Source organism: Phaeoacremonium minimum, assembly GCF_000392275.1.
Source record: "Phaeoacremonium minimum UCRPA7 unplaced genomic scaffold PA7_03_scaffold_541, whole genome shotgun sequence".
NCBI lineage: Eukaryota > Fungi > Ascomycota > Sordariomycetes > Togniniales > Togniniaceae > Phaeoacremonium > Phaeoacremonium minimum.
In genome coordinates this window covers 40,771-179,509 of record NW_006921443.1, presented here as the reverse complement: position 1 = coordinate 179,509, position 138,739 = coordinate 40,771, and the positions used below count along the sequence as shown (strand labels likewise).

Sequence of the window (138,739 nt, the reverse complement as noted above, 5' to 3'; positions counted from 1 at the left end):
AGACTATCCATTGCCCGAGCATTGATCCGCAACCCACAGATTCTCCTCCTGGACGAGGCAACGAGCAGTCTCGACTCGGAGTCGGAGAAGGCAATTTCCGCAGCGATTCAGAAGGTGGCCGTTGGCCGCACCACTGTCGCTGTGGCACACAGGCTCTCTACAATCCAGAACGCAGATATCATATATGTCCTGGGCGAGGGCCACGTCCTTGAGCAAGGGAATCATGCCGAATTGTTGAAGAAGAGGGGTGTCTACTGGAATATGGTGAGCAAAGTCCTTACGCTTCTCCTTAACATGTTTACTAACGGCCGAATAGTGCCACAGCCAAGCTCTCGATAGGTGATGTACCTGTGGCGATCGCTTGATCATTGTGTATCAGTATTGAGGATTTAGACAATGCCCAGACTATCTGCCTGATGATATCGTTTCCAAGGATATTTAGTGGTTCTCATAAAAAAGCGTGTTTGGAGAAATGGCGTAGCGACATGGCGTCTGTAACAATACCCAACCCATCTTTGGCAATATTGTATTTGTAATCGTAACTCCTTTCTGAGTTCCCGACAATAGACAGCTCTTCTACCCGATGAACATTCATCTCACGGCATATGATAACCTCGATGTAAAATCTTGGTGGATCTTAAATTAATCGAAGACCATAAGCAGGATAGACGGTTTTAACCAATCTGTCTCCTTGTCAAATAGCGAAAATTGTTCGCGGTCGATATCCATTTTTTAATGTCATCGCCAATTCATATTAGGGGTATTGATCTAAGGGGGAGGAGGTTAAGGTCCTTTATATCATCTTAGGTCCAACTTTGATAAGAGTGCCAGCGCGGCACCTGCCGCTCAACGGCTATTCGCCGTTGTTGCTAGCTGCTCCACGCAAGCAGCCAGCAAAGTCCCCTGTCCCACCACTAAACGACAGGGATCCTCCTCATGCAGCCTGCGGGCACGCCTTTTACTGCGTACTGTAGCATCCGTGCGCCGCAGAGCCCATCCCCAGATTGGCGAGAACCTCCATCCCCTAATCCGGCAGTTTGTGCTGTAGAAATTTCCTCCACCAAGAGACAGTCGCGTCGCCGTGTGAGAATATGATCACTTTATGACCCGTGTTACGACTTATCTGCCACCAAATACTCGTCCTCGCTTTTGCATCTCACTCGTTAGACAACTATCCACGACAATCTCCTCTCGAGTTCTCGAAACCGACGCTCGGAGCGAGTAGATCCTGCGATGGATCAAGCAGATATCCCGGCGCTGCTGACGCGCCTCGCCAGCGATGAGGATGCAGCGCGGAAGATGGCCGTCTTCAAGCTCCAATCGTCCATCAACGATCCTGCCTTCGCCGACGTCTTCATATCCTCCGGCGGCCTTGTCATTCTCCGGCGATTGATCATGAGTACCGGCGGCAACACTCTTGCCTACTCGCTACAGTCTCTCAGCCGTCTACTGGAGGTTGACATGGGATGGGATATATTTGAGGGGCACACAGCTAGCGACCTAGTGGAGCGGGTGGTCGAGCTGATTGTCACAAACCCTCTGGTGAACATCCTCCGAGGCGCCATGTCCATTCTGGTGGCGTTGGTGTCGCACTCGCAGTCTGCCACTCGCGGATCGGTGCGCACGCCGGGCACGTTTGGCTTCCGCGCTCTGAAGCCTGCCGTTGCGGTCTACCCACAGTTCTTCGAATTGGTTATCGCCCAACTGCAGTCTGCCGACCACGCCCTATGCGCCAACGCGCTCATGCTGATCAATGCTTTGGTCCGTGACGCTGTGTCGAGCGATTCCGCCTCGAGCGGAACAGCTACAAGAGGCGCAAGCTCTGGAGAGGAGTGGTCGAAATTTATCAAGCGGCTGCAAGATCTAGGGCTCATCAAAGCCGTATACAACCTCATGCAAAGCTCGGCGATACAGGATCTTGCGCAGCCCCTGTTTGAGTTCCAGTCCTTGACAAAGGTGCTTTTGAGGAAATGGAAGGAAGTTCGTGTAGATCTCGAGCGGCCGGAACACCGACGAGCTCTTAAGGGGCTGCATCTCGCAAGTGCTCCGGACAGGCATCACGCAAATGGCATCAACAGAATAGAGGACGAAAGTGGAAAGAAGGGTAGCAGGAGGCACAACCCGGAGAAGTGGCGAAGATTGGGCTTCGAGACGGAGAGTCCGGCTACGGAGTTTGACACTGCTGGCTTCCTAGGCATGATGGACTTGACAGACTATGTGCGCAAAAACGAGGACGGCTTCCAGAAGCTACTACTTGAGCAGTCTACAAAGCCTCTTGCCGAACGATGCCCTGTCGCGAGAGCCAGTCTTGCGGTCACCATGATTCTTTATGAGCACTTCGAGGTCGATAAGGCTGACTTGGAGGATACAAAAGGATACCAGCTGCTAGATGGCGTGAAGGCCAACGACAAGCTCTTCCGGCCTCTACTATTACAATGGTCACGGCTTCATACTGCTGGTTTGCAAGCATTCTTTCGGATGTGGAAATCGACAGGTGCCGAGCGAGAGGACTTTGATAAGGTGGCGGAGCTCGTCCGTATACTCGTAGAACAGGTCGTGGGACAAGCCAGCAGAACGAAGGATGTGTTGGAGGTGGAAGATGATTTGCAGGAATATGACTGTGGGCGGTTGCGAGAACTTCAAATGGAGCTTCTCGAGCTTTCCTTTGAGGATCAGTGGGGCCAGCATCTCTACCAGGTTCGAGAAGAGCTGAAGCACGAGGCCTTGCAGTTCGTCAAGGAACAACGTATTCGATGCTTGTTGCAAGGATCTTGGTTCTCGCGACCCATCCCCAGGAGAGATCAACACCAACGAGAGGATAGCTACCAGAAGCGCCGCTTGTACCAACCGAAGGCATGGCGTTTTGCCAAGCTCTCGCACAACAGGCGATACCTCCATTACGCCGATTTTCCCGCTCAGACACAGCCAGATCCGGGTCTTGATGTTCTGACCGAGAAAATTGACTTGAGCACAATTAGCTCGGTCGTTTCAAATGTTTCGGCACCAAGTGAAGATACTCAGAGTATATCTAGCGAGTCGACCCTGAAAAATCAGCTAAACGGCCCGCCGAAATCAACGACCAAAATCACCATCTACAGCTACCTCAATGCGGAGGAGGCGCAAAAGGGAGGCGAGGCTAAGGAGACTGCGATCTTGACACTATACCCCCTTAATCACTCACTCGCTTCAGAATGGTTGGATGGGCTACTCATGTTGCTGAGCCAAGCACCAATTACAGCCGAGACCAATAAGCTGGTGACGCTGGTGAGCGAGTATGGGTTGAAGATTCGTCTACTCAACGTGAGACTGGAATCGGTGTACTCGGGCCCTCCGCCGGGAGCGGGAGCTGTGCCTAGTCGAGACGGGCTGGATGACGATTATTATTACGAGATTTGATGGAATTCGCAAACGATGGCTTTTCATGATTAGTTTACATTTACCATATACCCCTTTCCCTGGATTGAGCGCTCAGGACGTTGGAAGATGGGCTTTTATGCATAGGGTAGCCGCCTCCGGCATGTCCGAGTGTGTCGTTGTATCTGTATCCACTAGTACTTACTCACTTGTCATTTTATTGTGTCGAAAAAGAATATAAGCATGCCATGAGGCAACAAAACCACAGTATGGGTATTCCGTGTGGCCATGAAAAGGGGTCTAGGCTGTCTGCTCTGAGCCTCCTTCTCGGCTAGGTGCCGCTTGCGTTTGAGGTGGCTGGTCAGCGGGTGGTTGGTGGGGCAGTTGCATGCCGTCATTCAACCAGGCAGCCCAGCACTGTCGAACAAACAAAGCACTGCATGGCAGCCAAACACCGGGAATGGTCGAGAAGCATTCAAGGACTTGAGAAATACCTACATTCTGCTCTTGCGAGCGCTTGCTCGTAAGGCCGAGAGCTATACAATCCTGTCATCATGTATACCACACCACGCCGACCCCGCGCATCGCGAGCCTCGCGGGGACGTGGAACACCCTCCACACCAGCCCGGGAGCCTGGACGGTTCGTGGAAGGTCAGTGGCTATGTAAGTTGCCCAAGATCGCAAGAACTCAGTTGTTGTATTCCTTCCTGTCTGACCTACGGCAACTAACCCGCACCCTCAGGTGACTGTAACCCGCGGCTCCCGGCTCTCTATCTTCAGGTCAAGAAAGAGTCGGCCAATAAGGGCAAGTGGTTTTACACCTGCCAGGGCCGCAAATGTAAATTCTTCTTGTGGGCGGATGAGGCCAAGGCCCGGGAGAGGGGTGCGGTGCTGAACAACTCCCGCTCCGAGTCCTCGCAGTCCAATATCACGACGCATATCCGCTCGCGGGACGAGGGTGCACCGCCGGAGCCCCCGAGCAGCCCTACCCCCCAGCGCCGGCCGAGCATCTTCCAGGGCCTGCCGAGGAATGATGCTGATCTGTTCGATCTGAGTGATACCGACGAGGAGATGGAGCTCGCCAGTCTCGCGGACAAGACTCCCGAGCAGCTCCAGGTCCGGGCGGCGGGCACGCCGTTCTCGCAGTCGCAGCAGGCCTCTGGCGCCTCGAGCCACACCATCGGGCGCTCTCAGCAGGCCAGCATGACTGCACCAGCCACGCCGACGCCGAAGCGCAAGCGGGGCCTGTTCGTCGACAGCGACGAGGAGGATGAGTTCGGCGAGGCGTTCGACTCGGACACGGAGCGCCAGCTCGCCCAGCTCACGGACGAGAGCGCCCGCAAGTCGGCGGCAGAGCGTGCGTCGTCGGCCCAGAAGAGCGCACACCTGACGACTCCGTCAGCGGGCCGCGCCGTCGATGTCTATGCAGCCGGCGGGCTGCCCACGCCGGTCAGTCGGCATACTGGGCCGCCGGGCAGGAACAGCTTGCTCATTGCGCAGGAGGAGCGGGACCGCGACGCGAAGCGGCACAAGAAGGTCGAGTTTGCGCCCACGCCGGAGAACCTGCGGTCGCCAGAGTCGTCGCCGGCAGCGGCGGACTCAGCTTTGCCTGTCCGTAGCCCCACGAATGCACAAATAGAGCTGGAGAAACCAGCAGGGTCAGCCGCAGAATACGATATCACCGAGCCGGTCATGGCACTGCTTAAGGACCAGCCCATTAACCAGGCCACGCGGCGCGGTGTTAAGGAAGCCTTGGAGAAGAACGCCCTAAAGATACGTGGACTCATTAAGGGGCGGGATGTCGCTCGCTCAGCATTAGAAAGCCGGGACACTAGAATTGCCGAGCTGTCAGCCCGGGTGGCCGCGCTCGAGAACGGACGAAGACTGGACAGGGAGCGGCTGAAAGAGTTGACTAGAGGACTTACGCAATTGTCTCAGGAGGATGATTGATTAGAGTTCTGCGATAATAAGGTATTAGGCGGCTACCATGCTTGAGTTGGATTTGTGAGTCTGGTTATACTTTGTGCTGGATTTTGTCAGGATTAGATACCCCGTTTGTACATTACACCTGGATTGAGGCGAGATGCATTCACAGGAGATTACCACATCAAGTCATTACGGCGATGACCTAAGAGGATTGCCATATGTAATGGTATATGAACATTTTTATACCAACAACGCCTCCATGCCATGGAAATCTATGTACCCTTTGCTGTGACAATACATATATATCCTCGCTTCTCCAAAGTGGCTCAGAACACATTTCTGCCAAATCACACACCGCAATGGGTATCTCAATGTAGAAATGCAGGAGCCACGGCCGCCCAATGCCAAAAGTTACGTTGTAAAGATGCCAGTCATCATCATCATTCACGGATGGAACCCCACTTAGATAGTCTCGAGCCCTTCATTGGAGCTGGTAGACAAGCGGCGAGTTGGTCTCGATCTGAGTAAAGGTCAGCTTTGTCATTGTCAGGTGATTGAGTCAAGGGACCTACCCGCTTCCTTTTCGAACAAGATCGATATGTCATCATGTTCACCAGGTAGATCTGGCAGGTCTAGACATACAAAGGCCCCCTCATCACCTGGGCTGCCGCTCTCCGCAACTTTTGGTAGCGGCCATTTCGCATCATCAAACTTGATGCCTGCCTTTCCACTTCGACTAAATGCCTCATAAACATCAGTGCCTTTCAGAGCAAAGCTCATACTCTGGCCGTGGTGGAAGTCTTCGAAGAAAACAAGGAGCTGCACTACTTTCTCTCTCTGGACAACTTGGATCCTCGTCGCGCCAGCTTCCCACTTCTTGTGGATCGGCACTACCATACGTCGACGAGCAATATGGACTGCAGCAGCGACTCCATCGAAGAGGACTGTAAATCCTGTCAAGGCTGCTTGAAAATCATGGAGGTCACGAAGGCTGGTAAAACTGTATGTTCGAACAGTAGGTGCTGAGCGGATGAGTTGTAGAGAGCCGGCGAGTTCTTCCACCAGCTCTGGTGGCACTTGTGCTTCTGACACTGCCGTGGTCATGTCTCGCTGTGGCTGGCGCAGAACAGCGATGCTCTGTGTTGCCTTCACTGCTAACCGCACTTTGAACTCTCCAGGTTCCACATTGATTCGATCTGTTACATTGCCGTGCTTGCATTCTACCACCACTCTGAGCTTGTCCGCAAGTACAGTCGGCGGTGGCTCATCTCCGCGGTCCTCGTTGATGACTCTTGCTCGCGTCCAAGGAAGTCTGTTCAGACACTGTATAGCTGTAGAGCTAGAGAGACTCTCGGATACCGTAAAAGCGGTTAGAGGCACTTCCGAAATAATGCGCTCATCATTATGAAGCGCGGTGCCGAGAAGTAAGCTGTTGAACTGAAAACGTTCATTATCGTCATTAAATGATAAGACCATCCTGCCCGCTGATCGGCCATCGTTGAATTTTAGGAGTAGAGCCGGGTTGTCCTGCTCACCACGTAGAAATCCAAATTGAATAGGCATGGATGGGGCATATGCCTGGTTGATCGCACTCAGAATTTTCGTCTTCGGTCCAGTGACGACTGCTATCCGATAGCCGCGATGAAAGCTGCGGCGACCAGTAGCAGCACTCTCCTTGACAATTCTCTCGAAAAGGCCAATTTCGCAGTGACGAACGGGCTCCTGAGGAAACTGCATCGACTGGGGATCAGCATCGAAGAACTGAAAAGTACGGAGTGTTGATCTGAAAAGGGGTTGTTCATCCTTTCTTGGATATAGAGTGCTCATTGCTTTGGCGCTGAAGTCTTGAATGCTCCAGAGGTATTTGTAATCATTAGGAGCCAGCTGAATTGCTAGTATGAACCCTCTGGGTAGCCTGAGCTCAAGAGATGAATTATCCGTACGCCAGTTTACATCATCCCACGTCGGGCCTGCGTTCTTATTGCCTTGGATTCGCAGTTGTACAGCGCTATTTTGACTAGCGATGTAGAATTCGAGATTTGGATGCTTTGGGGACCTGACTATAGACAGAAAGCTGGGGAAATAGTACTGTTGAGACTCGATGCCCTGCTCCATAAGGAAGACATCGACTGAGTACCGACCGAAACAGAAGCTGTCGGCAGTATCACCTAATGGTAGAGCTTCTAACAGAGACATTGAGGTTACTGATGTCTGCGATGCAGAGAGTGCGGAAGCCCATGAGCCATGGAGTAACGCGATGATATCTTGACTGAGGGATGGGTAATGGAGCCAGATCGCTTTATCAATTGTTTGTGGTAGGAAAGCCTCTTCTGGTGGAAGAAACCCGTTTCTTTTCATGGATACTGCCAGCTTGCGTAAGTTGGACATCAATGATTGTCTAGCCTCTTGAACATCGGTATCAATGGGACTCGACTTGGCTGCCATTACCTCAGGAATCGCCTCCTCAGACAGCCATAGACCTTTAGCCAGGTCTGCATATGCTTGCTGACGGGTCATGTCGTTTTGTTGTTGGCCTTGCTCATCCACAGGTTGCTCTCGAACAGAAGACTCGAGGCTAAGTCTTCCCTTCAAGAACCACCATAGAGCAGCCATCGCTAGGTCATGTGGCAGGCAGGTTGACAAAGGCCTGAATGTTTCAGCGTGTAATCGAAACAGTTCAAACAGATGACGGGTTCGACGAGTAAAATCTTCCAAAGCGTCATCCCCAGCGGCAACCACCGCATCATGAAGGTTCAGGGCGTTTTTCTGAGGCGAAGAAGGGGATGCGGTTTCTTTGTCGGAGAGTTTGCTGTTCTGTCTCGCAGCTGCCCAGCGCTGTGCATAGCCCGACGCTGCAGAGTAAGTCGATGACGGACTTTGCTCCACATTGGGTTTCTTGGTCCGTTCAGGAGATTCAGGGGCGCTGTGTTGCGGAGCCGAGACGGGCGACTCAGTAATAGGTATAGCAGGTGGTGGTTTGGCTTCCTCCCAATCTTGCTCCGGTTGTTCGGGGCCAGCACTTGCTGAGCGAACAGCTTTGGCAAAAGCCATACCCTCTGCCTCCCGCATCTCAGCCTGATGTAATTCAATGAATGATTTCCTCTTTTCGTCTGTTGATATTATCGGGCTATCAAGGTACTTGGAAGAAGTAGCATTGCCTGCAGGAACAGCTGGCACCTCGTCCAAGGAGGGACGAGCTGCGGGCTCAGCGATGGAGGAGTAACCGGTCTGGGTTCGTTTGATAGGTGTTGGAACGAATTCTCGCCTGAATGCGTCTGGATGTGCACTAGCTGGTACTTCGAGATCGACCGGTCGCTGAGCTGGTGGTTGCGGCTGCGGAGGAGCCTTGCGTATTTGCTGCCTTCGCTTTCCGATTTCAAAGGTTGGTATCTCGCACTCATCCCCACCATCTCCTATGATTTCGGGAAATGTGTCGACGAACCGCACCACCAAGCCTTTCCTCCGTGGCATGCGCGGGCTGCGGGCCGATTGCCTCAGAGTGAGGCTCTGCTGTGACCGGTTGTTGATATCGAGAGCATTGGGGTAGCGGGTGATATTCGTCGTGTCGAGCTTTGCGAGCATGGGCGGTGCGGCGTGAGCTACTTGGAGCTTATCGGAGGAGCCGTGGAAGAAGTCGTTCAAATCGCCGCCGCTTGGAGGTGCTTGCTCATTCGAGACCTTCCTATCTCGACCGAACAGCTTGCCCATGAGGCGACCTCTTCTCGATGCACGGCCATCCTCGGTCGGGAGATCATTGTCCATGCTTTCAATCGGCAGGTGTTGGTGGCGGTGATGAAGAGGGCGGGGCCAGCATGAGGTCCCTGAGAGGCAGCACGAGACCTCAAGTCTTAGACTGGAAAGAGGCTCTCAATGGAAAGATGGAAGAAGCAGGCCGCCTTACCAGCCTCAAAGGAATGATATACAGGTGCTCCCGCGCTCAGAGTCTAAGGGGGAGGGTCGCCCAGGCCAGAGCGCATGGGAGGATGGACTGTCTCAGTGCCGTGAGATGTCGATGTCCTACAAATAGATCGAGCGAGCAGGTACTGTAGGTAGGTAGGTAGGTAGGGAGGAGGGTCCAAACTGCAAGGTGGGAGGTGAGACAATGAGACGAGCGGCCCAATAGATTGGAAGGATTGCCTGGATTGGGGGCGGATAGGCAACCTAAGCTAGCCTAGCGACTGGCTGATGGAGGGGGAGCAGTTGGGCGTTATCTTGTGTACAAGATGAGGTTCCAAGGAAAGAGAGCCAGAGGGACAGAGAGACGGACACAGAGGTTGGCTTTGCTTGTTGCTTGTGAAGGCGGTGCACGCAGCAGCTGGCTTGAGGCGTCGTCAGTGCCTTTAACACACGTCTACGTAGGAATGTCTGATGGGCGAGTCAGGCCGCCCAGCGCAGCCCACCTTTACGGTACCTCAGGGAGGTTGATGCGTTGCAGAGAGCCAAACGCCCGTCGTGAGCGTTTCAGGGTCGAAAGAGACCCCCTTCCCCACCAAGACATGCTCCAACCCAGAACCCAGAACCCAGAACCCAGAACCCGCTAAGACACAGCCAAGTGGGACATTGGGCAGCCCTACCATTACCCGTGGACGGGCGGGTTACCTAAGCCCTCTCTACACTAGAAAGGCACATGCATGTGAGGGAGACCTGTGCAAGGCGAAGGAACGGTGCGAGACGTCAACTGTCAACCCGTATTGGCCTGTGCCGCTACAGGCTGGGCCATCTACTGCGTAAGCATGCTGTCTACCTGAAGTAGACACTGCCTAGTATGCCTAGTAGCTACCTAGGTATCTAGGTTTGGCACGCCCGCATCGTATCCCGCCGGCGGTGCTGCTCAATTCTCTAAAACCTTCTTCAGCTGTGTCTTTGCCGAGGGTTCGTGCACAGAGCTACTGCGGTATGTTGAAGAAAGGCGGAGATGCTGTCTCTATATTTAGGGCTCAATTTCTTCCAGCTACCGGTACTGCATGGTAGTAGTACACCTGGGCATCTCCACGCCGAGGGCGCAATTACAGGTCGGCTAATGAATACGAAGGAGGCTCTTCAGAATCAACAACCAGGCTGTCAGTGGCTTTTGCGTGAGAGAGAATTACCTAGGCAGTTGCCTACCTAGGTATCCAGGTTCATCAGTCGTGGTATGAGACGTCTGCCGATACGGCAATGTTCGAGAATGAAAAGACCCTTCATGGTACTATAAGTCCCGATCTTAAGGGACGGGATGATCTCGGGTGCACGTCCCTTGAGCTAGGTGACGTCTACAATGTTTCAATCTTCCACGGGAAGCTTCTTTCCCCTTAGCTTGACCTCGTGCTCTACCCGCGGCGGCTGTCTGGAAGACGAAACCCGGCTGTATCGAACAGGCCAAACAATCAAGACAACACTAGAAGCAAGCATCTCAAGGGTCAACTGAGGGTGCGCTTGAAAATTGGTTGGCTCCTCTGAAGAGCCGCTCATCGCGTCATGGCTATTCATCATCGCCGCTTGCAGATGTGAAGCTAAACTTCCTGCACGTTCAGAAGTCCGAGAATTGGATCTACTCATCTGGCAGGGTAATAACTTTCATTCGCTAAAGGTATCATGATCGACCTTCTCAACACAGGGGAGTTGCTTATTTGTTAAGATCATAATAATAAATAGCACCTGCGAGGCCTCAAGTCAGATTCAACTCACCCTAGAGCAAGTAGGTGTATTACCCTGGCGGAAAACTACCATGTATGAGGACAATTGACCATAGTGGCGTCGGGTTCTACAAATTCGCATGGAAATTTGTGTCGAGGCCATATAGCGGTCTTCTGCTATCGCCCGCTTCCCCGGCGTCGGCCAATAGTCCCAGGCATGAAGCGTTTTTTCTCTGTTTAACTAACCTGCTATTAATTAGCGACAATGCGGGTCAGCGCCTGCGAGAGAAAGCTCTTTCAGTCCGCGTATTGGGGAAAATTGCGTCGAAATGCGCACCCAGAGATGCGAGTAAGGCCTTAAGAAATGCAATGGAAATCCTGAACCGACTTTCCGACACCGACTTCAGCACACAGTGACTGTTGAAAGCAGCGAGATTGATTGGCTGAAGCCTTGTGCGCGTGTGTCTCGGTGGCGTAATTCACTGACGCTCCCCCTATAGACAGAGGCCTCTCAACGTCATTCACATCCTGCTAGAGCTGCCCCGCTGTCAGATAGCTTTCCCAGGCTGCAATTCCCCTCCCTCCGGCGAATTCGGGACCCTTCGTGCCCATATCCATGCCCAGCCCAGCCGGACCTCATCCCCAACATTCCCAGATAATTAAAAGTCTCCCCCACGGTGGAAGAGGCTGTGGACGCATGACCTGGCTCTTGGCTGTTCTACCCAGAACTCGCATCTCCATTTCTCTTTCCTCGACGATTTTGGTTGCGCTTGCGACAGCTCTGTGCACCTCGCCCCCCTCCTCCGACGATCCGCGATAACACCCCAAAATCGGCACCGGCGGGGCCTCATAAAAAATGATGGGATTGGTTTCGGGCGCGCGTCGGAGGGCAACCTCAAATGCCAGTATGTCGTCGCCGACTCTTCCGCTTCGTGGAGTCCGTTGTCGTCGCCTTTGCAATGACATCGCGCCTCGCGGGCGGCAATTCCAACCCCACTAGAGGTATCTCCTGCTGACGCCTTTGGCAACTTTCTAGGCAGCCGGTCCTCGTTCGATGACAGCAAGGGCGAGCATATCGAGGATGATACCCTCGTTGTTGAGCCCGATCAGGGCAACGGTGCGCTCTGTGATGCAATCCCTCACGGCTTCGGTTACACTAACTAGCATGCACAGTGCTCATGCACATTATCTCTCAGTTGCGGCCCGGAGCCGACCTTAGCAGAGTTGTACTCCCAACATTCATCCTCGAGCCTCGAAGCATGTTGGAGCGCATAACCAAGTAGGCTGCTTCCCGATTTCTTGCTCTCCGAAATACGGCAGCTGACTAGCTTTCTCTACAGCTTCATGTGTCACCCCGAGATGCTTCTCCCAATTCCCGACATCAACGACCCCGTCGAGAGGTTCGTTTCCGTTGTCAAGTTCTATCTGAGCGGCTGGCATATCCGCCCTCCCGGAGTCAAGAAACCCCTCAACCCAATTCTTGGCGAGATCTTCACCTGCTACTGGGACCTGCCCGATAAGACGAAGGCCTACTATATCTCCGAACAGACATCTCATCATCCCCCCAAGTCAAGCTACTTTTACATGGTACCAGAACATCACATTCGCGTCGACGGCACTCTGAAGCCGCGAAGCAAATTCTTGGGCAACTCGGCGGCAAGTCTGATGGAGGGCACGGCAATTCTTACTCTCCTTAATAGGGGCAAGGACAAACAAAAGGGGGAACGATAGTAAGCCTTTGTTACGCAGTTCCGGTGCGAGAAACGGACGTCTGACAACTTTTGTAGCATATTGACGCAACCAAATATGTATGCGCGAGGTATCTTGTTCGGCAAAATGAAGTATGAGCTGGGAGACCACAGTTTCGTTCGATGCCCCGAGCTTGGATTGGTCGCCGACATCGAATTCAAGACAAAGGGATGGGTCGGGGGTACTTACAATGCCATCGGCGGCAGCATCAGGAATGAGAACACCGGCGATATATTGTACGAGCTCTCGGGTCTGTGGAGCGATGAGATGTACATCAAGAATTTAAAGGTGAGTAACGGCGCCCCTTTGACGACGCATAAATCATCGCTAACGGCTAGGGAAGACTGGTCACAAGGATATGTTTTTTAATGCGCTCCGTTCGAAGCCCTCACCCCCGTCTGTGCGGCCGATAGAGGAGCAAGAGGAGAGGGAGTCGCAACGACTCTGGCAGAAGACCGCACAAGCCGTCAAGGACCGTAATCACGAACTGGCAACTGATGAGAAGACCAAAATCGAAGACATGCAACGAGACGAGGCCGCCAAGAGAGCTCAGGAGGGTGTTGAATGGCATCCTCGCCTGTTCAGGAGGGTCAAGGGCGGTCCGGGCGGGGCCGATGAGGGCGAAGAGGATCTCGAGTGGATCATAAATGCACACATGTAAGGCACCTTGACAATATGTCTCTTTGGATTGTTATTGACAGGGTGCAGCGAGGGTTCACCTGAGAAGCAGGCGGAACAGATCCTGGCGATCTATCCAATAGTTAAGGGACAGAAAGCAACTCAGAGAAACGCGATTCCACCTAGGGGGACCTCGCTCTCCGGACCCAGCACCCATCGTGCTCCAGAGCCTCAGGAGTCTGGCGATCTGATAGACTTTGGAGGGGACGACAAACCTACAGACTTGCCAGCCCCGATGCAACCCACATCGGGTCAGAAGCAGGACCCCAAAGTTGAAAGCAGTGGCGAGATCTCAGGCTTACTGAGGCAAACTGGAACCCCAGCGCCGAATGGCCCGCTGATTGACTTCCATGAAGATCTACAGAAAAATGTCCCCTCCATTAAGAGGTCAGATACAGAGGAGTCACGCGACGAATTCGTGGACGCACAAGAATAAGTCACCACGGCATTCGCGTGGTACAGATTCTGGGTTAGCAACGGGCCGCGAGGTGAAGGCGGATGGAAAATGGTGGCTGGGCAGGGTAATGACATGACTTCCTTCAACGGCAGGGTTACCTAGAAACGATACCTTTCTAGATATGCATTTCGTTCATGGAATAGTGATTTCTGGCATAACTAGTATCAAAGGCATATCACATCACTTCAAATATCTGGGCACACTGATCGCAGTCTGCTGGTGCATTGTCATTAAGCGACCTGCATACAGTCACTCTCCATTTATCTGTAGGATTGACTGCTTGCGATATACCGCTTGACTATACCATACAATTTCAACAAATAGTACAACATGACTTCATGGTCCAAAAGACGCCTCTAACGCCCTTAACTTTCCCATTGATCTCTTCCTTCCTGTGAAAGACATGAGCCCATTCCCCCCCCAGTAGTACTGTTTAATATCTCCGTCTGGTCGGCTCAGGGCTGGGCGACCGTGAGGGACTGCGCTCATCGCGGCCTCTGGCCTTGAGCCACTTCTTGGTGCTCAGCGTGAGCTCCCTATCGAGCTCCTCGCCCGGATTCTTGCGATGTATGAAATTACAGAAGCCTCCTCTGACACAGCCCTCCCCGCTGTTGAGGCGACAGCAGGCCTCCCGGAAGTCGGTGACGGGGCTGAGCTCGCAGTAGATGGGGCGCGCGGCGTACCAGCGGCTGTTGAGGTCGTCGCAGGCCTTCTGGGCGCTGTCCTCGTACTTGAAGCGCGCGTAGACGTTGCCGATGAGGTGGTCGTTGTTGTTGTCGCAGACGACGAGCTCCTCGAGCTCGCCGTACTTGCACATCTCGCACCAGATGTCCTCGTAGAAGGCGTCGAAGTGGTTCTGCAGCTGGGACGCGTTCATGCGGTTCTTGGGGTCGAACGCCGGGTTCTGGTACAGGTTGGGCATCAGGATGGTCTGCGAGTACGAGGGCTTGACGTGCTTGCGCGAGCAGCGGTCGCCGTGCCGGCACGCGCCGATCTTGTAATAGAAGGAGCAGTTGACCTTGTCCTGCTCGGTGCCGAAGATGGAGGCGAGGAAGTTGGCCATTGTGACGGATGGTGGTTGGCCGGCGGGAAGTTGCGATTCAGTTGTTGAAGTTGAAGGATATGATGCTCACTGTGGGATGCAATTTAGTTTCCTTATCGCTTGTCGCAAAATGCGCAGGTATCGTTGTTCGTGATATCGTTGTCGGTGTTGAGGCGAAAATTGGGGCAGGCTCTAGGTTAGGGATTTAGATAAATCTGTGGCGCACCAGCACAAGGCTGACAAATATGGTGGCGCACCATCCAGCTGCTTCATTGGCTTTCGCAAGTGGGTCCGCTGAGAGAAGGCTGACCAATTACCAGAGCCTCAGCTATTCACCTAATTCCAGGGTTCTGGAGTAAAGAGAGGCATGTCTGCCAGCTACCTCGCTAGTCACTTGCAGGGTTTCGACCTGGAATTCAAGATTTGACGTCAATCACTGCTTCTTGAGGTTGCATCGTTGCAATTCACGATGAACCGCCAACAAGCCGAGCAAGCCTAGCAGAGCACTCCTACCGGCATGAGTGATTGACAGGAACCGGTTCCAGAGACAGGCAATCGCAATCAAACTACACGTATACTGCACAATGTTACAAGAGACGGTGCACTTGCTAGGATTTCTTAGCACATGTACATCCCTCAGAGCAGCCTCCACTATCTGACACTGGAAGATATAACTAGTGGACGGTCAGGCCGGTCAATAGACCTGACACCATCCATGTGAGACAATCGATGCCGAATCCCGCAACAGTGGGCTTCAAGATTCATTTGCGGCCTTTTCACTCGAAGGGAAGAGCATGGATGGAGTGTGTCCCAGGCGGATCACGACTAGACGATTGCGGCATTGCATTGCAAATGAGATGCGCTACCCGGCTGAAATAGCCCACAGGCCTGAGTGGATGCGCCATCATCCTGCTAGTCTAGCTCGGGCGCAAGCTGCAGTTCTCCTTCAGCAGCTCAAGGTTCAAGTGAATGCGTCGTCGCTCGCCCGCAGCAATCTCGGCCCCACAGCAAGAGACGACCGAGCCGAAGATGCGGTGGTGGTTCAGCATGTTAGGTCGAACCTAATCACCTATAAGACCTTTTGGTTCGCGGCTGTGCACCCCCGAATGATACCGGGTGGTGGGTTCACACATGTGCCGACCTGAATCATTGACCTGCAGAAGTACCTGGGCTTGCTGGGTTCCTGTGCTCCCTGGAAACTGAAGAATGCTTGGGTTGAACCTGAAAATATGTATCTGTAGATGAGGGGGCTTGACAACAGCGTGGAGACGGGTAAGTTAGATCGGTGACACCCCTCCCTCCCTGGTTGTTCTAATCTTCCCATGCCTTTGCATCGGGTGCTAGATTGCTACAGGGATGCCAACCTAGTCACACCCGATTCGACAGGCAGATGCCTCTGGCCGTTGGTCGTGAGTGGCTCTGGCAGAGTGCGAGAGGATCTTGGGACGCTTGATGATGCAACGTGTGCAGCAACGGTGGTGAGATACGCTCGGCGCCTGGCGTTTGATTTATACTCTTCCTAGTCTTCCTAGGAACCTACCTACCTCAGCGTGCTCAGGTAGGTACCTCATTTGAAGCAGGGAATCTCTTACCAAGGCAGGAATGGAGCCAAGAAGTGGAGAGGGACAAGATTCATCGCGGGCGATAGCGTTTATTCATCTGTGGCTTTCCCAGCCATCCATCGCCACTTGAGGTACCTGCTCAGCTTGCTCGGCACATTTGGCTTGCCATTGAGAAAAAAGATACAAAGGCTGTAAATGCATTGGGTGAACTGGATTGAGTTCCATGGACAAGGGACACGGCACGCATATATCCAGGCTTCAGACACACCTTGCACCAGCAGGATTTGTTAATTGCCCGGGCGGCCTCTTGTGTATCAAATGCACGGCAAAAATTCAGGAATTTCCAAGTTGCAGGTCGTGGCGGTGATTGTGGTGGTGGTGGTTGCGTTGCGTTGCTTTGCGTCTCAAGTGCCAGCAAAAGTCCCAGTAGCTACCAGCCCCAGCACCAAAAGTCCACTGGGACTGACCCCTGTCGAGCTTAACGGCCCCGCCCCCAGTCAGTCGGTCGCTCCTATTAGCGAGGAGCAGCAAGCACCCTGGCAAGCCCAGCTAAGGTGAACAGCAGAGAAGATAGAGACTGACGTAGCGTGGTCCCATCTGCTCCACGCGACGAGCGAGCCCAGCTTTTTGCCTGTGTTAGACCTGCTTCCCGGACTGACCAGACAGCCACGCCAGCTTCCACAAGAAACCTCACCACCACCACCACCATTCATAAGTTCACCCTACCTTGACTTTCCCTTCCTGCTTGCTGTGCTTTTTCCTTCCCCCCGCCCTTCTCATCGTCAACCATTGTCTGCCATCAGCCACAAGTCACTCCCTCACCTCTCCCCCTTCCCTTTCCCTTTGGACCCGTTCCATCATATACCTAGCTCAAGCTACCCTGAAACTATCCAGCTGGTCGCTAGGAGCTAGGTATCTCTCCAACCCCTCACAACCTAACTCATATACATTTAGCCTTCACCACCCTCTCCATCTGCCCAAAGCTCTGATTCAGGCACAAGCTCGAGCCCTGCACAGCACCTTGTGCCAATTGGGTCGTAGGAGTTGAAGCTGCTCGTGGCAGCAGAGCAGGCAGCATAATGGCGACCGAACAAGCAAAGAATGAGCTCAAGCAGCAGGGCGCCATCGAGGCAGCGCACGACCCCAACAGCTCCGTCACAGCTGCAGATGCCGAGAAGAAGATTGTCGAGGACAGCAGGAGTGCCGGCATAGCTGCCTACTCCTTCGACCCCGATGCCAGCCCAGAGGAGAAAAAGGCTCAAGCCAGAGCTGTGAGTGCCCTCCCGAAACTGCCAAGCTTCTCAATTTTTGTACCTCTCAACTGACTGAAAACAGGCGCTCCCCGAAGGCTTCCACAACCCCAAGCGCACCAAAGGCGTTGCCATTGTGACCGATATCGACGATGGCAGCAAGCCCGCCTACGATCTCCCCAGTCCCTCCAAGGCCGGAGCCATCGAAGTCCCCAAGGATTCTCAAGGCAAGCCCACCGGCGCGGGCGAAGATGCAGACCAATTTGGTGAAAAAACAGGATGGACTCCCCGGTTTGGCTGGCCCACCGAGCCTATCCAGGAGGGCGAGAGCTTACTGGATCACTCTACGTGGCTTGAAGGCCAGATCCCAGACAAGTTCTTTGGTGGTAAGTTACAAAACATGAATCATTTGTGGTGGCAAGGGCGCTCAATTATGTGACAGATTGGTACTACAATGCCGGAGTAATTGTCTTCGCATGCATCACTTCCTGGCTCGTGGCCGTCTTCGGTGGTGGTCTCGCGTGGGTCTTCATTATCATGGCAATATGCTCAACTTACTACCGGACATCCATCCGTCGAGTCCGACGCAATTTCCGGGACGATCTGAACCGCGAGTTCTCCCTGAAGAAGCTAGATACGGACACCGAGTCCCTCGAGTGGATTAACTCCTTCATGGTAAAATTCTGGCCGATCTACCAGCCCGTTCTGGCCCAGACTGTAATCAACTCAGTCGACCAGGTCCTCAGCTCAGCCACTCCAGCATTCCTCGACAGCTTGAAGCTGAAGAGCTTCACTCTAGGTTCAAAGCCACCGCGAATGGAGCATGTCAAGACGTATCCCAAGGCCGATGATGACGTTGTCATCATGGATTGGAAATTCAGCTTCACCCCCAATGACACTGCTGATATGACTGCTCGCCAGATCAAAAACAAGATTAACCCGAAAGTCGTCCTAGAGATCCGTGTAGGCAAGGCCATGATCAGCAAAGGTCTCGATGTCATCGTGGAAGACATGGCTTTCTCCGGCTTGATGCGCCTTAAGGTCAAGCTTCAGATTCCATTCCCTCACGTTGAGAAGGTGGAAATGTGCTTCCTCGAGCGACCTACAATTGACTACGTCTGCAAACCATTAGGTGGTGAAACATTCGGTTTTGACATCAATTTCATTCCTGGACTGGAGAGCTTCATCCAAGAGCAGATTCACGGTAACCTTGCGCCGATGATGTACGCACCAAATGTATTCCCCATCGAAGTCGCCAAGATGCTTGCTGGTACTCCTGTTGATCAAGCTATCGGAGTTATTGCGGTTACCCTCCATGGAGCACAGGGCCTGAAGAATGCAGACAAATTCTCCGGTAACCCAGATCCGTATGCGGTTGTCACGCTAAACAAGCGAGCGCCTCTGGCAAAGACGAAGACCGTCCACGACACAGCTAACCCTCGATGGAACGAGACACACTATATCATCGTAACCTCCTTCAACGATTCTCTTGATATTCAGGTCTTTGACTACAATGACATCAGATCAGACAAGGAGCTCGGTGTTGCGTCATTCCCAATCGAGAACCTCGAAGAAATCAACGAGTACGAAAACGAGCGCCTTGAGATCAAGTCTGCAGGCAAAGCTCGCGGTGCTCTATCATGCGATATTCGCTTCTTTCCTGTCTTGGAAACTAAGAAGTCCCCCGAAGGTATCGACGAGCCTCCACCGGAGACAAACACAGGCATTCTGCGTTTTTCTGTGGAGCAAGCCAAGGATCTTGATGGCACAAAGAGTCTCGTTGGCCTTCTAAACCCTTACGCTCACCTGATGCTCAACGGCAAGGAGATTCACACCACGAAGAAGCTTAAGCGCACCAACAACCCCATCTGGGACAACGGCTCCAGAGAGATCCTTATCACAGATCGCAAGAACGCCAAGCTAGGTGTCGTTATCAAAGATGAGCGCGACATTACAGGCGACCAGGTCATTGGTACATATCAGATCAAGCTTGAGGATATGCTGGAATTCATGGAGAAAGGTCAAGATTGGTACAACTTGTCAGCTACCAAAACTGGTCGCGTCAAGATGCAAGCTCAATGGAAGCCGGTTGCGTTATCTGGCATAGTGGCTGGGACTGGTGGCTACCAGACACCCATTGGCATCATGCGCGTGCACTTCCAGAAGGCCAAGGACTTGCGGAACTTTGAGACCATGGGCAAGTCAGATCCATATGCACGAATCTTGCTTTCTGGCATTGAGAGAGCCCGAACAGTTACATTCAAGAACAATCTTGACCCTGACTGGGATGAAGTTCTGTACGTCCCCGTACACTCTTCACGCGAGAGGCTGCAACTTGAAGTCATGGACTCCGAAAAGATGGGCAGAGACCGCAGTCTCGGTCTGGTTGAGGTTTTCGCAGCAGACTACGTTCACCAAGACGAGGCTGGAGAGTATCTTGTTCATGAAGAAAAGGTGTTACGCGAGGACGGCCTTCGACTTCACGGCAAGGGCATCGCAAAGGGTATTCTCACGTATACCGTCGCTTTTTATCCATGCCTTAATGTTGCCGATCCTGAAGATGAAGAGGAGGCTGCTGACGGCGAGGCAAAGAAGTCACTTGATGTTCCTCGATCCGAAAATGCTGGTAAATTTTCAGCAACTATCGGTAAGGACGGCGAGAAGGAGCCTGCTACTCCCAAGTCTCCCGTTACTCCTGTGTCACCAGGTCTGCCCAGAAAATCTCTCCAGGAACGCACGCCGCCAAAGGTGCACCTTACCCCACAAGAACTTCTTAAGTACGAGTCGGGACTGGTCATCTTCAAACTCATGGACGCAGAGTTGCCGAAGAGCGATACTCGCATCGAGGTCTTTGTCGATGACATGGCATTCCCCTCCTACACTTCATCCAGAGCGAAGTCAAGAAACTTCAAGTTCGACGAGATTGGAGACTGTTTTATTCGTGAGTTGGACTTCTCCAAACTGACTTTGAAAGTCCGAGAGAAGGGCAGTAAGCCAGAGGAGGGTGATAAGGAGCATACGCTGGCGCGTCTCACAGGTAGTACCCTGGAAACCTTGAAGCAATGCCTGGTAAGTGCATCAGTGTGTCTTTTCTGATAACCTGTACTAACAAGTAGCAGAACAATCCTACAACATTGAAAATGAAGGATGAGGATGGCAAAGTCAGCTCCGTGAAAGTCAGCCTGAAGTATGTGCCCGTGAAGATGAAGCTTGATCCCAGTGAAAGCATCAACAATATGGGTAATCTGCGCGTCGACGTCTTGGACGCGATGGATCTTCCTTCTGCCGACCGTAATGGCAAGAGTGACCCGTACTGCAAGTTCGAGTTGGGTGGCGAGGAGGTCTTCAAGACCAAGGTCCAGAAGAAGACGTTGCATCCCGCTTGGAACGAGTTCTTCGAGGTCCCAATTCCTTCAAGAACTGCAGCCAAATTTACCGTCAAAGTTATGGACTGGGACTTTGCAGATAAGCCTGATTTCCTCGGTGGAGCAGATATCAATCTCGAGCAGCTAGACCCCTTCAAGGCACAAGAGGTGAAGTTGATGCTCGATGGCAAGTCTGGCTCCATCCGGTTGCGACTGCTTTTCCGCCCGGACTACGTCACCAGGAGCAGGCATGGAACTTCGACCTTCTCTGGCACCTTTGCAGCACCCGGCAGGATTGTTACTGGCGTTGCTGGAGCTCCGATCAAAGGAGGAGTCGCTGTTGCCGGTGTGGTGGGCCACGGTGTTGGAAAAGGGGCATCGTTCCTCAAGCGTGGCTTCGGTGGTAAGAAGCAGGATGATGACCTTAATGGTGCAGCAAGCTCTGAAGTACCAACCATTGTCACCACTAATGGTGCGGACGCTGGGCCTGGTTCTGGTCTCAAACGCTCCACAGGCCTATCCCTAGATCCTGAGGCTTCCCCGAATGGATCTCCAACAGTCAATGGTAACGGCCATGCTCGCACCAAGAGTTTCGGGGCAGCATCTGTTCATAGCACTTCCGGAGGCGGTCCGGGTTCTGGCACCGCCGTATTTACCATTGTGTCGGCTACAGGCTACCCGCCATCCTCGGATATCTATGTCATGCTCAACCAACTGACACCCAAGCAAAAGACCATCGGCAAGACTAAGCACCATAAGTCTGGAGCTGGCAATCTTCAGTTTAATGAGACTTTCAAGACCACCTGCACTCCAGATGCTCAGTTCCAGCTCAAGGCCATGGAGAATCACACTTTCAGCAGTGATGATGATCTGGGCGAGTCTATCTGCGTTGTCGACGAATCCGGATCTGGCGCTGAGAAAGAGTTCAGGGTCGGCAGTGGTACCATTATCATCAAGAGCACCTTCACGCCTGCGGAGAGCGTAACCGACAGCCCAAAATCGTCGCTACGACGAAGCTTTTTGAGCAAGAGGGAGAGCCGTGCTCCTAGCAGAGAGGGAACGCCATCCACGTAGAACGGGAAAGGCTTTCTCTCGAAGGAGTCTCTTTTATTGACGAATCGTCCGTCCTTCAGCAATCCACGTTCGCTCTCCAAGCGTACTTAGCTCTCATTCTTTCGATCGCCTACAGATACCTTCTTTCCTTTCTTGTTCTTTTTCTTAGGTCTCTGGCCGTTGGCTGGGCACGATTCACGGTTTGGAGGGGAGTCAAATTCGGCAAAGGCAGGCAAAAGGCATACTAGGGCCTGGATATTGATCACAGGTGGAAAAGAGAATGCTCCATCAACGATAATATCTGATGGTAGCTCCGAGATTGTCGGACTGGGGGGGCTTTATCAGTTTGGTCGTTTGTTCAAACAACCCTCCAGTTCTTGTGTATTATTGTTAGTAGTATAGTCTACTTTAATTGACGTCTTATGATGACTATGATTCGCTTGCGTCTTTTCCAGATGACTCTGAAACTGCATGATATATATGGCTGCAGTTCATCCCGTGTATTTTCACCGTATCCACTCATATTGGCTCATTGACACGTAAGCCTATAGGAAGTCTCGGATCGTGAAAGTATCTGGCGTCTCCTGATCAGCGGATCTGGAGGGTAGACTAGCTGCATCTCCTCATTATACCAAATGCATTTTCTCAACACTAAGATAGTCTACACATGTTGCTCCCATAATAGAAACGCCATTCGATAGTGACCGCACCAGGATGCTGTTGAAGGAAATCCAATAGAATAGCATCACGCTCTTTAGCCCTCAATATTTACTTCCTATTACGCTTCACCTGTAGCGCTTTCAGGCCATTGAAAATAGATGGTTACTATGGAATGAAAGTTGATATGAGCTGTGTCCGTGAGGGACACTGTTTTGGCAAGCCTATGAAAGGAAGGAAAATATTAAGCAAAAAAAGCACAAGCAAGTAAGATCAGAGTAAACAAGCAAGCACAGCTTTTCCTCCAATCATCGAGCGCCTTTCTACAATCCAAATATTTGACCGGCCAAATGCTCTGCCAACCTTTGCAGGTATCATAAAATCTCTGGTTTTTTTTTTTCGTGTCTTCACAAATCGCTTCCGCGATTGTATTTTAGCCCGTGAGGGCAACAGTCGATATCTTCCATGCAGCACATACAGTGCTTTTAAAACGTATTCAAGGTAGGATGTAATGCGTAGCTCGTATCAAGCGTTCTGCTTCGATATTGCGTAAATCCTGCCTAAGAAAGCGTTAGGAGATTGTATGACTACCCAGGGTTCAGAGACACTGGATGTTAACAATCAACTTAGACGCTTGAAATGACGTGACGTTTGAGGCCCGCAAGACCTAGCGTGACGCAAATTATGCTTTTGAGGCCCCTGCTATGCTTCAAAAGATGTTAGTCACAATCATATCTCTTATATGTGTAAGCGACCATGAGTCTCACCCTCCACCAAGGGCCATGGTCTCCGAACCCGGGTATAGACTTCGAGTCCGTATAATTTAACCATTCCATCCCAGGTACAAGTGTCCAGCGGACATTTGTGAATCGAGCGCTATTACTCTCAACTCAGCCTTCTTTGTTTCCGAGGTGAAAATACAGCAAGTATGAACTTGTCTACGTGCTTTAGTCATAGTTGAAGGGTTCATGGCCTTATAAGCGGCTGCTCATTCATTTATGAGACAGAAGCTTCCCCGGTTGCTGCAACGGTATCGTTTGAAAAAGATGCGGTCTGAGCTAATGTCCTATCCGGGTCAGGTTGACCGAGGTTCGCTATTCCAATTTGCCTCTGAGTTTGCCTTCTGGATCTGGTGTCTGTCAGATCTTGGCGGAAGTAAGGCAAAACTATGGAAGATATTTCAGATGGAACCACAGCTCGAGATTCAAGTGAGATACTTGATTCGCTGCGAGTAAACCTGCCAGGAAATTGAATGGAACTTGGTCCATTGATATGGCGCAACTCAAAGGGCACTTCCTGTTGTGAGGCCGCTTGAGCCACGGAGTTTGAAATGACCTGAAAAGCACTTAAATCGGGCGTCCTGTGTCCCCTTGTCTGCGGCGCAACTCCTCCTGGAGTTTGCAATCCATCCATGTCCTGAAAGGGGGTCTGAAGCTCCGATCTGGGTGATCCTGTATAAAATGGGCTGTGATCAGACAATGGGTCGACAAACCAGGCCATTCCGTTATCTGATGGCCCTCTGCCAGATTCCATATCTTGCAAGGAAATCGAATCAGTCAAAGGCATGAAACCTCCTCTCCCACTCCGGAGGCTCCAAAAACTTCGTTCGACCCAAGGCCAGCAAAATGTCAAGAAAGTTCCAAGCATCGCATATACTGGGAGCAAACGAATGTGGTGTTCTGATGGTGCAGGGCTGAAAGATACGGCCACAGTTAGAAGCACAACACCCAGAAGTAGCGTATAACGGCCGTATCTGAACATGATAATCAGCTTACTAGGCCCAAAGTCTAAATAGATGTCTTCAGGATGCATATTACGTCAGGATCCTGGAAACTTGTAGCGCACAAAATGACGCCCAGGATAATAAGAATAGCCACAATGCCCTTCAATCGAAAGCGTATATTAGCTCTAATCATTGTCCAGACGCATTGGTGTTCAGAAGCTCACATGTTTCCCCAGAGTCTGCTCTGTTCAATGAATAGCGGGAAAGCGGCGGAAGATCCGATCAGAATACCTCCTGCCACCAGTCTGGTCCAAAAGTAGAAATGCTCATGTCTACTTTCGTGGTCGAGAAACATCTTGCAAAGTTCTTGGATATGTATGGATGTTTCCATAGTGACATCGAGCACTCAATTGGTCGTTTTGAGGTGTGATATGGTGCCGGTGCAAAGGAGCAGAATCGTGAATGTACGGCGGATACTATATAAGCCCGGGCCCAGGGAAGGAGGAATCTCCAATAAAGGAAACGGTAGTGCCAGAGAAAAGATATCATATATTATAGAAGATTTGTGGAAGAGCTAGTGATTGTATAGCATTGCAAGGCAGTATTGGTAGGAGACTCTTTGCGGCTCGGGGGATATCAAGTCGTTTGCTGAGGCTAACCGAATGTAAGTGAATACGGTTGGTTATCGATTGACCATGCTGCTTGAGGCGGAAGTAATTCATTCGATTCTGGCTCGACCACGTACGTGGCTAAAAGATAGACTAAAGGACGTCTTCGGTCGTATCGCTGATGGTGGTTCGCATTTCAAGCCACCGAGGGCGCCTCGACCTCTTGGTTGGCGTTCCTCTCTCGAGCATTCAGCCTCGCGTTATCGCCTGCTTTCTACCCGACCGGTTGCCTTAAAAGTTTTAGGTCTCAATGCATGCCAGGCTAATTCACAAACGGGTTTCTTCACCCAGATTGTCAATTGTAGGTACTCCATTTCCCGCTGTGGATGTTCGCTTGTCGGCATTGTCCTGCGAAAGTTAGACACTCTTGTAACGCAGCCTTCCATATACTATTTTGCTCAGAAGACTGTATTCGCTTATGTCAAAGCCTTGTGTCCACACGCCGTTGGGTCTCAAGCAAGACTGTGCTCTGCGCATTATATATAACCGTCCATCCCAGCTTCTGATTTTCTCAATACCCATCCAGGCAAAACCCCGTTTCGCGACTTCATTTCTCGGATTACTCATAAGTTGTGAATATATTTTGCCCTAAATTTTGAAAGACTGGTCACTTGTCAGACTTTCGAGTCCCTCCGGACTCATGTCCAGGAGCAAGGGAAATTTAATATGCGTTCGATGGGACCATTGGCTTGGAAGAAGCTCATTGGATACCCCCTACAAGGGAGCTTAGATGTTATCGAGGTGCTGCCAGGCATTGTTACGTCTACGTTGACTACGATCTATACGGTTGATTCTGAAAGTTTAGCAAGTCAGGTGAGTTTACTCTGACAAGAGCGTCTCATATGGGCAGTCAGCAAATTTCGCGATCTCATTTTGCAGACACTTTCATCAAGCTGATAAGTTCAGGCATGGTATCTCAGTGCCGAGGATGGCATCGTTGATATGAGAAGAGCAGGCGCCCTTATTCATTCACCAGTCGCCTTGCTAGGATCATGTGTCCTCTTCGGTTGCTCAGTCATATCTTTCCTTTGTCGACATCAAAAAAAGGATGTACATCAACCTGTCATATTTATCTTGGTCATTACATTGGGTATCATTCTGGGGCTCGGAGTTGGCGCAAGTGCAAACATGATCATTCTTGCTTTTGTTCCCTGGGCGACATGCATTGCAATGGTTGTTAGTGCCTGGGGACATTCTTCTGCTAGATGGTTGCGAAAAAGATCGCGTAGAGACGTTACTGGGGCTTCTAGGAAAGCTTTCGATAGTTCCATGAACGGCTAGTCCTCATGGTTCGCAGTTTCATACAGCCCCGTGCCAGACAGGGTTTCATGCTCAAGTTTAAAGTAAGATCGATTTTCTGAGTGAGTTTCCCTATGTGGTTGTCTTCTTTGTACTGACAAACACTCCCAACATCAAGTTCTTTTTTTAACATCACGAAACGTCTCCGAACTAGCACAATCTCCTGCACGCAATCTTAGACGACATGAGCTTAGAATCAGATTTCAATTGAGGCCGAAGAAATCCATGGGCAATGAATTTGATAATTTGATAGGAATGGCAGTTCATAGCAAACTACTACGTGAGCAACTCCAATCTACTAGGGAAGTGGGTATCCTTTACCACCACTCTTTACAACAACCATGACCACCATCGAGTTTTTGGCGCTTCTTCAAAAGCCTCGTTGTCCTTAACCACATTCAAGAACACCTGCTCTAAAGTTGGTGCACCGATAGAAAAATCTGTCAGACCCAATATCTCTTTGTTTGTCTCGAGACTTTCAATGAGTTGGGCGATGATGCTACGGTTATCTGTTTCTTTCAAAGCAGGTTGAATCGTAGTCTTTGGTGAATTCTCAATATCCGCCGTGGTCGTGACTGGGTTATTTTGGATCATGAACTTGATCTGTCCTCCAAGATTTTCTCCTTCAAAAGTGACACCATTAAATTGCTTTCGAATCCACTGTTCCACAGCCTGCATTTCTTCAGGTGATGAACTGGGTGCGCTCCTCAGTACAAGTTGAACATGATAGAGATTACTGTACTTCTGTCTCAGCACCTGAGTCGTACCAATGGCTAGAAGTCGTCTTGAGACGATGGCAGCGCGGGTAGCCAATGCATCGGCTTCTTCCATAGAATGTGTCGTTAGTAGCAATGAGCGTCCAGGGGCAATATCAGCGAGGATTTTCCACATGGCGCGTTTAGCAGCCGCATCCATAGATGAACTCGGCTCATCAAGCAGTAGAACGTCAGGATTGCCCATCAAGGCGATTCCAAGACTGAGTTTGCGTTTATTACCGCCTGAGAGTTTAGATGCGGGCTTGGATGCATGTGGTGTTAAGCCAACTTTGGCCATCACACTGTTGACGGCTCCTTTGACATTCTTGACGCCCTTTATCCTTGCATAGAATTCGAGGTGCTGTCTCGCCGTCATCAAGTCCAGAGCGTCGAACTGTGGGCAAACACCAAGATATCTCTGAGCGAGCCGAGTGTTCTTGTGTACATCGACGCCTTTTAGAAAGATATTACCGCTGTCTGGCTTGAATTCACCGCGAATCATGTTGACAATTGTCGTCTTTCCTGCACCATTAGGACCGAGAAGAGCTAGGATCTCACCCTGGCCCAGCCCTAGAGATACATCATCAACAGCGACAGTTGACTTGAAGGACTTTGACACATGAAGTAATCGAAGCAGGTCAGATTCAGACTGTTTTACTCTGACAACCTCCTCTGAGATTGCCTCATGGGGGGCAAGACCCGCTTCATCCATACCACCATTGTGTTGCTGTCTGAAAATTACTGGTAAACTGAGGTCTCTGTCTGCCAGAACTAGAAGAAGACTGAGGAGCATGATTTGTAGACAGAGAATAAGGATTGGGCCCCCGTAAGCATAGATAGAGCCAGGATATGTGATATTAGAGTCGTTTCGGCAAGCGACTTTGAAAAGATTTAAACCCACAGCCAGAGCCTTGAAAACATTCATGATGGGGAAGATTAGCCCCAAAGAAAATGTGACAGCATCTGTTGTGGACTGGATGACAGTCGGATCCACGTAGCCTTGAATGAGCTTCTGTATGTCAGTCACTGCGTTTGAAACGAGTTCTGAGCTCAACCTACAAGTACAGAAAGTGCAACCAGCAGAAATTGGAGTGCCATGACTCCTATTGTGTATAGAAAGGCGGCAAACTGAGAGCGCGCAAGTACTGCCATAATGTAGGCAACGAGAGAGCCAGCGATTCCATACAGGAATAATACCGGAAAGAGATATCCCGCCTCGAACCAAAATCCAGAGTATTGTGACTGGATGATAAGAGTAACCGCGAGAGCAATCAGGAAAACGAAAATGACGTCGAACAGTAGATGTGAAGTCCATAGTGGCAGCGGACGAACACCATTTGAATACTGAAGAGATCGAATCTGGTGTGCTTTTTCGTACGCAGGATACAAGGCAAAAAACGCCGGATACACTGTAAACAAAACGCTCACGTACTGTGATATTCTTGTCAACGATCCTGCCTGTGTATCATGCGTGGCAACTTCGACTTACCAAGACGTATTGTAACGAGGAGGATCCTGAACTTCCCTGATGAGAGAATTAGTAGGAGGCACCCGTGTGCAGTGCTGTAACCACTTACAGATATCTTATAAGGAAGATTTTGAAGGCTAACTTCGATAGCAAGTCCACTTTTTACCTGGCTGTAAATATTAAGAGCTGAGACAGCCCCATATGCGCCATAGTCCCCTGGATATGCAAGTGTCGGTGCCGAGGACTTGTCTCCAAACCAAAAGGCAGCCGGGTATATGTCAGTACGATTTGTGACAATAGTTTGCTGAAAGTCTTCAATTGTGTTTTTCCAATTGAACTGATCATTGTACATGGAGATGTTGAAATTTTCACCAATGGGAAAGGTATCCAGAACTTTAAAGAGTGACCCGTTATATGAGGGAGGTCCAGCCAATGTGATTTCATAGTAGGAATTCCAGAATGACAATGGGCTGTTATACGAGTCGTCGACCGTCTCTGTATCGCAGGTTGGGCGTATGTACCGATAGAGAAATCCGTTAAGTTGAGGTGTGACGACTATTGGAATGAGTAGACATAGAAACGGCGCAATCCAGTATCTAATCAGGACTGTACAACGTTTCCGAAATAGAACCATAACTTGACGAGCGAATGAGTATGGATCGCGGGTGACTTTGGTGAAGTCATCTGATGTGAACGAATCCTTCTCAGTTGGGTCGACTGTCTCCAAAACCCGAGGTGCATGAGATTGATCAGAGACATCTGCAACGTTGTTGGTGAGGTTCAAGAAGACGTCTTCAATCGTGGGTCCGGCCATTTCGACGTCTGACACTCCAGCAGCCTCTAGCTTCTGGATCAACTTTCCCGCGGATTGTGAATCAGCCACTCTGTAGACCAATCGATCTTGGTGGACGGTGGCTGTAATGTCGACGTCGGGGGCGTGATTGTCTTTGGGTATATGAACCTGATAGCCTCCGCCAAACCGATTTTTTAGCTCGGTACCAGAGCCTTGACACTTGATCTGACCTTGAGAGAGGATGACTATATGGTCTGCTAGAACTTCTCCTTCGTCAAGGAAATGCGTCGTGAATACCATTGAGCGTTTTGATCTCTCGGCCCGGATGATGTTCCAAATAACTCTGCGAGATAGAGGATCAAGTCCTGTAGTCACTTCATCCATGAGGCACACAGAACTACCGCCTACAAACATACAAGCGAGCTGTAACTTTCTCTTTTGACCACCACTGAGATTTGCCGCTTTGATATGGGTCTTCTTGGCCAAGTCACATGCCTCTATGAGTTGGTGAATGGCTTCTCGCCTCTCTGTGCCTCCTTTGATATCGGACCAGAACTTAACATGCTCATACACAGTGAGATGACTAAACAGGACGTTTTTCTGAGGACAAATACCGAGACTTGTCGTGGCCGCATTGATCTTGATTTCACCTGCTGTCGGAGTCTGGAAGCCACTTATCAGGTCCAGTGTAGTTGTCTTTCCTGAGCCGTTGACACCAAGCAAGCATAAGATCTGATTCTTCTGGGCAGCGATGCTGAGCCCATCAAGCGCGAGCACCTTTTTCCCGCTGCAGAACATAGCCTTGTACCATGGTGGACGGTAAACTTTTCTCACATTGGACACCTCAAGCGCCAGCGATGAGCTTTTGGCTTCATGGTTGGATGATAGCACGCGTCTCCTGAGGTTGATTCCATGTAGCACCCTTTCAACCAGAATCGCCAATAATGGGTAGAAGAGTATTTGCAGGGCTAGAAAACCAAACAGCGTGCCCAGCGATACGTGATATGTCTGATCGAAGAAATATGCATCGATCGTTTGTTTTGGCGGAATTGCTGGTCTAAGGTCAATAGCCTTGCCAGCAATTTGATGTCGTGCCATTGTGGAAAGGGAGAATATGAAGTTCATCGTTGGAAAAATGAACGAATAACCCAAGACCTCATTTGTCTGGACATGCCTATTGAGCAATACCGCCGCTCCTGCAGCAGGAGCGGTAAATCCAATGGCAACACATATACCAGACACGCGATTTCCCTTGAAGAAGGCTGCAGCCATTATACTTGCGTTGGTGAGTGCCCACCCAAATAAGATGTTCCAGAGAATCAGAAGTCCAGCATTGGACGCGGGAAAGAGGTAGTGCCAATACACTGCACAGCAATTAGTATTTCTTCCGGAGGATAAACCGAGGGCAGCCCTTACAAATTCCTGAGATAATCCAACATGGCAAATAGAGAGTACCAAAGGAGAGAATGTTACTAGAGACTCTTGCAACAGCACCACCTCCCATGGCATCGATCAAGGTGGACAGGCCCTTGGCTCGCTCGTTCGAGACTGTGGTTACGATATGACCAATCGGGACGAGAACGCTAACGTAAAAGGTTATCACCATAATTGTTATGACATCTTCCATGTAGATTTGTTGATCCCAGTCGTCTTCCTCTTTCTGAGTTGATCGCGTAAACACTGCAACATTCGGAGTCAGTCTTTGCCCGATGAGGATAGTGAAGAGTATGAAAAAGCGGCAACGAGGATGGCTCATCGTCCAAATTAAAGTCAAATCATTGTTTCCAATACTTGAAACGCAGTGATAGTAAACACGGATCTAAAAAGTCGCTTACTATAGGTGTCGGGGATCTCTGTCATGTTGGTGATGGCATTGTCCACAGCGAGTTGAAGAGGAAAGTAGTACTTGTCCACATCACTATCGCGTAATTCGGCATCGTAGTTGAACCCATTACGGATCGGATCGGTGCGAATAATATAAGACCAAGTCTGATTGCCTCCTTCGGTAAGCGGCGAGTCTTCGAAGACGAGAGCTGCAAAACACCCAGACACGCCGCGTGTATTCGCAGAGCAATGATCTGCAACATCCTCTGGTGATTCGACGTGGATGACTTGCTCGGAGATGTCGGACAATGGGCTGGTGATTTTTTTCAAGACAGTGTCGACATCTGTACCGAGTGTGGGAGGGCGGACGATGATTAGCTTGTCCTTGCCGGAGATGCTCTGTCGGAGACTCTGAATAGGGGCTGGGGTGCCGATGCCGTTATGGCTACCACTTCCACCCCAATATCTCGAGTTCAGTATGATGAGGAGAATACCAATTGGAAGAACTATTGCCTGAATCAAGGTCGAGAACCAATGCCTGACAACAAGAAGGAATAGCGTCTTCTTTGTCAATGCCCTCACCTGCCTGACAAACACTTTGGCTTGGCTGAAGGCCATCTTGGCAGCAAGGAGGTGGTGTCCCAACGAGATTCAAAGGACACCTGAATGATTGATCAGGGCAGCAATATACCCATGTAATAACCACCTCGTCTTTATCAATTTCTTCGTGAAGGTATAGTTCCTTCTAATATCGGTGTCTAGACAATGATGCTGGGAGACTTAATACATGTCTATCCTGTCTACTTGGTGGGCGACACTGAAATATGTGTACTCAAAAACAAAGATTATGTAACCTGCATAGCCTACGTTTGCTCGTCTAAGGTAGGCTTTGCAACAACACGGTCGAGGATCACCGTGCCAGCCACACCCGTGGAGTTCGGACAAGTTCAGTGTCACTGCAACACTTTCCCAAAGCGGCCCAAAACCATGCGATGAAGGCTCAATAGGTTCAAGCGCCTGTAATAGACTTACGCGTCTTCAGAGATACACCGCAAATTTTGGCAGTGTTTTATTCTTCTGCCTGATCTGAAAGGGGTCTAACTCTGGAAGCCTTACCGCAGAGCATGCCAGCACGGGCTAGTTGATAGGAGCCATCGTATTCATGTCAAAGGCACAGCGTTGCAGGCCAAAGTAGCCAATTAGACTACCAATTAGAATCATTGGGGCTCTAAGTTTAATTGAACATCTCCTGTCTCTTGAGAGAGGCGGGTGGTCTTGGCATACATTTTATTCGGCTGCCTAGAATGCATCACTACGGCGATACAGCCCCCATGGAACTGAAGAGAATGATCGGCTTACATGTGTCGTTCTGTCTGCGTACGAGATGTCGGACATCATATGTATCTGCTTGACCAGTGACGGTATTGTAGCTGCAATGACACGATGCTGGGGCAAGATATCATTGCAGCATGTAAGATGAAGAAAGTTGCGAAATCGGCTGTTAGAAACCGGAAGTTTGGTCAATTCAGCGCGGAAATATCAACGCTGGCTGTGTGTAAGCAACTGAGACTTTCCGATTTGGGGAGTGACATGTAGCATTGCTTACATGGAGCAACTTTGACATTGTAAAAGCCTTTATGAAGATTTTTCAATGTTACAAAGAGCAATATCAGCAGTGGAAAGATCGTCCAACATCATTAAGTCGCAGATAATATCGTAGCATACTCTTGATGAGGAGGTTCACTGATTGCTGGCCTGCTGCCTACAAGACCTGGAGGAGTGACGGAGGAGACTGCAAAGGCATTACAACTATTCGGACAAGGGATTTTTTTAATGATTTTCTAGGAATGAGCCAGCTTTGGTCTCGAATTATTCTGAGAGAGAGTAGGATGAAGAAAAGGAGAAGGGGTAGAAGGAAAGATTCTATTAGTCTAGGATCGATAGGCCTTAGTATACATGGAATATGCATCCTATGATCACCTGCATTTGCCCTGGAGAGCGCCGTGAAAACACACGGATGGTACTCGACTATAGGAGTACATCATGACTTGGACACACCAACAAAGACTAGTTTTCATTGACATCGTTTTGCGACTAGCATTGAAAGGCGCATCTGTCAATACGCATGGAGCAGAGCAGGAGCAATTAGCACCTACAAACTCTGCATTTTACTTACATAGATAGCTAATGATGAGCCTGTAAAAGAAGTTATTGATAGCTCAGAGTTTAATCACTTAAATGCTGAATCTATGGAGGTCATTATCGAAACTTGTTGTACGGCTTATGCTGTCCACTGTGTAAGTGTCGAATCCTCCGCCAGGTTAAGAAAATATCAGTTTGGCAAGAGAATCAATTTCTCTTTAACAAAAAATCACTACTTTATTCAAATTGAAAAAGTTTTAGTAATAAACAAATTCTTCGAAGCCCCAATAAACGTCACGACTTCGATTGTTTAGTATCTTGACTCCTGCATGATCAACGTTCATTTATCCTGGTGTAAAGAAATCCAGTGTGAGGGGTTAGAGCCCGTGTCCTATCACTACCCCAGCCGCTAGCCTAATGATCTGTATCTGAACACAGCAGCCGGGCTGTGAGTAATGCGAACAAGCAGGCAGGGCGATGGGCCTTGGATTAGGCCTTGAGGGGAGATTACTGGGTTTAATGCTCTTGAGTGTTATGGTGCTGTGCATGATCTGGGCCAGATGACACAGATCAACAGCCTGGGATCACGAGGGCGGCGATTGGATGTCAGTTGATGAACCCCAACGGGCTCTGCTCTGCCACAGGCTCCCTCCCACCGGCCATGAAACTTGGCCCTGCTGGCGAGACAAGATTGTGCTAATTCTTCAAGAGTCTCGACTCTTTTGATTATGATACAATACCTTCTATTCTAGCGCGCCACGGGGAGGAGGGCGACGAGACACGTAGGCAAGCCTGCATAGTGCACAAGCACATAAGGCCCGAGTCAGTGCCTGCCGCTGGAATGCGTCAGTCGTCACCTTTGGGATCGGGATGGAAGATGAGAGCGATTCAATTACGCCTCACCCAGACCTGCGTGCACATCCAGACTGACACCATGACTTGGCTATGCTATAGAAGAAAAAACCATTAAAGGCATGTTGATAATCCGGGAACAGCCTGAGGCTAGAAGTAAGTCCTATGAGGCCAATATGCAGGTCCTGATCCTACTACTACTATGCAGTATGTATGAAGCCGACCGACCAAGTCTGGATAGTGTGCTCCTCCTGCTGCACCGTTTAGGGGAAGGGGATTTCCTGATTCAGATAGGTGCCTGACCAGTGACAGCCACTTCATTAGTGTAGTGTGCTGGCTGGTGTTTGTGATTTGAGCAGGGCAGGTACTTCCCCCGACCCCAGATTCTAGATCCAGAGGACTTGCTTCCCGCCCGCCTTAGTGGGAGACGAGGGCTCGAGGAGGGGTCACTTCCGGCGCTGTGGCTGGCCGGCTTCAGTCAACTTCCCAGAACCTCGGGGGGCTTGAGGGCTCCAAGGGCTTGTATGCGCCATATTGGGGAGGCTAGCGGGCAATTTCAGTGGCCCAGCACCGCCCAGGCTGGATCCGGCATCCTGACTGGCCGGCTGGCTCAGTGTGATTTGCTGCTACATTATCGGCTAAACGAGGCTCCCCCAGTCCCCCTCAGCACTCGCCGCCATCCATCCATCACACATGTTACTGCATAGTATATGGCTGTTGCTGCTGGATCCATCTCATTCCAGTCTCCCGTCCTGTCCTGGGGCCACACTCACAATCAAGCAACGTGGGCCCTGCGTGCCGCTTCCTCCTCACGACAACGACAACCTTTTGTTGTCTGCGCTGTCAACAACCGACTTTCCCCCTCTTTCTGACCTTTGGCTTCTACTTCTCTTTGGGGCCGACACTCGCGCTGTAGAGGAGTCCGGAACTCGACGTCCCGTCTAATCCGTGCTGTTCTCGGAACCGATAGTGCAGCAGATCTGGCATCTCCTTTCGCTTGGTGATATATTCTCCTCCGATCGTCATCTCCTCTTTTCTCTCGACCCCCATTTCATTCCCTAACCTTCCCCGATCTACGGGCCCGAAATATCAACTCAAAAAAGTCGGAGACAGCGAGCCCAGATGCCTCCAGTGCCTCTCAGTTCGTGAGACTGAGGAACTCCTGCCTGCTTTACATGAGGCACATTTACCGATATTCCTGAGCGTCGAGGCCCGCCTTGCGCACAGCAGCTGACAGCACCGTGTCACTATCCCCTCACGCTCTTGTCAAATTCCCCTCACTCCATGCCCTCAACTCCAAGGTGACATTTCGGGCCACCCGACAAAGCCTCGAAGATGGAGCCTGTCCCCGAGACCGAGAGAATGGAGGAATTCCGTTCCTCTCCTCTCCCCACCCTCAGACTACAGAGCTCGCTATTATCGAGTCCCGAGATGGATTCTCCTCGAAAGCCTCCCACTCTTCGTCGATCTACCGACCCTTCTCCCTCCTCGCCAGTCTCACCTTCCTGGAACGGCCCATCAGCTCTGCCTTACCGTCCGCGTACGACGTCACCGCTCTCAGGATCATCTCACATGCGATCGAAGTCGACTGCGAGTCTCGCTCCGCCAATGGCGCGAACCCAGTCTATGCCCGGTGTCAACGGAGCTGGCCATATCCTCTACCCGCCGCTCGTTCGCCCGCAAAGCCCTGCTGGCTCCCCAAGCAGAGTTCGAATTCCGAGGAAACCAGTTGATGAGGCCATGCCGCCTCCCTCTCCTACCCGCACATCTGTCTTGGATCCGGAACGCAGAGTGCCGGAAAGGAGCAGCTCACCGAGCTTGGGCGTTGCTGGCGTAGGCTCTCTAGGGCGAGCCAGACGCCCTTCATCTCCACTCCGGCAGATGGCAACATCCAGCACTGGTTCGCTGCCTCCACCCTCTTCAACTCCATCATCTGTTGCATCGTCTCCGTCTTACCGACCCTACGATTCTCTTTCGGACAGCTACTCATTCTCGGCTGCGTTCCCCTCCTCCTCGGTCCCTTCTACACCGATCTCAGCCCGATCTAGGAGCCCAAGCATATCTAGCTTGGAGACTATCCCAGACTCACCCGATGCAGAGGAAGCAGCTCTGGAGGCAGAGAGAATTGCACAACTGAAAGCAGCAGCCGATGCGGCTGATGGCGGGGATTCAAAGGGCAAAGGCAACCCAGACACTCCAACTAGAGGTCGGACTCTGGGCTTTGGCTCAAGGGATAAGCGCAAGCGCTGGAGTGTCTGCGGTGCAGAGCGGAGACAGGACCTGGATCTGGAAACGATTTGGGAGGATTGAGCTATCGGTGGCATATCTCAGCACAAGGCTATTTCTGCAGGGGACCGTTGTAGCATGTCATGGCTGCGACAGCTGGTATTTCCAGGAAGCCAGATACCCACGTACGACTCATCAACAAATTTCAAGGGCGGCTCTGCCAGTAAGCAGATTGATATTGTGATTTCTGAAGGGCACATTGGCGTTTAGTGGACCTGTTCTGATACCCTATTGCATCTGCATTTTAATGGATCATGGATGCGATTCACTTGTTAGGTAGTGGATTTCCTATTGAACCTCTGCAAAGGGATCAATTGCGTCTATTGATTAGGGTTGAGCAGCGCAATAAAGCAATTGATTAAACAAGTCCTGGATTGTCCCTGTTGGTGCGTTTCGATGCCTTTCAAGGAGTCCGAATCTTGGTGGCTGACAGGGAGAGGCCACCGCCTTCACTCAATAGTCCACCCCTTGCTAGGGTTAGTCCCAACTCCCTTCATCTCTCTCACCTTACCAACTCCCTTCGATAAACAATAGATCTACAATAGATCTACAACGGGATCATACTCTCCCTTCGCAATGAGTGCAATCTTCAAGATGGTATTCTATAAATCCAAGATGACTTCCCGTGTGAAAACGGTTGCGATAGATCATCATCGAAGCATCAGCACTTCAGCGGCCTTCAGCGCAGTCACTCTTTACCATTCGTTTGGTTGGCCACCTCCGTCATTCTTTTTCGATTATGCATTTCAAGACATTCCTTAGCGCAGCTGCGCTCCTATCTGCAGCGAATGCCGCCCCAAGAGCTGCAGTAGAGGTATTTGCTTTTGTGGCTTCCTTCACATGCAATGTACTAATACGGCCAAACAGAAGAACGCAAGGCTGGACGATATCACTGAGCGCCGTGATGATCAGTTTTATAAAGCCAAGTACAACGAGAGGACTCCTCATCATGACTCTGACAGCGCTGCCGAGCGTATTGTATGGCGTGGACACAGACATCCTCATATCTACAAGACCAACAGCACACTGAGCCCGAACTTGACCACAGTCACCTCCACTGCCTCATCGGGTGCTGAGACGTATCCTACCATCCCATTTGTGAACACCACCTCGCTTTCCTCAACAAGCCTAGCCGATCCTACCGCTAGCGACTGCTCGTTCAGCGTTATTACTATCACAACCACTCTTGACTATGTTCAGACCGTCACAGCTAGCTTCTCATCCAACTCATCCGCACCGCCTCCGAAGACCGAGGCCCATTATGTCAACACGACAACTTCATGGTTCAACTGGAACACATCCGTGACATCCACTGTGTCCTCTTACCTGACCGGCTCAGCGTATCCTACCATCACAGAGGATCCATGCCCATTTGAGAATGGCACTCATCATTATGCGACTGGCAACGCTACCATAACTGCCACAAGCTCTACTGCTACTGTGTCAGACCCTCCTTGCGACGATGAGACCAGCACATCTGCTGGGGCATCTGCGTCTCCGACCATGACCGAACCATGCGACGATGAGTCCAGCTCATCTTCATCTGCCGCTGCTACTACGACCGAGCCGTGTGATGATGATGCCTCAACAACGACTGCGTCAGCTTCAGCAACGACTGAGCCCTGCGATGACGACCTGAGTAGCACCTCGAGCGATCCAGATGGCACCAGCACGGTCCGAGTGACACTTTCCCAGGTCGTAACTGTTGTTCCTGTCCACGCTGTCACCACCAGTAGCAGCGCCGGCGCATCTGGACGGGATGCGGTCACCACCACATTCACGCCTACGTCGACCACCACGACCTGCGTGATTGACACCCTCATTACCCCCGTCACCCAGGCCGTCCTGACGTCGACCGTGACCACCACAGTGACGCCGACCAAGACCGTCTGTGCCACCGATGCCCCCACTGGAACACCCAAGAAGACGAACAGCCACTGTGGTGTCCACGGCAAGGCTGTTGGCGACTTCTTCATCGGGCGATTCGTCGAGAACGCCGCCAACGTGCCGGTCACGCTCAAGGGCTGCTACCAGTTCTGCGAGGTAAGCTGCCTTTCCGCTATTCGTTGCATCTCCTTCCCGCCTTTGCTAACATGCATTCCTCTCTCACAGAGCGTCTGGGGTGACACGCACGGCTGCTTGTCTTTCGACTACTACCTGAACAGCCTCGGCGCGCCCCGCTGCGACCTGTACGGAAGCACTGTGGCCTATGCGCTCGACGACATCGACAACAACCAGCCCAACTGGTGGTTCGACCGTGAGTGCGGTGACCCGACGGCCCCTGAGTGGGCTGGCCTCAACATCGAGGCATCGCTTAAGGCGGAACTCAAGGCCCTTGGGACGAGCGTCAAGGCTGCTGTCAACGTAGAAATCGGCATATAGAGAAAGATGAAACGACTATGAGGGTTAATCATTAGAATGGATGTTCTCTACGGAGAACTACTCGGAAACGGTTTCATATCTCGGGCATACATTATGGCGTTTTGGGCTGCTGCATTTAGCATTGTACACCATAGATCCAAATAGGGTAAAGTACAGGTAATCAGATAATTAAAGGCATTGGTATAATTCATTCTCAATCGTACCTGGTCGTGACGGTCGTGACACAAAATGATCTCTTCCGATGGGATGAGACCGTTCAATCAAAGGGGATCCTGCGCAGCGTTTCGCCTCTCTTCTTGGCTTCCATCCCCGCAGCTACGCCGCTTGGGACCTTGATACCACAGCATTCACCCCAGCCACTCTGTTGATGAACATGCCGCACGCCGTTCTCCTCAAAGACGTTGATCTCGCCACCTTCGCCCTCATCTTCCTCATCTGCAACGCCCGCCGCGTCCTGCTCGCTCATCCCATCGGCTGCGGGGACGAGTGAGCCAAATAGGAAATGCTGCATCACGGGAAGCTTGCGGAGCACCTCGGCCACGAACATCCTCCGCATGCCACCCTCGACCTTCTCCCACGACTTCGCGGAGGAGATGTCGTCCAGCATGGGACTGTGCCAGCGGAGCCCTTTGACGGTCTTTGTGCTATTCACGAAGTTGATCTGATTGAGATAGAGGAAGTCGTGGCCAAATTCCTCAAGTGTGAGTTCTTGATGGATGGCGCGAGGCGTGATGAAAGGATGATGCAACAGTTGAGATGCGCCAAATAGGAATGGGAGAAATTGGTAGTCATCTAGGCCCCAGACCCCATGAGAGCCCGCTGGCTCGAGGTAGTATGTCTCCTGTATAACCCGCATAACCTCAAGGTACCGGGTGAAGACCTTGAGGACGACAGCCTTGAAGTCCGACTTTGTGATGACCTGTAGTTGGTATAGACATAATAGCCAGATCATGAAGTTGAGCTCGTGGCCAGAGCCATAGTCGATTCTGGTTCTATTTCCGAACGACTGATTCAGATAAGTGGACGTCTCCGCGATCGCATCGTTGTTCTTCAGGCCCAGTCCTCGATGCCATGATGGCGCCTCCTCCTTCGCCTTATCGAGGAAGTCGCGAAATCTTTTATTGCCAAATCTGGAGCCTCCTTGGTCGTCTGGCGGTGACAGCCTAACAAGTTCCTCGGCTTGGTCCAATATCTTGAGGATGGTCTTTATAGGCGTGCTGAGCTCGGCGTCCTCGACAGCCGATATTGGCGTGTCTGCAACGGCGTCTGAGAGGCCAAACACCCAGGCTTGTATGAGGTCATGGGCTGGTGAAGCCAGGAATAAATCGTGGTCTTCTTTTGATAATATCCTTCTTGTAGGAACCTTGAAGCTGAGTTGTGACGGGTCTGCCGGCGGAGGCGGAAGCGCAGGGGTCTCTGGCAATGGGGTTGGGTTCGATGGAGGTGCTCGTCGCTTGCGCGGCTCGAGCTTGGGGAGCTTGTCCCTGAGATTAGGTGTAGCGACGCCTGCTGCAGTCGGAGCTGACCGCTGCTCCCCTGGAGGACTTGTATTTGTAGTTGCTGGAGCCATATTCGAGGTGGCAGGGCTGGAGTCGTTCGATGGATAGTTGGTTGATGTTGGAGGGGTCAAAGGAGCTGTCTCAAGAGCTTAGAAATCGACCGATTTTCGCGCCACTGGGACCTTGCAGCAACGCTAAACTGCGGGGCACACTTTAGGCCTATGAAATCATTTTTAGAAGGTGTAGGCGGGCGGTAGCTTGCATACCAAGAAGGTGCACATCACAGTAAGAGCAAAAACTTTATTCGCAGAGCCTCATCGACTCTTTCATCAAGCATCCTCGTCCACCGAAGCAAAGATGACGGTCTCGGGTCAGCCAGAGGCCGCTCTGTCTCCATTGCCAAAGGCAGACGGCTCCGCGACATACTCGTATGCAGGCTACACCATCACCGCATCTGCGAATGGACCCATCGAGGCTCAAAGACGGGATGAGCACCCGTATGAGGCCCTCGTCGATGTCATCGTACGACCGGTAGCAGGGGTCGGAGGTCAGTGTTTCGGTGCCAAGCCACACGAGGATTTATCAGCTCATTCATTTCCGTATATATAGGCACAAGAGAACGACATCTCGAGTCGATTCTGCAGTCGTCTTTAAAGCAGATCATCCTCGTGAAGAACTTTCCTCGATCTCTCATCCAGATTGTTCTTCAGATCACCACTTCACCTGAGAATGAATACGCCAACACAAAACTGGTCCAAGCCAGCCTGGTACGCATTCTCCGACTAATTCTTGTCACTACACTATTCCTGCTCATGATTTTGCAACACGCAGATGCTAACCCAAAATATCAGAATTTGCCTATCGTACCAGCCTTGTTACAGACTGCGGTGCTCGCTTTGCTTTCTGGAGGTATACCCCTCAAGACGACAGCGACAGCAACCGCCGTATCAGTTGTTATCGAGGATGGGAACAGCAAATTTGTAGCAGACCCCTCTCCCCGCGAGGGGGAGGACGCGCAATCTACTCACGTCTTCGCCTTCACCTCGCATGATGAGCTGCTCCTAGTGGAGAGCGAAGGCGACTTCTCGATGGAAGAATGGCAGGGTGCTCACGACACAGCAAAGCGGATCTGTTGCGAAACCAGCAAGAAGGCTGGCGTCGATATGATTTTGGATGATGAAAACTCGGAGGGGCCCGACCTACGACACTTCATTCGCTCAGCATTAGAAGCCAAAGTGGCTTCTGATCTCCACTGGAAGTGAGGTGATATTGTCCATCAGTGTTATCGCTGTCTCGACAACCGCCAGGTGCTGAGTGACGTACGCGAGCATGAATTTACTTGAGGGTATAACACTTCTCGAAGGTCAACTTGCAACGCGAGCGCATCAGAATGCTCGAAATCGTCCGATTCTCCTGTTACCAAGAGAATTGGAGTCTTAGACCTGTAGGGGACGGCACGCTACGGCATAGTTCTCGGCGGGCCGGACGCGGCGGTCAGCGGGTAGGACGGCAAACGTGCTGTGTTACGCCTTCTCACTCGCTCTTGACTCTCCTGAATTGCGTCGCAGTATCAGTGGGGAGAAAGACCGTGTCTATCGCGCTCAAACACTGGTGGGTCTACTCACGGCCGTGTTTGGGACTGTCACTTTTGTGGATTGAGGCGCTGTTTCATCCCCCATACGCTATGCTAGAGGCTTGTCAGAATGCCCCTCGGTATCCTGGTGCCTATTGCAGACTAAAGCGACAGGGCTCCAGAAATAGGAACAGCAGCTTTTCTTCACAAAATGGAAAATTGATAGGCTTTTCAAGCCACAGACTGGCAAGGATGGACTTTGGTTGGAGGCAACGGCAAGGGTGGCGGGAGCTGCCCCAAAGCAGAGTGTCTCTCCATTTAGGCGGCCGGTTCGTTGGAGCTTCGACTACAGAATGATCGTAGCTTGAACAGAGCTTGATTGGCGCCACAGTGTAAGATCCGCAGAGGTCAAACAATCATCGTGAAGATGCGATTATGACAGGCCTTGCAATTCGTCGTGAGATAAGAAGCAATCACTCCAAACAAGACTACCCACGAGGGTCTTGGATGTGTTAATGCGGCGGCTGTGGACACAAGCTTCCAACAGCGGCTTCTCCAGCGGGCAAGGGAGTTCGCAAGTGGAAATCCCGGACTTGAGACGGGTTGCAGCGCTAGCGTTCCCCTTCCCGAGCTCGCCTCCAGACCCTGGCAAAAACGCCCTGACACAAGACTTGAGGCAAGTTAAGGACCTAGACTCAGCTCCCCTTCTGGCTTAGACGCCCGCTACAGGCTTTGAACCCTGGGCAAACCCTAGGCAAACCCTCCCCTAAATGCCCCCGTCTCGACGGGCTCCAGACCACAACTACTGGGTAGGCTAGACCATCTGCAAGGAAGAGGATGTTTGCTCCGTGCCTGAGCCTGGCAGAAGATAACAGCGTTGTGTTAAGGTTTCTGAAGAGCATCCCTGGGCCGCCTATCCTATCAACAAGCCGTCTCCAAGCCTCGTGTTTCTTGCTCCCGGTTCTACCTGCATTTCCCAAGGGTTAAAGCGTTGCATAGCTGCGGGTATCCTTCCAGGTTGCACGGTTGACAGCTTGGCCTTCTGGACCGTCTGATTTGCCGGTTGAGCCTCGAACCCTTGACGGGATGTGCTCTGCATGCCCACGAGGATCTCCACTGCCGGGGACACCTAACCACATATTCTCAAGATATTCGGACAAGGGGACTGTCTAGTCTGGCTTGTCTGGGTAGCAAAATAGTTGAAGTGAGTGGTACGTACTGCGTCTGAGGCGGGCATCCAGCTGTGAGATATATCATATCCCAGCCTCAGCGGCACAGCGGGTCCTCCCCCCCAATCCACATCCCGTGCTTCCCTTGCCGCATCTCCATGATCGTCAAGACCCAGTACCACATATTAAACCCGCCAGTGCGGCATATCGTGAAGGCGTCTTCTTTCCTTTTGGTCTTCAGTCTTCATTCAGTTGGCCCAGCTTGACGATCCGGTCTTTCAACCTTCTTCTTCTTCTTCCCCTCCTTCTCCTTCTCACCCCTTCCCTCTTTGGCAAACAGCTGTAGCAGAGCTCTGGTAGTTCTTGCAATTACCTCGGTGCCTCTTCTCTTCTGTCTGTGCCATCCGCCCGCTCTTCGACTTCATCCACTTCTTCGAACTTCGACTTCCGACTCTTTACTATACAATTTCACTTTTTAATCTTCATCTTTGAAAGACTTACAAAATTCTCTTCTTCTACCAAAATTTGTTCATTGCATCGCTTCGCAATTTTTATCTAGACCTTTCTGCTTTCGACTACATCTTTCCATTTTCGTGCATCTAGCGGCAGCATATACATTACATTAAACATATAGACCTGGCGTCGAAGTACAGTACATACGGATATCCCCTTATAGATCAGTGCGATATTGCTTCTGAGATACCCCCCTTGGTTCTTCTTCCGATTCACTCGTCAGTCACCGGCAGACCTATTTTTACCTCGTCCTGTTATCGTTCGCGAACATCTGGCACCACGTGCAGTCGTCTCTGCACTTCAGATCACATCACACCGCCCAGCACCAATCGCATCAGGCTTTGAGGTGGTTGAGATCACAAACTGGGGAGGTCACCGCTTCTCGACTCTCCTGGTAGCTTTGGAACGTTCTCGTCCCCTGCTGTCAATTGGGCTCTTCTCATTCTGCTAGATCAGAAGGAGACTATCTTACCGGTAAGCACCCAATGCCCTATCCCGGTGGTGGTCGGCGCACGCAACAAATTGGAGGGTTGGAACGGCCCGCTGGAGGGATCGAGCTACGGTGCTTAAACGTGGTGCTTAAGCTGACAAAGGTGTGGTGATGTTTGTAGGCCGTCACGTTACTCGGGTTGAATCTACGGGCTTCTGAGCCGACACCTTGTCCGCAGCGGGCCATTTCTCGATCTTGGGGAAACGGGGCTTCTTTGACAGGAGATCACCAGACTCTGCCCATTCCGTCCAAGGTGACGTTGATAAAAACGCCGTGTTGGGACCGCGACTTGCGTGCATTTGCAGTCCAGTCCAGTCCAATCTATTCACCGTACTCTATTCCTCGTGCTACCAGCGATAATCCGATCAACGCTTCCCGGTACCGCCCCAAAAGCAGCGTGCATTGCAGAGTGCAGACTGCAGCATCGTTTATCAATCAGCCCGTTCCGTTTCTTCGGCGTTCCGTAAGATCCGGCACTATCCCCCTGTGGTCCCCTCGGGTTTAGGCCTTGTAACCTCCACACACACACGGCTACACGCAGGCGCACGCACGCAAACTTACACCACCACGCCGCGGACGGAACTCCCTGGTTCCCCCATCCAGTCCACCCGCAGCAAGCAGCAAGACACACAAGACACTTACGCACTTGTAATCACTTCCGGTGATCACAAGTCCCTCTTCCTGTTCATCTGAAGCAAATTCCTTTCAGCCAAAGCCTGGACAGCCAGCCAATCGAGAGCGCTTTGCGACGCCCAGCATTGCCCAAAATAACCGACATTTACAAGGGACACACACCCCGCCGCCCAACCCCGCCCGCCTGAAGAGCAGAGTGACAGTGACATTGACAGGGAGTCCAAGTCACTGAGACAGCTAAGTGCTAGGTAAACTTGCACTACAGTACACGGCCTAGCTTAGCTTGATTTGCCGTGCCCCACCACCACCACACATCCTTCAGTCAGTCCGACCTTGTCTCGATCGGGGTCTCCTGCTATCTCCATCCCCCTCTGCGACCATGTCCGACCAACTTGTTCTATCACCCACTTCGATCCACCCGGCCCTCAGTAATCCGGCCGACCTCCCGCCTCCTCTGCAGCGTCCCCATGGCTCTACTACTACCACAAGCGACAATTATAATAACTTCAAAGACGCCGCCACCTGCGACCGTCCCAGGACCTCCACCGCCACAAGTTCCTCGCCATCTCACTTCTCTCTGAGCGAAACAACTACCACAACAGCAAATGGCCTCACCAGCCAACCTGCTGTAGCTGGTGCATGTGCCTCCCTCGCCTCTCCCGAGTCCACTGCTCCTGGCCACCGTCGGCAACAGTCTCTAGGTCACCGCAAGAACGCCCGCTCCATCGAGTCTGTCCCGCGACAGACTATTATGAAAGCTTTGGCCTCGGTTGCACGCAACAATAAGCCTGAAGCTCTATCTCTTTCCGGGATGTTGTCCGCTACCTCTGGTGGGGTCGAACGCCGACCCGGTACATCTTCCTCGCAGTTATGCGATGCCTTAAATGACCTCGCAAACCGCACAAACACTCCCACAACCGCCTTACCTTCCCTCCAGTCACCATGTTTCTATCACCAGAGGTTCGACGATGCAGTGGATATCGACAAGGTCCTGGAGGAAATCAAGAACGATGAGTGGATGTCCCACTCGCGCCTCGTGCAGACCGCTACCGGTGTACGTGAGGTCTCCAAGCAGCTGCAGCGAAGACCAATCAAGCGCGCCGTCAGGAACATCATGATTGTCACCAAGGCGCGAGACAACCAGCTGGTCCTGCTCACTCGCGAACTCACACAATGGCTGCTGAGGACTCCGCGATATGGCTCCGACCTCGGCGTCAACGTTTATGTGGATGCCAAATTACGCAACTCCAAGCGCTTTGGTGCTGCTAGCATCGTTGAGGAGAATCCGCGCTTCCAGCATATGCTCAAGTACTGGTCTCCGGATCTGTGCTGGAGCCAGCCGGAGAAGTTCGATCTTGTGTTGACCTTGGGTGGTGATGGCACTGTTCTGTTCACCTCGTGGCTGTTCCAGAGAATCGTGCCGCCTGTCTTGTCTTTCAGCCTCGGCAGTCTCGGATTCTTGACTAGCTTCGAGTTTGAGCGGTATAAGGACCACCTGAGCCGCATCATGGGTGATGACGGCATGCGCGTTAATTTGCGCATGCGCTTCACGTGCACCGTGTACCGAGATGGTGCTCTTGGTCAGGAGATGGAGGAGGGCGAGCAGTTCGAAGTCTTGAACGAGCTCGTTATCGACCGCGGCCCGTCGCCGTACGTCTCCAACTTGGAGCTCTACGGTGACAATGAGCTGTTGACTGTTGTCCAGGCGGATGGCTGCATCTTCTCCACACCGACTGGTAAGCCTCTACATGTACATGGACCCGTACCTCGAATTATTTTGACTAACATGCTTTGCAGGATCAACAGCCTACTCACTGTCCGCTGGCGGGTCACTTGTCCATCCTGACATCCCTGCTATTCTTCTCACTCCTATCTGCCCGCACACGCTCTCATTCCGCCCCATGGTTCTCTCAGACACCATGCTCCTGAGGGTATCTATCCCTCGCAACAGCCGCGCTACAGCCTACTGTGCCTTCGACGGCAAGGGCCGCGTGGAGCTCCGCCAAGGCGACTGCGTCACCATCACCGCCTCGCAGTACCCTTTCCCCACCGTCACACGAACCGACACTGAGTGGTTCGACTCTGTGTCGCGCACCCTGCGCTGGAACACCCGCGCCGCCACCCAGAAGGCCTTCCTCCCAGGCGACAGCAGCAGCGCCAACAGCGAGAACGGCAAGGAAGACGACGAGGCCGAGTGGGACATTGACACTGACTCGGCATGCTACGCCAGCGAAGAGGGGAGCATCAGTGCTAGCCCTTTGAGACGACAGATGTCTCTCCTAGGCATGTGAAGCAAGACGTTACGACCATCAAGATTATCATCATTAGACTTTTGACTTTGGGAGCTTGGGCCATCATCATCATCATCATTATCACGAGCAAAGCAGAACGCTGAAAGCCGTCTTTACTACAATTTTCAGACACGGAGTTCAAGGGAGTATCGATGCCATTCGGGATGGACAATGGGACCTGCTATATTTTCTCACTTGGGTTCCACTGCACTCCCTCTGGGAGGGCAGTGTCAACGTACGGAAAAGAAGATCTTTCTCATGAAAAAGCATAGCACAGCATTGCTTGCGTCAAATCATTATCATATACCTTATAAACAAGCCGGCCCCCATCACATGGGGCTTTCCTTCTCTAGATAGTCATCAGTCAGCCATCGCTCAATCGATTTCATGACAATAAATCAACTCGTCCAAGCTGAATGAATGTGAACACGAACACGCTGAAGTGTCGTCTTGCCCCATTATTTGAGGCTCTTCAAACCCCCATGCCATGCCAGAGCGTATGCTGGTTGACGTCGATGTGGCCTGATGACACGCGATAGGGCTCACCAATCACCATGAGGCACCAAACCAACAAACATACATTGCAGCAGTGGTTCTCCCTTTAAGCGCCGATCTCGAAGGTGCAGGTCTCACTGGTGTCTTATTTGCACAATATTGTTTGCTTTGTTATTACTTCCTACAACATTGTCTCGAGACATTGCTTTAATGACTGCAATCAAACCAACATCCATCCATTCGACGCCATCCATGCTCCCGATCCGTTCATCCTCTTTCCCGCAAATTTTGGGCAGCCTTTCTCAAATAGCTGCCAACAGACAAATACAGAACCAGCCTCCAAGTTGTTGACTATCCCTCACAAGAGAGGGGTATAGAAGACAAGTAAAGACCAATCAAGCAATTCCGATACGTGACATAAAACGGAAGACGGCCTAACATGTCTCATCAAATCATTGTGCTCTGGTGTTTATACAGCGATCCCTCGCTGACAAGCAAAGCTTTTGAAGAGCCTGTAACTGGGACCTCGTTTTAAACAAGGCGACTATCCTCTTTCGAGATAGAAGCGATGCCCGCACTGCCGGATGTCCAACTGATACTCGGGGAGACACTTTTCAGCGCCAATTTCCCTGGCTCAGGGAAAGCAGTCCCATGACACCGTCCATATCGCCTTTCTTGCTGGGGCTAACCTCGCCGCGCATGAAGCGCTCGACCTCCTCGTCCGGAACAGAATGTCCAGTAGATGGATTCTCCCTGTCCTCCAAGATTTCAACCTGAGCCGCTCCCTTTCGGCGTCCCAGTGATGGCGCTGTATTTGCACGGCTCCCAGCCAAGAATGCCGGCCCACGTTGCTCCTGCAAGATGCGCCCGAGAGTTCGGCGCGGATTTGATTGGCCCTTCGGTGCGGCTCCCGGTAGCGGTCGTCTGCTGCTCATGAGACGTGAGATGCTTCGAGTTTGAGAGGTTCCATCCTCGCCAGGGCTCCAGTTTTCCTTGTCAGAATCGTTCTCGGACGGAGATACGAGCATTGAGACCTTGACCTTCTTCCCATCATCCGATTCCTTCTCTTCTGATAGAGTCTCTGTAACTTGATGAACAGTAGGCCTGTCCTTCACTGTATCGAAGTTCGTCTGCAAGCGGCCAACACTGCTCAATGCACGGCCGAGCTTAGCCTTCTTAGCACGATGCATATCATTGAATCGCGGCTTTGTAGAGGCGTTGCGCTTCGCACCATTGGGCTGGAGAACGTTAGATGCTGTGGAGCTTGTGGAACGGAGCAAGCTAATAGCAGCAACGGCAGAGCCGCTAGATTCATGCTCTGCCTGGGCCATGAGCTCATCCTCGCGTGGAGCACTGTCCGCATCACAGCAGAACTCCCACGCATGCACATCACGAGAACGTCCACGGTTCAAGCGAGGGGGAAGGCTCGCTTGCGGTTGAGCGGGCGACTGCGAGCTGAGAGCGGCAGTAAGAGTAGAGATTGGGGGCAGTGTGATAGACGGCAGAGCGCTGTGGCTTCGTTGAAGACTTGGGCGACGGATTGGAGGGAATGAACCGTCAGAAAGAGCAGAGGGCGACGGACGAGGCGGGTCGACGCGAGGTGGTGATGGCAGAGATGAGACGAGTTCGGCCTTGCCCTCTAATGACAAGGCCAGACGGACCTGTGATGAGTGAGGAGGAGGAAGGATGTGCCCAGAAGATGTAACGGATGGACAAGATGAGGACAACACCTCGATTCTAATGGCTAGTCAGTACTGTTTCACATTTGGTAAAGGGCAATAAGTCTTACTGTTGAGGGTCGTCTGCATTATGACGAGTGAGGCTTGATGGCGTCGAGAAGGAGCTTCCGGGATTCCACCGGTTCGCCAGATACCCAACAGAGCTGGAGAAGGAATGAGCAAGAGACACGTTTCCGTGTTCGTTGCTGTGAGAGGACGATGTTGGTGGTTCGGATCTTGGTGACGACGCCGCGACATCCTGGTCGCGTCTCTCGACTAGCTGCTCCATGCCGGACGGCGAGGTCATTGGTGGTGTGGTGGCAACGGGGGCCAGGCTGATTTGTACAGGAGAAGAGCTCGGAACGTGTGTGCTGCTAGCAGAATTAAACGGTATCGGATCGGAGGATAGGACCTGCATGCCGCCGTAGCGGAGGGCTGCGATCTCTTGGGGAGACAGAGGACGCGACTTGCGCCTGTCGTTCTGACGACGGTTCTGGAACCATATCTACAAGAGTGGGCGTTAGTGGAATCAATTCTTGGAGTAGGTTGACAAAGTGAGGTTTGGCAGTCGTAATACATACCTGCACTTCTTTCTCGTTTAGAGAAACGCGGTTCACGATATCTAGACGCGCCGCCTTGTCGGGTTTCGGGTTGGTGTTGTAGGCATCTTCAAGAATAGCCTTGTCCTTTGCACTACATGTTAAGGCAACGCGTTAGTCCAAAAGACCTCGAAAATCCTTGGAGTCTGTGATTGGCAGCGGAAGGGGCATTGAAGGCACATACGCGGTTCTTTTCCTCTTGCCTTTGGGATGGCGCTCTGTTTCCGCACTGAGGGCTGAAGAGTCTGGATCTAGCTGGGATGACTCTTGAGAAAGGATGCTTGAGTCGTTCTTGCTATTAGGAGAGCTGGAACTTTCGGCTACATTGCTCTCTTGAGATGGATTGAGAGAAGCCGCGGGGGAGGAGGCTTGGCTGGACATGATGGGTGCGAGGGGACTTGAATCCAATTATACATGCATCGCAGTGTGGGTAGGAGGCCAATTGGTAAAACGAGTGACGCGAGGGCCTTCCTAAGCTGCCGGGGTGGTGAAGAGGAGGTAGGAGGAGAAGAGCCAAAACAAGAAGCAGGAGGAACAGGATCGCGTGAAGTCGAGAAGGTGTTCTGGGTGTTTTAGCTGGGGAAGCACTGGAGGAGCAGGACGGGCAGCTTGGCCACTCTAAAAGAGGGACGCAGGCGAGGACCCACGTTCACGTCAAAGGTCGTGGTCGTGGTTTGCAGGCGGGCGCGGTACGCAGCCCAGCGCAGCCCAGCGCAGCAAGAAGCGGGTGCGGGTCACTGTGTCCCTGCCCCTGCCGTAGCAAAAAGCGCGGTCGGCAAGTACATGGTACCTGCTTTTTCTCCGCGTTCGGCTCCAGCCACTCACGTCGCGCGTTTGCGAGTTTTGATTGCCCGATTGGGAAAGCAAGTCAATACCTGCAAGTCACGCTTGCCCCTCCGTCTCTAGGGCGATATAATTTAGACGAAATCACTGCTAACCTTAATATCCACACTCGCGACGACCCGCGACCCGTGCTTTTCCTTAGTCGCGTTGTTGCCCGCTCTGCACTCTAACACGCAGCTGTGTCTGTCTCTCATTTCCCCCATGGCATTGAGGAATCTCGAATCGCCTTCAGCTTGCATCTCTGTGATGCCTGGGTCGTTGGAGTTCCTCGGTAGGCTGCCGATCCAATCATTAGCCATTTAATTTGCTGGTCTCAACCTCAACCCAGGAGCCTGCGCGTCACAAATGCGCTTCATTTGCTGCCATCGGTATTACTGCTTCGGCGAAATGGGAGACAAGCCCAATCGATGCGCATTCCTGTCCCTAGCCCTCTATCAAACCACCATCCGCGGGTGTTTCCTAAGTCGGGAATGAGATCGTTGTCGGCAGTGGTGTATCTGCGGGGAAAGGTATCGCTGTCTGGTCCGTCACTTTCGTCTGCCCTTCTGCAATATCAAGTCCCTCCATAGCTCTTCGGAATATCTCAAGTGCGACATCTGGCTTCTCCGCAGGGACGAAGTGGCCAGCTTCGTACACAACAACAAAGCTGAAGTTGTCGTACTCCTTGACCTTACCAGTCTCAAAACCACCAATGCTCAGCGGCTTATAACCGCTCTCTCGAAAGAAGGCTGATTGCGTGTAATTGACCGCGTTTGACACAGCCTCGCCACCAAACCAGTTGCCGATATAGTCTGCATCTCCGTACATCAATCTAGATCAAGTCAGCCATGAGCGACTTGTTCTAGTGGGGCCGACAGACATGATCCTAATCCCCTTGTCCAGCAAGAATTCCAAATCTTCAAGGTAATCGGGATAGACATAGTCGCCGGACTGTTGAAATGCCAGATAGACATCATTGTTTGTCGATTTGTATGAATACCCCACAGTCACACCTAACGCTTCTTGCGTCGATGGTAGATTCAAGAAATCGACAAAGAAGTCGGGTCTACCGGAAAATGCATCAGGCTGTCGAATGTCGTACATACTCCGTCCACTGTAAGCGTAATAAGGGCCCTCTACATTATCTCGACCTTGACTTCTGATTAGACTCTGTCTTCCGAGGCTCATTGATTTGACGAACACATATTTGCTGCTTCTGTGCACGCAGCTCTCGCGTTCAAACTGGTTTGATTTAGCACGGCGTTTTGCTAAGGCACATCCACCAACCTGGTTCTATCTCTACGAACAGCTTGGCTACAGCGAAATACTTGATCCAAACAACCGTTGTACATGTAGCAGGCATAATTCATGTAAGTGTAAACTAGCAAGGTCAAGAAAGGACTTTTCCTCTCACATGTGAAGTACGTACTGTCATCGTTGACTGCTTGTATGCCATATGTGTTGTTCGTTGCGAATTCTGGGTACTAGTAAATCAGCTCATGAACAGCACTGATTAAAAGAGGTGAATATGCTATTGCCTACGAGAGGAAATTGCGTTGCGGCGTCAATGATACCATTGCCGATCCCAAGAGTATTCAGCTCAATCTCGATTCCAAGCCGAGTCCCATTTTTAATTAGCTCATTTTGTGTATAAAAATATCGATAGAAAGCTTCTCGACTGGTCAATAACATTATCAAAACACAAATTCAGACGCCTACTTGGTCCGTAATGGCCTCCATAACTTGACCCAATCAGCTAAACTAACGTGTTGTGTAGCATGCAGGTGTACCGACCTCTCTGTCCAGAGACTTAGATTCCTTGATGCCGGCTTGGCGTCAAATTGTGGAAGTTCAAACAGGAAGGCCTGAAGAACATTCCAAGCAGCTTCAGCGGCGATACTTGTTCTGTCAATGCTAAGTGACGCGCTTTCTCCTTCTGTGGCGTAAGAGAAGCCAACTCCAAGGGGCTGTGAAATGAACAGCAAGTTTGACACTTCAGACCACGAGAATGGATTTACCGTCGTGTTGAGATCGGGGGTGACAGTACAAGGTCCAATTTCTACTCAGCGTCAACACATATCTTAGATTGAGCTCAGGTGAAAAGAACTGCTATGACCTTCGAAAAGTCCTATTAGGGAGTCACTTCCAGGCCCGCCGTTTAGCCACAGGGTGACTGGAGCTGTTCCGGGATTGTTTCTTGCTTCAAAGAACCAGAAGAATGTGTGCGCTTCCTCGCCTAGATCTACATATCCTGAGAAGAATCTGACACCATCTGTGGTATCACAGATACCCGGTTCTTGGTATCGAACAGTAGCATTCTGCTGTGTCAGTATCTGATGTCGCTGAACCTTTCCCAAGCCCCCCTTCACAAGGTGCGGGGGCTCTGTGTGCAGGGTCCGGAGCGTTGGCCGTCTGTACCAAGAAGAACCATGACAGGTCATAAAAAAGTGTATCAGCCACAGATGAAGCCGTAACAGTATCATTGTGCAAAGAAGCGAGTATGGATCTACTCGATTGACGCTACAATAAGTTTATTCGTTCAAGCTAGGGCAACGACCGTGACAAGTCTTTGACGCAACATTTCAAGTGGAATGGCAGTTTCAAGGGTAGCAAAGGGAGAACAGCACTTCTATGCCACTGTGATGATAAGATCTTGAAGAGGATAACTGGGGATGGAGCAAGTCAGCTGTAAAGGCGAATCGGATAATACGAATGAAGCGGCTTGATATTGCCTATCCGCCTCAATCGGGAGCGATTCCCGCTGTCGGCGACTAGGGATTCTGCCAGATGAGAGACTGCCACCTACTCGAGGTCAATGATAATTGATGAGTTGTAGTATAGATGTCATAGTTTTGTCACATTATATCCCGTTGACGTCCGTCCGATCAGCCGCTTAGATACTCACTAACAATAGGGGTTCCCAACAGTTATAGGTAAGAAGTTGTCGGTACCGCCACTACAGCATAATCAAAAAGAGTCCGAGTTATAGGGGCAGATCAATTCTAGGTATGAATGCTCAGTCTTAGACTGGAAAGGTAAGGACTTTGGTGAGCTTGGCTTCAACACTATGCGAACCTCCGGGAAGACGGCACGGTGCGAGGTGTTCGCCGCGGACGGGACCCACTGTGCCGGACTGGTTGCCATTGCAACGGTTGGAGCTGACAAAGCCCGAGCTGAATGCAGCTCGAAGAGGGGTGAGTGTTTGACATCATGCCAAAATTTCAGAAATTGCCCCACCATTCGCCTTCAGTAAAGAGCTTGGCTCACCGCCTTCTCAGCCCAACCAGTTCCTCCGCCACCTGATGATGTACTACGGTCGTTTGCTACGTTTGTCAGTAGAACGATAGTTTTTTCAAAGTCAAGGAAGCAAAGTCGCAAGGAAATGGACGATTTTTCTGCGCGAATAGTCTACTTAAGATGTGCTAGAGCAGCAAAGACGCCGAGTTCCACCCCCAAGTCTCGAGGTGATGATGCTTGATCAAAAGTTGATGTGAACGAACTCAGCCATTGTGTCCGATGTTGAGTCACGCTCTTCGTCCTCATAATAGCCACCCTGGTCCACTATCTAATCTGGCCTGTCCCAAAAATGTCGCTGAGCTGGGCAATTTGCCTGTGACCAACATTTGACAACCCGTAATCTTTTCATTCTGAAGCCGCCCCAAAATCATGTCATGCGATCATTGAGCCGTTTACAGGTCATCATCATCCTCCTCACCAGGCAGAGGCATGGCAGCAGCCTCGTCCATCTCCTTCCGGTACTGCTCGAGGAGAGCCTCATCGACAACGGCGGTGGGCGGGGCAAGAGCCGGGGCAGCGACGAACTCCTGTAGAATAGATGTCAGCGGTCCATGTTACTGAATAGATAAATCTAAAACCTTACCAGGGCGGGGTTGCCGACAAGCTTGCGAGCGAGCCAGAGGAAAGGCTTCTCGAAGTTGTAGTTGGACTTGGCGGAGATATCGTAGTACTGGAGATTCTTCTTGCGGTGGAAGGTGATGGTCTTGGCCTTGACCTTGCGCTCCTTGACATCAACCTTGTTACCGCAGAGAACGATGGGGATGTTTTCGCAGACGCGGACGAGATCACCTGTTGCATTTGTTAGCCACCCATGCCAAATCCAAAGAATAGTGCCTTCACGTACGGTGCCAGTTGGGAACATTCTTGTAGGTAATTCGGGAGGTTACGTCAAACATGATGATACCACACTGGCCGTTGATGTAGTAGCCATCACGCAGACCACCGAACTTTTCCTGACCAGCAGTGTCCCACACATCGAATTGGATCTGGCCGAAGTTCTACCAAAACCGTTAGTTGGAAGCCTAGGAGAGTTGGCAACGAATTACTGACCGTGGTGAAGCCAAGAGGGTGGACCTCGACACCGAGAGTAGCCATGTACTTCTTCTCGAACTCACCAGTCAAGTGGCGCTTGACGAAGGTGGTCTAAAAACAGCATATTAGTTGGTTGTTCTGCTGCGAAGCTGTCACGATGATGACTGCAGCCCCGCCAAATAAGATGCGCGATAAGCCCAGGGAATCGAGGGATCAGCCATAAAGACAGTGAATTTGGCTTACCTTGCCAGTACCACCATCACCGACAAGCACGAGCTTGAAGGTAGGGACCTGCTGTTGAGCGGCGGCCATGTTTGCGATAGATGCAAAGATGGCGGAGTGATGTAAACAAGGCGGGGGAAGCTGGGGCGCAAATGTCAGTGCACCTGGCTAGATCAAGTTCGAAAAGGCGAAGAGATCCGTAATCGAGTTTGAGGTACTGGGAATTAGTTGAGTAGCATACCTTCGCAAACGAGATGATATCGTGGGTGGTGGAGTCAGGAAGGAAGAATTCACTGACGAGGTTCGGGGAAGACAGCGATGGTTTTTGAGGGACAGAAGCCTCTGGAGGGGAAGGTGCCTTAGCGAAAATCTTGGTTCTTGGGCGGCGGTCTGAGCACGTGCCATAAATCGTGATTTCGAGAGCCGTCCCAACGAGTGGGGCAATCTCTTCTAGCATCTGGCACCACCCAAGGTACAAAGTCTCCCTTTCTACACATTTTTAGTACCTCCAGTGAGGTGACTCTATACTCTTACATGATCGTGGCAAGTTGAGACGGTTACAGCTGGCAATGCCACCAGCTACCATTTCTATCAGTACCCAACGACCAGGTTATATGACTCTGTTAGCATCACAATGCCAACTGTACACCAGTTGCCACATCAATTGGATTCTCGTGGTCATTTTCTGATTTGATTCATGCCTCATCTTTCTCAGCTCCAGGTGCTGCCTTATTATCTCGACAAGGCAGCTCACCTCTGCCTGATCCAACATCGCCAACATCCATACCTGCTACGTTGGATTAGACAAGTATCTACTCTAGGTTACAGCGACCTGTCTACATCCGTCACTGCCTTAGCTCTTGCCCAGGCGATCATCCATGCAATGAGCCATCTCTACCCACTTCCTCCGTTTCGATGCCTGGAGACACCTTACTTCCATTAGTGCCGTCATGGTCCGCGTTGCAATTTTCTAAGCATCCGTTTTCTTCGGCCCTAGTCACTCTTTGATATCGAAGAGCATCAGATCGGTACTATGTGACACCCCAGCGACCCTCTTCCTCCCCAGTTTCTTCGCGGCGTTAGAGTCAGACGCAATTCTTGAAGCTGTCCAGAGCCAGTACTCCTGGAAACTTTCACGAGGACATTTTGCTGGGACTTGTCAGCATCGTTTGCCTGTGCTGCTCGGCCATGGTCTCGGTTGCTGTCACTTACTCCTTCGTTGCCTTGTACACACTCCGCCACCTTCTTGAGGCTGTCGTGATTGGAATGATTGACATATCCAAAGTTGCGGATCAGATCTCCTTGCTTCAAGCCTGCTGAATCGGCAGGGCTACCCGTCACCACGCTATTTACCTTTGCGAAAGGTCGATCGAGTTGTTCGGGGATGGAGTCGTGGAGCGCAGGCTCTCGATTGTTCGAAGCGACTGCTGGTCCTTCCTCTGCGTCTTGAAGACTTGCAAAGTGCTCATGCAGATGCTTCTCGATCCGTGACATTAAATCTTTGTAATCGTTTCGTAGGTGGATGATTCGAGCTCGTGTGGTGCGAACTAGCACCATAGATCAGCATCCGCATCCTCTTGCAGTTTAGTAGCATTTCTTACTCTGCGCAACGTCGATGTCTGCTCGGGGGAATCCGTCCGGCGTAAGAAGGCTCGTATTCATGTCGACACCGTGCTGCAAAGCTTAAGTTAGCCATCATCATCCAATATGGGACCTATGGCCGCATTACCGAGTCCAGGACACCACTCAAAGCCTTCAACTCAGCCTCGATATTGTCCTTCTTGCGCTGCAGCTCGTTGAAGGTGAGGTGTGCCGCCCCGCCATTGCTAGCAGGCCCCGAGGATGGTCCCGAGGGGACAGTTGGTGCATGGAGGTTATTCATTCTGAGCGGCAAACCCATTCTTGAGACAAAAGTCTCTGAGAAACCATGTCTTCGGAATGAGCTGTTGGAATATGGTCTCGATCACAGGTGCTGGTAAGCTAGTAGGCCGCAACTAGTCTTCCACAAGTGACGCGTTACTTGCCTTCAGCAGCGGCTTTGGAGGGGTAGCTCGGGCACGGGAACAATTTGTTCCGATATTATAGGGGCCAAGGGGCACCTACAGGTGACTACCTCTCACTAACACTTAAACGCAACGGATAGTGAAGATGTAATATAACATTGCAGCACCTTCCTCTTAGTGTTGCATTCCGAGCTTTATACTCGAGAAGCTTAGTGGGTTTTGGGCCTTGCACAGAGGTGCTGCTTTAGAGGTGCAGGCAGCTTTCCTGTCTATCATTAGCATTGCCATCTTGATACCAACCGAGTCAGTATGTTAGCTGAGCGTGTTAGACGATGCATTGACTAGACAATGATGTCGCTGTTGAGGTAGGCACGTTCGGTGTGACCAAGATGTAACACAGTCAATCACAAGGTAGGTAGGTCTCCCAAGGCACCTGATACTTCCTGAGGTCCATGCGGACAGAAACGGAAACACCTTTCTCTTCCAAGCCGTCATGGTTGTGGTGATTGGATTGAGTTGAGAAGGTGCGTTTGTCAAGTGTGATCAAGGCACAATACTCTCCTCTAGCCATGGTCTTTACCTAGGTATCCAATATTTTGACTATTTTCTCTACATTGCACGCTTGAAACGCGGCCATCCTTTACTCGTTCACGTTGCATTATATTGCTTCTTTTTGGGCCTCGTCGTTATCATGGTTTGAGCCTTTTTGGAATGATTGTCTCTTGACTTCTGTTTCTTGGGGTTTTTTGGGAGCTTGTTTGGAACTATCGATTTTGAATTCGACTTCTTGGACTCAAGTCATTATGTCTCAAGACGGCAACGATTCTTTGGAGTCAGGCTCACGTACCAGCTCAGTTATCATCACGCGCCTACTGAGAACCTTGGACGATTCGGCATATAATGGTTGCGAAGATGTGACCAGTGATATCAGTCACACAGCCAAGGCACCTCCAACGATCAATATCCGGCAAACGTCTGATAATGCCTGGAACAAGTTGGGCACCATTCCTCCGCTCGGCTTTACGATAGACGGGCTTCATGCGCTTGAGGACGCTTTGGGAGTCATTCCAACCCAACATGATAACCAGATGGACGGTTCTGATAGTATGTCCAACAAGCAGAACAAACCATTTCGCAAATGGATGAATACCATACGTCGGCGAGCCGCTCATCGACATACGGTCATGGGAGTCTTCGATGACGACCCGATGCAGCTTCCACAGTTAGCTGGCAATCCATCAAAAATACGGAGAGCAGCACATCGCCATTCGTCTTCCGGATCCTCTTTTGGGTTCGTTGCCTCGGTCAAGAGCGCTACTATCAGTATGGCAACTGCAAGTATTCTTGCTCGTTCGAGGCGTACTACATTGAGATCATCCCAAGCCTGTTCACGAACCGACCGCAGTAGCAGAGCATCGATTTCGGGTAACAGAGCTTCTGAGGATAGTTCTTGTTTAGAAAGATCATTGGTTATGGACAAAGCAGTTGTGGAGCGATCGCTGCAGCGGCGCCGTATTCTGGAAGAGCTGATTAACACAGAAGAGGGATATATTGGAGACGTGCGGTTTTTGATGAACGTAAGTTTTGTTTACTATTGTTCTTTTTTCGCCATGCTGATGACCGTGCAGGTTTATGTTACAATCCTTGTATCTTTACCTACCTTGCCGATGAGACTTCGATCATCAATCAATCGAAATCTTGCAGACATTGTCGAATTACATGAAGAAATATTAGGAGAACTGCACCATGCCGTACCACATTCCGAATACACACAACTTGAGGTGGCTACCCCTGGTTCGAAAGTGGCAACGGGCCATCACCGTTGGAGAAGTCTCGACGCTGTCCCGGAGGATAACGATGGAATGGGATGGTTGGACGCCGTCCCTGGAATGATCGCCGACCCCCAGGTGGCAGCGGATGTAGCCAGAATCTTTTCCCGGAAAGTATGACTTCGTTTCTCATCTTTCATTCTATGGATTGCAGCTAAGTCCTGATCTAGATGGGACGGTTTTTTGTCTACGAAGAATACGGGGCGAAGTACGAGATGATGATCAAAGATATCGCTTCAGCACATCGTACGTTACCACAATGGGACACATATCAACGGGGTCTCGAAGCCTTGGCAGCGTCATTGGGTCCGGGTAGTGATCACGGCGCCCACTTCAAGAAATCATCAACGATCGGTGACCTATTGGTCAAGGTAAGTAAACACTGAGCATGTGATCAGGCTACATCTAACGTCTGCAAGCCTATCCAGAGAGTTTGCAAATACCCTCTCCTATTTGCAGAATTGTTGAAGTATACTCCCGTCTGCGACTGCCCTCACTCGCATATGGAAATTGAGGACACGCTTGTCAGACTTCGCGAAGCTACAGCAGAAATCAATCGCGCCACAGACGATGTTCAGGTCAGATCTGTGCTTCAAAAGACCTGGCTGCTCCAAGACCGCCTCATGTTCCCTAATACGGTACGCTGAAAGACAGGGGATCATGGTTTTTGACTAATGGCTCGCAGAATCTCGATACTGCATCAAAGAATTGTATTCGATCATTCGGGCACATCCAATTGTGTGGTGTTCTTCATGTCTGTTGGCAAACAAGAGATGGCGTAGAAGGAAAGTACATGATCGCTCTCTTATATCGCGACTGGCTGTGCCTCGCGACCGGCAACAGAGTTGACCAAATTTACACCATCCAAGCGTGCATCCCTCTCGCCACGATCAAAGTAGAGGCTGCTGACAATGGGCGAGGTAATTAATGTTCTTGCAGAACCTGTGATCGCTGCTAACTCACTTTCAGGTTTACAGTGCCATACGGCCCCGTACACCTGGAAAGTTGTCTTTGAATGTGATTGTCAGCTGTACGAGATTGTGATGACAGCTTGCACTTCTCGAGAGGAAACAGAGTGGCGCTCGCGATTGGTGTACGTCCCGGCCAAAGATGTTGCAGAGCAAACACAGGTCAAAACTTTCAACTTTTTATCCTTGAATATCAGGACGCTCGGGACCGTTTTCGGAAAACAAGGTAAGTCTAATGATGCAATGTTATGATCGTACATACTGGCCAATGAAGAATCTAATAGTTTATCATAGGGACAGTGGCACGCAGGATGTCCATACATCGAGCTACGACTGTCGGGGCCAAATCTCCAATATCCCATGTCATATTGAAGAACACAACCATGGAAAAAGAGTCGACAAGCAGTACCACTACGGCGTCTATCAATCGTTCGCAATCATTACTCACAACTACTGGTCGACTTCCGGTTCTAGCACCATCTCCTGGAGACAGAGCTCGGCTGGAAGCCCTTGTAGCGGATGTCTGGACTCGCGGGATCTTGCCTTTCCCCGGCATGACAGCGCGGGCGAGGAGCGAGCATGCAGTTCGCTCATCAGCATCGTCTATGATCCGGAAATTGAGTGTTACGAGCATTGCAAGCACCTTCACGAGAAGATCGCCGAGCGTCACGAGTCTGAAAAAGATCGTAAGCGATGATGGAACTGAGGCCGCCAGAAGATTGCTTGATGCAACGACTGCAAGGGCACCTCCCGCGACAGGGCTGACCCTCTGCCAACCCGATGACTCTGTGCATTCTTGCCTATCCATCATTGATGATGATTCCGAAAAGCACAGCCCCACAGATTCGCGAATCAACTCAGGAGAGCCTGGTAATCCACCTGCAGAACATGGTGGGCGCCGGCTTGTCACCATCGGCAACTCACCTGGGCTGAACGTGGACCACATTACCGCAGACTCGCCGGTTCTCCGTACCTCCTCGGCGAACAGCTTGTGGATCAATCGACAAGTATCCGATGTGTCCAAAAAGTCGTCGTGCCCATCAGACAAAGAGAACATACAGCACGACTTGCGAGGTGATCGAAACACCTCAATTCCTCGATTGACAAATGCCCGGCACAAAGTTGAGATGCTGCGGCGAGGCGTAATGGCGCAAGGGATTCGCAGTTTTTTCCGGTAATCCATGAGGGAGTGTACGAGTAGATTGGGGCAGCATCTATAGGCCCATGAAGTATGTTTGGGTATGCCTGGTTCCGGCGCTGGACAGGACGTGAATTAGTTTATACCACCGTCAACTGAGTGGCTTGCATTACTAACTGCATTGAAGCATCACTATCAGGGTTTACAGGCTTGGACAGAGGGCACCTCTAGATTATAGCACAAATTATCCATCTTGACTTGTTGTCATTTCACGAAAAGTGGTTGCTTCTACCTCTTCGTCAAGTCGCTTCCTTGATGCAGTCAACCGTTGTCCACAACTGGAGCTAGAGGGTGCATCTACACGTGCATGCAGGCACCTACATCACCGCCTTACCTGATCTCCACGTAGCATCTGGATGGCTCTTCATTTCATCTATGAAGGCCGCTTCGGTCGTGGCTCTCCGTACAGACCCATCCCCCATCCCTGCAACGTGTGACGTCGTAAGGAACCAACCGAACAAAAATGCAGGAACGTAGATTTTCTAAGGGCAGGTAGGGACGGGAACAAGGCGAGGACCCCACTACGGCGTAATGGGCAGCAAAGGCAGCTAGGCAGAAAGCAGCAAGGCAGCTGGGGCAGCAGCTTCCGAGCTTGTCCACCAGTGTCTTTCAGCTGCCAGAGGTGGCACCCAGCCCCGCCATCACCAACAACGATGACGTAGTTGCTCCCGTGAGCTCCAACTTGCAGCGTAAATTGATGGCATGACGATCACGACACTTACCTAAGGTACCTACTCCTCCCTACAGCTCCCAGCAGTATATTTTGAAAGCTCTTGAGCTCTCCCCGCAAAATCTTCCTCCTCTAATTCCTCATCATCACACATCACACACTTCTACCTTTACACCTCCACGACAAACAACAGTCCATCAATCACCAACGAGCCCTTCATCCCACGACACTGAGCTCAAACAGCAAACAGCCAAACAGCCAAACACACCACTACTTAAAACAGCCGTCGACGTCAGCTATTGCCGCCGTCCACTCCCCACAGCCACCCTTTCCACATACACACGTACATTATTCTCATCCCACCCATCCGTCAAAATGGTCCGCGGAGCTACCGAGCAGGCCAAGGTCCATCTCAAGGGCAAGGAGGACGACTTCCTCATCTTCGTTGATGATATCGAGACCTACAAGAAGTGGCAAGAGGACAAGTCTGTTGCCTTGACACACTTTGTCTCTGCCTTCAAGGTTTTCGTGACGCACAAGTAAGTTTTGTCATGCTATGGCAACTTTTCTTTTCCCTGTCGAAGTAAAGACTAGTTATCATCTCCGCTTCAATTGATGGAGTCGATGTTTGACATGACCAACATCACTTGAGGTGGCCGGTGTTGGTCTGAATAGGCCTGCCACTGCCCAGCGGCTATCGCGTGTTTCAAGTCGCCTGTTGGCTTGAAATAGATGACATTGCCACCACCATGGTCGAGGCCCTGACTACCAGGCTCTGCCTATTCTTGTCACAACGCATGGTTGTGGCAGGCCCTGGGTGTGGCCTTGACCATGCAAAATGCAAACTTACAGCCTTATTGGATGATTATGATCGCTAACCAATGGAATTAATCACAGGCATGGTGCTCAAGGCACATATGATGAGGCATCCGATTCCGTTCTCGACAACGAGTTCGGCACCCACGCGGACGAGGATGTGATCAAGCAGATCCTAGAGAAGGGAACTCTCCAGGAGTCATCGGTAAGTACCCCAGCTTGATTGAAGACCAAATAACATCCGATTACTAACATGTCATTCTCAGATGCCCGAACGTCAGGGACCAAAGAATGACTCGAAAGGCCCGCTCGCCGCTCACTAGAGGGATCCGCGGAAGAAGAGACGCCGGTTCAAATGCCACTTGAGGCGTCTATTTCGCACATTTTGTGACGTGCTTCAGACGAGTTATGAACGTTGCTGTTACAACTGCTGCGAAATGGTATCGGTTGCTTGCATGACCTGCCTACGTTGCTATTGAGATTTGGGATCTTACAATGGTCTGGGTCTTACTTTTGGGGCACGTTACGAGGGAAACCAAACCATTGGTATGGTGGATACGGGATCATTGGTCGTTCTGGCTTCATTCTCATTGCGCGGATGTCAATTGTGAAAATTGACAGTCATGACCGCAGCAGGAAGTCAACATTGAACCATAGCTAGCATATAGTCTGCTAAGCAACTCATTTTCCCGCCACAAATTTCATTTCAAGCGCTTCTCATGTGATCAGTGTGCATCCAAAATGAGCCTCGTTGCCGTGGCGCTTCCATCGTTTCGATCGTGTTTCGAATCCTTCGCTGCGACTCAGGTGTGGAGCCGCCACCGTCTCGCCAGTCGCTTGAAACTCTCTCGGCGCTAGAGATCTGCCATTTCATCAGATTGGGTTGCTTCATGTCTAATACGAGTGTTTTACACAGTGCGCTTTGAAGTAATGAAGTCATTTCATTTGGACTGTGAATCCAGATCGTATTAATGCTACTGTCATGATTGAGCCATGTGAGAGGCTTTGATGAGCTGCCGCGAGAAAGATGTCATCGCGAGCAACCACCAGCTAGTTCTGGTCCTCCTCGTAAACTGCTGGATTTGATATCATGGTGATAGTACACCCGAAGCTGTAATCCGTCTCTCCTCGTAAACAATCCACCCATCTATCCCGCCTCTCTCCTTCCTCCTCCTCCCCTGCACTTCGCGAGCGACCCTATATGGGAAAGAAATCTCGCGTGACGCCCCCTAGCCCCCGTAGTCGAGTTTTCCTTGGGGATATGTAGATGTCCCTTTCTTTGTCTTGAACGCCGGAAGTCTTTCGTTCCCCCTCCTTCGTCTCTCCTTGGTCGCGATGGAGACAAGTCAAAAGAGACACCCCCATATAGACAAAAAGTGATAATAGGTAAAACAAGAAATGATATGCCATCTAGAAGCAAAATAAGGTTCGCCTTGGGTTGATTGATATATACGGCTCTCCAGCGCCTGTTGTGATTGCTTGGTTGTAGGGATGGTTCCGCCATGTTCCCTACTCGCAACACAGTACAGAGAGCTGGAGAGAAGAGAGGATATGTATATCGTGGCTGTCGGTGGTGATGGAGCTTAGACTCGGCCACCACGACCGCCTCGTTGAGGTAGTGTCCAGGGCTTGGCGCAGATGATCTATGAGAATGTTAGGATTTGTTGCTTCGAATATAGTTGGTGATGTAACGTACCTCGCCCTCGCTGTATGCCCAGAAATACACAACCATGGCAACCACGTAGTACAGTGCAGCGTTGGTTCCCTGGTAGATGAGAATGGAGGCGAGAGCCGCCAGCGGCAGCACTGCCAGACGAGCCTCGAGGCTCCGGTGGATCGATGATCCCGCAATGAATCCCAGCGGCCACTCCCAGGCAAATAGCAATATGCCCATCACTAAATTGATAATTTGCAATATCGGGAATGGCTTCACAGCTGGATCCAGTGTCTTCGTCAGAAAGTCGAAGAATATCTTTGGCCAGAAGAAGCCCTCCAGAGCAGCGGCAATTTGGTCTGGTTCGCTTGTTAGCGTGATACTCCTGATGATAATTTCCTGGATGAACATCTTCACTTACAAGCTGCCGAGCTCAGGATGATGAGCCTTGCCCAGTGGTTCTTGATAAGTCTGCCCATTTTGGTTCCTTTCCTATTACCAAATCCTTGGTTCCTTGCGTTCCTTTCTCTTTCTCTTCTCGCCCTTGGCCGTTCCTAGATTGCTCTTTCCTTTTCCTCCCGATGCCCTTTGCCGGAAGTCCTTTTGAGGTCTTGGTGATTCGATTTAGGCGCAGCCCCAAACAGTCAGAAACTTCGAAGAATGCCCAATAAAGAATGCGTCAAGCTCCTAGGTAAAATTCGAAGTCGTCGGTCTGTCGAAGCCCTACTTTCCAAGACACTACTGCAAAACAAGACCCAACCGGTGGAAAAGAAAGGAAGTTTGAACTGGTCGAAGTCGAAAGGTAAGAAAGGGTTCGGAAATAAAGAGGTACAGGTATCCGGACCTGTCCTTGGCGTTGAACAGAAACTGCCGATATGAAAGAGGGCTATCGACAGGCGAGTGCACAGCGCTACCTAGAAGGAAGGGAAGAGGGTGAGAAAGCCCAGGAAGAGACCGGCCAGCGGGGCCAAGCGAGTCTATATTGCTCGCCTGGGGGTGGGAACCCTCTCAGAGTGTCTGGGTTTTCTGGCAGCAGAGCCACACTTTGGATGGTACGTGCCCGCCCAGTGGGCAAGCACCCGGGCCGGGAGTTGTGGTGTATCAGACAGTGCCCTGCTACCTCAGCGGGTGGGGGCTGGGTATCGGATGTTTCTGGCTTGATGCTGGTATGATGTCGTCTGTGATCCAGGTTCTGGAAATCTGATCTATGATGACAGCTGGCATCCGAGCGGCATTAAGGTGTTTCTGGGTGACCGATGAGGCTCTCCTAAGGGGGTGGAGAGAGCTGGGATATCTAGAAGGGGCAGGGCGCCGCCAGGGTACGAGGAAGACGAGGCACGGAAGACGGATGCTCTGTCTGCGGGTCCAACATTAAGGTTCTTTATGGCGTTGTGTTCTGAAGCAGCTTGTGGGCTGGGTTGAGGGTGGCTCGTGGCAGCAATGGGTCTATGCTGGCGATCTCAGGGATTCATTGCCTCGTTCGCATTGAAAGGAGGTTTGAAGATCAGACAGGACGAGGAAGGGGGTCGAGGCCAGGGGAAGATGTGAGGCAAGACCGTATTTTAGCATGTAAGAGAAGTCTGCTTGATCCTCAGACGTCCCGGGGCATGCAGGTTTAAGAACGGGAAGCCCAGTGCGTGCGGGAGGAGGAGGAGTAGTCGCATGTAGGTTCGACTAGAACTGATTGGGAGTCCGTGGGAGAGGATTAACACCTGCATCTGGGCGGCCTATTGTAGATATTGTATTGAATGTACGTACACTTGTACATGCATGCGCATGCATGGCCTGATCTAGCTTACTCGTGTAGTGAGTGACCTACATACCCGCTCGATGTACGTCCATCCATCCATACACTACGCAGTACAACGCAGATTGGACTCCGCGGCAAACGAGGGAGATTTCCAGTCTCATGAGCCACGGCCGCGACCGATTCTCTGCTTTAGTGTGCAAGCCGCCCCAACCAGTCCCAGTTGGCCGCTACTGCTGGCCATTCTGGACGACTGACTGGGGGGAAATCTCCGCTGTAGGCCATGGGCGGGAGCAGTCGGCCTGTTCCATGATGTGCAGACATGGCCATATGACCCGATTTAGTTAAGAAGGCGGTGACTGGCAGGCTGGGAAGCCAGGGCCAAGGCACGCACTGGATGCTGTTTTCTGCTAGTGTGTCTCTCCCACAGCGATTAATTGATCGATTGATTGCTTCCAGCCCTCATCAGAAGGCCGGCGGCCAGAGTAGCAGCGCGTGCTGATGCCGAGAGCGGCCACGGGCAGCAGCGAGCAGGCAAAGCATTGGGTGCTGCGAGGTGGTGGTGAAATGGGACGTGGTTGAGAATAGCACAGGCCGGCTCGGCCAAGGTGATTGGAGAGACTGGGCGGTTACAGGTTGGGGCACGGCCAATGACACTCGCTGCCGCTTGGACAACGCAGGGGTCAAACCCCCGGACCGCAGGGATGGGCTCCCCTCCAGGCCCTTGTATCAGCAACCCAGCAGCCCCAAAGGTATCGCAGGCGTCACTTGTCGTAGCTTTTCTGGCGGTCAGTGACTTGGACGTCTCTTGCTCGTGTCACTCTCGTTCCCTATCTGGCCAAGACCCTCCGCCCGGCCTGTCCCATCGTTGCCAGGTGAGCCAGCTCATCACTGCTGCTGCATTTGTTGAAGGACTACCAAAAGAAGCCAGACGCAGTTGCCCTAGACTTCTATCGATGCAGGTGTCGTGGACAGTCACAATTTGGTGAAATGTGATTGAAGATAGCCTAAGAACACCAAGAACCTCATCGTGAGGTTCAACAATGGCAGTTTCACTAGCGTCATTGATGCCCTGGTGCAGCCCAAACTCCATGCGGTGCTGCCCCCGCCCGCCTCACCACAAGATGCCCTACTATCGTTACACCACACCTCGTGGCCGACCTGAATCAGTGCTACAACGAGTACAATGCTGATGATCTCTGTCAGCCTGTTGTCATCTCGTCCTCGGACGGCTGTGCAATCTCAACAGTTCATGCCATCTGAATGTCTGCGACAGTCGATCAAGCGGCTCTCTAACAGTGCCCTGTCAACTAACATGCCCATGAGGCAGATGCTGTTTGAGAGACCCGCCCAAGTGCTCCCCGTCGCCAAGCCTCTTTCTCGGCTGCTGCGAGGCGAGTAAGACAGGCCCGACCGGGACCCCAGATGCGCTCAGACACCCGCCCAGGGTTCTTTCCTTGGTCGCCACAGGCGGCGGCGTGCAAGGCGTACATTTGCAGGATCGGATCAACTGATCGATTGACAGGACGGATGTCGCTCTACGGCGCAGTGAAGAACGACATCAATAAGCTTCCTTAACAGCCCACATATTGCGCTCCTTCTTTGTTTCTAATACCTCGACACATTGGGTTGTCGGAACCGGCAGAGCAGATTCTCGTTGATGGCTCCAATTAAGCTTGTTTGAGGACCGCTCCACTCGGTCTTTGGTAGCTACAAATGTGAAACGCTGAGCTGTGCTTTTTTCGCTGTTCGCCTCAACAAAGCAGCTGTCAAAGGCCTCGGCAACTCATCCGAGGTGGCAAGGTTCTGGCTCGACTATCAGTCGATAGACCAGACAGCACTCGATGCTCCCATCGTAATTCGGGCGACTGTATGGTTGGGATGTTTCGATAGAGTTGAATCGCTCATTCACCGCACGGATGGCAGAAGCTTGATTCATCGCTAGTCAAGACACTTCATTTGCTGTCAATGATAATGAGATAGGCTATGGCACTTCATCCAAGTGTGACAGCCGTTACGAGAGTCAGGCACGACGATTTGCCAGATTGAAGAAGTTGGTGATCTTTGACTGCATAGCATGGCTTCTTTTCCTTCCTTGCGCTTGGCAGACCGCGCCTCGCACCCAGAAGGATGGTCAAGCCGTCTTGCACCCAACAAGTATGCCACATTGTCGCTTACCTCGAGGCGTCGTGAGACTTGACGAGTTGAGGTTGGGTGTGCTCCTGCACCCTTTTTCCCATTTCTCGGAGACGACGTCGGTAGTGGGAATGGTCTATCACACGCCGCGTCACTGGAAGCCATGCGGTTGAAAGATTCCATCACGCACATTACTCTTGAGTCGGTAGATGCAGTCAGCGACTTCCCAAGCCTCGCAACTCCCAGAAGACACTGCAGGTTTGTTGGCGGTTGCACAGAAATTCTCATTGGCTCTTGCTTCAAGCCACATGGAAGTCGCTGGGATTCAGGGCCTAGTCCACTGTGATGGTGAATGGTGTGCCAGCCGGGTCCAGACTCAGCCAATAAGTGACTTCTAGGATCCTTCCCGCCATCGCTCCCACCACATCTGCGGGCGGGACCTGAAGTGTTCACGGCAGCGGGCCTTTCCACTGGTCAATTGCGCTTTAGCGGGTGCTAGGCAAGATCTGGGCTGCCCATAATAGAGATTCTGTAAGCCATTTCTTATATTGCCCGGCTTTGGCCCCCGCAAGTCTCTGGTGTTATCCTGCTTCCTCCAGTCGACTCGACTCGTGGTCGGTGCATGGAACATGGACGGTCCTACGAAGTTATCTTGAAGGTCCGGTGAGAGAACTTGTCAGATGGGCAAGAAGTAAACCATTTGCCCGTCACCCTACTCTGCAGTCCGTTTGTTCGAAGAAAGGTTCTCTCATGAAGATGCGTGAAGAGCCGTGAAATCTGTGAACGGATTACCGTTTATGGTCTTCACCGCTGTGCCTGCCGCGATCCGGTGGCTTCCCTTTCCCCGCAAATCTTCACCGCTGGACTTCACATCCAGCAGTCATGTTGCAATAGGTGGCCGGTTATCATCTCGCACCCTCTGCCTTGGTCTGCCTACTTGGCAATTAAGCGTCGTCACACATCTTATCGATCTAGCGGTGATGTGATTGTGGGGGCTCTTTGTTGACTGTGATATCGAATCCTTGGTATCATACGACCGTTTTCATACCTAGCTCTTATCAACCACGTAGCTTGTGTCATGCGGAATTGGGGTAGTTCTGGGATTACTTCTTCTGCCGACTCTGTAAGGCCTGCTTGGGATCGTGATAGATCCTGCTGGCATTCCATTATACAACGGGAAGTGTGCCCTTGTCACCAGTAAATCGACAGCGAGGTTTGGGTGTTGAGCTGTGCTTCAAGCAACACTTCTCCGTAAGGGCATGCACCTCTAGGTTGAACCTCTGCTTGTTCGGAAGTGTGGGGTTGGATGCTTGTGAGCCGGATGTATGCAACGTACGCCATATCACGCTGCACATTGGACTATTCCTTTCTGGTTCAACTAGAGATTGTGACCGAAGATGCGGGCAACTGCTCGGATTAATCCCTGCCACCGACATTGCGGAAATAGAATGAGGCTTGCAGACCATCATGAACACAATCATTGGATTGGATATCTTGGCCTTGATAATTCTATTTCCGTGTTCCGACCATCGATGGAGAATGAGGTGCCCACGCGTTCAGAGTATACGGGTCGCATTCCTCTTGGTTGAAAGCCCGAGTAGCCATGGAAGCTTTATGAGTGATTGTGCTAGTCTTAGCGATGTTGATTACTACTTGCCGTCCAAATCGTCCACGGCCTCCGTTTAAATCTTGACATAGCACATCTGGGTCGTACCAAAGAGGGAGGTGCGCTGCTATCAATATCCTCTTACACCAGAGAAGCTCGAGATCCCAGACACGCATGGACGATTCACAAATGTAGTCCGTGGTCTTAGCCAGAGAGCTCGTTTTGTGGGCGTTCTCTCACTGGATATGCCATAATCTTCATCATCCCAGGTCCGTCACGTTGTCGCACCTAAAATACCAAAGAATACCTTGGTTGCCAGCCACTCATAGCGCGTATTCAAACATCCAGAAGTCGATGACCCGCTGCGCGTCCTCTTCGCCCAGATACTCTAATAGGATAGCCTTGCCCTCTTCCGTGGCTGCCTTGCTAGCGAGTTCTTTGAAACCACTTGTGATGTCGCTAAGCAAGTTGAGCTTGTGCTCGGTCAAATGCGGATTCAGGGTGCTGTATGACAAGAGGTCATGAACAATGGTCTTATATGGCCTCGATGGGTGGCTAACGGTGCTGAGTTGTTGGATGAAAGCTGCTAGAGTAGTCGGTAGAGCTTGCACAGTATATAGGGGCAGAAGTCGCATGTCGAACTTGTCCATCATACTATGAATACTTATAAGCAACATCGTCTTGATAATGTGGCTTTATTTGCCATTTCCGCATACAAAAGGCAATAAAGGAAACCTACTCGAGCTGCAGTTGCATAAAGCCAGACATGTTGCCTCCATCACCGAGGAGAAAAATCACAGCAACATTGATGCCGCCTGTCAGATGCGCAAGTCGGTTGAGACGCTGCTCTGTCTGATCGGACCCGACATCGACTTGGGATAACAAGATAAAGCGGAAAATTGCATGACCAGAGGGCGACTCTGATTTGGCCACAGGCATAGCGACATCGTGAGTCTCGAGTCTTGACTCTAGAGATGTTCAGCATCTTCTAGACAATCAAGCAACACTTCAGTTCGAGTCAACATACCTCGCCATTTTGGCGTCTCTTTCAGCAGGATGGGCACCAGAGTTTCCCATTCCCTCCGCTTTCGCAGAGACGTGCAGAACGTCGGAACATTGGCAGCAAGGGGTGTATGCTTAAGGGAGGCAGTTTGGGCCATCGTATGTAGCCGTATACTCGTAATTGACGTGAGTCTTGTCCAAGCGGCTTCAGATTATTTTGTATTTCTTTTTTCAGTTCGTGAGAGGTGTGTTTTATGCTTGCTTGCCCTTTCTATAGTGGTATCATCTAACATAATCCAAGAAAACGGGAGAGGAGTTTAGAGCCACCATAGTAGGAAAGCTCTTGCCTTCTCCGGCCATCTATCGAGCCTTCCTTCCCCTCTCAGCAACAACTACCTGGAGAATTTGAAATCTCTCCTGAACGCCATATTTTTGTGGCAAGAATCCTGTGGATCGTGCCTACCCAATATAGTCCCGAGACTTGATCGTACACATCAATTGGTATATACATTAATGATCCCCACAACAGCCATACGCAGCTTATTCGTGAGAATGGCATCAATATCTGCCAAGATCAAAGGCAGACCGCTTGGCGACCTAGAGTTAAGTCTAATATGGCGGCCATTTGCGTCTCGTTCAAATAGGTGGTGGACTTGTCGGTGTCGGCAGAGATAGAAGAGGCTGCTTCGTCTTAGGATCTCTGTAATTCCGAAGTACATCCTCCAAGAGCCGCACTCTTTCTTGTAGACTCTTTTCTTCCTTTTCCAGCTCCTGTTCCTTGTTTTGTGCGGCCTCCAGCTGCTGCCTCAACTCGTCGATCCTAAGTTTATTTGTGTCAGGTTTCTGAGATGATCGCCAATACTCGTAGATGATCAAGCCAGTGGCAACGAATAATATGAAGCCATCACCAATGACATCTGCGAAAAGATCGACAGCTTTCCCTTCCGGAAGAGGCCTGAATTTCCGTTTCCATACACTCCTTGGGGCGTCTTTTGAAGCGTGTGATTCCTTGGCTGTCGTCCCGTATCTCGCCTTCAACTGTTCCTCCTTTTCAGTCTGTTCTTTTGTTTTGACCGTTGGCGCTTCTGCCTTCTCTTTCGCCCTTAGCTCTGCTTCGGTGTTCCGTAATAGTGCTACAGACATGCGCATGTTCAATTGGTGTATATGTTGCCCATACTTTGCGGCGAACTGCCGAAACCCCGGATGATCATGCGCTTGTGCTTTGATCCGATTCTGCTCTCTATCATTAGACGAGTTTACTATTTAAATCAAAAAGCTTGAGCACTCACTGCGCCATACTTGGATATATGCCGAATGAACAACGATCCGAGCTTGAAGAGAGGAAGAGGCACCATTGCGCCGGCGTGTCCGGATGGGATTGACGAATCGGGCGCAGGTCCAGCTCACCGGGCGGGAGTATCCTATCTTTGCGCCTCGCTACCGGTTGGCAATCGGCCAGTATCACATCGAAAAGCCGTATTGCGCACTCGTCTCGACGAACTGCTGCGAGTCGCACGGGTTTTATCGACCTAAAACTTTGGCTGCCTGTGATAGTCAGCCAGGTACGAATGCTTCGCTGACGTTCCGCGGGGCTACGGCGTTGCAGGAGACCAATCCAAGCAAAGCTTAGCGATAGAACCCGCTGGAGTGTGGCCCACACCAGCTTGCTCCCGCCTGTTTCCCGTCTTTCTACAATGGTCCCCACACCACGCACCACACCCCGGTCGCAGGCTGCTGTTCTGTTGCCCTGCACGACCACCACCAAAAAGGCAACAAACGAAGACCGTGGATCCCTGACCTGACCCGACCTTAGCATCGAGCTCGGTTCCGGCTCGTCTGCCAAAACTTGACAATAGCCTCAACACCGGCGGAATTATCATATCTAGTCTTCAGGATACTTGCTATTCCGCAGTCGTCGCCTTTTGCATGTCGTCGCAGAGATCAACCACTTGTAAGTCCTCCATCGCTCCAATGTTCTTGATGATTGTTTACTTCCACATTTCTTGTCACGATGATCGTCCTCCAATCCCAACAAGACACACCGCCCCCGTAACATCACCATCTGCTTCAGCAATTCATGCCCCTTCCCTTGCAGCCATTTTCCTACACTAAACCACGAGAGACGTGTTGCATCCAGCGAATTTCTTTAGGGCTAATGTTCAACATCAGGTAATCACGACGCATCGCAAGCACTGATTTTGCCGAGGCTCTTGTGATCAGTAGTATACCGCCATTCAGCCCGCCTGCTCTGAGCCTTTCAGTCATAAATAGCCAGTACGGCTCGGTCTGCCCGGTCATCCACGAGCAGGATGGCAGCTAAGGGCATCGACATGGAAGCTCTGTCCCCGAGAGATGCCAATGCGCTCCCTAAACGAGTAAATGATCTCAAGACCAAGGCTGTGGCACAACTCAAGTCGGCCAAAGACAAGGAGCATCCTCCTCCTCCACCACCTCAGGTCATCGAACCTCCTTGCTCCGATCGCAAGAATGGTGCTGTTTATCAGGTTGGAAAGCTGTTAGGAAAAGGTGGCTTTGCCATCTGCTATGATGGCAAGCATGTTGAATCAGGGAAGAAGTATGCCTTGAAGATTGTCAAGAGCTCAATGCCAATTAAGATGGAACAGAAGGTTCGCACCCCTCAGCTACCTCGAGCCAGGAAGACCTGAAGCTAACATGCCACCAAGTTCCAAACCGAACTGCAAATCCAGTCAAAGATGAGACAGCAGAACATTGTCCAATTCCATCGAGCGTTTACTTTCGAGAGCTGCACCTATTTGGTGCTTGAGCTGTGCCCGAACGGCTCGCTCATGGACATGGTGAAGCGCCGAAAAGGATTGACAGAACCAGAAGTCCGTTTCTACACGGTACAGATCGCTGGTGCAATCAAGTATATGCATGCGAAAGGCATTATTCATCGAGATCTCAAAATGGGCAACATCTTCCTTGACAAGCATATGAATGCAAAGGTTGGTGACTTCGGCTTGGCCGCGCTACTCGTGACGGGCAAAGATATGCAAACCATTCGTCGGACAACATTGTGCGGAACACCAAATTACATTGCTCCGGAAATTCTGCAGAAGGGAAAAGTTGGTCATGATCATATGGTGGACATCTGGAGCTTGGGTATCATCATGTGCGTCTATCAGTAATTTCGTTTGTGACTACTTTGAATGCTAACTTATGTAGGTTCGCGATGCTCACATCGAAACCGCCCTTTCAGTCATCCACAACTGATGAGATCTATCGCCGGGCGAGGGAAAGAGACTATGAATGGCCCAGCGTCGATCAGAAGTACGTTAGCCCGGAGGCTAAGGACCTGGTCGCAATGATGCTTCAGGATGCCGACAGACGACCAGAGCCGGACACGATAGTTCAACACCCCTTTTTCACTGTCGGATATATGCCTGTACAGTCAGACATCACATCACGACTAAGGGAGGCACCGCCAGAGCAGATGGTCTTCTACGAAGCTGCCAATGACTCCGCAATGGAAGAGCGCAACTTCCGTAACCTTCGTGAAGTCTGTCGGGAAGTTGGTGTTGGACCATGGAATCAGACGCGGGTGATTCATACTGCTATCTGGAGAGAGATTGCCGCAGAAGAGAAGCACGGTCTGACACCTGTGATACCTTTGGCAGAGAGCATTGTATACCGACCGTACGATGAGGTGAAACGGGAACAAATACAGCAGCAGCAGCTTTTGGCTGTTCAATCATCATCTGTATTGTCAGAGAGAACGGAGGATTTGACGGTGAATGCGACACTGAAGGCACCGTCTGGTCTTCTAAGACAGCCACCCCAGAGCTTTGCTGCTCAACAGAGAGCACAGAACAGGCCTGCAAACCCCGTACTGCCTGTCAGATCGCAATCTACTGCAGATATTCCAACAAGACCAACGACAGTTCGATCCCGGAGCAAGAAAGAGGCACCACTAACAATGAGTGGTGCTCTTTCCGTCGAGGCTCATGAAGAGGCTGTAAAAGGCACTACTCGCTCTACAAGGGCTCAACTGCCTACGAGTAGGTCCGCTGGAAGTATGAGATCAGCGACGGTCCCTCAGCCGCAGCCACAACAAAAAACTCCTATTCAGGCATTCAACAAGGATGAGATGGTCACTCTCTTTGATCCTTCAGAGTATCAGGAATCTGTTTCTAGTACGAGACCTGACGCTGTTCTGGACCGTCTTCGCAGACTGCAGACAGAGCTGGAGCGTGCACTGAACTCACGATCTATGGCAATTGTGTCTACCAAGGACAAGGCACCAGCACTACCAAAAATTGTTGTCAAATGGGTGGATTATACTAACAAGTTTGGTCTTGGTTATATCCTTAACGACGGCAGTGTTGGGTGCATCCTCAGAAGCGTGGCTACAACTGAAGGCAATAAGACCGCCCTTCTACCGCCAGCATGCCTCCTTGTTCATGATGCAGAACGCCATGTCCAGCGAAAGAATGACCGTACATATTCCGACAGACACCAGATTGTCCCTATGACCCAGGGCATATACTTCTACGAGAACAACGGCGAGGACGGTATGACAAGAGTGCGTGTTGATCCCGAATGCTTCAGAGTACCTGTATATCCCGATGGCACTGCTGCAAAACTGGGCATTGGACAAACGCCATATGAACACCGCAAGCGAGAGCGCATTGTGTTGTGGAAAAAGTTCGCAAACTACATGCTGGCTTACGGAAGAGAACTTGACGGTCCTGCCGGAGACTCTCAGATGCGTGCCCCTACCATCACGGACCCTACTGCAGCCCCGAGCGACTTAGTCACATTCTATCAGAGGTTTGGGGATGTCGGTTGCTGGGTTTTCTGTGATGGACACCTTCAGGTATGTCTCCTCAATGATTTTGTGATTCGAAATCAATACTAACGACACGGTAGTTCAACTTCCCCGATCATACCAAGATCGTCATCGATGCCACCGGCACTTGGTGCCACTTCTGGCATCTTCCCCAAAAGGCTGCTGAGCGGCTAGCAGAGACCGGGGCTATGGAGGAATCTGCCCTCGACGACAGAACGGTACTCTCTTATCCTCTGCAGACCCTCCTCAACTTCGCAACGCAGTCAAAGTCTGGCGTTCGTACTGCTACCCGTAGTGCTAGCAACCCGACGCGTAGCAGACCGGAAATCCCTGTGGAGCTTCAGGGGATCCCCGCAGCCAACGATTTCCGCAAGAAGGTGCAGTTCATCAAGACCGTTGTGAAGGAATGGGTCATGAACGGAGGCATTGGAAACAGCGACATGTCTCGCGAGGGTCGCATCCGCTGGACTGGTACCCGCGAGACGAAGAACGTCCCTCTGCAGCAGAAGCATGTATGGGTGACCATCGGCGCTCGCTGGGGTGATGAGCGCTACACTGCCTATGTCGACCCGCGCAAGCCAGCGGAGATCGGAGCCGACATCGACGAGAGCAAGAAGAAGTGAAGCGCCTGAGCGGGAGCGGACTTCAGGGGTGGTTTCTATGAGTGTGACATGTTCACTTTATGACTTTTCTTTCCATCACTGCGGCGTCTTTGGCATCACGAGAGACGAGACAACTTGACTTTGGCTGCTTCTTCGGGTCACGACTGCATTCCAGCTCGTCCCTAATCAGATATCCGTGGACGCAGCATGAGGCTGATATAATCAAGGGTGTTTTGCTGTTTGGTGTTGTATATTTTTGGGGCTTGACGGAGTCGGGCAACGTCCATGGCACGGCGTATCTTGTGTTGTGTATGGTACCTACCTACCTGTTTATTACTTAGTCCTTTCGTTTTCCCTTTCTAGAATCACTCTGATCCTCTGGAGTTGTCAAGAGACTTCCCACCTATGAATAAGCATTGCATATATGATGGTCGTGATTATGTATTCATGTGATGGTCATCATCTGATGTAAATCTTGTTACCATCATATTATCAAGGCAGCGAGCAAGGCACAGAGAGGGTGCTAGAGTTAACAGCCATGGTCGTATGTATACAGTCGTATTCAACGTCTCCTGCGAAACGAATTTGTCCATCGATATACATACGGTACGATATATCCGAACCCGAGTCTCTGAGAAACTCATACTTCCAACTCCTCCTGGGGTGATGGGATACAAACAAACACACACAGAAAATGGGCCATGTTTCCATGCAAAAGCTATGCCAAAGTATTCTCGTTCCCTTTTGGATTCGACTCCCCCCTTTCTGTAGTCAGATGATGATGATGCCATGTACCTAGGCTATGCCAAATTGGTTTGTGCTTATTCCGTATCCGTCCAGATAATGATGATAAAAAAGGATGAGCGAAGGCCGGATAATATCTACCCTTGAATATGGTCCGTATGCAAGATATGCTTGCCCTGTAGGCAGTGTTGGCATTGTGCCGAACTTGGAATAAAAGAATAAAAGGTATACTACCGACCAGTCCATGGTCTCAGTCAGAAGATTAGAAATCGGTGTAGTATGAGAAAGGCAAAAAAAAAAAAAAAATTGACAAGGGGGTATTGATTGCAGATTGTGCAGTTGGCGATGGCACGGTCAAATGCCTCAATTTCAGACAAAGAGAACAAATAAATCATCCTGAGAAATTCAACGCTCCCAATGCCCTTCAACGCCTCCATTCGTCATAGATTCGAGTCGTTATGCATCAGCTGAAATTCGGATAAACGCACTGGTAGGCGTGAGAAGGTTTTGTTGTTCGGTTGCTGCGTGGTGCAGTATTAGAATCTTTAGAAAGGCTCGAGTTCTCCAGCAGCTAGAGCACGCCTCCTTCTGCGGGTCTCAGATGCTCGAGCTACGCGTCTGGAGGTCGTGGGATACTCCGGCCAGTCGAAGCTGTTGTCTTTCCAGCGGGGCTCGCCAAACTGGTGCGTCGGATCATGAGTCGCCTCTGTACCAAGTCCACAGCGTTCAAGTTGAAGTACGCCGCCCCGTACACGGTCACAGCAAAGGACATAGAGGTCCTGACCGTCATTGGCGAACGAGGCGCCTCCAATCTCTCCGAAGAGATCGATGGTCTGCTTGCGTCGAAAGGTTTGAGCATCGATAATGTCGACATAGTCGGCCTCCTCCGCGGCTACCAGAACTCGCTTCCCAGACCCTAAAGGTGAGAAGCGGAGGCTGCGGACTCCAGCCATCTCAGCGCGGATCGTGCAAACTGGTGTTGAGACGCCTTGACTATTCGTCCAACGCCGTGCATCCCAGATCTTGACCGCCTTGTCCTGGAAACCAGTCGCAACGGTCCATCCGTCATCTGCCCAGTCGCACGCGAAGCCAAAATCTCGGTGACCGGTCAATTCCTGCAGGATCTCACAGCGGCCATCGCCATCTGTGGTAGTAATGATGGCATTGTAGTGATCTCCAACCATAACTCGTAGACGTCGGTCAGGAGACATTGCAGAGCAGTTCAACGGATATGGGAAGATTGACTCGGACAGGAATGTCTCCGACTCGATATCTAGAATGCGAAATCCCGTATCATTGGATGCAAAGGCGGCCCGGGGACTGGATGAGCTTCTCGACAAATGGAGTTGGACGTGGTTTGTAATATTGCTAGCAGCATTCGTAATGGTGCCTTCGTAGCATTGTTCGCTCTCACCCTCCAGATCTGAGTCGAGGCGTCGCAGGCAATACTCGCCGTTGAAGCCTCCCGCAATAAGGATACCATGATCTGCGGCCAATGTCGAGATATGAGTACCCGATGTGTCGAGCATTGTCATAGCCACCCGGCTCTCGCCAGATATGGGGTTGAACTGGTGCACGGTCGAATTGCCTGTGTAGAAAACCTGACTCCTCGAGGTGGAAGCCAGTACGTTACGTAGCTGGAAATGTGACAGGTGGACGTTTCGTCTAACGTCCATGCGTCGGAATCTGAAGAAGCTTTCTGATCGAGGGATGACAACGTCCATGTGCTTGAGACAGAGTTAGGCACTGTAATATCAAAGCCAATCAGGCGGCTGAAAGTCGAATACTCACCTGCCATCTATCGGAGCCGGGCTTGTTCACATAGTTCTTATAGGTCAGTAGGCGCCGCTCCCGCGCTTCTCTCCTCGTTACGCCGAGCTTCATCCAGTCGATACCTTGGAAGTCGAATCTATCTCCCTCGAGATGGTTCACACCGATGAATGGTACACGCTCTGAGGCCTGCAAGTTGACCTGGGGAAGCCATGGATATCGACCCCGCTCTCGCGCCAGGCCCTGCAAGCACCGGCTTTGCCAAGCCCAGTGACGAAGAAAGTCAAAAAGGCCAGGATTCTCTGGTCCCAGAGTGTTAGGATTTGGGTTGCTCAGGGCAGTAGGGTGGTTTCCATCGAATCCTCCCGCCTCGTCAGCGAAGAACCCAGCGAGCTGCTCGAGCTGCTGTGATACCACCGGTGGGTTAGTCGCCTGCGTGGGCACAAATTGGAGTTGGTCCTGCATATCCATAAAGGTATCGAAGGGTATAGGAGGGGCAAAAGCAGCGTCTTCTTGTGGTTGTATGGGATTATCGGTCACGGCGCCGTTGTGTGGGTGACCCAAGTTGGCCATATCCGAATCCTCGTCAGAGGCATCCGTATCGTCCTCGAGTGCTGGGAGCAGCACGCCGTGGAAGCCTCCCTCGTTCATAAGCCACAGAGGAACGCCGCCATCGTCGTCTGACATATCCTCGTCGTAGTCAACACCATGATCCTCCTCTTGCAGTTCTTGCTCGTTTCGGGCGTCTTCGTCCTCCAGGAAGCCGTTGCTGTAGGGGAAGGAGGTATTGCGGGAATCGGCTATTTCGCTCTGCTGATCATCTAATGTCACAGATTGGTTGTCCGCTACGCTCGAAGAATTGTCTCGAACACCTGGAAGAGTGGCACGTGAGGGAGGAAGGCTGGGAGAGGGCGACCCAACGTCGGCCTGGCTGTGATCCACGTACAAACCCGGCCAGTTGGAGTAGGGGGCGGGCGGAGGGGGAGAGGAGTCGAAGTAGTGGTCGTCAGGCCGCATGGCTACTTCTTGTACGGCAGCGGCCTGACAGGTGCGCGCATTTGGTACGGTACAGGATTTCCAGATCCAGCCGATCCGAGCAGACGGACAGACAAACAGACCAGATCAAATCAGCAGGTAGACTAGCGGGCTGACAGTCGCGCAGTGCCGAGTATGAGCTTCTTTCTTTTTCTTCTTGGCCGGCAAGGTGCTTTTCTTTTGGTAATGTCTGAGCTTGCTTATTCCTCAGCCAAGCTTCCTTAACCAACAGGGCAAATCCTGCCCAGTAAGGATTGGGCCCCGACGGGTGGTGATGGTGGCGTTGTTGTTGTCGTCAAGTCACTTGTTGGTTGCAGGTATTTGCTGCAGAGTGATAATTAATTGGACTGGCTGGCAGTTCACTTTTCCCTCGACCTTGGTGTTGTGCGTGCGTGCGTGCGCAGCCGCGATCCTGTCGCTCTGGTGAGGATGAGGGGATACCGGTGTCTTGATGCCCAGGAGAGTTGAGGCAGACAGAAACGCTTCCGGTCGTTTAGACACCTGTAATGGGAGTAGGGGGAGTAGGAGGAGGAGGAGTCGACGATGTTATTACAAAGGAGGATTAGGAAAAGGTGGTGAGATTGAGGTGTGGTGAATGCTGAGGTGTGAGTTCAGCAGCGGCAACAGCAGCAGCGGGGGTCGCTCGGCGCTGCTGAGGCGAGAGAAGCCGCTTGCTTGGTCATGGATGGGAAATGTACTTGAAGTGTCGACGCAGCAAGGTCGTCACTATCACAGTAGACCGGCCCCGGGCACTGACAGGCGTTAACTAAGTTAGCGTTGGAGAGTGGGGACCCTGACGTGGGCAAAACCTAGAATTAGGCAGGTATAGCACAGCATGCCCTACAAAAGGTCGCTAAGGCCATCTACACTAGAACTAATAAGCGTGGGCGTGGGCGTGGGCGTCGGTGCGGGTGCCGGAATGGGTGAGATCCAGGTTAGTGGAGGAGGTTAGCTGGGACCGGTAAAGTGAGCTGTCTCCGGGAAAGCTGCTTTAACCTAGAATGTGAGACATTGCGAAAGGTCCATTCGGTCTGTCGACTTGACTTGACATTGAAGAGGGAGCAAAAGAGCCTGACGGAATTGTGGATGTATCATTAGCCTGGTTGAATTCTAGAGAAGATATCCTCCTGCCTGGCTGGTATCTGCGGTTGCATAGGCCACGGTGCAAAGCTCTCATGCTTGTCAATACAAATGTCCTCAACAGAGACAAGGCCCAGTCAAGAGGACGCAATAAAGAAAACCTCTAGACAAGGTTGCCGAAGATCAGCGCCGCCTCCTCCTTGGCTACCAACTAGCCACACAGATATAACCGGCTACCAGTACTACTGTCTATATGATTGAGTTCCGGTTGACATGTCGATTATCACAGGGCAGCATCCTACTTGCTGGCTGGCTGAGATATCCAAGACATGCCTGAGAAGGCAAATGGGCCGGTAGCACTAATGCTAGTTGCTTAGGTTGGGCCGGGTAGTATTTCATGATGGCTTTGGGCTCTTCACATCGAGATGTCGACTTACACACACCACGCTTACTTACACCTCTGTACTACCCAGTTTCTGCGCAATGTCTGGGAATCTCTTCAGCCGGAAAATCTGCCCTCAGTAATGCCCGTATGAGAGACCCGGAAATAATCACAGGCATCACGGGCAAACCTATGTAAACAGCCAGACAAGTGTTTACTGAGAAGCCCCTCTCTTTCTGTCTATTGCTGAAAGATACCTGGGCAAGCTCGAGGCATGATACCTACCGTCATCACTCAAACACATACATACATACACACATACACACAATGTGAGCTGTCTCCTGCGTTGATTCAGAACTTCCGTTTCCAGCACACGGTGAGTCGCAACACAGGCCCGCTCCTCCATCGTCCATTCTCCGCCGCCGTTGGTGGGCCCCCCGCCCCGACCACGAGTGAGTGAGTGAGGTATAATAATACGCTCTGGCAAAACACAATGTGATAAGTCATATTCACCACCCGTCCGCCGTCATCTCCTGCTCTCCCTCTCTCTTTTTCCCTGACGGACGCCATACTCGGACGAAGTCGACAGTAATCGCTTTTCTCTATTATCTCCAACCAGATGCACGTCCGTAGGGACACCTATCGGAAAGCAGTCCTCGACCAGTTCCGTACAGTTACGTGTCAGGACATGTCAGGACATGTCAGCTTCCCGAGCCATTCGACCGTGCTCTCATTATCGCGCTCTCTCGCCAGAACAGTAGAGACATGTACAGGTCCTATGAAGGCCCGAACTGCCCATTTGGTAGGCTGTCAGATTGTCTGGTCAATTAGCCGAAGGGCTCCCCACCCAGCAGCACAAGGCTCGGCCTGTCGATTATGACAGCTCAGCAACAGCCCTGTGAGCCAGGAGTCACAAGAAGACGAGGCCTTATTATTACCTACTCTTACTCTTACTGTGTTGCATCTCGACCCTGAGTGAGAAAGGATGGAGAGGAAGGGCCCTTGGCCCCTCGTCAGCCCTCACAATTCCCGCGTTCCTTGTCCATGACCAGCCCACTGACATGAGCAAGGCGAACTGATGTCTTGTCCCCTGCTCACGCTCGTTTCCAGGACTCATCTACGGAGCCGGTCTGTCCCTCACCGCCCCTGCCAGCAGCATCTCTCAAGGCCAGCCTCGAGTAAACAAGGCACAGCAGAAAACACAATAGACTCGAGCCAAGGGACAAAGAAAGAGGCGTCCGAAATATGAGTGTCACCACCTCCTGGCCAGCCCAACGCCCCAAAGAGAACGCCCCCCACACCCGCTGCTGGCCGGGAGGGTGACTGCTGCTGCTGGACGAACTTCCGCATTTTGTGTTACCCATCCTGCTGCCTACTTGGGTATAGATCCTTACCCGTTCCAGTCGGCCACTTGCCGCGCGAGACAGGCTCTCTCGAGGACGGGCCAGCCGTCTTTCCTTGTTCTTCTTGTTTTCGTTTCTTGGGGCCCGCCCCGTCCATCGCCAAAGCGTACCAGCAAGCAACTAAGCGAGCAAACCACTCGGAGGCCACCGCCGCCCCGAACCCTGTCCCATTTGCCTCTCTGGCCGCCTGTGAGAGACCCATCGAGCCAAGCAGAGAGGGCCCTGGGGAAGATCCACCCGCGAGTGTCTTGACCGAGTCCAGACAAGCATGGCGGATCTAGGTCCGACTCCTCGGATAGGTGCAAGGACCTCTCGTAGACCCAGGAGACTGCCGCTAACATCATCGCTTGTGGTTTTGCATGTCTGCGATATACTCGTGTCCAAAATGACAGTGGATAATATTATTCTAGCTAGGTGCTGGCGGCTATGTACAGTGCAGTGTGAATTAATAGACATTGTGTTACGCCTTCCATATGCCACCACCTTTATCTTTGGGAGACCAGCAGACGCGCCAAAAACAGTCCACACGAGGCGTTGGAACCCAAGAGCCTGGGGACAAATACCAAAACAAGACCGCCCATATTACAACCGATAATAATGATATTCCATTTTCTCCAACCGCTGATGCTACTGATATTAGACCATTCGCCTAAGCATCCGAATAATACTCGTCGTAGTGCTGGTGTCCAGGTGGCATCGACCACACTTGGCTGCTATTGCTGTGGTGGCCGCCAACAACACTCTCTCGAGAGCCCCAGTACTGGGCTCTCGTCCTTCGGTCACGCTCAAACTCAGCCCATCTCTTCATCGTAATCTTGCTGCTGTCAAACTCGCCCTCGTACTCTATGCCGGCCTTCTTCGTCTTTTCTCCAGCAGTCTTCCTCGTGTCGCCCCAGGAGAAGTCATCGAACTTCCAGAAAGCGTACATCGGGAGGACAAAGTTCCAGATAGGGAGAGAGATCAAGTAAATGAGCATCCAGACCACATAAGACCAGGAGTGCGCAGTCACTACGATCAAGACAGCAGGCAGACCCAGGATCAGTCCAAGCAGAACAAGGGGAATGATCTGTGGCGGAGAATTGACAATTGAGATGATAACTAGGAACAGTTAGCGTCAAACAAGCAATATTGGAGATAATCAATACTTACCAACATAGAATGTGAACGCGATTGCAGCTGGCAGCACAAGTGTACCGATCAAGTCGATGAAGATGACAAACTGCATACTGAAACAGAAGGTACCACAGAGATCTCGCACAAGGACCAGCTCCATCAGGTTGTGAATGGTTGAGTTGATCCATCGTCGTCTCTGGGACAGCAAAACACTAAAGGTATCTGGGACCGTGGTCTTGCACACCGCCTGGGGCACGAAAACTTGCTTACGCTTGGGGAAAGTGCGGAGCATAAGAGTCGTTAGGTAACGATCCTCACCGAGGAGCAGCAGGTTCTTTTTATGCAGGGTATCGACGACATTCTCCGAGTAGTGCTCAACAACGTCGGGATTCGCGAGAATAGGAACCCAGTAGTTCTGTGCACCCTTTGGCGCCTTGATGCGGTACATGCAGAAACAGCCAGGAAGACAAGTAACACCACCGAAAACAGACTCGAAAGACTTCGATTGATGGTGAGAGATGAAATATTCGAACACCTGAATGGCGGAAACCCAGCTCTGGCGTTTGTTGGCGATCTTTGTCTCACCGCAAAGACCCATGATCTCAGGATCCTTGACCATTGCAGAGATCATGTGAGTGAGACTGTCCGGGAAAACCTTGGTATCGGCGTCCACCATGAGAACAGTTTCGTAGAAATCCGGCGATATTCCAGTGACCTTCCACAAGCCATTGAACATCTCGTATTCCAGTTCCGTCATGCGCTCGTCGAACATCACCTTCTGGAGGAAGGACATGAGGATGATCTGACTGTCACGCTTGCCTCGGTTTCCAGGCTTCGACTTGGTATGCTCATCGGGTGTGCCACACTTGACGACAACCATCATCGGCACCCTCTGCTGCTTCTCAAGGGGAATGGCGGACTTAGCGCCGTAGTCATAAAATCCAGCATAGATCTTGGCCATGTTGTGACGCTTGGAACCACTGGCCACGGCCACATAAGAGAAAGCCTCGACCTCTTCGGGAAGAATTGTATGGTCCTTCATCATGCCAAGCACGTAATCAGGAGTAGACATACTCTCACCCTTGCCCTTGATGATACCGTCGCAAATAACTAGGATGACCTTGTGGCTATTGGGATAATCTGTCATGGCGATCGAATCAAGGGTAGTGCGTATACCAAGTTCACCCTCAGAGTAGGCGGTAACAAGACAGATGGAATGAGCCAGAGGGAAACCAAACGGCATCCAATCCGAGGGAGGTTGAGGCACGACGGCTTCATGGATGAAGCCAGCTGGGCCGGGTCCATCAGTTGGGCTGGCAGTGCTAGCGGCATATGGGTCAGACCGCAAGAAACTGCTTCGACTATCGTTGCCTTGAGGGTACATTGAGTTGGGATGGAGGAGTTGCGCGCCAGACGCCTGGCTTGCCATGGTCGTAGGCATTCCAGGTCGTCGAGAGTTCCTCTCTGAACCATAGACAGCTGAGAACCGAGACGTGGTAGGCAAGAATGTACTAGCACGCTTGCTTGTGCGGTCTGAAGATGCACCAGCAACACTGCTACCCACATCCCCAGGGAATCGAGGCGGAGCACGGTAGATATCCTCAGTCCAGTCCTCGATCTGACGGTTACGCTTCCTCTTATCGGCCGTTTGTGAAGTCTTAGCGGCGGCATATGTCTTACTGATGAACCATTGGAAGACCAAGGCCAGCACAAAGCGGGCCACCACGATCGACAGGATGAGAACAAGGGACAGGTAGAGGACAACCTTGGATGCAATACAACCAACGGTCTCTGAGTCCACTGTTCCAACCTTGACGATTTGTTCCAAACACTGAGCCAGATGTTTATCTTCAGAAGACTGGAAAGAATGCGTAATATCGCGGCCGCGAATTGCCTGGTTGGCAGCTGTGCTTGTGTCCCTCAATTCCTTGAAACGATCAGGATAAGCGACCTGGCTGTCGTTGAACCAGTTCAACAAGTTTAGGTCAAGGACGTTGCCGGAATACACTATGAGGTTACGAGAGCTGTTCTTGATATCATCCCAAGTGAAATAAACATCAGCAGCGCCGTTCAATTGCAGATAGAAAGTATCGCGAGACGCGACTGTGGTATGACATGCGTAGCCGAGGTAGTATTCAAAAGTCTTGTTGGGTTCAGTCGACCCGTCCTGGTTGAAAGGCTTGCACGGGAAATACCATGCCAAGTTATCGTCTGAATCTGTCGGAACGTCGGAGCCCTCTGCCAGGGTGATGAGTCCCTTGCATTTGCCATTGACGTTTTGGAAGAGGAAGCTGCCGTCTTGGCCGCCGTGTTTCTCAGGCAAGTCGTAAAGTACGTTCGCGCCGGATCCATCAAGACGTTTCGGGATTCCTTCAGCAGCAGGATGGTGGGAGTTAGTCAGGTCGTAGGCGGTGCCATGGAAAATCATGTAACCAGTGTCCACTTTGTTGACTCGCAGCTTCAACGGGGGTGTACTGCAAACAGCTTGTGTGAATCCGAATGTCAGGAAACCAACGACACCCATGATGAACAAAATAATGCTGATCAGGCCCATTTTCTCTCTCCAGGCCCTTGCTTGTGCTTTTGACGACTTGCCAAAACACTTTAGGACGAAATCAGGACACCAAAAGGTGACGATGGCGCAGTAGACATTCCAAAAGTTCGGAGGCCGTATGACCTCGATCTCTTTTGGCTTCTTGTGTTCTCTCTTCTTAATTTTCCCACCCTGACTCGTCCTTCGGGAAACCCTACGCCTGGCTCCTGATTTTTCAGCTTCGCCACTATTCGATCTGCTCGGGAAATCCCTTGATGGTGAAGTATCTGAGATGGCGTCACCAGCATGAGATCCGGAGATGTCGGTGGTGCCCTCAAGATCCTCAAAAATGGGGTCGTTGCCGGTTGAAGACGGCAGAACGTTCATTTTTGCAGCATGCTTTCGGTAATGGTAGTTTGGGTGGTCTTTTCCAATTCTGTTCCTCTCAGGTCGAATGAGACTGCGCTTTCGCTGAAAAGGCTGGTCTGACGGGGTCAGAGGCTCGTTCGGGGGTGGCGATAAAGGCATCCTCTCTACATTTCCGTTAGGAGACTGAATCGTCTCGGCGAAAGAGCTCGTTGAAGGCGCACGTTGATGACCCTGCCCAGTTACTGGGTGATACCCTCCTGCCTCGACATCAGCCTGCCGTCGCCGTGACGGAGACGATCGGTAGGCATTTCGGTCGTAGGAGGGGTTTGCACCAGGTCGCTCGGGGAGAGACATTGTCCTGAACTCGCAGTGGTCAGTCAAGGTCTTGTTTAAAGACGGTAGTACGTCGAGAAGAATGGGGACTTCACCCTCTCGGGAAGAAAGGAGCGGAAAACTCTTGTCGCGTCAGGGCACTTTTGTCGACCGTGCACGGCTTGTTTTGGGCAAACGCAGTAGAGAGACGATGGGGGTTTGGAAAACGAAAGTGTTTGGCTCAGGCACAGTGCAACGAAACGACTGACAACCTGACCTTTTTGGTGTTGAGAACTTGAGACTTACAGAAAAGGTGTGTTATGGCGAGGAAGCCACCGTAACGACAGTAACTGTGGATATATTGGCAATCCCTGGTATAGCGAGGGGTTCCCTTAGGTGATGTTATGGCGCTGCTGCAGAGCACCGGCGCCAACGAATACAGGAGGCAATTGGGCCGAGAGGGTTGCAGACGGAGGCTGAGCTGGTACCCCCAAAGGCCGGTAGTCACTCCCGCTTCCAAGTTCTGCACCTGGTCACGAAGGTATAGCGTTCCAGCCCTGATCCCCTCTCAAGCCTTCATCGGTAATGCGGTGGATGCAGCCCGGCGGCGTAATATAGTATCACCTGGAGACACAGCAAATGTCAGGCTCGACCGCGAAGATGCCGCAGGTGAGGCGGCTGAGTTGAACAGGCGGTTTCAGAGGGCAACCGACCGAAAGGTTGTGTTTTCAGCGGCTAGATCGATCACTGCCAGGCAGGCTGCAAGAGGAGCAGACTTGCGGTGTTTCGTAGGATGGGCTTGGAAATCGGCGGTTCGGTAGTGGTAGTCAATGCAGCACAGTAGTGGCAGGCACTGGCGTCAAAATAGCCCAGCAACGCCCAGTGTTGCAACTATTGAATGGATATCCCCAGGAAAGAAGACAATAGTTGAATGCGGAGAAAGATGAAGCGATCGACTGACAGACGAAAAAGGGAAACGAGACGGGAAACGAGCGAGGGTGATTGTGATGATGATGTTGTTAGGGAATGGCTCTCCTTTCCAAGCGTCGTCGCTGTGGAAATCGGCGTGCGTTGGTGGTGGATGAAAAGGAAGGCGCGGTGCATGCTGCAAAGCAGGTTCTTTTTTCCTTCCTGCCCGGGTCTCCCTACCTTCCTTGGGAGCTACAGTATAGTGCCAGTATGTGCTGCGGTGCCCCATCCTTTTTGCCCTTGGCCCCCCTATACGGTGCTACGCAGCGCAGTAACGTTAGCAGGCCCCGTGCCATTTCCATGTTTTTACACCAATTTTTCGTATAGCGACGCATAAACAAGTATCCAGTACCGGGCCTGCACTCACAGTGGCGCTAACCATGCAGGGCGAGCCAAGCTAATTGAGATCGCGGAAGTATCTCCTGCTACTGATTCTCCCTGACAACTATGGCACCTTCATCAAAGATACTTCGACCAGCCAGACTCCCGAGGCCTTGTGCGATCAGCCACGCCGTCGAGCTTCTATTTCGGACACGATCGCCCCATTGTTGGCCCGTCGACAGGCTCTTGCAAGCGCAAAGCTGGGGTAAAGGTACCAGGCACCATGACGCTACTTTGCTTGCGTCTCTCATACGCATACGAACCCCCCTACTGAAGGGGGAGGTTAGGTGACCTTAGGTACACAGTAGTGTGGGCGCTGACATCAGAGCCCCTGGACGAGCCCTCGTTGCCTTTCATTCATCATGTGTGCGCTTGTTGGCCAGCCCCTTGGGTCGAGGCTCGTGTTGGTGTTGCTATCCCCCCAGCCCTTTTGTAAACTTAAACTTTCTATAGCCACAATCCGATCCTTGATGGGCGCGTGGGTGTATGCGGAAAGGAGCGCGTCTTTCCGAGGGCAATGGCATGCATCCAGCATTCCAATGGGACGTCAACCTCGCTCTGAACAAGGAGGCCCTTCCTGTCAGTGGCCCGCCTCACCTTATCTGCACTGCTTGCTCAGCTTCTAGGCTGGATCTTGCCGACCGTGGCGAGCGTGGCTTTGGGCCCTGTCTCGGCCACCTACGTTTTGCAGTCATGCATGCGCGTACCCATCTCCGACTACGAGAGGCTGCCCTGTCAGAAGCCAGAACAGACCTCTCTGTGGTGCATTCACCCAGAAGTGGCCCACGACATCAAGATCAAGATCTGGTAGCGCACAAAAGTGGAAGCATCGTCTTGGCTCCGTCTTTCGAACGCTGTCGTCGGCTTTGTCACAGATGCGCGGGGTTAATATAAACCTGCCTCTTCCCGCCGTGCATGTACCAGTAGCGGGCCAAGCAGCGAATCCAACCAGACTTACACGAAGCCTAGGAACGCTTACTACACCAGTGTTATTGCAGATCAAGCAGCAGCGCACACTCTCTTCCGTATTCAGCCATTTTTATGAGACGGCATCAGACCAATACTAAAGCCTCAAAGGAACTCAATGACGCGGTTCTCAGATGAATGCAGGCTTTCCTTTTTGAGGGCTCCGAAAAACAAACCTCTCTTCCAGTTTCAGAAGCTGTCTTCCGAATAGTGAACCCGTCCATGAATCCTAAGCCCGGTCAGTGAGAATATGCCAGCGTGGCTGCCTTTAACGTATGCTCAGGAGGTATCGAGTGAGGCAAAGAGTCCTACTGGTAAGACATGTGGTAATATTTCAAAAAGTGAGGTACTCGTTCACAGATCTCCAAACTTCCACAAGGTGTGCTCCCGCGGGTCAGGTAGCCAATACAGAAAATGTAGATACAACCCAGAAGTAAGACTCATCCAAGCAATAACACGAAGGCTGGCTCTAAGAAATTAGACCACAGTGAGCTGAGTGCAGAATTGACGTCAGCCAGGAGTTGGCGCCAGATTATATCTACACTTCACCCGGTGTGAGGAGACATCTTGTCCCGGTAGGGAGGCTGATATGTGAGACCGCCTCTTGGTTCGAAAGATTCCGATCTGCAAGAAAAGCATTCCCTCCATCGCCTGTTTCCCGGTCACACTGATAGACTACGACCACCCGCGTCATAAGATCACAATGTCTTGGTATGAAAGAGCCGTTCTTTGAGGCTGGCTCGGCTGGATAGTCGGTAGAGCTAGTTGATCATAACTATTTATGAATCGGCCGTTGCGGCTCAAGCCAAATCATCGAAGGCAGACATGACGACATGGCTTCTATGAAACATCCATGCAATCCGCCTTCACTATGGATATATGGCTCGACAGTCGTTATGGGTCCTTCAGCACGTGTATCGCGCGCGGCGCCTGGGGAGAGATTGTGAGCATCAAAACATGAAACGCACAAGACTCAGCTCTCAGAATGCTTCTTCACTTAGTCCTAGAGATTCTGCGCTACGATTGGCTCCGAGGGACTAGGCAGGTACGGCCGGTCCGTCATATCGAAATACGAAGACGCTATGAAAGCGTGGCCGCTCAGATGTAGATGTACCCGCACGTTCCGGTACATGTGGCTTTCGTTGAGAGAACTCGCTGTCCGGCATGCCTCTCTTCCGCAATGTTCACTTTTGATCTTCCCAGTGAGGCTGCGAGTCAGTTGTACTGCTAACTCCACTGGACTCCTCAGAATTCTCGTCATCCCACGTCAACTGTTGTCAAATGCATCCCACTTTAGAGGGAAATCTTTGCTAGAGAGATCCATTCGCCATTCGAGGGAGATGATCGCAGGGAGCAGTTTAGATGACACTGCCGAAACGTCCTCGAGCTAATGAGCGCGGACTCTTCTTTCTCTCCGTAAATAATCTCCTGCTGAGCTGAGGCCGCAAGGGTAGACTTGCGGGGTGAGCAGAGCAGAAACGCACGCAGGGTATTTTCAAATAATTTACTCTACGAGGGGAGCCAGGGAGCCAGGGTACGGGCGCCTCCACCAACCGTTAGCCGTGAACGCCACTTAGGATTTCCTCATTGGGCGGCTGCAGAAGAAAGGGACCTCCAGGGCTGCTGCGGCCGACCTAACACGACATATGCACCTCTGCACAAATCGGTACTCCTCCGATTTCTTTTGCTGGTTCTGACGTGGGTCGGGGAATGTGGCACAAGAGAAAATACTTCTGGCCAGGAGGTTAACACCAAGTCGTCTTCCATTCGTGTTTTTTGCTAGTGTCCTGGCCTCGAAGAAAGAGAAAAAGGGATAGGCGGGTCGAAAATGAACGGTACCAGGGCTCGTACTGCTGACCGAAAGAAGGGTAGTGTAGTATTTGCAAGGAGATCTTCAAGGGGCCAAGGCTTCCAAGCCATATTCCGTACGGCGTTTTAGAAGCACATGAGGCACAGAACCCCGCCGTACCGTAGCGCACACATGCACATTCAACCCCATCAAGGAATTCATCCATCGCCCAACCTCGTGATGGGACGCTGGCGACAGGGTATCTTTCTTCAAAAGTCGGTGACAGTCATATGTTGTACGAGCTTTGGTGTTGCCGGAATCCGTAGGATCCTTCAATTGGGAGTCAACCGATCTGCCCTGGCGTATACTCTACCTTTTCCTTAGCCTTTTCCGCGCGTACGCAGTACGCCTTGTAGAGCACCCGACTCCTTTCTCCCGTCCCAATTTTTGGCGTTGATCAGAGCCAACGGGAGCTGTGGGCAAGCGAGTCTTATGGGGCGCTGAACAGCTAGGCCGGGCTGGCAATGGCCAAGCATCCACGAGTAGCGTGCTTTTATGGACAAAGAAGGCATTTCTAGGGACTTTAGAATCGAATTTGTGAAGCTATGCGCTTGGGGCACCTGTCCAAGCTTTTCAAGGGCATATGAGCAGTAACACATCCCTTTAGTCGTCATATGTATTGGCACTCTCATCAATCCTAAGCAGGGGTTGTGGCCAGCATTCCCAGTTTCTGCAGTCGGATTAACGTTGGTGCCGTCGTGGTCCTGCCAAGTTTGAGCCAAAGGGATGTGGAATTCCTGACATGGTCGGGTTTGATACAGATGAGCTCTGGAATTGCGGTTCCAGAAATGAAGATGTCTCTCCTGTTATACCACGCTCGGCATAGGCCATCTCGGTAGTTCACACCTTGCGAGCATCCGGCGAGGTCATCCTCTTGTTAGAGTCGGAGAGGGAGAGATGACTTGTAAGAATGAAGCCGATGATTCCATTGCTCGAGAACAGCACGTCAGGGCTCCCTTTTCCTGAATGGACCCTTGATGGTCGCCTGCGAGCAGGGGTTGCAAGATGAGGGATCGACCGCAGAATGTAGCAGCCACTTACAAGCCTGGGCAGCGCATCGCGCCATACCACAGTAGTTCTTTGCGCACTCGCTCGGTCTGACGCTGGCTGGCGCTCAGGAGAGGGTCAAAAGGCTAGTTCGTCGTCCATCATCCATCTGGGCAACGAAATGGAGGGGAGCCGTGGGCGGCGGGAGTACTGGTACCTCTCGTATACCGACTGACCCAAGGCGCCTAGCGCCATTTGTGACAGTTCTAAATTTGAGCGGTGGAAACGAGATGGGTGCTTTTTATGTCCATAATAGCTTGAGCGGCTTCTGCGGGAGGATCTTCTGCACTACCTCACACTACACTTGGTCCCCTAGTGTATGAAATTTTCCTGACCCTCCACAGCATCATGCATGTTTTCCGAGTAGAATCGATCACCTGAGGTCATTGGAGCTTACGCTACACACTAACACCGTTTAGACGATTGCTCAGCTTCTGTATGCGGGCGGCTCTTGAGTCGAGAGGTTTCGATGTATGCCTTTTCCAACCAAAAGCTTAAAACGACTGCGCGGGAGAACAGGAACAGCATCAGGGACAGGAACAAAGGACACACTTTCACGGCCCGACAATTATCGGGGAAGTATTGGAGCTAGTACCTTTCTTTGTGCGGTAGTGGACGAGGCACTACCCGATCGTCGCGCCGACACAGAACCCCCCGAAGACCAAACTTTGTAAAGTTTGGTGGAAGGGCGGTGGTTCCGAGCGAGCGGTAAAAGAGGTACGGTAGTTGCTGTATTGCGTCGTATATGTGGCTTGTGTTTTACTGGGAACAGGTATCTTGTGCTGCCGTCATCGTGTCCCGAATGTGCAGCTTGCTGCCATAAGGATCTTTTTTGGCTCTGTTGTGCGACGCCGTTCCATCGTGATCAGCCTCGTTGCTCTGTCGATGAATCGAACAGAGGCAGAGAGATGCCTGCACTGTAGATGTGGATGTGCAGAGATGCATGCCTTTGCGTGTCGATACCTGCCGACGTATATTAGTCCCGTCCTGACTGACTGGCTGGCTGACTGACTAAGGTTTCATTGCCCGCCGCATGCCACAGCAAAACGGTCTACCAGTATTTAGCTCCATCGTGAATTGCTAGGTACTACACAAGTAGAGGCGATTGTGCATATGTCCGGGCGGTCGGCACACAGACACACAACAGACTGGACATTGCTAGTCGTAGAAGTCGAGCAGTTTATGGATGATGCTAGAGGAGCAGAGACGTACCTGCTAGTGCACGTAGTAGTGCTAGGTACCCGTTCCATGTTTGTTTGCCCTTACGTATGAGCTACACGAGGTTGGAGTCTCGAGGCTGGCTGGCGCCTTCCCCAAGCGCAACGCTGGAAACTTGGGCCCTGGACTCTCAGTCTGCCTCACCTCGAGGTACCGGTACATGGCCATGCCCTGGCCTTGGCCTGCAGTTAGTTCCCTTTCCTGCCCAGCAGCAGAGCAGCAGCACTGCATGCACCTCGACCTACCTACCTACCCTCAACCCTCCGCTCCCTCCTCAAGTCCACTCACTCACCCTCGCACGTAGCTATTCTCCTGCCCTACGTGTGTGACCGACGCTCGCTCAGCTCTTTTTTTCGCAAGACTTCTACGTCGTATACTCTCTCATCTTCAGTTTCCAGGCAACAGATTTTACTTTTTAACTCTCTCGATCGACCGGCCGACCGGGTTCTCTTTTTGTTGAAAATAGACAGCAGCTCCTCTAACCGCACGATTCCGCAATTAGAATTATCCGCTGTTTCAAGACGCAATACATTCTTTCCACGACAATCGCTCGCTCGCTGCTCGTCCAGACAGCCTCTTTCGACAGCTGTATTATCTTCGTCGGCCTCTACGGCTCACAATCGACGCATACACTCTTCTTCCGAGCACACGGAAATAAGAAAGAGAGCTACAAGCTCCAATGCATGCGAGGGGGCCACTTTCAGCATAACCCAGTGCACAACCAGCACTCCTCCGAACTAGACGACATCCCCTACACCGGCGGCGAGGCCTGCTGCTGTCGGCGAGGTCTGTCCTCGTAGGACGCCATCGAGACATTTCCCCATTCACATCCACGATGGCGAGCGTAGAAGCCTCACCGCCGCGGTCCTCCTCCGCTGCTTCCAACCCCATCCGACGAAAACCTCTGCCGAGCCTCTCCCCGGAACGCTCTGACTGGAGTCACGACGGCAAGCCGTTGCCTACCGTGCCCATACCCCAATCGTCACGGGTGGGCCAAGCTCCGGTCTCCCCGGTGAGGGTCAACTTCCAGCCGGAAAACTGGGCACAGCCTTCGAGCGCAACCATTGAGACGAGGGAGTCCTATGTGGAGCCGCACCGCGCGTCCAACTCCCTCGACCGGGAACTGCCCAAGACTCCTGATGCTCCAGCGCCTCCACCACACAGTCCAAGATATGAACAAACCCGGCAATCGAGCATGACGCGGCAAGCCGCGACTGCGACCATCAAGCTGCTCCCACCGTTGGACACGGCGCCGGCGGAGTCCACACAGAATAACCTATTAAGTCCCGCCAGTGCGAGCCCGAGTCACGGTCTAGACATATCGTTCTCTCAGGGCTCTCTAGGACAAGATAGCCTCAGTCTAGACCCAGACAACGTCAGCTTGCCTCGGGCTCAAGACGAGAATCGGCATAGCCGGGACACCGACACCACCAACACTACCGCCAGTACCTCGCAACAGCAAGCTTCAAACGAGTCATCCGCGACGACAAGTGCTAGCTCAGTCTCTGGGACCAATGAGGCAGGGGACAGTCAGAAGATTTCGGAGGAGGATTCTCTCGAAAGCTCGATCATCGAAGAGGGGCTACCGCATAATCACTCGGTACCACAACTTCAATATCACCACCAATCTTTCCTCCCGAGAACACGGAGCTTGGTTCAAGATCAGGATCCCAGGATAGCCTCAACTCCTGACTTGATCGACCATGGCGCTGCTATCAACCGCCATCTCACACCAACCTCCTACTATGTTGGCAGGCGGACTTCCTTACCTCGCCCTCAGTCATCCTACTCTGTATTCTCGGATTTCGGCCCACGTGGTCGCTCTCCCGGTTTATATGGCAACTCCCAAGCGCGTGCCCCGTCTGCGCATTCACGGAAGTCACCAGATACGCGGCCCTCCTCCTACGCTGAATTACTCAACGTTCCCTATCCGCAACCTGCTCCAGCACCCATCAGCTTCGACAATTCCCAATTACGCAACGCCGTTGGGTCCAATGCCTCCCTTCTGAGCTCCCAGAAAACTTTGGAGATGTACAGGCAGAATGTGAAGAAAACCAACGATTTCTCCATTCAGTATTCCTTTGCCGTATTTCTGATTTCCACTGCTCAAGAACAAGGCTTGAACTTTGATGATGTTAAGAGGAAACCAAGTCCGAAACCTCTAAGAGATCATGAAAGTCCTTATGTGGAAGGTTCAACTGCGTCGCCACATGACTTGGTGCGGGAGGCGCGCGCCATATTGCAAAAGCTCGCCAATGCTGGATATCCCTTCGCGCAGTATTATCTTGCAGATGGATACGCTTCTGGGCTGTTCAGCAAAGGGAAGGAGGACTACAACTCCGCGTTCCCCCTGTTTGTTCTCGCCGCCAAGCACGGTCACGCGGAGTCTGCATATCGGACCGGCTTGTGTTACGAGTTCGGCTGGGGCTGTCGGAAAGACCCCGCAAAAGCTGTCCAGTTCTTGCGAACTGCTGCTTCCAAAAGACATCCTGGCGCCATGACTAGGTTAGGAAAGGCTTGCTTGTCTGGAGATCTGGGCGAGAAGCGGTACAGGGAGGGCATCAAGTGGCTCAAGCTTGCGACCGAGTCAGCTGATACGATCTATAACGCGGCTCCATATCATCTCGGGTGCTTGTACGAAACAGGCTATGGTGATGACATCTTCAAAGACGAAAGCTACGCTGCCGAGTTGTTCACGCAGGCTGCGGATCTCGGCCATCCGGAAGCCAATTACCGCATGGGCGATGCCTATGAACACGGAAAGTTAAACTGTCCCAGAGATCCAGCACTCAGCGTTCATTTCTACACGGGAGCTGCCGAACGGGGTCATGCCGCTGCCATGATGGGTCTTTGTGCCTGGTACATGGTTGGAGCAGAGCCTATCTTGGAGAAGGATGAAGAGGAAGCTTATGAGTGGGCCCGCCGGTCCGCAGAGCTAGGTAAGATTCTCCCCTTCCCCGTCTTCAAGTACTTCAAAATACTTCTATCATCCTGTAACCCCCAAAGAGAAACATGCAATTGCTAACTAGACACAGGATATGTCAAGGCAGAGTATGCTGTTGGCTATTTCACTGAAATGGGCATTGGCTGTCGAAGGGATATCCTGGAAGCCAACGTCTGGTACGTAAAGGCAGCAGATGCTGGGGACGAGCGTGCCAAACAACGACTTGCTGCTATTCGCGCAGCAATCAGTGGCGGCACGCCGATGGAGGTTGCTCCTCCACGTAATGGCAAAATCAAGAAGACCGGTGCAGAGAAGGACGAGAACTGCGTTATAATGTGATGAATGCACGACGAACGAAGACGACAACGCATTGATCTCCTAGTGCTTTGGTGGACTGTTTCAACCCCCCAGAACGTCGAGTACACTTCACATCTTGGATACGGACCGAGTTATTGCTTGCATAGTGTTTGACTGCAGTCGGAGTGCACAGATACCTCCTGCTTAATCCTTTTAGTCGTTTATTGCGCGACTCCCGACATCTCTCTGTCTTTCCGGCTGGATTTGGTGGCCGTCTTCTCTCAGAAAATCATTGGCTCGGGTTGGAAAATTCGGGAATTTGTCAGGGGAGACTTTCCCTCTCTCCTTGTCCGAGGGTCTCCTTAACTCATCGTGTCTGGTTTTTGGGGCTCCATTGCATTTGCATGTCACGAGGATGGGCTGGAGCGGAGGGCTTTAATCGAGCCTGCTGCTTTCTTTGTTGCCCGCCCGTGCGCACTCGGCGTTTATACAGAAATCCTTTTTAAAAACACACAGTTGTACATAGTACAAAATAATAATCTGCTCCGTTGATCTGGAGGTTCCTGGCAAGTCTTGTCGTCTTTGTCCTGACTGCGAATTTTTGACCGTGACATGGTTGGTGTAGGACAAGAGATCCTCATATATAGCTTCGAAAGCTGCAAGGACTTCGCCAACTATGGATAGTCTACACGCACGGTCATTTCTAGAGAAGCAGTTTCATGGTTCGTTTCTAAAATAACAAAATGCTCGACGTTGGTGTGTTTCTCCAATAGAAACCTTGCGTAGGGGAAGCAATGCGTATCTTGAGCGACAACGCATGGCCCACAAGCGGGAGATTGACATGGCTGGTTAAGCATGCAGCCTCTGCATCCGACTTCACCACGAGAGGACATTATAGATCAATGCAGAGTTGGCTGAGCGTTGCTGTTCTGGCTCCGTTGCTCAGGATTCGGCACGACTAGACGACCAGCGACTAGTCCAACGCAGAGGGATGCTGGCATTGCCCCTTTCCCCAGGATCTTGAGCGCTCCCGGCATAGAAGATGACCGAGCTATAAGAGCACCAGCATTGGGTCCTCGTTTGGGGTTACAGACAGCGAATGGGCGGCGAAAAGCGACTCTTGCCTATATAGAAGAATAGAGCAACACGGTATCACAAGCATCGGACGGCAAACAGGGAGACATACAGAAATCAAGCAGACAGCTGGATTCATAATAGACACTAAATAATTACAACATTATGAATCAGATGCTAATTCACAGTACCCGGTTTTTGCACCCAAGAAAATATTGAACAGGCCAGGTCGTCATCAGGTGCCCCCACCCAGGGAAAGGGGGAGGGCGAGACACATATATGCAAAAGCCACCTAAATCTTCTTCTCAATTGATATTTCTCCTATCTTTCTCGGTCACCCTTGGTAGGACAGGAAACCCCTCAGGCGTCATCAGAAGACCTTGCGGTCTCGTAGTCATTGAAAGTTTCGCTCTAGTCAGATCATTTTGTGCCTGATGGGCCCTGTAGGCGGATAGGCCGTGAATTTGATGAGAAAGGGACTTAGAATCCGAACAGGTCACCACAGCCCCAGTGCTGCTCACAGCCGCAGTCACCTGGTGCCTTCCACTTGTCGTTGGTGAATCCAAGGATAGTCACCTTGTCGCCCAGCTTGTCGATGATGGAACCAATAACCTCCTTCTGTTCCTCCTTGGAACCGCACAGGTCGCCGTAGCACTTGCCCTCGGAGGGGTGACCACACTCGAGGACGAGACCATCCTTGCCGCAGAGTGTCTCGACAATGTCGAGCTGACTAGCAACGAACTCACCAGCTGCGCTAGCGAAGACGTTACCAGCGAAGTAAGGGTAGGCGTTGATAGCCACAATGTCGACGAGGTCGCAGATGGCGTCAGAGACGCCGGCCTGGATCCAAGCGCCGACAGTGTCAGTAGTGGTGTAAGCTCCAGTGTAACCTGCGGAGCCAAGCTCAGACTTGACATGGGTGATCAAGGCAGACAACTCGCTGACAGTGCAGTGACCCTGGAACAGAGCCTCGTTGGCGACAACGACCAGAGGAACGATATCCCACTTCTTCCATGACTTCAGGGCGGAAATCTGCTCCTCGACATCGGGAGAAGCATTGGTGCAACCGGCCTGGCCAATGAAGATACCGACAACCATCTTGATGCCATACTTCTCGCAGGCAGCACCGACGTTGGGCAGGGTGTCGCAGTCAGTCGAGTAGGTACGAACTTGGCCGAATCCAGCCTTGGCGATCTTGGCGATATCGGCATCGACCTCCTCAGCAGACTTGCACAGACCCTCATCAGCGGTGTAAGGGGTGTAGGCAATAGCCTTGCCGCCACCGCTGTACGTAGCAGCGGGTGAGGTCTCAGCAGCCTTGGTCTCGGTGGGAGAAGCCTCAACAGGAGCAGCAGTGGTCGGGACGCTGGTGGCCAGAGTCGGGGCAGCAGAGCTGGTGTATGGGCAGTAGACAACGGTCTGAGTGGTCACGACGGTGGTGACAGCCGGGGCAGTGTAAGTGCCGGGGCAGTAAGTCTCGACAACCGGGACAACGACAACAGTCTCGGTGGCGGTGACCGTCTCCGTAATGGGGCCGATGGTGTAGGTGCCGGCGGAGGGGCAGACATAGGTGGTGGTCTCAATGACGCTGGTAACAACGCCGCTGGTGACCTTTGTGGTAGCGTACGGGCAGACAACGGTCGTGGCGGTTGTGACGACGGTTGTGACACCTCCGAGGGTGTGAGTTCCGGAGGGGACGGTGGTGGTGGAAGCGCCGCACACTGTGGTGGTCTCGGTCAGGGTGAGAGTTGTGGCCGGGAATGTGTAAGTGCCTGGCGTTGGGCAAGTTTGGGCAATCGGTGTAGGGACCTCAGCCGGGATTGTGACAGTGCTCGTCGGCGCAACTGGAGTAGATGAGCTGCTCAAGGAGGTGGTCGAGGTGGTGCTTGGGCCGGGAGTTGGCACCCCTATATTGCATGTTAGTCTTCATCCTCTCCACAACTCTCCGCCTCAACGTCGGTTAGGGGAATCGCGCGTACAGATCGGAGATCCGGTGATCGTGGTGTAGATCGTGGAGCACTCGGGGACGCAGAACTCGCTGTCGTTGAGGCCCTTCTTGGCGTGGAAGAGCTCGTGAGCATGGCGGTGGACTCGGTGAGCGCTGACGCCCTCCATGAGAGCCGCCGCTGCGGCTGCCAGATACCCTGCCTTCATGTTTGCTGAATGCTAGATTTTTTGAGTTATATATTTCTTAGTTGGGTTTGTTGGTAGGAAACGAATGCCCGCTGAATGAGTGAAGCGGTAGTCAGGATAGACCCTTGGGGGGGGGGAAACGAACGACGAAAGCGAGAGCAGCTTTCAACTTGACAGCATCACCACTGAAGGAGACGTCTTTCGTGAGGAGGAGAAGAGAGAGAGGAGCCACACCCAGAGGAAATGAGAGGCGGGCTGGCGTTAATATTGCATCTGGGGCCGCTTGGCGCCAGGCGTGAAGGTTGTTTTTTTTTGGCATAGAGGAGGACCGGGGGCCCAGCAGAGAGCCATGCTTGCCCATGTTGGTGGCCATTGACCATCCACACACACAACAATCAACCCCCTGGCAGCACTTGCGCTGACGATCCTGACGGCGTGTGCCTGGTTGTGGAGTCGTCATTAGGGTGTTGTTGCCCAGCACGCCGCCGAGGCCGTAGAGTAGAGCAGCGGACGGTACAGAGCAGAACAGAGCAGGGCTCCCTCGAGCAGCACATCACATTGTCCAATTGGCCGTGACGCTTGCCAGGATGTGTGGGCAGCACTGTCGGGATCGTAATTGAAGAGACCCAAAGAGGGAAAAGCCTCTCTGGGCTTTGGTCAGGGGAGCCCTCTGGAGGAGGGTCGAGCTACGGGAAGCGCAGATAGGAGCAGATGAGCGGAAAGTGCGGAGTCGACGGCGTGGTGACTGTCGAGCAACTAACAACGGCGGGCTAAATTGAGAGAAACAAGAGGCCGGTCGCAGCGCCTCCATCAATCGGGCAAGGTCACCGTCGAAAGCGGCAATTGTCAAATTAGCAAGAGAAAGAACCAGCGCGAAAGGGGTGTGTCAGTTGGTCAGTCAGGGTGCCATTCGCACTGTCATTGCTGTCATTGCTGCCCGTCGTGGAAGAGCGAGGTGGATGTGGAAGAGGGAAATTGGCCTGGTTGTTCGTTGGTTGGCGTGTGTTTTTCTGCTGTGCACTGTACCTGTACCAAGCGGCGGCGCTTCTCCACATTGAAAAAAGGCCGTGGTTTTGGCGGGTGGCCAGTGGCCGACCGGGAAATTAGCTACGCGACATTGCATCCTGCCAAAATTACGGTACGTCGAGCACAGAGCTCCATGAGCCACTCCTATACGATGGACACGGGACCTCCTCTACAGCACTGTAATATCTCGATATGGCACCCCCCTTTTACCAGGGAAACAGGTGAAGGTGACGGCCAGTCAACAATTAATCGCCTTGAACCGTAATAACACGTCCCCTCACTAGTTGCTGACGTCCTGTCAGGAACGGAAACCAATGAAGCCGTGGGAATATACAATGCGAAGTTGAAAGACCACAACAACAACTCCATCAGACATCCAATCACTCGAGTCATTTTCTCGCTCGGTTACCAAAAAATTGTCCTGTAGGTCTTGCACTGCTCTCGGCGCAAATGAGAAACAACCAGCCAAGCTCTGGGCTACCGGTCACTACCGGTCACCATCAGTGTTGTCGATGCTACGCAGGGCCACTGCATTTGAGATGTCCTTGTCAGCTACCTAAGTAGCCTGACAAGACATGCACTCCTATTCCCCACAGAGATCGTGTCAGCAATTAGACCATATAGCAGGGGACTATGTACACCGCAGAGCAGAGCACCGGTAGAGTAGTCTCGAGTGCGAGCTGAGGCCGGGCAAGGCGAGTTTGATTCCATCGCCACCTACGTATATGCGCCGACGCTGCGAAGCCATCCTTGACATCCTGGACTGACTGGCTGGCTGACCGACTGACTAAGCACAGGCGCGCTCACATGTCAAAGGTACAGTAAAGCATACACTGTGCAATATGTACTGCGTACTCGAGGACCGGTTGGAAAAAGAAAAGAGTCCAAGGCTCGGCAAGGGGCGTATAAGCAGCTGCGAGCACACTTTTATGTTGACAGTTGAGCCCTTACTTCACTCCAGCTTGCTCTCCGGTCACCATCGCCGGTCCTGTTCTCTTGGACTGAACTTTGAAGCTCCTGAGCGCACTGTACATAGAGACCTGGTGTTCATTTGCAAGATTTGCGCACTTCGTATCTGTTCTCTGAGCTGCCGGAAGAAGCATGCGGCAGTGTTGATCTGTCGGTCGAAGCTGCCAGGAGCGGTTGGGACAACCCGGCCACCTCTTGCATGAGATACCAGAGTACGCTTACGTACTCGATACCTGGACTTTGGTGTGTGAACTGCAGGGCAGACAAGTACCAGTGGGTGGTCAAGATAGAGGCAGGTACGGCGGGGTTCCCCAAGTGGGCCGCAAATCCCACAGAATCCGCTCGTACCTGCATTTGAGCATGACACTAGCCCAGGAACCGACCAGCAAATACTCACCACACCCCTGCACCCCTGCACCCCTGTCAGCGTCCTTTTCCCCTACTGTGTATTACTGTGTGCTACTCTCTGCGTCTTTCTTCCAATCTCAGCGCCACGTTGACCCCTTCATTAAACAGGCGTCCTTGTTCAATTTGGTAGTAACCATAATGCTGGAGTCAAACGGCTACGATCCAGTCGACGATGGCCGAATAGAATACACGCCAGCCAGCGAGGAGCAGGCCGACGACATCCGGGAGGCTAACTACCTTAACATTAAGACAACCCCATTTTCATAAAACGGCGCCCATGCATCCACAGCCATGACATCGTCGCTGCGTCCGCCTTGTCTCAGGCGGCCTTCCATTCCTTCCTTCGCTGAACCCTTTTCAGCTCTGTGCCGCCGCCGGATCTCCCCCCCACAGCCGCCTTGTGCACATCATATCACACCATGTACGTATGTATGTCTTTTATGTCTGCGTATTCCACCAGACAATCATGAATATACCGGGCATGTAACAACGTCCTGGCGCCAGTGACGCATACGAGGCAGGTAATCTGAGCAAATCCCCGCTGCCAAATTAGCCCTACACGCAGGAAACGTTAATTGCTGTGCCATTTCGCACGTCGTTGTCCGTGCTGTCGCCCTCGTCCTTATTGACAGATGCACCGCTAGAATGCAAGCGGCAAGTTAACGGCGATCTCTAGGCCTCGACTCTCTTGCCCATCTGGATCTCATCTCCCCCTGAGAAAATGCGATTGCCAGTTTCCCACCGGAGCCACCAAGCACCAAGAGCAGAGAAGTGAGCTCGGTACTTGGCAATCCGACCATCTCGTCTTGGGCAATTCTCTGCTCATCTCCTGGGGAAGATGTGTTCTCCGCCAAGTGGACTTGCATGCCTGCATGGCACTGCTTGGCAAGGAAGCATCGCTTCGCAACACCGCCTCCGCCTACCTAGGTGGCTATCTCCACCGGAGCCTCGCCTGGCTGGCTGGGCCCCTTTACCCGGGTTGCAGGGCGGCGAGGCGCAGCCCTTACTCGCCGCCGGAGACGTCCTGCTTGCTGTTCAGGAGAAGCTAGAAATAGAAAGGAGCCCCGGCAAGCGCAGAGGCAGCCGAGTGAATGACAGGACTCGATCAAGTTTTGCAATAAGCTGTGGCCGTATTCGAAAGGCTCACCGGCTGAGAGCTTTGCAATCAAGATTCCGGGACATCGCTTGCTCGTTAGCCTCAAATATGTGGATAAGCTGAGAGGTTGAAGACAGCCTATGAAGTCTCTTGGGCGGGTGCATTTTCATTTTTCTTTATTTTTGTCATCAATTATTTCACACTCAGTCGGTGCTTTGGGTTGAAGTCAAGACCAATGTATTTGGCTTTACATTGAGCCAATGACCTCAAGATGAGGCTGACTAGAAAACAGCCATGCTTCCTAAGCTCTCCTTATCCGAAAACCATATCCTCCATCCAGAGTGAACACACAACCCAACCAGTCTTCAAAACTCCACAACAAAGGGCATGACCAAGGCTTATCCCAAGCAATCTTGTTCGGGCTGTTCTTTTGCAACATTGTCTCTAAGCTACCTAGAGATAGATGACAATGCTGCTGGCAGCCATGATGGCGAGGAGACTGGCCTAAAGTCTATCAGCTATCGTGTCTCTCTCGCATGTCGTCCCACTCGATGGGGCTCACCGAGAAGTGCTTCTTGATGGCGCCAGATACGTCAGTCGCCGGCTCCGTAGTGGAAGGGTCGATCGGTACGTCAGTCCCCGAGGGCATAATCATCATGGAATGATCCACTATAAAAATGTGGGTTAGCAACTTCATGAGGTCAAAAGCTCAGGGTAGTGTTTTCTAGTTTCCCCCTATCTTCTTTATCCAAGTGCGGATTGCACCATCCACTTGAATCTGATATATATTTGTGCATGGCAGACCATGAAAAAAGGGAGGTGCTTGCTTACTAGGCATATCAGCGGTGAAGAATGACGGTGAGGGCTCAACTGAGGTAAGTGTGAGGAGGCTCATTTCGGTCGTCTGGCTTGAGGGTGTAGTAGTGTTGGTGACACTCAGTCTGACAATGTCCGTGACCCTAAGGGGCCATCGCGTGCGCGTAGCAGGATCCAGGTTCATGTTCATTCCTGGCTGAGTGAAGGCAAAAATGGCAAGGAGCCCAGTGGCATAAATGCAAACCATCTTGTCGCAAGTTGGGAGTGATTGTCGACGACGTGTTGATGTGTTTGTGTGTGGAAAATTGGAGGGATGATTGAGTATCTGAGGCTGGACGGAGGAATTTTATGTCGACAAAGAATGTCGATTTGGTCTCGTTGGTACTGGCACAAAGGTGATGGTTGCTGGACGCGAAGCTTAACGTCAAGAGCTTTCCCTGGTGTCCTTTTTTCCCGATGTTGTTCTAGATCTCCTCGTCTTGCCCTTTCAGAGCCACAGACAAAGAACTTCTTCAACTTGCCATCATCACACCTCCACAATCCACATCCTAGGAAAAAAGGTAGCTCTCTTCATGTAAAGCCCTCTTTCTAGTTACTATTGAGCGTGCCCGACACACTAGATAAAGCTACTTAATCTTAAATAGGAGGATATCCTACAAAACGTTCTATGTGAATATATAAGTGTAGTAGATCATCAGGAGGAGGAATATGATACGGTTGTCTCTCCACTTGCCCCGAGAGATGAGCTTGAAGTGGGCGCTGTTCTGGGAGGATCTGACCTCCTCCATTCATTTAGAATCCTAACGCTGTCGATCGCTGCCTTATAGCCGCCAAAGTGACTGATGCATGGAGGCTTGGGCTGGTGGCCACTCTACTATAGCCTCCTGACCTTTACGCTGGCCGACAGGCTCTTAGGAAGGGGCGTGTTAGTGAGGTATCGTGAGAGCTCGGCGGCTTACTGGCCTAAGAGGTTGGGTGGTATAAGGATAATGGCCGGTTCTATGAGTAGAAAGCCTTGGGAGTAGAGCTTGAATGTAGGTAGGTAGGGCATATAGGGGTATGTAAAGCTGAGGCGGTATATCTTGTCGGAGGCATCCTACGCTGTGGTCAACTGACAAGAGCAGCTGGGCCCGCTGATTGGCCATAAGATGAAGCTGGCCTTTTTTCCTATCATTTCCCCAAATATCGTGTTATATATAATGACGTGGTATATGGTGACAGCAGCGGCGGAAGACTATAGCATCTTGTCTAGACCTATAGTGTCTGCAAGCACTATATCAAAGATGCTCGTATCGAAGGAGTAGATAAGGATACGGTAAATGACCTTAAGCTGGTATGGTTGGAGCGGAAGCATAATGTAGAGAACCTTATGCTCGCCCTTACTATAGTAGAGATAGTTGGATATCTACTGCTTGCTTAGGCCCCAGAATATAGCATAGTTCCTAAGGTCCTGTAGACCGGTATCAGCGGTCTGTATGGGGATGGTATCGTCGTCTTCGATAGAGGCGTCTGATAGGTCTGGTAGGTTTGCAGTAGTATCAGCGTCGGTATCGGATTCTACATCAGACCTTTTATCCAGCTGCTTGAGTTTCTCTTCGAAAGGCGCCTTTATACATGGATAAAATCTTATATATAGGCTGCCGCCATCTACATTAGACCTGGGTAGCCCATTGTGGAAGATGGCGAGGATCAGGTGCCTTTAGCATTCTTCGCCTGTGATCTTGAACATATGTGTCTTTATGGGCATCGGTCGAGCGCAATAAAGGCTCATGGCAGAACACAAAACATAAATTCGCAATTTGATATATACTTCAAGAAGAGTATAGCTTTCAATTCTACGATAAATACCACTTCAAATCTAAATGAATCGAACTGGAGACAGATGGTTGAAACGAACAAAATATTCTGTCCGGCCCTCTAAGATGCTATATATGAAGACCTAGAGAGCCAACAAGAGCGAAACGTTTATTTGTCACCAGTGTCTGCTTGTTTCTTGAAGCAACAGGTTTTGGAAAAACACGGCAATGGTATGCAAACTTGCTTGATTGCTGATAAGATGGTTGTTACATGAAGTTGGTAGCACGTGTCCCACCCAACAGCCTTGGTGGTTTAGTGGCCAATTGCCGCAAGGCTGACCAGAGCAGAACAAATTTTGAAACTCGCAAGCTCTTCATGCAGCACCACCAGGCTGCACTACAGAAAACATGCTGAAGGCTGCAAGTAGCCGGTATGTATGTAGGAGGTGCCTTAGTCGCCAACACCTACCGTCTTCACTGATCAGTCGGAAAGCCTCCATATACCAGCATTATGGATGGGACAACAGCGCGTCCGCTACAGCAGCCTCGCCTGCAAGCCGCAGAGTAGGCATGCCCATGAGCCCACAAGTCTGTACTGATATATTGACCATACCAATCAGTTTCTCGCGACCGTTCAAGATGTAGGCGAAACCCGAAACGATGAGCCTCCACCAAGCGTGGCCGATATCACAAATAGTTCCCCACGTCTGTCGATTCGCGAAAGGTTACGAAATTGGGAAGCAGAGAACCCAGCGCCTGGGCTTCAGCTGCGCGCAGAGCATAGCGCACCAGGATCTGTTCCCAGCGTGGTCACCAGGAATCCGAGTTCCTTCATCAACGAAGTCAACGACGACGGCATAAAGGAGGACCGGCCGTTGTTCGACGGCGACGACCTGGTCGACCTGCGCGCAGACGCTGTACAGCTCCAGGCGGGAGATTTGGTGGAAGTTACCTCTGACACTCTCAATGCCCAAGCACTTGCCATTTGCCTTGGACGCTTCAACGGCGCCGAACACTTCTATACAAACACGGGCAAGTGGTTCACGAGCCATGGCATTCGGACTCTGTTCACGGTCAACAACTTCGTGGACGCGGCCGAGCTGCAGCCAGTCATTGACGCATTGCCGGCAAGGGATACACCAATGGAGGTTCTGAATGCCCTACAAGACATGCGCCAGGGGCCGTCTCGCAACACTGGGTCCTTTCTGATTAGAAAGATGCTTGACTTCTCCGTGGAATCTGAAGTCATTCACCAGACACACGCAGCGCGGTTGGACAATGCGTCGGAGTTCTTGGGACAGACCGAGCAATACCTGTCCCTGGAAGAAATTGCCGATATTCTATTGCCGAGTGCAGTCAAGGCGGATGGCAAGTTCCCGCCAGCTGCCCTTTACGCTGTGCACAAGACTCTGATGGTCAACGATGCTGCATTTCGACCGATGACGCCTATCGGCAATCGACGCTCTTACCTCTACGAGATTAGTTCTCTCAGTGACGTCCAGCTCGTTGATAAGATGAACTCGCTGATGCGTATGTTTTATGATGATGCTCAGCTATATGGTGGCTCTCTAAAGCCGTCTAGACTTGGCCAAAGTCAGCTTGGACGATTCATTCTGAAGGCTCGTGAGGCTATAGACAGCAGCCGTGAATTCCGCAAATGGTCGCCGCATGGCATGCTTGGCCCAGCTGTCAAGTTCTCGAAACCGCACTCGATAGAGTGGACGGATTCGGATGTCAAGATACTGCATTTTATGCAGCTGTGGTCTAGCTTCAGGAAGTTCTCCCGCGCATCAAGTCTACATTGGATAGGTGCTGGCATACTCCGTGCCATCGAACGATACGATGAAAGTGAATACCTTACAACAACCACAGGATGGACATTTCTCCAGGAGATAGGCTGGATACCGCCATGGGACATCAGCTCTCGATACTCCCTACGACTTCCTGGTGTAGGCCTCAAGAGGACTGGGGGCTTTCTTGGTCAGAGCTTGACGGGAGATGGAGGTCTCCGTCAAGGTGACCCTCTCGCAAGGTTGAGAAAGGATTGGACTCGTCTCCGCGCATACTGCATTGACGCTGCAAACGCGAGCGATATAGATGACGCAGTGTCCATTGAATGGACCCCAGAGGGCGAGCAATGGGTTCATATCCACGTGGCTGACCCAGCTTCCGGCATGGCTCCAGACAGTCTTCTGGCCAAGCGAGCTGAGCTAGTTCCACAGACAGCCTACCTCCCAGGTCATTTCGAGCGCATGCTGCCAGTAGCGGCGGTCCGTACGAAGTTCTCTCTTGCCCCAGATCGGCCTTGTCTTACTTTCAGTGCACGGGTGGACGACGAGGGTCAGATTCAAGAATACAAGATAGCTCCAGGTACGCTCCGGGATGTCGTGTACATCACCGGCAAAGACGTCAATGAGGTATGTGGAGAAGACATACCTCCACTCGATTTAGATCAGGCCTTCGCTGTGGGCACGGCTCCGAAAGCGAAGAAACCTCGAAATAGGAAAATGACCACCGCGAAGGAACTTTCTCAGCAAGACGTTGAAAACCTTAGGGCACTTTCTCGCGTCGGGGCAGCTCTTCAGAAGTCTCGTCTCCTAAAAGGGGCCATTCCTCTACACTGGCCGCGGCCGAAGACCGAGGTTTGGTTCCAGCAGTCCGTCGTCCAGGAATTACCCAATGGCTTCCTTACCTGTTCGGGAGATCCCTATATCAAAATATATTACAGGGAAGACGACAGAACACCCCTTGTCGACAGTACGATGCGGCTGGCGGGCGAAATAGCTGCGCGTTGGTGTGCCGAGCGAGGCATTCCCATTCCTTATCGCACACAGCCTCTTGCCGCAGTAAACCTATCATCTCTTCAAACCTTCACTCGAGATGTACTTTATCCCAAGCTGGCAGCTGGAGAGCGACCCAGCGAGACTGACTGGCGCACGATGCGTTCACTGCTCGGCTCGGACGAGATCTCAGCTACTCCCGCCCCGCACTTCACCATGGGCTTGTCCATGTACACCAAAGCCACCAGCCCCCTCCGGCGCTTCTCCGACCTGCTCGTGCACTGGCAAGTCGAGGCGGCCCTGCTGGAGGAGGAGCGCCGCGGCACCTCGCTCGTCGGCAACACGGACGACGACAGCTTCCTGCCCTTCACCAGGGAGCGGCTCGAGCGGTCGGTGCTGCCGATGCTGCGCGTCCGCGAGCGCACGATGCGGGCCCTCGACGACGGCGACGGCAACGCAGAGTGGATGCTGCAGGCCCTCGTGCGGGCGTGGCACTTCGGCGAGGCGGCGCTGCCCAAGACGTTCCGCTTCACCGTGGCCGACGTCCTCGCGCGCAGGGCCGTCCGCGGCCGCCTCAACTGGTTCGACCGCCCGGCGCTGATGGCCATTGACGGGCTGAACGCCCTCGGCATCCAGCTGTCCGAGCTGGAGACGGGCGAGGTGCTCGATGTCGAGCTGGTCGACGTCAATGTCGTGGAGAAGTCCATTCTCGTCCGGGCCGTGGGCAAGGCCGCCATTGCTGAAGGTGAAGCTGAAGCAGAAGCGAGTGAGTAGTGAATATTCATCAATTCACATATTGTACAACATAAAAAGCCTGTATAAAATCTGTAGAATATAATGTTAGATCATACGACGGCGTCCCCGGCATGGGATGTTTAAAGGCGCCATTCATCGAACGAGGAGATGGCTTTGGCGGTAAGGTGAAAAGCGGTCTGGTTCGACCAGCCCAACAATTGTCAGTAGAAACAATCACCTTCAACTCTCAACGCTTCTTTCTCTTCCCAACTCGATGCCCAACTGTTGATCTTCAGATGCTTCTTCATAATTCCCTCAGCGCCTACCCATCAAAAGTGCAATGCCAGCCAGCCAGCCAGCCAGCCACTCGATCTCCGGCCGTTGCGTGTCAGCACCTCATTCGACCTGCTGGCTGATCAGAGCTTTCCCGGCGTGGGGCTCAAAGATAGACAACACACACACAAACAACATATTTAAACGAGACCGCGCAATTTTTTTAAGTCCATAGCCAAAGCTGGCTTTTCCAAGATCTACATACTTTGATATAAATCATCTGTCCCTCCTTCCCATCGACGCTTTGCCTGGTCGTTGCCGATCGGATTGCTCTATGCTGGACATCCTTGCCTCCACAGGGGTCTTCATTTTGTCTGTTCTTACATCCCCTGATCCAACTCAACCCCACGAAGACAACAAGGCTCCAGATCGGTTATTATCGAGCAGTCTCGACCCTTTCCGTGATACGATACAGGCTTTGCCTTTCCCCTTCGTACGCCAGAGCGCATGATCTCTCCTTCTCTCTGTTGTGGACAATCCCCCCACCCCTAATCAGGTGCGCAGGCGCAAAAAATACAACCGATTTCCCCTTTCCCCTGATCTTGATTTCACCCTTGATATTAAACCCCTTCTCATAACTCCTCTTCCATTAACCCGTTTGTTTTCCGTGCTTTTGTGTTGCCTGTTCATTTTCGCCTAGTGGCCAGGTGAGCGCTCTTGACGCCTCCTTATTGCCACAGGTGATTAAGAGGTTCGTGAATCCCCCAGAAAATGGATCCTGCTCTCCCCCGTATAAAGCACAAAAACCCCGAGAACCGAACCGAAAGAACCCGAGTGACGGAGAGGTCGACCGTATACCATATAACACCCCATGAGGATGGACCAGACCGTTTGCCCAAGAACCTGCGGAACCGTTCCCCGAACCAAAAAACCGATGAGCCATAAAATAATCGTTCCTAAACGCCGCATGCAATGCAATAATTGTTGTCGTGACACATAAGGGCTTTACCGAAAGCCTTGTAGGTAGGGAGAGATGATAATATCAGGTGTGGAGTTGCCGGGGGGTTCGTTCTAAACTGCCGATGGGGGAAATCCGTGTGGTACACTCGCTCGACCTTGACAAAATCCCCGCGCTGTAGCCATCCGTCCGTCGAAGAGACTCCCGAGCTATATCGTACACCCGTGTAACTAAATGTGGTAATGTGGTAGGGTAGGAATATCATGGAATGCCGTTCCAGCTGACTCTTTCATCGCTTAGCTCTCGAGAAATATGACGGACCGTTCGAAGCCTTCGCCTTCTTTTTCTGAAGAAACACAGTCAATATCACTTCCTCCACCCGACATTCCAGATGACATGAGCGATGTCGCGGGCCGTATTTACCGTATCAATGACGCGGCCAAAGATGCCTTCGGTGGCCGCAGCCGATTCGCCCTCTTCATAGGGCATAAACATGCCGGATTCTGTACGCCGCATACCGGCCGGTTCTGCCGTCAGACTACCCGACGACGTTGACCGGTGTAACCCGGATGAGCTGCCAAATTTTGTGGGAGACCGCAAACCACTGAACCGGTTGTCCTCCTCTTCCTCATCCTCCTCATCGTCTTCATCATCGTCGTTGAAGAAGAACTTGCCCGAGGCTTTTGAAGGCCGTAGCGTTTCTTGGGATGAAGAGGGCGATAATATGGGGCTTCTGTAGAGGGCGTTGCTGTGTTTCATCGCTGTCTCTTGTGGTTCGGGCGTATCTTCCCTATACTTGAGGGTTGTTGACGGCAGCATGGCAATGGTCTTGCTTTCCGCCTTGGAGGTATCGCTGTGTGCCCTCTTCAGAATGGGACGTCGCTTCTTGGTGACTGTTCGTTTCATCATTATGGCGCCGTCATCAGAGGAGTCGCTGTCATCAAAAGTGAAGCGATCGTTCTCGACTTCGTCCTCTTCGTCATTGCCCTTGACGTCGATAGCAATGCACTGCTCAACTTGTTCATTGAAATGAATGTGTTTGCGTTCGCCGCTCGGCGAGATAATTCCAGACGAGACCGCTGACGTCAGGCGGCTTGTGTTCTCTGCGCTCATCCTCCGTGATGAGAAGGGAAAGGTAATGTAGTCTGTGGCAGATCGCTCAAGTCTAGGTCGAGCGGTTTTCCTGCTGCCATCATGCTGCTGCGCTTGCACGGCAGCAGCGGCCTGTTTAAGTAAAGACGATGCCGATAGCGACCTCGCAAGCATCACTTCCGACATGGTTCTCTTCTTCAAGATCGGTTTCTTGTGGGCTCCTAGGAACGAGTTGGACTTTGACAACCCACTACTTCCCGCGTTCGTCTGCGGAGGCATTAGATTGTTGTTGCCCGTCTGCAGAGGACCGTAAAGCCAGGTGACATCACAATCCTTAAGCCTGTAGCGGGTTAGCAGTCATTCATGAGTTCAGAGTACATGGAAACGAACCAGTTCAATGTCTCCGGCGATACAGTCTTGAGCTTATTTTTCGCCTTCATCCAAGTCCTCCAAGATGCATTCTCCAATCTGGCGGCATTACTATAATCACCTTTCTTTGAGATGATGTATTTCCACGATGACCATATATCCTCTTCCCTCCAGTCGTGTGACAGATAGTCGACATGACGGGACGGCTGCGCCCCGACAGCGCTGTCATCTACCGGATGTTGTAGAGGTAGATCTGGAGTGTCTGGCCGCGAGGTATTTTCCGATGTGTCATTGCCGTTTGGGGTGAATGAACCGCTGCCGGGACTGGGAGGCTCCAAGTCCTCCTCATACTGATTATAATCAGGAAGCTTGAAGCTGCTGTGTGGTTTTGAAGATATTAGATCCAGCGTGTCGTCGTCGTCGTCGGCCAGTGACAAGTTTGTGGCCGGCGTTGAGGAGTAGGACAGATCGTCCGGGGTGGCCGCGTGGAGGGTGGGTGGTGATGAGGGAGCTGAGGAAGGAGGCGATTCTCCGTACACCTTGACCTGGTCAGGATAGATGTCGTGTATCCTCGAGGCAGAATTGGAGGTGTGAAAGCTGGCCTGCCTGTTTACGAAGCCTGGTTGGGAGTGTGAACGTCGAAGCGGCGAGGACGAGAAGTAGCTGTTCTCTTCGGAAGAGAGCACCACGGCCATCCTGAGCAACAAATCCCGGTGACTATGCGGACGTACTGTCCAATGTCACCTTCACTGCTCCGGCAATGGGACCGCGGAAATTCGTCATAGGCAAGATAACGATAGTTTGTCCTTCAATGGCGGCCTCCCAAGCCAGATGGAGGGATTTCAGCGCCAGGCCACACGACGAGGCGTAGGAGTGAGTGCCAGTGTTTGTTCTGCGGGAATACCGGTGGACCGTTTTGGGTGGCTTGGAGGCGCTCGAACACACAAAGGCGGTGACTGGGACGGCGGGAGCGGAGTAGTTATTGTAAGGGCCAATTCAGACCGGGGACGGGCAGGTCGAAGCCGGATTGACGGTCTCGAATCTGGGGACCTCGTGATTAGAAGAAGCTGGCGGGAGGGATTAGGAAGCGGTCCAGATGAGAAGTGATGTGGGGTGGTGAAGATTGTGTTTTGGGTTGAGGCGAGGCAGGAATAGAAAAGCAGCCGTCCGGTCAAGAGATCAGAGTCAAGGACGACGGGTGGGTGGGAGAAAAGAAGTGGGCACAGACGAAAAGAGACTGTTCTGGTGCGGATGAATGCCCCGGCTCATCGGAGGCTGAGGGACGGGGGTGCAAATTAACGCGCGAGGGTGCAGGTCAGGTCTGTCTCGCAGTCTAGGTCCAGTCTACTATGTACGCAGTACACCGGACCCGAGCGCACTCACTATGCAGTAGGCAAGTACTTCGTTCCCTACCTACCTAGGCAGGTACCTAGTGCAGTCCGTTCCAGTGGCCCAGGCCATTTGCTAGCTGGGAATGGTCAAGAAAAAAGGCCCTTCCAGGGTTAAGGTTCGCTTCTGGATTACGATGTGGGAGTGGGTAACTACATGTGCCTACCTAAAGGGCCTACCTAGGTACTGCATACTAAGTGTAAAGTAAAGTACCTAGGTACGAGCAGACTAACTGAGCGACCCGACTACCTACCTACCTTACATAGTAGGGCACTACCTTAGCACGCTTAGGTACCTAAGAAAAGGTGTGTGCGAGGTGTGTGTGGTGGCGAGCGTGGGATGGGATTTTGCGAGGAGAGGGGCTTGACCGGGGCTTGTTGCGATAGGGTTCAGGATGGGGGTTTTCTCAGATACCAGCAGGTGTCGGATTAGGTATGGTAGGCAGGTACACGAAGCACCATACCTAAAGTGTACCTAGATAGGTACTTGAGTAGCCAAGGTGATGCGCAGACATTTTACCAAGTACCTACCCCTCCATCTTCGGTAGGTACCTTCTTCTGTGTACCGCATAGTAGGTAGGAGACTGTTGTGTGCAATGCGATGTTATCGGGGATGGGATGACGCCAACTACAATGTCAGTGCTAGATGGCGATGGTGATAATGCTGCGACTACGCAGTACCAAAGGCAGGCAATGTATTACATCTTCTCCTCTATCTCTCTCGTATGTCTTTCTCGCGGGATCATCAGGGTGGATGTGATGTACTATGCGCAGTATGTGCAGTAGCTACCTACTATGTAGCAGCAAGCAGCCTCTGCATTTGCAGCACAGGTACAGTAGCGTCATAGAGGATGAATTGAACCCTGCCGGTGGCCTGCACGCTGTACACTCCATAGCTGCAAATGAGCTCTTCGTCCGTAGCGGACTGCAGTCCGCCTGTCTGAACCGTGCTGTGCTGTACGGAGAAGGGGGGATGGGGCGCCAGGTAGGTTGTCGCGAGCGAATGGGCGATAGCAGCTTACCAGCAGCAGCCAGTGCTTGCGTATCTGCGCAGTACCTCCACTTCCAAGCAGAGCAGAGGCAGAGCAAACGTGCGTGCGTACTATGCAGGACGTGCCGATAGTGTGGAGTGCAGGGAGCCACGATGTCTTATTCGTTCAAGGGCGGGCCGTGGCAGAGAATGCTGTTGCGAATAGCAGCTGGCCAAGCAGGAATGCGATTTTCAGGTAGATTGAGGCCGTCCGCTAGGTACATGCATCTTAGCATCGACAGGTACAAAACCCACAGAGATAGAGAGAGACAGAAAGGGGGGTTTGACAGAGTTAGAAGATCAAGCCTAATCATATCCATATCCATATCCATATTCATACAAGACCATGTTTGCCATGATTGACTGGTTGAGTGACTCTTTCGCCCTGGCAAGAGGAACGACGGCGTGGGATGCCGTGGGCCACACGGACAAGGTAAGGCGGCGGCGGTGGGCAGGCGAGGGAATTACCAGAGCCCAGATGGTAGGTATCTATAACTGCAGGCTTATTACCTGGACAAGTACCTACCTTCTGCGCAGTAGGCATGACATTAGCAGTGGCACAGATGGCGTAAGACAGGGCCGGGGCCCCGGAGCGGACGGCGAGACAGTGCTGCTTGCCTGAAATGCCCCTTCTGATCACGAGCTCTTGTCTGTTTCTGCGCTTCCGTCTTGCTGGAAACGGGTGACTGGCCTGGTGACCGCCAGACGCACGAATGAGAACGCGGACTATGAGGACTGCTCGGTGCTGATGTGGAGAAGCATTCCTTGTTGAGGGCATGCCACGATGCCCCAATACGTCTGGATGACATGGGGGCAGCGTAATGGCATTGACAGGTGTAATATTATTACTGTACGCCGCAGGCCAGAATGAAGGCGTGACACCGCTCATTGAATAACATAACCGTCCCTGTCCTGGTCTGTCCTGGTCTTGCCTTGGCTTGGCCTAGCATCACCCAACTGCTCTACGTGCACGCCGCATGCTCGCCATGGACCGCCAACCGTTGGCTGGCAGTCAAGCAACGACGGGACCCCAAAAACCGGGAAGAAAAGCAATGACTTGACGAGCTGACTTGCAGCGAGCAGAACCTTCACCTTAGCGAGCGGGGTGCAGATGCTGGAGCGGCAGGGCGAGGCGAGGCAAGGCGAGGTTGAGAAATTTCACGTACCAAGACGGTATGTATGTCAGCATCAAAAAAGAGCCCAGCCGGTGGCTCCGTAGGCGACTTGTAGAAGAAATTTTTCGCTGGGGTGGAAGTATAATGTCTCGGTCCAACATGGAAACCAAGACCTGGGGATTCCAGGATCTCGAATGGAGGTGGGGGAGGCCTAATTACAATACGACACGCAATACATGTGCTGTAATATGGAAAGGGAGCTCGAGCTCGATTTGGCCCGTCGATCCTGGGGCATAATCGAGCGAATGAACGCTCCATCCTCCCAGAAACATCACCGATGAGACGCCAAATTACTTCATCGTCCCCAGCAGGCTGAGACTTTAAACGGCGTCAAAGGAGATTGACTACAGTACCAGATCGCCGCTCTACTGCGTAATACCTACTTAGGTACTGCAGGAGATCTCGACTTTATCCCTTCACCTGTCGACGTCAGTCTCCGACGCAAAACCAAAGATGCCGCTGGACCGCTACTTTCCTATGAATAAGAGAAACTACCCTGATGTCGCGTCCCTGAAAATGCCAGTGCTTCGTCCGTCAGGGGCCTTTAACCCAACGCCACACGGTATACGTAGCTTACGTAGAACGGATGAGCGAATGTTGACATGTCCTCAAGTTCCTCTGTTCTACTCGAATGTAGGTAGGGTGGCTCGAACAAAATCTTGCAGGCGGACCGTGTCTCCCCTCTGAGTTTTGCAATCCTCGTCCTGCAGAGTCACGTAGAGCAAGCCTCCAACAGGCCCCGAGAAGACGCCACGAACCGCCCGAGCGTATCAGCGAGCATTAATTTGCACAATGTCTACACCGAGGTGGTAGACGTCTGCGTGAGCCAGTCAGGTCAAGCTAGGCCAGGGCACCCATTCAATGCTGGTGGTTGTGCCATCTTGCCCATCCAAAATCTGGGATCTCGAACAACTGATATCAATGGGACAAGACGTGCCTTCATCTCAATGGAGGCTCTGGCAAGCAAGCAGAGAGATGCTCCACTGACTGCATCCACCGCGAGTAGGATGAAAGAACTAGATGACTGTTCTGTAGGCCGAGCAGCAATGCGATACCTACCTCCATCAGCTACTGCAAGTGCACTGAGGGACCTCTAGCATCTCCGCATAGCAGACGGGGAGAGCAACTGGGATGGCACGTCGAGCCTCGAGTCGAAACCGTCTGGCCAGAACGTGTTAGGCCTGCTCCAGTTAAGCCGTCTCCACATCTTCGTCGCCTCTCCCTCTGGGCGGCGGCCTCGATGGCGACGAAGATTTCGAGAACACCGGCAAATGTCGCACCTCGGGCGCACTCTATCTTGGTAGTCAGTGCTACCCGGATGCATACAGCTCCAATACATCAAAACAGATTTGGGATCATCAAGTGTTGATCCCTTTTGGCCCTGGATCTACCATCCCGAAATCTTCCGTCCCTTCTACTTCCCCTTCGCGAACCAGGTCGCTGGACCCGCGCATATGCTTTCCAGCTACTGCTCTAGCACGCTCCTAGCCAAAATCCTAGTATGGCATCAACCACCCTCTCAATTCCTCACCCCATCTAGAAGGCTGGTGGAGGGGTAGCTACTGCATAGTCGCCTCAGCTATGCATGTGTGGCTGTCTTTTCACCTAGCACAACACCTTGACGTGGCTTTACTCCTGCGAGTCTCGCAGTTCGTGCATCCCACGCCTTTATCAAGGTCGCAGACCTTCTAGCCATGTTGTGGCTTCCAAACGGCCGGGGCTTGTAACAGTGGCTTGCGTCACGGCACCCAGGATATTGTTCATCGTTATCGGGCCAGCCCAAGGTGAAGCAAGCTGCTTGCCAATCGATTGCGGCTGCTTTATCTCCAGGTCAAATGCCATTGCTCATCATCAGTCTTTGGCCACACCCTGGGTTTTGCCGAACATCTACATAGTATCGGTGCGCGCGGATACAGTGTCTGGGACCTGGCTTCGAGATTGACTTTTATCCGAAAATAGATTACACGGCGGCTGCTGGGTATCAGAGTACAAGTCTGTCTTGATAGAAGAGTGGTTCCGAGGTGATGTGTCAGAGCAACCATCTCGTAGTCTTTGCCTCGAAAACGGTTTCATGCATACACGCTCCTGGATCGGAGACTGATAAACAACCATTCTGCATGGCCTCCCAGCCCACGTTCTGCCCTACTACCCCCAAGCGGCTTTGGCGCTTGCAAGATTAGTTATCTTGGAGTTGTCGTCCTCTCATTTCCTACGGGTGGACTATGCTTTGTCAAGTTGGCTGAGTACAACCTGTGCGGCTTGCATTTGAGATGAGTGCTTTCAAGCAGGTCCTGGGATGATTTTGATGCAGCTCTATACGCGATGGTAATTTCCAGCTTCCGATGGCCAACATGAGCATGCATTACAAACACGCAAGCCACCGGATCTCGAGTTTCTAGGATCATAGCCGGGATACCCAAACCCAGCCCAAGGTAAGCTACTGCAGGCCCAGAAAGACGCGATGACTTACTATCCGGAGAGGTCGTTGGGATAAATGAGGCGGTGGCAATTAGAGATGAATGGGCGATGTCGAGGGCAAACAGAGTTGCGATGAGATTAAGTGCTTTAACGTGGAGATGGGTTTATACTCCCTTCTTTGCCCCTTCGTCATTGGCTATTCAATAATTTCCGAGAAAGTGAAGACGATCATTTCACTGCCGGAAGTTATGCTGGTGTCAAGCTTGAGTGCAGCCCAGTGGAACCTAGCAATGAGCCGTGGGTCGCGGTAGTAACCCAATGGCCCACATTCTCAGATTGACTGGAGTTTAGGACCCTGATTGTCGTGGGAAGAAGATATCTTTCTGGTGCGACAGGCGGCCGACCCCGAACAGACGCTTCACAAGTCTTGAGGCTATTTAGAGTTATGCTAAATCCATTCTCTGATATCTGCGGATCTGGGACGGGGAGACCCCAAGAGAGTTTGAACGTAATGAGGCATTGCCAGATTCTCTATCCCCACATACATGATAAGGCGGATAATCGCGATTCGAAGTCAAGATCAGTCTATCCAGCGGATAGGAGCAACAACACCGGAGCAACTACACATCAATCCATCATTGCAACAACGTCCAAAGGCGAGAGATAAGGAATGCTCTAAGCCTTTTGGAAGTTGCTGCCCAAAGCTAGCCGATCGATGCTGATATATGAGGAACCTCGAGGAGTTGGCTAACGATGGGAGGTGTCTACCCAGTCGAGGTGGGGCATCAGTGCCTCTGCAACAGCCTGAAAGGGGTCACAAAGGCAGATTATAGAGGAGTCTCTGGGCGTGCTATTACCTCATTATGATGCTCCGGGGAACGCGCGGAGGATGTGAGGTGATATATAGTTGATACACTGAAGCTTGGTGTAGTTTTTGTAGCGGCTTGTAGGTGGGCTTGCATGTCGGAGTTGCACCCATCGCTGGCTAGAGCTGCAGCTAGGCGGCAGGGAGAAGTTGCACGTCGTCCAATATGGTCCCCTCCTTGTGGTAGCAACAGCCACTTTGTGACCAGTCATTTGTGCGGCGCCTGCAACCCATCTGCATCCTCCATCAACTCGCAGCATTCGTCCACTCACACCGCCATGAAACGGGTTTCCTCACTTCCAAAAGACCGCAATGGACTTGTCATCGGCTGCGAGCATCCCTGCTCTGGTTTCCCTTCTCTTCAACCTTGTTTTGAAGTGCAGGCCATTGACCCATGGTGCATCAATAGTCGCGACATTCATCATCAGTCTGCTTGAGACACGGTGGTATAGCGGATGCTGTCTCTTTACGTCAGGTATCTATGAAGTGTGTGCGTATCGTCTGGGACACAGCAGTGACACCATGTTTCCCGGATACCTTCATCGTGTAACCTCAAGACGGCAGAACCCCCACCTTGCAACCTCGTCCTGCCCACGGCTCTTCAGGGGTGCTCACACCCACCCGCCACGATTGTATGCCTCGCAGCCACTATTTCTTGCTTTGTTCTCCCTCAAGGCGAAGCCACCGGGAATCCCGCGAGCTCGGTTTCTATTGTCTTATAAGTTGGCACATTAGCCGACCAGCGCCACATACCGCGATAATCTGATTGGAGTCTGTTGGTGAAGCTGAGGCGATAGCTTCACAGATATGCTCAATCCGTTCGTCTTCGACTAGCTAGGCCATCCTCCACAAAGCAATGTGCCTCACCTTTGCGTTACAGTGCTGATTGCCTGCCGCAGGCCAAGATCGGATGGCCTGCCGGTGCACCTGCTAGAGCAAACGTCCTGCTGTAGCGCTGACATCTCCTAGGAACCCACAATTCCGGGATGCCGTTCGCGGGTTGGCACCGGTCGCTCAAGTTGTATGTCTCGCTTCATGAGCTTTGGCTTCGTGCGAGCTTCTCCGGAAATGCCTACGTCTACACCTCATCCACAATCAAGAAGCGAATGCAAGATTCTAGATGAAACGATGGGTGATTAATGGCTGCATTGCCGTTATCCAATGCCTTTCGCCCTCATGGCAGCGTGAAGGTATTCATCAATGAGGCCTGCTAACTAGGTAGGTGTCGCTATTTGCTGTGCTAGGTTCCCTGTACAGACCTTCGGGCAATTATTCGCAGCTTTCTCGTTCGTCCGGAACGGCCACGGCTCAAGGGAATGGAACCTGCGCACCCGCCGACTTGCGAGCGCTGGACGGCCGACAGATGCCGCTATCGTAACCGCCTGCCGGTTTCGAGACCTCTTATCAGGCCTGGCACAGGTGAATAAATCCGGTCCTATCAAACGGCCTCCATTTATACACTGCTCGTTTACACCGGTCCCGTCCTTCACCGATAAGACTTTCACTCGCAGCCGTTCAAGCACCGTCTCATATCAGTGTAGTGTAGTGTAGTAAGTCGTTCGTCATTTGATCTCGTACTACTTTTGCATGAATGCTTTGAATTGCCTGTCCTTGTTCTCCACCGGGCGGGATCGCACTCTCCAAGCTCCATAGGCTTGGACTAGCAATCTAGGCCGCTCGTTCTGGCCAGAACGATCTTTATTGTTGCCGTTTGTCTCTGCCTCCGCACCTGTCATTCGACAAAACAACGTGGCAGGCCGTTTGGAAATGCACGCCATCTTCCTTCCTTCTGCCACAGAGCTCTCCAAGTGTACTGACAGGGTGATCGTCGTCTGACCGAGTCGCCAGCGGGCCGCTGTGTAACGATTGGGGCTGGGAGCAATTGACAAATGGAAAGGGAACAGATAGAGCTCGAGGCAGCTTCTCCACCTCGGGCAGTGTGAGGCTTGCAGCAAGGAGGCGCTGCCTGTGCCACAGCAGGACTTTGATTGGAGCTGTTCTGCATATATGGATACAATATACCCTCCTTTGTTATATGAAGCTCTCGATCGCATCAGTTTGAATGTCGGCTGCTCCATTCGATTCATACCCAACATCACGTAAAATCACATGAAAGAAGAGGATTGGATCACGATCTGATCATGAGAAATCGGATATGAGATCAGCGAGATAATCGCGGCTGACAGACTTGATTTGATGACAAGGCAATGTGGCGATTTGTCCTCGATCTGAAGGTAAGGGTAGGGTAATTTCAGGGGACATCAAAGCCCCTGAGGTCACAGCCTTCTACTTGTCATCTTTGAACATCGTGTCATAGTCACCTAGTTGTATTGTTTAGTATCTTCAGCTCCAAGGTATCCCTTTGACCCTGCATGAAAAGTGATACGCTCTTCTTCCCCTCCCCCAAGGTGTCATCAGATCCCCAGCAGCTACCCTGGCGTTCCAAGATGCGTAGGCCCGCAGAAGAAGGATGAACGGGCGGCAAGCCACTCTGCGGGACGACAGAATGAGTGAATATGATTAGGACAGATGTGCGGAGTCTCGTCCGACAATCCCTGCTCCTCGAGTGCTGTCGGTTTTCTATCAAAACATCTGGTGTGTCACAGCTCAAGCCGTTCCCGAAGGCAAGCAGCCTTTATCTATGTCCATCGCCAGCCATTGACGGAAGGTGCCCCTTTGTCTTCGGATGCAGAACTGGTGATCGCAATCTTATACCCAGCCCCGGCCGATTCTTGCTGGGGATCTCAAGTTCTGGCAGCAAAGGCAATCTGTGGCGGTAGTCGGAAGCTTGCGCAGAACATACGCTTAGCCGGTGCTACATCCCTGACGTTGTGAATTGATACCTCGCCTTCATGCTGTGCATCTCCATGCTTCATCGTCATGCCCAATTGCTCGGATATGCGCTCACATATGTCGATCAACGGGACCTCGTCATCGCTTTTCAGGGCAAAGCAGTGTACGTGTACCATCGGAAGTTCTGCAGCCGTATTTGGAGAAAATAGAACTTCTTGCCCGGCGTATAAACCTTTGTAATACGGCAGGAATTCAATCGCGGTGGCTGGGAGATTCATCACAAAGTGTGATATTGTTGGAGGAATAGGTATCCTTCTTGGCTCCGGCTTTTGGGCTGGTGGATTGCTTCTTGATACTCTCTTGGGTGGGACGACTGCAAATTCACCATTTTGTGATGCTGCGAGGACTAAGTCTGCTGCACTTCTGATGAAAGTGCGACCGTCTTCGTTGAACGGACGTACGAATTGCGAGACCTGTTATGCGATGAGCAGTACTCCAGAGACGTCTACAGCAGAAACTTACCTTGTTACGGTTTATAGCCTCCTTCAAATAGTGGGTGCTCGCCGGGTTGTAGTCATTTGCCCATACGAAAACCTCTTTCTTTCCAGCCGGCACCGCGAACGGCCCAATTCCCGCCATCACATCGCAGACTACCTCTCCTGGCTTGAAAAGTCCAATGAGCCGCCTGTGCTCGGTTTCCAGCTTGCTGTTCCAGTAGACCTTCGAATAGTCGAACTTGAAGACACAATCTCCTTCCCGGATTTCGACATTCATATCATCAGGACCAGCAAGGACTTCGTAGGCAAAGGTTCTAAACTCTGATTCTGTGCCTACATTGTCCGTCTTGTTTATAACTGTTTTGATATGCTGATTCTTGTCCACTAAGACTTCTGCAATGAGCTTCTTGTAGGGCAAATGGTGGTCTCGTAGGTTCAGATGGGCTACGTGACCGGCCGTGTTGAAGCCTGATGGTATATCGTCTTTCATCTCTTCCGGCATCAGTGATGATAGTACGTCATGATAACTCCAATAGTCGTAATCAATCTTCAGCTCGTAGGGAATGATTCCCAACTCTTCCTCTTTCACGGCATCCTGGATAACGGGTCCCCACGTCTCAGGCGATTTGACTGATATGCTCGGCTTTAGCAGTAGACATTTCCGCCCCTTCGCTGCAAGGCTCTCATCGGGATCAGGCGCTATTGCTGATATCCTCTCATAAGGAAGGATGTCTTTACTCTTTTCGAGTACTTTTCGGTATTTAGAGATATTTTTGTTGTCTTTGACTGATGCTGCTGCAAGGTTGAGTTTCTTCGTGAAGAGCGCCTTGTTTAATGTGGTCGATGTCCGCTGGACTGGAGGTCGTAAGAAACTCATTTCTGCTGATATTTCATCTTGTGACCTGGAACGATTATTGTCCATCATGGGCAGGCCGAAGATAAGGTTGGCGGAGAGAGCAAGGGTCGTGCTGCTCGTCTGTGCTGTGACAAGAAACTGAGCGAGATGAGCAAGGCTGAAGCCAAATTTTCCAGGGGACTGACCAATCGCGGCTGTGGCGCAAGCCTTCAGTGCCCACAAGGCTGAACCACTAACACCAGAGTCATTGATGTCACTGGCGTTTTCGACTGTAGCTGTCTCATTTTACAGACAATTATATCGTTTGAACTATTTACGTTGTAAATTAAACTAACACAGAGTATTATTCTATTACTGGATTTCAGAAGCAGCATCATAACACCATGTCGAAGAAACGAACTTTGGATTCATTTTTCAGCCCACCAACCAAGCAGAGAAAGTTAGACGAGACAAGTGAACCGGTAGGCCGACACTCATGACAAGGCATGAAATTGAAATGTTGATGAGATTATAGACAAATTCTTCTCATCATGCTACGTATCCATTTCCTATTTTGGAATTTCCCGATCACATCTCCAAAGAGATGGCCTCGTTACCTGCACGGCCAGCCCGAGCGATCGATGACCAATTAGACCTGGACCTTCTCTACTTTGAGCCTTACATACCAAACTATCTTGCAAAAGAAGTCTTCGAATTTCTTCGATCCAACCTACCGTTTTATAGGGTAGAGTACAAGATCAAGCGGTTTGGCACTGAGACCCAGATCCGGACTCCAAGGTAAGAAGTTCTACCCTAGTTCCACGTAACATGGCTCTGAGCACCAAACAGGTACACTACGGTATTTGGACTAGACGAGACATCGCGTTTCGAAGAGGATGGATCAATCATTGACGCGAAGACGCTTGCAAAAGTACCTGACAAAGCCTACGCACGATACGCCCCTCGTCCAATTCCCAAATGCCTCGATGATTTGCGAAATTCCGCAGAAGCAGCGACTGGCTGCAAATTCAACTTCTGCTTGGTCAACTATTACTCTTCCGGCTCAGATTCAATATCTTTCCATAGTGACGATGAGAGATTTCTCGGTCCTGAACCGGCCATCGCATCCTTCTCTCTTGGAGCAAAGCGAGATTTCTATATGAAGCACAAGCCAATCCCTCCGAATGACCAGCTCCCTCCACCCCCTGAGGTCAAGCAGCTGAAGCTGCCCCTCGCAAGTGGAGACATGATCCTGATGAGAGGCCGAACGCAGTCGCAATGGCTGCACTCGATACCAAAAAGGTCGGGGAAGAATGAGCCGGATGGTCGCATCAATATAACCTTTCGCCGAGCCATGGTGAAAGGTGGAACGGACAATTATTATAATTACAACGTCGGGACGGGCCCGGTTTTCAAATGGGATAAAGAGTCGCGGGAAATGCGTTTATGGAAGAAATGATGGGTATTGTCTATTCGTGAACATGGCTGTATCCAGTACAGTAAGTACCTCTAGAAGTAATGAAACTTATCTACCAACCCGAAATTCGGCATTCGCATATTTACACAATGCGCGGTAGAAGACGAGGTATCCAACGCTCTCATTGTCCTGAACATGGAAGACTTCAGTCAGTCGGACCTGCCAGGGCGGATAGCCGTCGAGCTCCACAGTGGGCGAGAAGAGAACGAGGAGGTCCGGCTCGTCCATAACACTCTCGGATAATTCGGCCTCGATCAGATCAATGCTGATATCCGCGGGTGAGATCTTTGATCTTTGAGCCATCTCGGTCAAGGTCTTGGTGAGGTCGACCATCGAATCCCGCCCGTCTTCTACAGAGAGTAATCTGACAAGTAGATGAGTAGGTCCATCTCCATCCTGGGCCACTGGTGCCGGTGCTTCCGTTTCTATTGATTGGACATGGGGTGCACATAACGTGAGAGTAGGTTGTTGTTCGGGGCCAAAGTATGAGGCCAGATTTTGTGAGATAGCTGTATGAGTTGCACGAAGATAGTTTTTCAAAATGCCTAAGACGAAAATGAGCAGGTGGTACTTCCAGTCGGCGTAAATTCAACTCACCTGTCTTCTCATATACGGTGAGAGCTGGTATACCGGCGCTGGCACACCAAGCCGACACTTCCGCAACTTCGTTCACGAGTCGCTCAAGTTCTGCTCCACCTCTGCCATTCTCCTCCAGCTTCAGAATTATACTGAGATGCTTTGGCAGCCGGTTTAGACCCTTGACATCCTGCTTGATGAATCCTGGAGTTCGATAGTGGTAACGGCGAATAGAGTATATACGGTCTCGGACGATGTGAAAGGTCTGGCGGATCTTGATGTATAGAGAGAAGAAGGCATGAATGATGGTGAACACCAGGAGATGCAGTTGAGTACGGATGAATCTGCGAATGCCCAGCCATGATCCTCTTTGGCGAGTCCTGGGCTCTGTGCCTGTGGTTGACCGGGATGGCGGGGATGGAAGGTATGGCTGTCTTTAGTTAGCACGGCGTTAGAATCTCTTTGAGCTGGCTACATGCCTTCAACATCTGCACCCTCTGCTCCGGGGTCAGAAGCTTGTGGCCTGACTTCTCATCTTGGCGATAGATCTTGGTGTCCCTCGCCCTGAAGGCCATCTTGGTCGTCGCGGGGTGTGATTAGGCGGGTAAGTAGGTATTATCGATTGATGCTATGACGCAGTTGAAGAAAAGAGAAAGAATGGACAGGCCAGGAGGACCATGGGTATCAAAAGTCTTAGGTGTAGAAGCACATACGCAATTGTTGGCGCAACACCTGTCCTCAAGTGAGTGCAAGGCTTGGGTATTGTGATGTGGGCAAGGAAACAGGTGAGGATTGCCTTGGAATTTGGCTTGTGAAGGAAGCTCAGAGCTTTTCTAACAGCGAATCATTGGAAGCCAGTGCCACACCGTTAGCTGGTGTTTGGCGTCAGCTTGTGGCTGAGAATACTGGGCTCGCCCCTAGACACCTCCTGTGGGGCAGCGTTCGTGGACCACTACCTACCCCCATCCATTTACGGGAGCGGCTGGAGGCATTGCGGGCAGGCGCGTCTGTCTTTGGCTGCAGATCCGACTCTCTGCGACACCATCTGTACCGATTTCTCAACGCTGCTTCGACCCCGATTGAACTCCTCGAACCCATCACAAGACGGACCATCTCTCCCATGCAGTATCTGGCTTGAAGTTCCCGTGCTTCATGGGCTTGCAGTCCCAACATCACCAATAATGGAGAGGGCGGGTTCCGGCGGCTCCAGGGCTCTCTTCCCCAAAGGTCCCAGCTTCACCTTGGAAGACTTCTCGAACAAGGACTTTATTGTGCGCGATTTTGTCGATACCCTTGCCGAGACTGCTGTGCCAGTGAATCGACGGTCCGGTCCTGCGCAACAGATATTCGACCCAAAGCCTCTGATTAGGACGTTCGAGAGTATGTTGACAACTATGGCCATACCCGTATGTCGATGAAGGGACCACTAACAAGTCTTCTACAGATGCTCTGTCCCAACTAGCCTCGTTAACCGAAGACCTCCAGGAAAAGGAGTCAGAGATTTTATCCCAAGTGCGCCGGGCGGAGATTCAGCATGACCAGACTCTCGATACGCTAGGTCGCAAGCTTGACCAGTCAATGGCTCAATTCGAGGCTCTGGATTTATCGCTGAATATCTCAAATGGAACAAATGGCTACGATAGAAGCAGCAGGTCTGACGGAGGTGGTAACCTTGCCGTACAAATTGGCGAGAAGCTAGAAGAACTCGACAGGAAACGGCGGAGAGCGCTGGACGCCAACTTCCTAATCCAGTGTTGGACTGAGGTCTCCGAAACAGGGCAATTAACATCTCTTGAGGAAATTCAAAGGCAAGGTGGTGCAGAGAACAAGGTCCGATGCGCTGTCATTGCTCGACAGCTGATGCGAATAAGCCAAAGGCTGGACCCGACGTCTTGGGGTCAAACAAATGGGTTTCGCCAAAATGGTGTCACTAACGGCGTCACCGGGACAAGCAGAAAGCATAACACCCGAGAGGTCTTGGAGAAGTTTTGCGAGATTCTGGAACAAGATCTACTCACCCAGTTCAACAACAGTTACCGGCGGCAGAACTTTGATGACATGATGGAGTGTGCCAAAGTCCTGCACGATTTCAACGGAGGCAACAGTGTTATTGCTGTCTTCGTCAATCAACATCAGTTCTTCATAGACAGAGATCAACTCATGTCTGATGAAGTAACGACCGATGGAGAAATGTGGGAGCAGCTTGCAGACCCGGATTCTGACCCCCCCGGAGTCGAGCCGAGTTTGCAGTCTCTGGTTGATGAAGTCAAGATTGTGATGCAGGAGGAATCTTTCATCATAAAACGAGCCTTCCCATTCTATGAGACTGTCTTGGTCAAGTTCATCCAGCGAGTCTTCCAGCAATCCATCCAACAGCGGCTGGAGATGGTGTTGGAGAAAGCAAACACAATCTCATCTCTGGCCTTTCTACGTTCGCTGCATGCGTCAAGGACTTATATTAGTGCGTTGATAGAAGACCTCAAGACTCATGGACTGACAGAACATCCTGAGCCATGCTCTGCACAAATCTCACAAACCCTGGACCAGCAGATGGAAGAATTATTTGTGCCATATTTGGTAGGCTCGTCCTACATTGAGAGAGAAAGAAAGAGCCTGGAGGAAATGTATAGCTCTCTGCTCTTCAAATACACCATCTATCACTCTAGACGGAAGAAGGCGCCGACTGGCTTCATGGCGGCCATTGCTCAGCAAGGTAGCCAGCTGCTAGCGTCTGCAAAAGATGCTTACATTGAGCGTCTTGACTCTTCCGAACTTACTCCAACTCAGAAGGCCATGATGCTCCGAGTTGCCGGCCTCCAGGATGCAGGAAATAAGAACGAGATCGAAGTGTCTGAGGAAGATGGACTACTAAGCGTTGCAAATGCAAAGCGAATGATGACTTGGCTTGCTGAGAGTGTTCGAAGAACGCTTGAGCTTGGTTCGGCCAGTGACACTCCAAAGGATGTCAGTGTCCTCTTGAACCTGCTCCTCACCAGCATGGGCCAAGTTTACGTGGAGACTGCCCTTGACGCTGCTCTCGATGCGGCCACATCACAGGAGAATGCTAAGGTTGAGCCTGACATAACGTATCTCCCTGCTGTGCGTCCTGCCGTGACTATTACTCATATCATGTCGCGATTCATCACAACGGTGCTCATTCGGCTTGCGGAGGGCAATACGACGGTGCGCCGCAGCATGGAGGCGCAGATCAAGATGGGGCTCGACTCGATCGAGAAGAAGACCAACAGTGTCATGAAGAGCACGGTGGACGTCGCGCTTAACTGGGTGTCAAGATCGTTGACGACCCAGAGGAAGCTTGACTTCCGGCCGAGGGACAATGAACTGGAAGGGATCGTTGACTCGTTGCAGACACCAACCTGCCTCACGATATGCACATTTCTTGGTCGTGTTGCTACATTAGCAGCTCAAGCTATTGATGGTCATAATCTTGAACTGTTCAGCAGTGAGCTAGCATTGGGGGTTCATAAGCTGCTCTTTGAGCATTTCAAGAAGTTCCAGGTCAACGCCACGGGTGGACTGATGGTTACGAAAGATGTGTCTAAATACGTATCGACCTTGAAGGAGTGGCCCCTGACCAAGGAGGTCCAGAGCATAGTAGAAGTCCTGACTGAGATCGGCTACCTCTTCATCATCGGACCAGAAGCCTTAAGAGAGAGGTCACGAAATCTAGGGTCTGGCCCTAGCGGTCCGGGCAGGAAACTACAAAAGGCAGACTTCAAGGCATTTGTACAGAGGAGAGACGACTCGAGCAGCGTTGGCATCCAGAGCGTTCTGGCTGGGCTTTGAGGATGTTTGATGGTTGATGATGAGTTATGTACGCTATCTTGGGATACAAGCACGTTGCAATGATACCAGGCAGATTTACGAGCATCTAGCAGAAAGTAGTGACTGTTATGAATTCCCCAGGTGTGAAGACATGCTTGCTGCCTTTAAGAGATGATGCGCGTATGAACGGCACTGCACTTCACTACTGCTACATATCTTATATCGGCCATCGGTGCTATACGTGCCGGTTCTCGGCTCTTTTGACCAAGGACAACCTTGCCTATCCCACGCTGCCACCACGCTGTGGCGGGGGTACCTGACGGACCCAGCCAGGGCTTCCGCTGCTTACCTGATGCGTGGGCTGCCCTGCGTGCATATGCGGCGATTTTAAGGTTGGAGGCTGGGCTGGCCCGCCTACTATACAGTAAGGTGCCCTATTAGGTGAGGGGAACCAGTCCGACCTGCCTTACCGAGAATCGAGTCAAGGTCGGTATCTAAGGACACGTTGAGCAAATCTGCTGTACCTGTGGCCGACCCAGCGAAATCGATAGAAACCCATTCCCTAAGGATCCTCATCATTCTGCCACCTAAGCGCATAAAGACAGATATACGTTGCCTCTTTTTTCCACCGAAGACTGCGCAATACATTCTTTCTATTTCTCCAATGACCTAGGTGATTTGTTTCCCCTTCTTTATAGGTATTACACACGCCTGTTTGCTGTGCGTGTTTGTCTTTCCAATCCCGGCTTCCCGGAGCCCTTGCAGGCGAGATCCCACCAAATCCTCCTGCCGTGTTCTTTTATTGGTTCCCCCAGGCCAGCACGCACTTCAGCTACAATCTGACTGAGCACTGAGCACTGGAACCTTTAATTTCGTCAACCTTGAAGCTTCAACCCCACCACCAACCGCAAGGACCTGGTGAAAGCTGTGCAGGCACCTCCGGCAAAGGCAACATGGAAAACGCATTTGCAAAGCCGACCGACAAGGTCCTCTCGACTCTTGGAGTGAGCGCTGCCGCCGGCCTCAGCGACGAGCAGGTCGTCGACTACAGGTCCAAGTACGGCAAGAATGGTATGTCTCCCCCTCCAGACAGGTCTCTACCAGGTATCTACTGGTCGCACCCGTGCTCCTCTAACATACATCTGCAGCGATCCCCGAAGAGCCTCCTACGCCTCTCTGGGAACTCATCCTGGAGCAGTTTAAGGACCAATTGGTCCTGATTCTGCTTGGATCTGCCGCAGTCTCCTTCATTCTCGCCCTCTTCGAGGAGGAGGGTGGCTGGAGCGCATTTGTTGACCCCGCCGTTGTATGTTCTCTCTGTAGTCTCCTGGATTTTTTTTCCCTGACTGTTTCTAACCTCTGTGTCCTCTTAGATTCTCACTATCTTGATTCTCAATGCCGTCGTCGGAGTCTCGCAAGAGAGCAGTGCCGAAAAAGCTATCGCCGCCCTCCAGGAATACTCCGCAAACGAGGCAAATGTCGTCCGAAATGGCGGACAGGTCTCCAGGGTAAAGGCGGAAGATCTTGTGCCAGGCGATATTGTATCCGTCGCTGTTGGTGATCGTATTCCCGCAGACTGCCGTCTCATCTCCATCGAGAGCAACAGTTTTGCCGTTGACCAGGCTATTTTGACTGGTGAAAGCGAGAGCGTGGGCAAGGACGGCAGTGCTGTGGTCGACGACGACAAGGCTGTGCTCCAGGACCAGATCAACATGTTGTTCTCCGGCACTACCGTTGTGACAGGTCGCGCCAAAGCTGTGGTTGCCCTGACCGGCTCATCTACTGCCATTGGTGATATCCATGAGAGTATCACTGCTCAGATCTCGGAGCCTACTCCCCTGAAGCAGAAGTTGAACGATTTCGGCGACACTCTTGCCAAGGTCATCACTGTCATTTGCATTCTCGTTTGGTTGATCAACATTCCGAACTTTAATGATCCTTCTCACGGAAACTGGACCAAGGGCGCCATCTACTACCTCAAGATCGCCGTCTCTCTGGGCGTTGCCGCGATTCCAGAGGGTCTCGCTGTGGTTATCACGACATGTTTGGCGCTCGGCACCCGCAAGATGGCCGCTAAGAACGCCGTCGTTCGCAGTCTGCCTTCCGTTGAGACTCTAGGAAGCTGCAGCGTGATCTGCTCTGACAAGACTGGCACCTTGACAACGAATCAGATGAGCGTCAACAAAGTTGTGTACATCAATGAAGATGGCTCTGATTTGGAGGAACTTGACGTCCAAGGAACTACTTTCGAGCCCAAGGGCGACATCACCTACAAGGGTAAAGTTGCCATTGATCTGGCCCAGAAATTCAGCACCATCTGCCAAATGACTGAGGTTGCTTCGCTTTGCAATGACGCTCGCCTTGCCTATGATTCCCGGTCCGGTACCTTTTCAAGCGTTGGCGAGCCTACTGAAGGCGCACTTCGAGTCCTCGTTGAGAAGATTGGGCCCTGCGCACCCAAGGAGGCTCATCCTGAGGACCGTGTTCACTACGCCAGTGCCTGGTACGAGAAAAAATTCACCAGGCTCGCAACCTATGAGTTCTCCCGCGACCGCAAGAGCATGTCAGTCCTTGTTAAGAACGGCAAAAATAAGAAATTGCTGGTTAAGGGCGCCCCTGAGTCCATCATCGAACGCTGCAGCCACGCCCTCGTCGGAGCGGACGGCAAGAAGAAGCCTCTGGATGCCAAGTTGTCTGCTCTTATCCACCGTGAAGTCACAGACTACGGTAACCGTGGTCTGCGTGTTATTGCGCTGGCCAGTGTCGAGGATGTCGGCTCCAACCCCCTTCTACAGAACGCCAAGTCTACCGCTGAATATGCCAAACTCGAGCAGAACATGACTCTCTTGGGTCTGGTCGGCATGCTTGACCCCCCGAGACCGGAGGTTGCTGCATCCATCGAGAAGTGCAAGGACGCTGGTATCCGTGTTATCGTCATCACTGGAGACAACCGCAACACCGCAGAGAGCATTTGCCGCCAAATTGGCGTCTTCGGCGAGTATGAGGATCTTACAGGCAAGAGCTATACGGGCAGAGAATTCGACAATCTTACTCCTAGTGAACAGCTTGAGGCAGCAAAGAAGGCCTCTCTGTTCTCTCGCGTCGAGCCAAGCCACAAGTCTAAACTGGTTGACCTCCTCCAGTCCCTTGGTGAGGTTGTCGCCATGACAGGAGACGGAGTCAACGATGCACCTGCTTTGAAGAAGGCAGACATTGGCGTTGCTATGGGCTCTGGTACCGATGTCTCAAAGCTCGCTGCTGACATGGTGTTGGCCGATGACAACTTTGCCACTATTGAAGTCGCTATCGAGGAAGGCCGATCCATCTACAACAACACCCAGCAGTTCATTCGTTACCTCATCTCTTCCAACATTGGTGAGGTCGTCTCGATCTTCCTGACAGCCGCACTTGGCATGCCTGAGGCTCTCATCCCTGTCCAACTTCTCTGGGTTAATCTTGTTACTGATGGTTTACCGGCTACTGCCCTGTCTTTCAACCCGCCTGATCATGATATCATGAGAAGGCAGCCCAGAAAGCGCGACGAAGCTCTCATTGGAGGATGGCTCTTCTTCCGATATCTGATCATTGGCACCTATGTTGGTTTGGCCACTGTGGCCGGATATGCCTGGTGGTTCATGTACAATCCCGAGGGACCTCAGATTACTTTCTGGCAGCTCTGCCACTTCCACCGTTGCTCGTCCGATTTCTCCGAGATTGGGTGCCAAATGTTCGGTAACGACATGGCCAAGTCAGCGTCCACCGTTTCACTCTCTATACTCGTCGTTATTGAGATGTTCAATGCCATGAACGCTCTTTCGTCGAGCGAGTCACTCCTGACCCTCCCTCTTTGGGACAACATGATGCTCGTCTATGCCATCGGCCTGTCAATGGCATTGCATTTCGCACTGCTCTACACTCCGTTCTTGCAGACTCTGTTCTCGATTCTGCCCCTGAACTGGATCGAGTGGAAGGCGGTGCTTATCATCAGTGCCCCTGTCATGTAAGTTATAGCCCCAACGCTGACCGTATGACACCTACTAACACCTTGATAGTCTGATTGACGAGGTACTGAAGTTCGTCGAGAGACAGTTCTTCGTACAGAACAGCACCAAGGAGGCTACGGATGTTGCTAAGAAGGGGCAATAGACCAAGACAAGAGCTTCGAGCTCTCCTTATAGAACATAGACCAACGTCTACCAAAGAACCTAGCTAGAATATTGCGTTTTTGACAGCATTGTAAATACGGCATAGGCATATTGCAGAATATAGCATCGTCTTTTGATCTCTTAATTGCGAATTGGTATTAAACCAGAGTCCTCGTAAGTAGTTATTGGTACATTGAGATAATCCCGCCATTTTGGCCTTCAAGGGCATTGCGTGACGATGATATTCTATCCCTCCATCTAGGATGTGTCGCCTCACTTCTACCCTCTAATCTTGTCGTCCCTTCAGTAATCTCTTCGTCACCTTGTCCTTCTCGATGATGTAAACATGCGCGCCCCAACCAGACAACGCATCTCGATCCACGGCATTCAACAGCGATTGAGAAATTGTCTCGAATAGCTCGTCAGGTCCCTGGATATAATTGTCAGTACATTGTAACGGAATTGTCTCGATCATTTCGATTCTCAACGTACCAGATCCGGCTCCCATAAACTCTCGCACATGCCAAACAGCTGCTCCGTCGCTGTGCCGCTGACGATGAAGTCCTTGGCGAAGTCGATGCAGCCGATCGAGTCGAAGCCGCAGATGAAGGGCTTGCCGGTCTTGGGCTCGAGGCCGGCGACGACGGGCGAGACGAAGTAGGGGCCGAAGCGCTTCTCGTACAGGCTGCTGGAGACGAGGTTGGCGAAGGTGGTGGGGGCGATGTTGCGCTCCTCGCGCAGGCGGTACATGTTGACCTTGTACCGGAACAGGTCCGACACCGTCGACACGTCCGTCGCCAGGCCCGTCAGGCCGAGGAACACGTCGCCGTACTGGAAGATCTTGGGGAAGTTGTTGGACACGGTCAGCGCCTGCAGGCCGAGGCGCAGGTCGCACGCGATCGCTACGCAGTCCTTGCCCACCATTGCGACACAGGCGCCGCCATCTAGAGGTCTGTTAGAGGGGACGTCGGAAGTGGGATAGGTGTGAGGATCGGGGACGAACTTATTGAGAAGGGGGACGACTAGACAACCGTCAGCTAGGTTTCGACGATGCATTCAATGGAGGAGCTACATACCATTCTGTCGACCTAGTGCAGGCGAAGCGGTGGATGCCTTTACCCTATGTGAGACTTGTGATGCCGTACCCTAAATCGTCTGTGATGGTCCGGTCGTGGAGTTGTCGTGGTGGTTTGATGAAGCTCGACTGCACAGTGATGGACAGCTCCCGGCGAGGCTTCCTAAGCTCCAACAGGCCAACTGCTGCAAGGCAACCTGAGCTGGCGCGGCCGGATCGGAAAAAGTGCCCTAGGACGCGCCGTGGTTCGCTGGCAGCTGGCGCTAGGAACCCCTGTCTAATGGTCTTTGGGGGGTGGGACGCTTCCCTTCTGGCGCCTTCTGAGCTCTGACCTCATGGCGAGGCTGCCTGCCTGCACTCCAGAAGCTTACCAAACATATTCCACCGACACGTTAGAGTTGCCAAAAGACAGCCACAGGACAGATATATACACAACTTTGGTCCTATCGGACAATTAGATAAGACAGTCTAATCTGCTCCTCTTTTGCTCCCCTTCTTGTCATTCCACGATTTTTTGACTGATTGCAAGTCATCGAACGCCATATATCGAGTTTCGATAGCTCTCTTTTGCCCCGCCATTATCCAACGCCCGAGGGGTCGAAGGCGATCGATCGGCTTGGAAGCTCTCACTATAGGGAGAGCGCAACGACGCTTTCAGTTTGGCAGAGTATTGAGGATCATACAGCAAGATGGCCTCTCATGTGGTTGTGATTGCCACGGATTTCCGACGTGCCAATGTTAAAGTTGGTCCGGGAAGCTACCTTATCGACGTCCTCGAGGAAGCCTGCAAGAAGCTGAACTTGACAAGCGACAAATATCTTCTAAAGTAAGTGTCTCGCGTATGAACCCTCCGCCCAAGCTTCTCTAACGTTGAGTAGACATAACAAGAAGCAAATCGACCTCACTCTCCCCTTCAGGTCAGCAGGTCTTCCCGGCGGAGCGAAGCTCGAGCTCGTCGTCAAGTCCAATACCCCGTCTGCAGTGTCCGTGGCCCTCAGGTTACCGGAAAGCGAAGCCAAGCGTGTCCCCAACGGCCGACTCTCAGACAAATTTCGAAGCGATACCACACTATGGAAAATGCTACGGCATTTCGAGAACACCTCGGCCGCGGGTGGGCAGCCCTTGAACTTCACGCAGAGGGGAGTTCCTCAGACCAGTAATGGTGTTCAAGCTGGTAGTGGGCAGCTGTATTACGAATGTCCGGCCATAGTGATCATGGGAAGAGAAATATCATCACTGCCCGATTTCCAGAAGACTCTATCACAACTTGGGGTTAATTCTGGTAGCGTGCTGATGCAGCTGGCCTTCAAGAAGACGGACAAGACACTGGACGATACCATGAAGGAGATTGAGCTGTTTTTCAAAGACGCCGACGCGGGGGTGGTGAAGAAAGAAGAGCCACAGACTGTGCCAGCTGCCTCTGAAAGTGAAGCCGCCTCATCGGTTGAGACACCAGCTGGCGCGACGACAGAGTCAAATGCTGTATCTGATCCCGTAGATCCCCAGGAGGCTTCAGAGCGCTCAACTGAGCCGCCAGCACCGGAACCTATGGATGTCGACTCGCAAGTACCCGCAGACCCATTACAGCCGGTCAATGTCTACTCCGCACCAAGTGGCTCAAGTACCATCCCAATAGAAGAGCCGGACTCCGTCTACGTTCCCACGATTGCGCATGCACAACTACACCAGCAAAGACTACAGGCTAGTGGGCAGAATAAGCGCCTCCTATCAGACAGGGAGCTACAGGAGCGTGCTGCTGCTCAAGAAGCAAAGCTGGCAGCTATCAAATCGGTTGATGTTAAGGGACGGTTCCCGGATCAGACATCCGTTGAATGGCGATTCGGACCAGATGCTACCGGTGCTACTCTGCACAAAGCGGTACGACTAGTCATGGCAAATGAGACGGCCAAGATCAAGCTTGTGCTTCCCGGAGGTAAAGGCTACATTCAAGATGAAGATGGCCCTCAGCATAGGCTGATTAAGAGCTATCAGCTTGAGGGGCGGGTTCTTGTCAATGTAGTATGGGATGACAGCGTCCCGCAAGATGTAAAGAAACAGCCCTTCTTGAAAGGCAGCGTCGCTAGCGAGGCCAAAGAGTACAAGCCTCCGCCAGTGCCACAGGGAGAGGAGGAAGAGGAAGAAAAGAAGCCAGCCGCTCCAGTCAAGACTGAGAGCAAGCCCAGCGGCAGTGGAGAGAGCGGTGGAAAGAAACTACCAAAGTGGCTCAAACTTCCGGGAAAGAAATAATGGGGGAGCATGGGGTAGACGACATGAATGGATGATTCACAGCTAGCATTGCATTGGTGTACGGACTCTAGGCGTATGCGTGGCACTGAGCGTTTGTAGGAATTGTCACATCAAGACAGTAAACGGTGCATCTGCTTGTTCATGGTATCGTGCCATTCCGGTCCTTTTTTCCTATTCACATGTGTCGTTTGCGACCTGAATCGAGATCTTCGCCGGGATAGACGCCATTATGCTAATTTCAATCGCCATGAAAGTCGCCGTCCCTTTTCAACACATTTGCCTAAGGGTCTGTCCAGTACAGGACCCTTTCCCAAAAACCACAATCACATCAACTTTTCTCGTTTAGTGACCGGCCCTGCGGGACTCGGCGATGACGCGCTGGAGCTCATCGACCTTCTTCTTGGCACGGCCGAAGGTACCGAGCCTTCTCTTGGCCAGCTTGCGGGCTCTCTTGTCCTTGCTGTTGCGGAGCAACTCAATGACTCGGCGCTCGTAGGGGGCAAGACTGGAGAGAAAAGTTAGCACTGAGACCGAGTATGTCGAGTAGCGCCATGTGTTCGGCTCGATCAAGGCATTGACAGTATGCATGCCACAAGTTGCGCTTGGTGTATGACATGTCGATGCCTCCATCGTCCGGTTTTGTGACTGCTACCGGCTGGATAGTAGATCGACTTACCCAGCAACCTCCTTGACGACGTCGCGGACGAAAGCGGTGCGCTTGCTCAGGTGACCCTTGGTGCGGGAGACCTTGGGCTTGACGACACGGGGAGTGGTTTTCTATATTCCATACCAGTCAGCGTCCATCGTCTGCAGAATTGAGTGCCAAAAAAGAAGGCAACGCAGAGATCCTCCACGAGGTGAGACGGAGACAGTGTTTCAACGTACAAAGCCCTTGTTGATGCCAACGGCAAGGCCCGTACGGGCAGGAGCTTCCTTCGCCATCTCGATTGTTGGGTGATGAGAGGGGTGGTTGAGGGAAGAAAGAAGATTGTCGACGATGAGTCGTCGTAAGTGGGAGTGAACTTTTTTCGGTCGAAATTCATTTGGGGTTTGTGCGAACCCCACATAGTAGCGTTTGATTGGTTTACAGTAGTAACACGTGACCTGGTCTGGGCGGGCGCCACAAAGCCTAGGTGTGGCTTGATTCAACAGGTACCTAGGTGCCTAGTTCGAGAATGGTGTCCTGGACCAAGACTAATGTTAAACCACCAAACTACTACCTAAAGGTTTGTACAACTACTATTCCTCAGATTTCTAATACAGTTACCTGGCTATCAGTATAGGCAATTATCAATGTCAAGCGGTGGTCGCTGCCCCTACAAAAAGAGGATTGATCTCTAACTTATGTACAAGTTTCTCTGCGACTTGCTTAGGTACCTGCTAGGATATGTAGTATCAGCTCACGAGGATAGTGAACGAATATAAATATAATTCACTGAGATTCGGTAGTCTTGAGGTTGTCACGGAAGTCATGCCTATCACATATCCTGCGAGCTTCGGTTGTGCGACTCACCACCAGAATCACAGTGTTACAGAATTGGTAGTAATTGACAGCATATCGGGTAACTCTCGGCGGACACGACGTTCGACAGATATCGTTCTTCTCGCATTCGCCATATACAGGTCGTTGTTTCTTAACTGGTCCCTGCATCGCCAGACAGTAGACCTGTAAATGGATCTTCATACGCTAAGAACCAAGAAACACTCGTCTGAAGCCGCACCTGGCCCTTGCATAGGGTGGACCTGTGCGATGTCCACCCCCTATATCAAGACGTCACCCTCCCGTCGGACGGCTCATACGAACGTGCCACTGCTTTGGATGATGCACACAGCCTTTTTAGCCGCGATCTGGCTTTCCTCGAATGTCATTGAACGGAACCAGTACAGTCGCTGGCTCGAGAAACATGAAACAGGGAAGTCTTGGTAGGAGCCAATCATGGCTACAAGAGCATAGAATTAACAACTTATTGGGCATAACATTTCCACAACTTCGGAGTCCTCTCCCGTCCTTAGTGGCCGGCATCTGATTCCTTCCAAAGAGGATTCCAACACTGCAATTCCATCGGGTGCAGTCCTCTTGTTTTAGGTAAGAGTGGAGTGGGCAATTGCAGTCCTTGGCAGTGATTGTAGGCCGCGAGCGATCTGCACCTTCCTCCACTTTCCCCTATGCCGGTCAACGGGATCTGCAAGGTACCAAAGCC

The 138,739-nt window shown here is 51.7% G+C and overlaps 27 protein-coding genes across 27 annotated transcripts in view; 15 read left to right on the top strand and 12 right to left on the bottom strand.

The window, feature by feature from the left end:
- Positions 1–343, top strand: part of UCRPA7_7576 (putative abc transporter transmembrane region protein) — a gene marked incomplete at both ends in the record, with an annotated part of 4,660 nt that extends 4,317 nt beyond the window's left edge. The window contains 2 exons of the mRNA XM_007920104.1: positions 1–264; positions 317–343. The exon at positions 1–264 is cut by the window's left edge and continues 173 nt beyond it. Of these exons, the coding sequence (XP_007918295.1) occupies positions 1–264; positions 317–343 (291 nt within the window). The remainder of the gene's footprint in view (positions 265–316) is intronic.
- An 890-nt stretch (positions 344–1,233) lies between these two features.
- On the top strand, positions 1,234–3,396 carry UCRPA7_7575 (putative elmo ced-12 family protein; the record flags this gene model as incomplete). Its single annotated transcript, XM_007920103.1, has 1 exon — positions 1,234–3,396. The coding sequence occupies one exon, from the start codon at positions 1,234–1,236 to the stop codon at positions 3,394–3,396; it is 2,163 nt and encodes a 720-aa protein (XP_007918294.1).
- A 512-nt stretch (positions 3,397–3,908) lies between these two features.
- On the top strand, positions 3,909–5,304 carry UCRPA7_7574 (putative px domain-containing protein; the record flags this gene model as incomplete). The annotated part of the gene is made up of 2 exons (XM_007920102.1): positions 3,909–4,017; positions 4,097–5,304. The coding sequence occupies 2 exons, from the start codon at positions 3,909–3,911 to the stop codon at positions 5,302–5,304; spliced, it is 1,317 nt and encodes a 438-aa protein (XP_007918293.1).
- Positions 5,305–12,154: 6,850 nt separating this feature from the next.
- UCRPA7_7573 (putative oxysterol-binding protein) lies at positions 12,155–13,305 on the top strand (the record flags this gene model as incomplete). The annotated part of the gene is made up of 4 exons (XM_007920101.1): positions 12,155–12,174; positions 12,236–12,625; positions 12,683–12,932; positions 12,988–13,305. 4 exons carry the CDS (start codon positions 12,155–12,157, stop codon positions 13,303–13,305), a joined length of 978 nt encoding a protein of 325 aa, XP_007918292.1.
- A 907-nt stretch (positions 13,306–14,212) lies between these two features.
- On the bottom strand, positions 14,213–14,842 carry UCRPA7_7572 (putative splicing factor u2af 23 kda subunit protein; the record flags this gene model as incomplete). Its single annotated transcript, XM_007920100.1, has 1 exon — positions 14,213–14,842. The coding sequence occupies one exon, from the start codon at positions 14,840–14,842 to the stop codon at positions 14,213–14,215; it is 630 nt and encodes a 209-aa protein (XP_007918291.1).
- A 2,620-nt stretch (positions 14,843–17,462) lies between these two features.
- UCRPA7_7571 (putative c2 domain-containing protein) lies at positions 17,463–22,072 on the top strand (the record flags this gene model as incomplete). Its single annotated transcript, XM_007920099.1, has 4 exons — positions 17,463–17,654; positions 17,719–18,019; positions 18,076–20,702; positions 20,753–22,072. The coding sequence occupies 4 exons, from the start codon at positions 17,463–17,465 to the stop codon at positions 22,070–22,072; spliced, it is 4,440 nt and encodes a 1,479-aa protein (XP_007918290.1).
- Positions 22,073–37,358: 15,286 nt separating this feature from the next.
- Positions 37,359–38,900, top strand: UCRPA7_7570 (hypothetical protein; the record flags this gene model as incomplete). The annotated part of the gene is made up of 2 exons (XM_007920098.1): positions 37,359–38,561; positions 38,631–38,900. The coding sequence occupies 2 exons, from the start codon at positions 37,359–37,361 to the stop codon at positions 38,898–38,900; spliced, it is 1,473 nt and encodes a 490-aa protein (XP_007918289.1).
- A 256-nt stretch (positions 38,901–39,156) lies between these two features.
- On the bottom strand, positions 39,157–40,470 carry UCRPA7_7569 (putative serine threonine-protein phosphatase 2a activator 2 protein; the record flags this gene model as incomplete). Its single annotated transcript, XM_007920097.1, has 1 exon — positions 39,157–40,470. One exon carries the CDS (start codon positions 40,468–40,470, stop codon positions 39,157–39,159), a length of 1,314 nt encoding a protein of 437 aa, XP_007918288.1.
- Positions 40,471–40,756: 286 nt separating this feature from the next.
- On the top strand, positions 40,757–41,661 carry UCRPA7_7568 (putative exosome complex subunit rrp46 protein; the record flags this gene model as incomplete). The annotated part of the gene is made up of 2 exons (XM_007920096.1): positions 40,757–40,946; positions 41,009–41,661. The coding sequence occupies 2 exons, from the start codon at positions 40,757–40,759 to the stop codon at positions 41,659–41,661; spliced, it is 843 nt and encodes a 280-aa protein (XP_007918287.1).
- Positions 41,662–45,528: 3,867 nt separating this feature from the next.
- UCRPA7_7567 (putative atp-nad kinase protein) lies at positions 45,529–47,068 on the top strand (the record flags this gene model as incomplete). Its single annotated transcript, XM_007920095.1, has 2 exons — positions 45,529–46,513; positions 46,575–47,068. The coding sequence occupies 2 exons, from the start codon at positions 45,529–45,531 to the stop codon at positions 47,066–47,068; spliced, it is 1,479 nt and encodes a 492-aa protein (XP_007918286.1).
- A 4,114-nt stretch (positions 47,069–51,182) lies between these two features.
- On the bottom strand, positions 51,183–52,442 carry UCRPA7_7566 (putative carboxypeptidase s1 protein; the record flags this gene model as incomplete). Its single annotated transcript, XM_007920094.1, has 3 exons — positions 51,183–51,534; positions 52,128–52,186; positions 52,422–52,442. The coding sequence occupies 3 exons, from the start codon at positions 52,440–52,442 to the stop codon at positions 51,183–51,185; spliced, it is 432 nt and encodes a 143-aa protein (XP_007918285.1).
- A 1,949-nt stretch (positions 52,443–54,391) lies between these two features.
- Positions 54,392–55,343, bottom strand: UCRPA7_7565 (putative gtp-binding nuclear protein gsp1 ran protein; the record flags this gene model as incomplete). Its single annotated transcript, XM_007920093.1, has 5 exons — positions 54,392–54,526; positions 54,583–54,788; positions 54,844–54,997; positions 55,050–55,142; positions 55,275–55,343. The coding sequence occupies 5 exons, from the start codon at positions 55,341–55,343 to the stop codon at positions 54,392–54,394; spliced, it is 657 nt and encodes a 218-aa protein (XP_007918284.1).
- A 6,953-nt stretch (positions 55,344–62,296) lies between these two features.
- Positions 62,297–63,060, top strand: UCRPA7_7564 (putative shwachman-bodian-diamond syndrome protein; the record flags this gene model as incomplete). The annotated part of the gene is made up of 3 exons (XM_007920092.1): positions 62,297–62,460; positions 62,819–62,942; positions 63,004–63,060. The coding sequence occupies 3 exons, from the start codon at positions 62,297–62,299 to the stop codon at positions 63,058–63,060; spliced, it is 345 nt and encodes a 114-aa protein (XP_007918283.1).
- A 1,260-nt stretch (positions 63,061–64,320) lies between these two features.
- UCRPA7_7563 (putative pro41 protein) lies at positions 64,321–64,870 on the bottom strand (the record flags this gene model as incomplete). The annotated part of the gene is made up of 3 exons (XM_007920091.1): positions 64,321–64,380; positions 64,434–64,750; positions 64,813–64,870. 3 exons carry the CDS (start codon positions 64,868–64,870, stop codon positions 64,321–64,323), a joined length of 435 nt encoding a protein of 144 aa, XP_007918282.1.
- Positions 64,871–70,203: 5,333 nt separating this feature from the next.
- On the bottom strand, positions 70,204–71,040 carry UCRPA7_7562 (hypothetical protein; the record flags this gene model as incomplete). The annotated part of the gene is made up of 3 exons (XM_007920090.1): positions 70,204–70,534; positions 70,620–70,848; positions 70,908–71,040. The coding sequence occupies 3 exons, from the start codon at positions 71,038–71,040 to the stop codon at positions 70,204–70,206; spliced, it is 693 nt and encodes a 230-aa protein (XP_007918281.1).
- Positions 71,041–73,212: 2,172 nt separating this feature from the next.
- Positions 73,213–76,315, top strand: UCRPA7_7561 (putative serine threonine protein kinase protein; the record flags this gene model as incomplete). Its single annotated transcript, XM_007920089.1, has 4 exons — positions 73,213–73,509; positions 73,567–74,015; positions 74,069–75,719; positions 75,773–76,315. 4 exons carry the CDS (start codon positions 73,213–73,215, stop codon positions 76,313–76,315), a joined length of 2,940 nt encoding a protein of 979 aa, XP_007918280.1.
- Positions 76,316–77,583: 1,268 nt separating this feature from the next.
- On the bottom strand, positions 77,584–79,825 carry UCRPA7_7560 (putative wd repeat-containing protein; the record flags this gene model as incomplete). The annotated part of the gene is made up of 3 exons (XM_007920088.1): positions 77,584–78,765; positions 78,830–79,629; positions 79,759–79,825. The coding sequence occupies 3 exons, from the start codon at positions 79,823–79,825 to the stop codon at positions 77,584–77,586; spliced, it is 2,049 nt and encodes a 682-aa protein (XP_007918279.1).
- A 3,532-nt stretch (positions 79,826–83,357) lies between these two features.
- Positions 83,358–86,741, bottom strand: UCRPA7_7559 (putative chitin synthase 4 protein; the record flags this gene model as incomplete). The annotated part of the gene is made up of 2 exons (XM_007920087.1): positions 83,358–83,806; positions 83,858–86,741. 2 exons carry the CDS (start codon positions 86,739–86,741, stop codon positions 83,358–83,360), a joined length of 3,333 nt encoding a protein of 1,110 aa, XP_007918278.1.
- An 8,559-nt stretch (positions 86,742–95,300) lies between these two features.
- On the top strand, positions 95,301–96,748 carry UCRPA7_7558 (putative protoplast regeneration and killer toxin resistance protein; the record flags this gene model as incomplete). The annotated part of the gene is made up of 3 exons (XM_007920086.1): positions 95,301–95,325; positions 95,412–96,404; positions 96,501–96,748. 3 exons carry the CDS (start codon positions 95,301–95,303, stop codon positions 96,746–96,748), a joined length of 1,266 nt encoding a protein of 421 aa, XP_007918277.1.
- Positions 96,749–98,260: 1,512 nt separating this feature from the next.
- On the bottom strand, positions 98,261–99,934 carry UCRPA7_7557 (putative glycoside hydrolase family 17 protein; the record flags this gene model as incomplete). Its single annotated transcript, XM_007920085.1, has 2 exons — positions 98,261–99,687; positions 99,760–99,934. The coding sequence occupies 2 exons, from the start codon at positions 99,932–99,934 to the stop codon at positions 98,261–98,263; spliced, it is 1,602 nt and encodes a 533-aa protein (XP_007918276.1).
- Positions 99,935–106,432: 6,498 nt separating this feature from the next.
- On the top strand, positions 106,433–109,578 carry UCRPA7_7556 (putative mitochondrial protein cyt-4 protein; the record flags this gene model as incomplete). Its single annotated transcript, XM_007920084.1, has 3 exons — positions 106,433–106,455; positions 106,830–108,441; positions 108,859–109,578. The coding sequence occupies 3 exons, from the start codon at positions 106,433–106,435 to the stop codon at positions 109,576–109,578; spliced, it is 2,355 nt and encodes a 784-aa protein (XP_007918275.1).
- Positions 109,579–111,136: 1,558 nt separating this feature from the next.
- UCRPA7_7555 (putative hex2 protein) lies at positions 111,137–113,014 on the bottom strand (the record flags this gene model as incomplete). Its single annotated transcript, XM_007920083.1, has 3 exons — positions 111,137–112,202; positions 112,253–112,850; positions 112,963–113,014. 3 exons carry the CDS (start codon positions 113,012–113,014, stop codon positions 111,137–111,139), a joined length of 1,716 nt encoding a protein of 571 aa, XP_007918274.1.
- Positions 113,015–126,466: 13,452 nt separating this feature from the next.
- UCRPA7_7554 (putative exocyst complex component protein) lies at positions 126,467–129,092 on the top strand (the record flags this gene model as incomplete). Its single annotated transcript, XM_007920082.1, has 2 exons — positions 126,467–126,665; positions 126,730–129,092. The coding sequence occupies 2 exons, from the start codon at positions 126,467–126,469 to the stop codon at positions 129,090–129,092; spliced, it is 2,562 nt and encodes an 853-aa protein (XP_007918273.1).
- A 932-nt stretch (positions 129,093–130,024) lies between these two features.
- On the top strand, positions 130,025–133,217 carry UCRPA7_7553 (putative calcium-translocating p-type atpase protein; the record flags this gene model as incomplete). Its single annotated transcript, XM_007920081.1, has 4 exons — positions 130,025–130,142; positions 130,220–130,377; positions 130,445–133,071; positions 133,124–133,217. 4 exons carry the CDS (start codon positions 130,025–130,027, stop codon positions 133,215–133,217), a joined length of 2,997 nt encoding a protein of 998 aa, XP_007918272.1.
- Positions 133,218–133,502: 285 nt separating this feature from the next.
- On the bottom strand, positions 133,503–134,295 carry UCRPA7_7552 (putative proteasome component pup3 protein; the record flags this gene model as incomplete). Its single annotated transcript, XM_007920080.1, has 3 exons — positions 133,503–133,646; positions 133,709–134,218; positions 134,293–134,295. 3 exons carry the CDS (start codon positions 134,293–134,295, stop codon positions 133,503–133,505), a joined length of 657 nt encoding a protein of 218 aa, XP_007918271.1.
- A 685-nt stretch (positions 134,296–134,980) lies between these two features.
- On the top strand, positions 134,981–136,538 carry UCRPA7_7551 (putative ubx domain-containing protein; the record flags this gene model as incomplete). The annotated part of the gene is made up of 2 exons (XM_007920079.1): positions 134,981–135,117; positions 135,170–136,538. 2 exons carry the CDS (start codon positions 134,981–134,983, stop codon positions 136,536–136,538), a joined length of 1,506 nt encoding a protein of 501 aa, XP_007918270.1.
- A 342-nt stretch (positions 136,539–136,880) lies between these two features.
- Positions 136,881–137,480, bottom strand: UCRPA7_7550 (putative 60s ribosomal protein l36 protein; the record flags this gene model as incomplete). Its single annotated transcript, XM_007920078.1, has 3 exons — positions 136,881–137,043; positions 137,215–137,315; positions 137,424–137,480. 3 exons carry the CDS (start codon positions 137,478–137,480, stop codon positions 136,881–136,883), a joined length of 321 nt encoding a protein of 106 aa, XP_007918269.1.
- Positions 137,481–138,739: the final 1,259 nt, after the last annotated feature.